The sequence below is a fragment of the Nomascus leucogenys genome, chromosome X, assembly GCF_006542625.1.
Source record: "Nomascus leucogenys isolate Asia chromosome X, Asia_NLE_v1, whole genome shotgun sequence".
Taxonomy (NCBI): Eukaryota; Metazoa; Chordata; class Mammalia; order Primates; family Hylobatidae; genus Nomascus; species Nomascus leucogenys.
Genome location: NC_044406.1, coordinates 94,052,440 through 94,196,618, shown reverse-complemented (window position 1 = coordinate 94,196,618; position 144,179 = coordinate 94,052,440). Strand labels below are relative to the sequence as shown.

Below are 144,179 nucleotides of genomic sequence, written 5' to 3'. Positions count from 1 at the left end.
CTGGGGAAATGCTTTCTGAGTGCTCAAGCTAGGGTTTGATGGAAGCTTTGGATGTGGGCGTATCAAATACTCCTTCCTTTCCCATCAGCGTGGCCTGAACCCTGGATTCACTCTTGCCCTGAGTTCCCATGCCTACCCCAGCTTGCAACTTCTTCACTGGACCAGCTGCCACTGCTCTCCCCAACTGTGTAACCTGTGTCTAATTTGCGAAGCCTTTCTCCCAGTGGTTGTCAGGGGGTTTGTGCCCCCATGAAAGACCAGAAAGCTTCAAGATCCAAATGAATGAATCACTGATGGTGAAATTTCAGGCACAATGACAGGCAATTGAGGAGACATATTTGATCACATCATGTTTACCGATGTGTAAGGCTGGCCCTGAGGATATTCTGGTATTTTCCCTCAAATATAATGAAGACTTGGGATAGATAATAGCAAAGAAGGTGATAGAAAATACACCAGGCTGGGAACAGGGACATCTTGCTGCTCATCCCAGCTCTTACACTAATTAGAGGTATGACCCCACACCTTCCCTTCCTAGGCCTCAGTTTCCCCCATATATTAAGAGATCACTGACTTAGCTAATTTCCAGGGTTCCTTGTTGTTTTAATAAGCTCAGATTCTAAGCGGTCTGGCATGGAAAGAGAGTGATGTTCCTCCAAGAGTGGGCCCTGATTCCAGGACTCTGGCCATGGCACTGTGTAGGCATGGGGGTTAAACAGAGAGGAAGGGCTGGCACTATGGACATGGGCTTGGTGCTGCTATTCAACAATGCAGCCAGTGTCTGACCCACCCTTTGCTATGAGAGCAAAGGGAGAATTTGTTCATTGCCTCCACTCCTTCTTGTACCCCTCAGGCTCCCAGTGGTAGCTATGTGCCTGTGAAACCCCCCCATTCCCCCCATGGCTAATTATATCTGCCCTAGGATGAGGGCTGACATTCTCTCCATGAGCACCTATACCACCATCCCACTTGTTCAAATCTTACATTCCTTACTTAGTGATGGGTAAACAACTGCTGCTTCAAACCCCTCTGAGTGTCCCTAATTGTCCTGGCACTCCCCCCAACACTGCTTCAGATCCAGCAACTTAGGGGTTAATGCCTGGCCCCACAGGGGCCTTCCAGAACACTGCTTTGTCAGCGCACCTGCCTTATAGGCAATACAAGATTTTAAATATCACCCTAGTCCAGGATTCCATTCTAGTTCAATACCGCTCTCCATTCCCAGGCCATTTCTCTATGAAGATTTGTCAAGGGCTTTTTTTTGGTGGGGATCCTTTCGTTGTTGTTGTCGTTGTTTTGTTTTTTTTTCAAGGGCTTTTCCGAATTGGTGCTCGACTTCCTGCCTCTGAGTCAGGTGGACCCTGGTTGTTTCACAGAATGAAGGAAAAGAAGGCAGCAGGGGTGGAGGATCGGGAGGGGATTGGCTCCGTAGGTAGTGCAGCTGCCCTGGTGACCCTCAGCCCTGTGTCCTGGATCCAGCTGCCAGGGGATGAGGCCAAATATGTTGAAGTTGCAGGGATATTCCTTCTTGCTATTACCCCCGCAACCACTGGTTTCCTCATCCAAGGGCTGTCAGGTGTTCCTGACTGACCCCCAGGCCCACCTGGGGTACTTGCTGCTATTCTTTTTCCCTCCTTCATAGCTAACCTCTTCCTTTCTGCTAGTAGCCGGCGCAAGCCTCCCTAGCACTGAAAACCCCCCTCACTTGGCCCCTCTCTTTCCTCCCTCTGCTATTCCACATTCTTCTCCCTGCCAAGGCCTAGCTGCTCCAATGGGTGCTTTGCCCCTGTGGTGCGAATGTTCTGTTCTCGCTGGGCCCAGTATTAATTTGCTCTCATTTGTGAGCTGCTTTGTTAACGTGGGCGGCCTTTTCTCAATGTGTAGTGCTGCTCCCTGCTGCCTCTGTTGCCTCCCCACCCACACCCTCCTTAACCTTGTAATAATGTGCCCTCCCCTGGGGAGAGGGGGGCTGGGCTTTTGAAAGCACTTTTTATACGTGATGTAGTAAGTTCACCACATCCTCAAAATCACCAGAGGATATGAGGCAGGAGTGATTCCTGATCCCTGTGGAATGAGTGAGGAAACTGAGGCTTGGAGAGGTGAGAAGGCTTTTTTGCATGGATAGCTACTGTGTGATGTCCAAGCTGGCCTAGAAGCACAGCTCATTCCCATGGCACTCCACATGCTTATGTCATTTATCTTCTGCACTGCCCCTTTGAGGTCCCAAATGAGTCCCCAGAAAAGTGTACATACACACACACACACACATATATATTTTGCTTACTATTATGTAAGCAGTCATAAAACCTCTGAGGGTCAGGCCCCTATGTCAGTATTTTTTACAAGCTGTCCAGGTGATTCTAAGGTGCAGCCAGGGGTGAGCACCACTGCCTGAAAAGAAGATATAAAAATAGGAGACAACAGAATTGGCTTTAGTGGCCAAGAGCTTTCTTTAAAAACCTTTGGCCTCCCCAATAGGAACTGAAGGTAGAGTGGATGTGAACTATGGCCCTAGCTTCCATGCCTCAGTTTCCTCCATTCTGCAGGACTTTGCAATCCTTCCCCCATGCTGTGGACTAGCTTAATAAATTAGACATCACTGAGGTTGCTGTGGGAAGGGGTATAAAGAAAGAAACACATCTCTCTCCCCATATGCATATGCTTGCCAATTGCTGTGTAAGTGTATCTTTAATATTTTCTGCCTGCAAGGGTGGAGCTAAATTGCCCTGATTAAGGAAGCCATGGGGTCTACCTAGAGGTGAAGGATACATACTTTGCTGTCAATCAACTAGAAAGAGGTGCTCCTCAGGTAAGAGAGAAACTTTTAGGAATAATAATCATCCTAATAGCTATCATGTATTAATCACTTACTATGTGACAGGCATTTCAGTTATAGTACCTCATTTAATCCTCGTAATTAGTCTCTGAAGTAGGCATTGCTTTTTTTTTTTTTTTTCTTTTTGACAGAGTCTTACTCTGTCACCCAGGCTGGAGTGCAATGGCACAGTCTTGGCTCACTGCAACCTTCGCCTCCCAGGTTCAAGCGATTCTTTCAAGCAATTCTCCTGCCTCAGCCTCCTGAGTAGCTGAGACTACAGGTGCCCACCACCACACCCAGCTAATTTTTGTATTTTTTAGTAGAGACGGGGTTTCACCATGTTGGCCAGCCTGGTCTTGAACTCCTGACCTCAGGTGAGTCGCCCGCCTTGGCCTCCCAAAGTGCTGGGATTACAGGCATGAGCCACGGCGCCCAGCCTGAAGTAGGCATTACTATTATATCTAGTTTACATATTAGGAAACTTAGGCTCAAGAAGTTAAGTTACTTGCCCAAAGGCCTCCCAGCTAGGAAGCAAGGGTGTTTTGTTTGGCCTACACAGTGTTTTCAAAGCACTTTAATTCATTGTTAACACTTTAAAATCCTCAGATTTTATATAAGAATCTGGATTTTTGTCTTCTCTTGAAAAATCCTACCTGGCAACCCTGGACCTGAAGGGCCCACCCAACAATAATTAGCTGACGCTAAGTAGCAGCACCCCTTATGGATGAGGGATGGGCTCTCCAGGTCACCCCAGTCCTCACCACTCTTTCCATACCCTCATCATGGGGCCAAATGTCAGCTGGCATTTAATATTGTATTTGAACTGTTGTGTTGCTGTTTTTATTAAAAGAATAATAAAGAGGAAAATGGGACATTTCTTCGACACACATTTGATTTTCCTCTAGTGAGTACATAATCCCTCCCCTCCATTCCCTTCCACCCTCTCTTTAACATGGTGAGAGGAAAAGCTGGGCACCCCGCTCTTGGCCTGCTCCTCCCAGAGTATTGGTGTTTTGGAGGGCAGTTATAGGTGGCTGAGGTTATAGACAGTCTCTGGCTTGTGGAGGCAGGCCCAGAGTTGGGAGGGAGGAATAGGTTACCAGAGGACCTCAGCAGCAGAAGAGAACTGAACTACACTTTCTAAGACCAATTGTCTAGTCTGGCTTCCTGGTCCTCATCTGTAAAACAGGCATAGTAACAATAACAGCACTATGTCTACTTTATGATTATTATGAGGATTAAATGAGTATACGTACACATACATGTATGTTTAGAATCATGCCTGGCTCAGAGGAAGTGCTTAACAAATGTTAGCTATTTTTATTATTATTAAATGCCATGTTGATTTCCCTTTTGTCATCCCTTAGCCTTTAACATATGGTTTTGTCTGAAAGTTTCAGCCGGATCTAAATGATACTGTGGATTATTAATGGACTCCCATGATGAGTCACTATTATGGGGAAACAGGAATATTATGGATGCTTTTTCCCACTGAAACAGACTCCTTCTAGAGCCAATCAGGGAGGTTCTGGGTGACATTTTATTAGGAGGATGGCATTTCCTACTCTAGAGAGAAAGTAGTCTTGCCTTTCTCATGGGGACCATACCAGGCTTTCATACTTCCATACTTTCACACTTGCTGTTTCTTTACCCAGAATGCCCTCTGCCACCTTGTTTACCTGGCAACCTCCTACTTACCCTTCTGGACTTAGCTCAAGAGTCACCTTATCTGGGAAACCCTATCTGAACCTCATCTGCCTCCTTAGGCAGAGTTAATTTTAAAGGCTACCTTCCACTAGAATGTGAGTTTGTTGAGGGCAGGGTGGGACATACGTCTTTTTTTTTTTTTTTTTTTTTTTAGTGGGACATATGTCTTGTTCACTGTATCCCTGGCACAGGAATAGGTACTCAGCAAGTGCTCTTTGAATGAACCGGAGGCGAGAGGGATGTGTGGGGAAGAAAAGGGTTCAAGATGACACCCTAGCAGCCACATTTTGGTTGGGGGCTATCTGGCTCCCAGCAAACCTCCTAATTCTGCTTCTGTCTGGCACCCCAAGTTCTTCAAACTAATGTCATAGATTCTCTGCACTCCTCCTGCACCTATTCTAAGTCTCTCCTATAGAATAGGTGGACGTGACCATTTGCAGAGCCTTTTCCCACTTTCAGCATGCCCCTTCTCCTTTGGACAGCCTCTCACTGTGATGGATCCATGCGCTCCTCAATCCCCAGGCTTTGCAGGGTGTCCCCAAAGCGTTGAGAATTTCCTGGGGATCCTCCTGAGCATCAAAGTGATGTTTTATGTCCCCATTCCCTTGAGCCCTACTCTCTCACTAGGTCTTCCTTCCCAACATATCTGGATCTCCAGTGCCTCTATCTGAAGGGGATTTTCAGCATTGGGATGCTAGCTGGGGAGCTATTTCTGGGTGAGTGAGGTTCCAGTGCTCCTTCAGTCACACCCCACAGTCTGCCCCCTAAATTAGGAGAGGATTTTCTTCAAGTCGTTTTAAGTACCAGTCTTGTGTGGAAGACTAGGCTAAAACAGCTGGGTGAGACTTGTATCAGCAATCCTGCCACCTCTGTTAACAACAACACAGGGTAGCCATGGAAGCCCCTCAGCCCTGCTTAGCAGTCTTTCTCCTTCCACTGCTACATAATGTGGTCCTGGTCACCATCTCCTATGTCATGGCACCTTCCCTGTCATGTTTCCTTTAGGCGATCTGAGTTCCTTTGCCAGGAGCAGCCTGCCTGCATGCAAAAACAACTTGAGAGCCATTAACAAGAAAGTACATCTTTTTGAAAAGCCGGATGATTTTAAGGCATTAGTGGACACCTTTGCAATCCTGTTTTAGAAAGAGCTAATGTCTCTTAAACTGGCTGGCACTGAGCTGAGAAGTGTTCTGATAGCAGCCTCCAACTATGAGAATGTGACCAAGGACCCAGGGTATGCTAGAGGAGCCAGGTAAGATTGGGGAGCAGTGAGAAAACCCAGGACACGAGTTCCCATAGAGTGCCAATCCCAATGCCACATGCAGGTGCATGCACACACGCACACATCCAGAAACACAGGCAGGGCCACACGTTGGCATGAAAACACCACCCACGCTCTTGCTACAAGACCCACATGTGATTTGCCAACAAACTGCAAATTAACCTCCTAGTGAACAGATTAATGGTATTCATGGTAATTTACACTCTAAGTTTCATAGCAACAGACTGAGCATTCTGGTTGTGGAAGAATTCAAGGATTTTTAAGTTCTTGGAGACATTGTAGTAATCAACCTGATAAGCCTATGCAAACTAGTCCCAATTTGACACTCATTTTTGAATCCAATATCCAGGATGTTTGCCCAGAAGGTTGCCCATCGCCACTCTAGATCATTGGCTTGAGGTGCTAAGGTGACGGATGCCAGTCTGCATTTTCCTATGCAAATGAGGCCCCTGAGCAGAACTCCCCATCAGGCCTGGAAAGGTACTGGACAGTTACAAATGGTCTGCTGCAGGGCAATGAGAATGGAGTCAAGGCTTCCAGGAGAAATGGGGAGGGTGCCCCAGCCAATTTGCACAGGTCTGACAGCTATTTCTTTAAGGTCCATGGTTTGAGCATGAAAACTCCTTACTTGGACAAGAATTTGGGTTTTCCACCTGAAGGTCAGGAAGAAGCAGCCTCTTTGTGGCATATTGCCAAGTGCCACTAGAATTTTTTATTTTTTCCAGAAAGATCAGCTTCCTAAAATAAAACCAAAAGCTGGGGTTCCCAGTTTCTTCCCTGGGAAGGTGAAGTTAATTGGCTCTGTTGCCCATTTTGAGCAAAAATCACAGAACGTACTCAACTCCCTCATCAAATCAATCAGCCTATGGGCACAGCTTGTGTGCTCTCTCTGCGGGTGGACTGGTTCCTGTCTAATAATGTGTAGCCTCAGGGGGTGGCCACTCCTCCTCCCACTCCCACACTGAGCTCCATCCTTGACCTCATTCTTGTTTGATCTCTCAAACCACCAGGGCTCGCTGAACTCCCTGGTAAATCCACCCTGTGTTTCCTGCTCTGCAGGGCACAGCAATGAAGTGCCAGAGAGGAGATAATTCTTGCCTACTGGCAACCCATTGCTGTTGCCCAGCTCAGCTTTCCCCAGGACCTCAGGTAGCTGTGGCTCTTTCAGTTGCAGCCCCACAGAACAGCTTTGTTGAGTCTTCACTGAGGGTAGGGGAGAGCTGCGGAGCTCTCTGTGCACAGAAATACTGCAAAGAAACTGTTCAAGTCACCCAGACCCAAAGCCCCCACTAATAGGTTACCACCTAGAACTCAGAGCACTTTCTGCAACGCACAGTCAGACACAGTGGTGATCACAGTGGCTTTACCATGCTTAAAAAGCTAACACTCAGAGGTGATAAAACACTTGAAACTTTAGAGCCATTAGGTAATAACTATCTTTATCTGTCTTCCTGACTAACCTTTAGCTAAATCGGGATTTCAAAAGTGTTAGAAGGCCTCCCATGCAGCTGCTGGCTTCCTCTCTGAATATGTACATGGAGCCATCATTCCAAGTTGCTGCCTATGGCCACTCTCAACTCTTGTCTACCTTCCCATTCTCAGCATGCCCAGGCCCCTATTCACCTAGGCTCCAACCCATCTTCTTTGACTCCCAGCAACACTTAATGTCTGTGGTACCAGCTCCCAGAAGTATAGGCCAAGGACCCCAGGGACTGCAGAGTACACAGTACTGCAAGAGGGATGCAAATCCATACACCTGGAAGCATTGTCTGTGGTCTCAAATAATAACCCACAATAATGATGACGATGATGAGAACATCTTCTATTTGGGAGCATTTACAGGTCAGCCACTTTACATGAGCTCTACGTGAAGTATCTCACTGAATCTTCACAACTCTGTCAGCTTGGTGCTATCATTAGCCCCCTTTTGCAGACAAGGACACTGAGCCAAAGGTTTAAGAAACTTGCTAAAGATCACACAAGGAAGAGCAACACTGGAAATCAAACTCCTAGCTGACAGATGCCAGAGACTGGGCATTTAAGTGCTATCCTGAAACATCTCACACATGTACGTATCACTATTTACCAAACTTTAGGCAGATGTCATAATGTTTTAAAAATACATTTCTATTTTAAAATATCACTGCATTCATATTAGTTTGTGGTCATTATGTGTTTACTAAGAGTAAAGTTGCTGTGACGAATAATCCAGATTATGGGTCCCTGGCTTTGGCTGGATTGAGAACCAGGAACATTTTGTGCATACAGTATGCCCACCCTATGTCTTCTTACCCATGAAGTCACGCATTCCTCTTATCTGCTCATCTTCTATGTTATCTCAAAGGCCCCATGTGTCTCTGTAGATACGGCAGGAGTAGGAAGCCATGTCTATAGCTATCTGCATTTTCAGTCACTTGTCATGCAAATATTTACTGAGATCTTATGATGTGCCAAACAGTTCTATACACTAATGATACTCAGTGAACAACATAGATTTTAAAAAACATTCCTGCCCTAATGGAGCTTGCATTCTAGTGAGAAGACACAGACAGTAAACAAATAAATGGGCAAAATTATGAGACAGTTCAGAGACTAAGTGCTTTGGAAAAAATACAGCAAGGAAAGAGGGTACAGGTTTGGAGATGATTGGCTGCAGTATTTAAAAGGGTGGTCAGGAAAGGGCCCACTGAGAAAGTGATGACTGAGCAAAGAGCTGAAGAAGAGAGGGAGCCAGCCATGTTGATCTCTGGGGCAAGAGCTTGTCAGGCACAAGTAGCACATGCAAAGGTCCAGAGATGGAATGTGCCTGGGGAGACAAAGGACTGTGAAGAAGTCCAGTGTTGCTGAAAGAGTTTGTCTGTGACAATGTATGTGAATGGTTGTGTGTGTAGCGATTTAGCAGTAGGCTGTGTCATTAGATTTCCAAGTGGGCTATGAGGCCCACCTTAACGACACTTGCTTGCTGGGCTAGTCCTAGGTGAAATTATGAGGCAAATGTGCATGCCTGTTGATCCTCAAACCCCTAGTCCTTCCTTTTTGTCTTTCTAGGAGCCAATTTGCCATCACAGCCAGTCCCCAGCCTAAGGAATAAAGAGTGCAATTGGGAGTTCCACAGATCTGGGCTTGCTTCCATTTTCCACTACTTATTAGCTCTGTGACTTTCTTTGGGTAGTCACATCATCTACTTTTCTGAGCCTCAATTTCCTTATCTGTAAAATGGAAATAATAAAGTATTGTGAGGATTGAGATAATGTATGTAAAGTGCTAAGCCCAGTACCCAGCACTTAATAACTGCTCAAGAAATTATAGCTATTACTCATCTACACCCAAGCATGAGTTATAGAGAACAATCTGTGCACCTTCAGTCCCCTGAAAACCCTGTGGATTTTGTATAAGAAAAATTCTTGAACACGCCAATTGTGGATTGCCAGTAGACAGAAAAAAAATCAAGTAGAATCATTACTGTGGGAAGTGTCCTAAATGTTTAACATTACAAATGGGTTTTGATACTTAGAAAGGTTAGAAACCATTGGCATCAATGGTTGCCTTTTCTAGGCAGGTTTACATTTAGCTTCAAGCTGATTGGGCCTCTGAGTGGTATCATTTCCAGCATCATTGAACAGGTAGGAAATTCAAGTGAAGACTTGGCTCACCATATCCAGCTCGAGGAAAGTATTTACACAGTCTCTTCCCCCTGTATTTTGTTGCTTCTGCTCCGATGGGAATGTAGGAGAGGTAAGAATCACTGTTCCAAATGCGTAAATGCATAGCAGGCAACCTCTGGGACTGGTAGACCTTCCAGCCCTAGGGGCCTAATGGTGTAGTCTTCCTCACTTTCACATATCTCTAGGTACCCTCCTGCTGGCTCATCTTCCTCTTCTGCCTGCACTCTGAACAGATGATCCTGGCCAACCACAGAGAGTGGCCACTGAGAAGGTGCGTGGTGACAATCTCCAAGAAACCTTGCTGAGAGCTTTCTTGAGCTTGTGCATGGCAGAGCTTGGTCACAGGAGCACCTTACCATACAGAATGGATGCATCCTGGACAAGTTTCTTGCAAATCAAATTTTCACATATCAAAGCCTATTTTCCATTTAACTTTTAACATATAATTGGAGATGTGTTTCTCCGAGGGCAAAAAAATGGGGCCCTGAGACTTAACAAAAATCATATTTATGAATGCAATGCAGCAACACACTTGAAAATCACAAATGTGAATGGAAAAAATGAGAATTTTCTTATAAAATATTAACAGTGCCCCCAAATGAGTCGCAAGATCTGAATACAAAATAGCTAACGTTATTTTGATGTTTGGCACAATAGCTTAAAGACCTAAAAGAAGAACAATTACAGCTTAACCGAACAGAACACACTGGACTGAAAAGTTGCCCAGTTTCTATAAAACTGCCATCCTAACGTTCTATAGCAGGAGATCATGCAATATTCTTTGGCTGCTCAAATCCTGAGCTTTAGCACTCTGGAGAAGCTGCTGGGTTTAAGAAACAAACAGGTTAATCCAGACCAGAGAACAGACCAAGAAGCACAGACGTGACACTGCTTTAAAATGCCTCAGGAAATGAGTTAATTGGGAGCAAGGGGGTATGGGAAGACTTTCTGGTAATACAAGATTCAGAAGACTTGAAACTTCTGTAAAATGAGTCTCTGGGTAGCATATAATGAATCAGTCCCCCAATTTCTAAATGTTGCTTCGGCTGGTGTCTTTTTTTTTTTTTTCTTTTTTTGACAGGGTCTCGCTTTGTCACCCAGGCTGGAGTGCATTGATGCAATCACAGCTCTCTGTAGCCTTAATCTTCCTGGCTCAAGCAATCCTCCTGCCTCAGCCTTCCCAGCAGCTGGGACTACAAGCATGCACCACCACACCAGGCTGATTTTTTGTTATTATTGTAGAGATGGGGGTCTCATTATGTTTCCCAGACTGGTCTCAAACTCCTGGGCTCAAGCCATCCTCCTGCCTTGGTCTCCCAAAGTGCTGGGATTACAGGAGTAAGCCACCATGCCCTGCTGCTAGTGTCTTTCTATAGTCTCCAAACAATGAAAACTCCCGTGAAAGAGTTTCTAGCTGTGGTATTTCCCCAAAGTATGTTCCAGGGAACACTAGTCTTCATAAGAGGGATCCATGGGCAAAAACGTTTGAGAAATGTGATGTACTCTAAATCAGTGCTTCTCGAAATTTAATGTGTATACAAATCACCTGAGGATGTTGTTACCGTGCCAATTTTGACTTGGAACCTCTGAGGTAGAGGCCTGAGATTCTGCATTTTTAGCAAGCTCCCAGGTGATGCCTATGTTGCCATCCTCAGACCACACTTTGGCAAGGCTCGAAATGTCCTCTTGGATATTCATGATCCTCATTAGAATATTAAGGGCTCTGCAGTAAAGTTTAGCTTATCTAACCCAGCATTCATCAAACTCATTGGTACCCAGAAACCCTTTTTTCCCCATGGTACCTATTAATCTCTCACACTCAGGGTACCATGAAAGCCAATTTGGGAAATGCTAATCAAGCTAATACTATTCTACTTGGAGTGACTTTGCATCATCTGAGAAATGTACATTTTGGGTCATGGCCATAGACCTCATCTACAGCTAGTTAATAGCGCTGCAGAGACACAGGTATGCCAGGGCTGTGAATTGCCATTGGTTTTCAAAGACTCCAAGCTCAATGACAGCAAAATATCATAAAACTCTGTTTACTATCCTGCCACATTCACTACTTTCCAAAGTGCTTTACAACCTTAATGTGGCTTGAACTGAAATGAAAGCAGGGAAAAAAGGAAGAGATTTGGGGCAGAGAGGAGCCTGGCATTTTCAAATGAGGTATGAAACAAGACAATGAGCAAATGATACTGAAATTAGACAGGAGGTAAGGGACTCAGGTTAGCTGGGGTGAGGAGAAAGGAGGCATCAGCAAGGGATGTCAGTGGGCAGGGTGTCTCAGGGGTGTAATGAGGAGAGAACAATTACTCTGTAAAGTCCTACTGTATCAAATGAGGAGGAAAAAAACACGAAGGGAAGAGTCATCTTGTTTACCTGGTCTCCACCTATACAGGTCTCAGCTACTGTATTTGTTTTGCTGTACAAATTGTTTGGCCAGGAGGCCCTCTCTGGGCAGATTCCTTATGCTCATTGCATTGGCTGCCAGATGGAAAGGGTCTGGGTTGTCAGTTCATCAGGAGGGCATCTGCTTATGCCCATGGTGGCCCGCCACTCCAGCCCCTATCCCAGTTAGCAGATGGGTCTGAGAGAGCTCTCGGATTATCAGAAGCCAGTGGCAGAGAGTGCTCCCAAAAGTGTAAAAAGGGAGAGACAGAAACCTCTTTGTAGGCAGAGCCCTAATACTAGAGGCAGTACAACATAGAAGGTTCTGGTGTCAGACAGAGGTCATATCCCAGCTCTGCTACTCACTAGCTGTGAGGTCATGGGGTAAATTAACCATTCGAAACCTCAGTTTTCTCTTCTCTAAAATAGGGCTAAGAATAGTATCTATCTCATAGCAACATGGTGAGGAATGATTAATGTAATCCCTGAAAGAGGTTTAGGACCATACCTGACACATAATAAGAACTCAATAATTACTAATGGCTATTAATAGTATTTATTATTATTAAAAGCATTTTAGTACAGTGCTTAGCACAAAGAAAGTGCTTCACAGATGACGGCTGATATGAGGACATTATGACAACAAGCACGACAACAGTGATGATGTTGCTGTTATTGATGATAAGGGAGCTTGCTTTCCCTCAGCTCTGCTTTGGAGGTTGGCATCAGGAGATGATGTAATTTGAAAGGTTCTGGGGTCAGATAGTCGTGGGTTTCAATCCTGACTCTACTACCCAATAGCAGGTGGTCAGTTTTCGCAGTTGTAAAATGCAGATGATAACACCATCTACCTCACCGCTGTGAGGATGAAATGAGATGATGTATGTGAGGTAGCAAAGCCCAGTGCCTGGTGCACTGTAAACACCAAAAGCTATCAACCAGCTAGCTAGTCATCCAGCATCTGAGAACTTGAGAGAGCTCCAGGAAAGACAGTTTCAGGGGTAAAAGGGCTCTCACAGTCCAATTCGAAAATCATGGACAGGCCCATGAAAGGCTTATGTACATACCACATGCCTTTCCACATGTCACCATTTCACACACACAGGGAAATAACGTATTCAGCCCCACATAAAGAAACCCACTTGTTTTCAGAAGAGATTTTTCAGTGTACAGAAGTTCTTGATTCAGGACTTAAAGTGTTTTTTTTTTTTTTTTTTTCGCCCCTCAGAGAGTGCTTTTTAGTTCAAGAAGAGGACTTTAAAAAGGACATTAATAAAACCCACTGGACTGAAAGTGCCGGGTTGCAATCAAATCCAAAACACCTAGCCCAGCGGCTGGCATATGATGATGCACAGTAAATATCCACTGAAGAAAACATCACATTTTCATCTCAAAATACTTTTGTGGTAACGGTGTCTCTATATTGTTTTAGGCCATGAATCAAGGATGTTTTTCTCTGCACTTGGGAAAGTCCTGTCAGTCTGCAAATGGGCCAAATTTGAATATTAGCCATAAGGGCTAAACACCCACAAGTACACAAAGACTCCCTCAAGTGGATACACAGACAGTCACTTTCCAAATGCTTTGCCAACTTTGGGCCTCCCCTGCAAGATCTGGGCCCTGGTTCTTTGGACGGAAATAGCAGAGCATGCGGCTGTGATGGTTCTCAGAGCAAGTGGAGATATAATGATGAGGCCATTCAGGGTCCTTATCAAAACCATGTGGATCTGGGGTGAAATTTCAATCATCTTACCAGCTGGCACCAGAATCCTTCTTAGGGAGGGAACTGGGACTGTCTTTAGGAAAAGGTTTTGATAAGCTGCTTGCCTTGACAGCATGGGTAGGCAGGAGCCAAGGCAACGGAGGAAAGAGCTTAACGCTGTGTGGTAACATTAAACAGGACTTAGAGATTGCAGAGAGAGCAGAGAGGAGAGGAGGAGATGGAGGAGAAAGGGGAAATGAGGCACTGGGTGTAAGCCTAGAGCCTGACTGAGAAAATGACCAAGGGACTTCTTCAGCCCAGGGTTGCTAACTTTAAATGTTCAGTTGTTTCTGCTGCTGCGAGGAAAATCCTTTTGTCACTCCTAAGCTTTCTACACACATTTCCTTGGGTGAATGGTTATTCGGGTGAGATTAAGGAAGAGAGTGAAGCTCCACGTTTTGGGTGACATGAAAAGATACAAACAAATGGACAACCGGCACTTCTTAACTCTGGCTACACATTAGAATCACCTCAGGAAGCATTTAAAACCTGGGGATGTCCCCAGGGAGTCCCCACAGAGATTCTGGTGTAACTGGTGTGGGATGCGGCCTGGCATCAATACTCAAAAAGCTCCCCAAGTGGAAGTTTAGAAACTCTGGTCTCCGTGGAACTCTTTCTTTTCGGAGAACCAGAAAAGAGCCTGCGGTGGAGTGTGAGGGCAAGGAGAATGGAAGCCCTGCCTGGGAATGCAGAGATCTAGGAAAGCATGGATTTTGAAGGAAACTTATCTCGATCTGAAGGGCAGGGGAGACCATGAGAATATCCAGACTACAGGCATAACTGACGCCATTCACCTCTGACTTCCCTCTTGGCTGTCCATAATGCCTCCCAACCCAAGCAATTATGACTTCCAACTCAACCCATTATGCCTCACCATGTTGCATTGCAAACATCTCTTATCTTTCATTCCTATCAAGCATTATTTTCCCTGGATCCCATTTCTTTTTGTTAATTATTTTTTCATTTAAAAAAATTTTTTTTGAGATGGAGTCTTGCTCTGTCACCCAGGCTGGAGTGCAGCAGTACGATCTCAGCTCACTGTAACCTCCACCTCCAGGGTTCAAGCAATTCTCCTGCCTCAGCCTCCCAAGCAGCTGGGATTACAGGCGCCCGCCACCACACCCAGCTATTTTTTTTTTTTTTTGTATTTTTAGTAGAGATGGGGTTTCACTATGTTGGCTAGGCTGGTCTCGAACTCCTGACCTCAGGTGATCCGCCCACCTCATCCTCCCAAAGTGCTGGCATTACAGGTGTGAGCCACAATGCCCGGCCCTAGATCCCATTTCTCTGTGAGCCTACTCTTCGACAGGTAAAACCCAGTGAATCTGCTATATGAAAACTTCCCTTAGACAAAACAAAAATAAACTTTTTTTTTTTTCAAAGACTGAGAGTTTTTACTTCTTTCTTTTCTTTTTTGAGCTCTTGGTATTCAAGCAAATCTCTGTCAAAACACAAGATGACCACATCCTCTAAAGGAATAGAAATTTCAAAACTTACTATAAAGTTGCACTAATAAAAACACAGTGGTACAGGCATAAGAATGGACATATGCAAGAATGAGCATCTACAAATAAACCCATTTATCTATAGTCAATCGATTTTTTGACAAGAGTGGCAGGAACTTTCAATGGCAAAAGAATAATCTCTTCAACAAATGGTACTGGGACAACTGGATATCCATGTGCGAAGAAAAAGTTGGACTCTTCCTTTATCCCATATACAAAGCTCAATCCAAAATGGACCAAAGACTTAAATATAACAGCTAAACTATAAAATCTTCAGAAAAAATATGGATGTAAATAAAAAATGTACATTTTCACAAAGGTCTTTGGAGGACAATGCCTTGACCCAATGCAATAATTTCAGGGATCTTGGCAAAGCATGGAGAAAATATTTTGTGGTCAGAAGGGACCTGTGGAGATCCTCAAAGCACACCATGTGGGTAGATAACCATGAAGCTGGTTACTGAAGGTATAAGTCTGAGAAATATCTGGAACAGTTGAGCCCATTCTTCTGGGATCACTGGAGATGGCACCCAAGAAAGGGTCAGGCATGTCCCAGGCCTCTGGGGCTCTTTTCACATCCAACTGTGTCTTCCTCCCCAATCCTCCACAGTCCCTCCTAGCTCTTTACTCTTCCAGCATTTTATGCAGCTCTGAATAAAGTAAGCTTGATAGGCCAAGCTACCAGTTAAAAGCTCACTCCGTCATGGACAAGGCAGGAGTCAGCATTTTAGCAGCAGTTTAGTCGCGGCCAGAGAAGACAAAGGCAGATTTTGCAGGTGCTAATTCCCTGGCTTTTATAGGCCGGTGCCTGAGGGATGGATCACCCTGCCTTACCCCCTGGAACTAAAGGTGACAAATGAATGCTCTTCAGTGGGAAAGCTATTAAGTGGGATGGGACCAAGCAAAAAGGACCAATTCTCTTTTCCCTATATCCCTGCTTCCTTCCACTCCTGCCCTCAGCACTGGGGTAATGGCCTGGCTTAAGGGGGTGAGATAAAATGAGGCCTCAGAGGCTACTGGAAGGGACCAGGTGGTCACAGCTCCCCTTTCTCAAGATAATTTGCTCAGGGGCATGAGCTAAAATTGATCAGATGAGGCTGTAAGTCAGGATGAAACCTGTTAATTTGTTACACCGTTTTAGAACTTCATAGATACCTTTCTTATTGAACACAGCACCGAGGTGCTTTTTAAAACCTAGGAAGCCAATTAAACCCAGGAAGAAACCTGCATAGTTTCTAACGTGGTTGAATAAAATTGAAACTGTTGCTACATCTGAATAGAACTAAAACATAATTTGGTCCAGGATCCTTCTCAGTAGCTGGGACATGCTAGTTTGGGAACTCTTTCCTTGGCCTCAGTCTTTCCCCCGAGCCACCCCTTCTCCCAAAAAGAAAATCCTGACAGGCACAGTCCTGCAGTCTTTGCAGTCCCTGCAAAGACTCACCCAGTCCTAAATCAGTTTCCTGAGGAACTGTCTCACCAGCAGAGGAACCCAAGCTCCATGCACAAGAAGCTCACTTCATTCCAGTGTGCCTTCCCCTTTCCTTCCCCCTTACCAAGTTACTTGGTTGGCCTAGCCCACTGGCGTGACTAAATTGGAACATTCTTTCAGGGTATGCGGTTCTTTCCAAGAGAGTTCAGAAGAACCAGGAAACAGACATTTCTGATACAGAACAAACAGAATCTGGGGTTCTCTCCCCTTCATAAGCCTCGCATCTTGCCACAACCAGATCTTTGGCTTTCCCAATTAGCCAATCATATTCTTTGGGACTGACACCCACCTCTGGGAGGTTGACTGAACTGTCAGTAGTCCTGGAGGTGAAGGGTGATGGTGAAGCAGGCACGGGGAAAACAAGCAGCTTCTTATTCTCCAGAGGCAGCAGAGACTATTGCTGGACTCTACAAAGCTTGGCTGCCTGACCAGTATCTATTCCCAGTTGGACCTGCCCTGGTCTGTACCCTCCCTAAAGGACCCCAGGTTACTGGACTTTTCTATTTTTGGCGATCCATGGATGGGCACCTCAGCCTTCTGCCCTGGCTCTAAGACCCAGTACCTGGACTACTTCTCATCTCTCTTTTCCCCTGCTCCTCCTGGTTAAGACCCACACCAGGCTCCCCTCCCCCTAGCCCCAGGGGAGCCAGCTGGAGCCAGAGTGACACAGCTTGTCAGGGCAGGAGATTGATGGCAGGCCCTCTGCTTTCTTTCCCCGCCCCTTCTTCTACTGTCTGGCTCTCTCCCTCTCTGGGATTTGGGGAGGAGGGAGGAAGCAGAGAGGCAGAATGCTTAGCTGTTCCATTCACATTCTTCTTAATTCAAGGGCTTTTGCTAGTCCTCACTTGATGGAGCTCAGCTGAGAAGACGCTAGCCTTTCAGAGAGGAGAGGTTTAGGGAATCCGGCTCCCTCCCTGTTACCTCCCTGCTGCCTGGCCCAGGGCTGGTTCCAACCGGAGGCCCCTTTCTTCCCCAGCAGCACTGGGTTGGGCAGTTTGCATTGGGCCCATTTGGCACCATAATCCACAAGCCCCTGGGAGGGCCCAGTGAGCTCATTTGGAAGCTTTGGGCCTATGCTACATATAGGAAAGTGGGGGCAGTGGGCTTCGAGCGTAGCCAGAAGGAGCTACTCTGATCTCAAGGACCCACCTGACTCCCCACCCCCACCACCCCACGGGGGTTTCTACAGCCAGTTCCTGGCCCTGCCACAGCCCCTCCCCTGCAGCCCAGGGAGGGTGGGTGAGTGTCTGGTGGGGTCTTGATAGGGCAATATGTGGACATAACAAAGCTCTCCAGCTGAGAGCCCCTGGTCACTGTCACCCCCCTTGCACACCCAGTGTATATGTTCTTTGGCAGTGAAAAGCACTAACAGGAGGCCTCCATCCAGACAGGCAGGCAGAGAGCAAGAGAGGGAGCTCAGCGAACCCCACCCCTACCCCACGCCCGCATTAGGCCCTACAGACCCAGGATGTGTTCTGGCTGCGACAGCTGATTACAGAGGGGCAGCTGGGAGGGCAGAGCACAGAAAACAGGGGACACAGCAGTCAGAGTCACGATGCAGACAAACAGTTGGCACCATTCTGCCAGGAAGGAAACGAGCATCCAAGATGTGGTGGCTGAGCCAAACAGGTGGGTAGAGCACAAGGGCAGAAAATCCAGGGCTGAGAAAGCTCAGAATTCTGGGAGCCATCATGAGGGTGAGCCCCAGACCCCAAGAGACCTGCCTCACTGGATTTTCTGCTCTTGTGCTCAGAGGGTGGCTGCCAAGAACAAAAGGTCTCAGCCTGGGTCCGGGGTACACTGGAAGAGCCTCAGGGGGGGAAGTTAGGAGCCTAGGGATGGGTTGCCATAGGGCACTGGCTGATGGCAGTAGTCTACTCAGTGCCTTTGTGTAAAAAGCTCAGAAAAAGTTTCTCCTTCTGGGTGAATGCAGCCCCACAAACACTATAGCTTTATCAGATGAAAAATGTACCCCTTCATCCAGGTCCACTTAGCCTTGCACCAGGGAACATGGTTTGGGGAGCAGAACATGGGCTGGATTTCCATTCCTACTTACTCTCTTGGCCAAGTACCTTTATGCAGTTCACAGCCTGCACAACTATATATGGTAGCCCTATCTGCAGCAAATAACTCCCCTCCTACTCCATACTGAGGCTGAGAGAGACTGAGCTGTCAACGCCTTGCTCGCATCCCATACTCATTCGTTCCAAAGCATGGAAACAGCTGGGTCTATAGACGGAGACAATGGTGAGCCCGACTGGGACATCAGACCGGTGGGTTGAGGTAGTGATGCCTTTTTCTTTTTGAGGGAGTTTTTTTGAGAACTTCCCTGTTCCTTCTGCCCATCAACAACTTTGCAACTTTCTGTTTTTACTGTGTTTTATTCTATTGTGAAAATCATGCATGTCTTTTCCATCCTTCAACCTCTCTCTTGCACTTACCTCTTCAAGAGCTGCCACTTAACTGCCCTGCTCAATAGTGTTGATACTCCTACTCAAGCAAACTCTTTTGTGACTCTGCTCTCTCATTGTCTGCTCTAAAATGAAAATTAAGCTACATTATTGTGATAGTGATCCTCCATTTCCCTATATATACATTGGAGATGGAGTAAGTTCCTTCCTATTCTGGAGTCTTGTGACTCTGAAAAGCCTCTATTCCTCCTGCCCCAAGGTTTGCTCCTTAGTCCTCCCCTCCAGCAACCCAACAGAGGATCATGTGGCCCTGGAGGCTGGGGTGAAGAAAAACATGGGCCCCAAGGCAGAATCTGGTGACCCTTGGGCTCCAAGTCAAAAGTAAGAAGAGTTGGGCCAGGTGTAACAGACTGAGATCAGGAGCCTCAGACTGAGACCAAGGGAGATGGTCAAGCCTTTATTCAGCCAGCAGCTACCTACTAGCAAGCACTTCACTGACATTATTTACATTTTGGAATGGCCTTTCCAGTAAGCCTCCGCTGACAAAGGAGAAGGAAGGGGAGCACGCTGGAGAGAGAGTGAGGGCCTACTGGAGCTTGGCCTGACTCCAGAGCATGGCCACCTTGCTGTGGGAAGACCGGGGAGAGGAGGGGAAGGCCTTTTCCAAGACTGGGTTTCAGTCAGTGCCGCCTTGCAAAGATGTTTGGGAGAAAAAAAAAAAAAAACCTCTCAGCTCATGGGGGTTTTGCTTGCCAGCACAATGTGTCTTATGATTTATAAAAAAGGACTGGACTGGGACTTGGGGGCTCTACCTGGACTAATTAGCTGGGTAGCCTTGGTTAAGTCCCTTCCCCTCACTGAGTCTCGGTTTACTTATGTGCAAAATTAGGAAGGAAATTGAACTAGTAAATAATATCTGACATTCTAGCCTATCCTAGTCTATCCAATCTCCCACCTACATTCATGTGTTATAACTACACTGCATTAACCCTTGCTTACAGCCTGATTTCTTTTAGACCCAGCCTCAATTATTTTGGAACATGGTTCTCAAACATGACTTAGAAAGAGATCTAACTTTCAAGAAGGGTGATGTCCTATAGATTCAGGAGTTGAGGTGGGGGCTTACCAAGGATTCATTCTGACCCACTCTTCTCCAGACCAGCTTCTTTCCTTCCATTAGGCCCCGCTGCTTGCCCAAGCGCTAGCTCTCCCTCTCTCTTGCTCTCTCTCTCTCTCTTCATTTTCTTTGTGGCATTTATCCTTTATGGTGATTAATGTAGACACCAGGCAAATGCTGGCCAAGGGAAAATGTAAATTAAGTCCCTGTCCCTTTTCCTTGTGCACTAGGAGGGTCAAAAGCCTATCTGCTGAGGAAGGATGAGTCCCTGGTGGGCAGGTCTAGCAAAGCAACATTGGGGACAAAGGGATCCCCACAAATTACAGTTCATCATGTGGTTGGGGAGCTGGACCCCAACCTAATGACTCTGTTTGTTGGTGCTGAACTCACCCTCAGGCCCTGCCAGCACTGAGATGGATGGCACCTTTATACTCCAGACAAGAACATCTGGAGGGCCCTAGTGCTGGAGCAGATCTTCCCCTTCTCCCTCATCAGCAAAGCCTCAAATGGCCAACAGATCACACATAAGGAGGTCCGGGTGACTGGGTCACAGGTCCTTCCTTTTGACATCTCCTCTCACCCAAGCTTGGGCTATCAAGCCATTCTGGGTCACCTTTCAGAGAGCCCTTCTGACCCCCACCTAGAAGATGTGTAGTTTGATGAGATTTCGGGAGTAAAGCTGGGTGGCACAAAGCTAATCTAAATGAACTGGTGATAGTTTCAGCAACGTCTGTTTCTTTCTTTCTTTCTTTCTTTCTTTCTTTCTTTCTTTCTTTCTTTCCTTTCTTTCTTTTTCTTTTCTTTTCTTTTTCTTTTCTTTTCTTTTTTTGACGGAGTTTCACTTTCGCCTAGGCTGGAGTTTAGTGGTGCGATCCTGGCTCACTGCAACCTCCGCCCCCCAGGTTCAAGCAATTCTCCTGTCTCAGCCTCCTGAGTAGCTGGGATTATAGGCACCCGCCACCACGTCTGGCTAATTTTTGTATTTTCAGGAGAGACAGGTTTTGCCACGTTGGCCAGGCTGGTCTCAAACTCCTGACCTCAGGTGATCCACCCACCTCGCCCTCCCAAAGTTCTAGGATTATAGGAGTGAGCCACCACACCCAGCCAGCAACGACTGTCTCTCTGCTTCATTCACACATAGAAACCACAATCACCACCATGGCCCACAGGAGGTATGAGGCAGAAACTGCACAGTCAGCTTCTGAGTAACTCAGAGCCCTTGAGAAACACCTAACTGAGAGCTATGTTACACTATGACCTAAGTACCCTCCATGTAACAACTTTCACTCACCCCAAGTATCAGTCAGAGTTGACAACTGGCTCGGCTTTGCCATTTTACCTATCAATGGATCAACAATGCTCAACTGCACAGGGACTCATCTATTGCCTCCTCTCCATCACCACACTCCAATCTTCTACATGCTCTTATGGCCTGCAACTTATCTTTGGTACAATCTTTGGCTGCTATGAATAGCCCAGTATCTATTTCTCCAGAAGCCTGCTCACATTAAGAATTTCTTTTATTCCCTACATTTTATTATGAATATTTTCAAATATACAGAGCAGCTAAAGTATCCTTAAGACCAATACAATAATCATCTTTTTTTTTTTTTTTTTTTTTTAATGAGACAGGGTTTTAGTCTTGAACTCTTGGCCTCAAGCAATCCTCCTGCCTCTGCCTCCCAAAGTGTTAGGATTACAGGCATAAGCCACCAAGCCCAGCCTTGTAATCACCTTTTTAATTCAACATTAATTAAAAATTTTGGCCAGTTTTGCACCCTGTCTCTCTGTGTGTGTGTGTGTGTGTGTGTGTGTGTGTGTAATTGTGGTAAAATATACATAATACAAAATTTACCACCCTAACCATTGTTAAGTGTACGATTCAGTGGAATTAGGTCCCTTCACAATGTTGTGAAACCATCACCACCATCCATCTTCAAAGCTTTGTCATCACCCCAAAGAGGAGCTCTGTACCCATTAAACAATAGCTCCCCACCCCCAGCCCCTATTTATATCTAAATGCTGTACCATTTTAAAGTTTCAAACATAATATTTCACCCCCTAAATATTTCATCAATCATCTCCTAAAAATTAGAACATTCCTACATAACCACAGTACTATTCTCACACCTAAGAAATTCACAACAATCTACTATCCAGTTGTCAGGGTCTTCCGAAATAAACAAAAGTTTCTACACTTAAAATAAAGGGAATGAGTCGCATTTAGTTGTTTCATATACTATGAAGTGCTATGTAAACGTGAGGCATTAACAATCTTATTAGATGATCTTAAAAGTTTTTTTCAGCTCAAAATTCAATTAATGTTTCTGATTTTCCAAAGGGTTCCCCCTCCAGAGCAGTTGATGTGGCCAGGAGCCACTCTCAACACCTTCCCAGCTCCCTAAGGCAGGGAGACAATCCCTATGGGTGGAAGCAATGGCCTTCCTTAATTCCAGCCCAGCCTCCTATATCCTTACAAGTGATTAGCAATAAACAAATACATCAAATAAATCCATACAAATCCCAGCACTGTGATGCCACAGAAAAGTATAAAGGCCATGAAACAGGTTCTCCAGACTCAAGCATGGAGGAGCCTTAAGTCCTTGGCCATAGCCAAGTGGGGGGCTTCAGCAGCACAGGGAGGACTGCAGCAGCCAACTTGGCCACTGGTTCAGGGGTGGGGTGGAGAGACAGGTGCCAAAGAACCTAGTGGGGTGCCGAGCAGCCTCATTCTCCACCTCTAGCACTACCCCCACCCTACCCCAAACCAGATTCTCAGCTCTGTTAGCTTAGCACAGAACACAAGCCCCTCACACGTTTGAGCTGCTTAGTCTGTGTATTTGTCTCTGCTTCCAGATATCTGCACACGGTCACCAATCACTTGAGTTTTTGGCTGCTTTTTACCCAGCCATCTTAACAATCAATTTCTGTATGATTGCATGGCTCGGCTTTACAATCTAGCAAAACCAGGCACGGAGTCAAACATTTTTTTTTTCTTTATTTGTATTGTGTCTTGTTTCAGAAAGGATTTAAAACGAGGAAGACAAACATTTAGTAAACACCCTGGACCAGATGCTTGAAACTGTGCTAGGTGTGGAAAATGCAAGAGAGAACACACGGTTTTCTTTTCTTTTCTTTTTTTAAACCCTCAGTTGAGTTTACAATTCACTTGGGGAGACAAAACTCTCTGAGGAGACAACTAAACCACAACTGCACTGGCCTGGGAACTGGGAGCCAGACATCTAGGTCCTACTTCCAGCTCAGCCACTTGTCAGCTGTGTTATCTTGGAAAAGTCACCTTACCTCTCTGGGCCTCAGTTTCCTTATATGTAAAACAAAGGGGCTGCGTATAAATGTCTATATGATCATACAGACAGAACATGGAGACTTGCAATACTGGTTTTCTGAGAGGATGGGATTTGAGAGGCTTGAGAGGGAGATTACTTCTCTAACCTTCTATTTTTTGACTTGTTATAATAAGCATATATTACTTTTGTGGTTAAATAAATCTAGCATTTACAAATGAGAATGAATGGAACTAGCTAAATTCTCATTTAGCTCTAACCATAGTCTGTGATTATCTGTGGTTCAGATGACACAGAGCCTTCTGAGTTGGGAGAGGGAAAGCTTACTGAGGATTCTGATAGCCAGGGAAGGCTTCCTAGAGGATATGAGGCTCTAGGTGGGTCTTGAAGGGCTGGCATGCTTCGGATTGGCAGAGACAAGGAGAGGGCATCTCTGGCATAAGATGGAGATGAATAATAAAACTGGCTGAGGCCATAATAGGGGGTGGAGGGCAAAGATGAGAATAACTCTTTCCCAAGGCCCAGACACATCCTAGATTGGAGGGTTTCCTGGGCTGTGGAGTCTGAGAGCTGGAACAGCTTCACTCAGTCCTCCTCTCCAGGGGGCAACCCCCAGGCCCACCTACCATCGCAGCAGCTGCAGAATCTGAGCAGCAGAAAGTCTAGAGGCCCAGCCTGGTGCTCTTGGATCACAGAGTAAGCATAACACTTGGGTATTAGCTAATCAATCTCGTAAATTCATCTCCCTTTTACTGGGATCTGTCAGGAAGCTGATTAAATGCTGTGCGAGTGGGATTTGGCTCAGATGCTAGCCGGGAGCTTGGGGCTGAAGTTTTTCAATGTTCAGCTCATGCATAAAATTCATAGTTTATCATTACCCAGACTTGCTTCTCTAGAACTATCCAGATGGGAATATTTCTATATGACAGTCCCATCCTGGGTGAGCCAGTTGCCTGGCCTCTCCCCCCACAGTTCTCTCTGCAGTAGGTGCTCCCCACCCCCCACACCCCCTCCCGCACCTCCACCAGCTCAGCTCTGCCTGCAGAATCACTGAGCCAGGATGCCAGCAGCCCTAGGGCACCCAGCTGGCTCGTCCTGTGTCCTGGGGCACCAAAGGGATTCCCTGGGGCAAGGCCAGCACACTACAACTCCAGTATCCTTAGGCAAAACTGGGGAATAGGTTGGATATCTTTAAGAAGAGACATATATGCTACCACTACCACCCCCTTGTACCAGTCCCTAGCTAGATGCCCTCTGGCTGTCCTTCTAGCTTGGCTTCCCCATTCATTCCTGCTTTCCTTTATTAAGGCCCCAGGTCCTCTCAAGTCACCTAGGCTTGGAATCCTACCCTGGAGGCCAGTCCTTCCTCTATCCCAAACCCTCAGCCTAACCAGGTGAAGTAATCCCAGCCAACCAGCAGATGGGAAAGAGATGGGGGAAGGGACTGAGCTGAGACTACAAACTTCTTCAGTTTTTTCCTTTCTGAAGAGAGAGTGGTTATACTTGCCTCTTGCATATGGCCTGAGTTAGGACTGTCCAGCTGTAGCTTCTTCATCTGTAAGGTATCTTCCTGATCTAACATTCTCCTCACCATGATTCTGCATATAACTCTGGCAATCGCAAGAGAACTGGAAATCTGCATTCATTTCCACTGTCTTCATCAGTTTCTGGGTAGCCCCAAAGAATAATGATACCAGAAATAGCAGCTACCATTTACTAAGCACTCACTGAATGCCAGGCACTGTGCTAGTCCAGAGATATCAATGTGAGGATCCTGTGTGAGCCTACAGCCTGGCCCAGTGGTAGGGTGACAAAGGCATCAGCACAGGCACCATTACTAAATACGACTAAGCATTGGTGACATGTTTGCAACTGGGAGCTAAGGGGTCTGAATGGTTTGGACAGACACAGTATGTCCTCAGTGGTTAAGATTCTAGTGAGGAAATGGGATAAATTATAAAAATTCAGCCAACAAAATCCAATGTATTCGATCTATTGATTGATCATATACCTTTTTTTCCTTCACTCAGCTGTTTGGAGAAAGAGGCAAAGAATAATGAAGTAAGCCTGCATGAGGAGATAATTCAAGTAAGTAATTTCCAAGAGATGGTCTGAGTTCAGTCCACATTTTTACCTATACTTTCTCCATCTTATAAAAATAACACCACTTCAGGCCGGGCGTGGTGGCTCACGCCTGTAATCCCAGCACTTTGGGAGGCCAAGGTAGGCAGATCACTTAAGGTCAAGAGATGGAGACCATCCTGGCCAACATGGTGAAAACCTGTCTCTACTAAAAATACAAAAAATTAGCCAGGCGTGGTGGCAGGCACCTGTAATCCCAGCTACTCGGGAGGCTGAGGCAGGAGAATCGCTTGAACCCAGGAGGCGGAGGTTACAGTGAGCCGAGATTGTGCCACTGCGCTCCAGCCTGGCGACAAAGCAAGGCTCTTTCTCAAAAATAAAATAAAATAAAATAAAATAAAATAAAATAAAATAAAATAAAATAAAAATAACACCACTTCATTTTACAAGTGAGGAAATTGAGGCTCAGAAATGATAAACCACTGCCCAAAATCACCTGTTAATATGCGGCTGCACTCAAAGTGGAACCCACATCCTCTGACTCCTAGAATTCGGTGTTCTAACTGCTACACCATACAACCTTTCTATGAGACTAAATATTATGGCTGATATTTAGAAAGCAAGGTCCTTAGTCATCAAACACAGAATCCATTTCACTGAGCCTTACATTCTAAGGTAAGAAAGAGGTTTCATACTTTAGAGAGAACTTCAACAATGAATCAAAATTATAACCCTGATTCACCAGAAAACTGTGTAATTATCTGCCCATCCTCAAATATTCTGGTCAACAGAGGTTTTGCTCCGTCTATGGATAATTCTCCTTTAGGCACCTGGAAATAATAGCTGAGCTGACATTTCATTGGCTCAGAGATTCTTCTCAAACCAATGATTGCTTCCCCCTTTGGATGTTGTTGAGAAAATAGCAGCTCAGGCTAAGGTTGGGGCAGAGGAAAACGGAACCGCAGAAAACAAAAAACACATCCCCAATCAGGGCCCCTCTTCCACAGAGCAGAGCAGACACTTGAAAGTAGCTCAAAGAGGGAGGAGAGCTGGGACTAAGGTGGCTTTCATCGGCCAAATGAAGACCTACTGACACCCGGACAAGAGAGAGAATAATCTCTCTCATACACACGTATTCATATGTGTTATCCATAGATGTGTAATGCATCTGTGTTCCAGGAGAGGAAATTTTTCTCCCTGTGAACATACACACACACACACATACACATATTCAGACACATTTGGTGTCCTCTACTCTAAATTCAGAGCTGGTCCCCCTGTTGGAGGTGGGCCTGATAGTACTCTAAAATAAGATTCTGAAATATACACCCGTTCTCTACTTGTAGTCTCCCATACTGAACCTTCATTTAGTCCGTTTGTCTTCCTTGGGCTGAAGAGCACAAAATCCCCATCACCAGCCCTGCAGGGCAATTTAATCTATTGCAGCCTTTGAGCCTTATCCTTTTCCCCCACCATGTACTTTCTGCTGTTTCATTTTCTTCAAACTCATATTTTCCAGCACAGAGTAGGCACTTTGCAAATGTTGTTCATTAGTGGCAGTAGTGGCAAGGGGTGGCTTGCAGAGGAATCAGCCGTCCCCCATTAATCCTTAGCATCACCTGCGATTCACCCCCACAAGCTATTTCCAGTGAATATGCAACCTATGTAAAAACCACGTGGCAAAGGGAGTTTTCAGAAAAGCCTCCTAAACCCCCTACCAATGAGATTTTTGTCCCCAAATTCTTCCTATATGACAATTCTGGAAGCCACCTAGTATTTCTCTACATTTTGCTCTTTGAGTTGCCCTCTTTATCTTTTACCCATTCCTTCATATCTCTCAAACTCCTCTCTTCCTTTATTTCCTCTTTTCCTATCTCTTGATCCTTGTGGTTTTTCTTCTTTATTCTCTTTCCACCTCTCAGGCATGCATATTCTTCACCTAGCCTCCCTCTCTCTAGACCAAGCCTCAATTCTGGAATCTTCTCTATTCCGAATTCCTTACCTCAAGCTCCAAGGATTTCAAGCTCTTCCTTCTCTGCAGCTATTGTAAATAAAGGAGAGGCTGCCCTAAGCTGCACGGCCAGGGCAAGTTGTGGCCAGCCCAGATGACCTCCTCCTGCTGTAGGGACTGAGGTTCCCGTGGTAACAGGGAAAGGATACTTGCATCTCTGGGAGGAAGACTGTGTACTTGGAGCTTAGCATTTTGGTTTTGTTTCGTTTTGAGAAAGAGTCTCGCTCTGTAGCCCAGGCTGGAGTGCAATGGCGTGATCCCAGCTCACTGTAACCTCCGCCTCCCAGGTTCAAGCAATTCTCCTGCCTCAGCCTCACAAGTAGCTGGGATTACAGATGCCTGCCACCACGCCCAGCTAATTTTTTGTATTTTTAGTAGAGATGGGGTTTTACCATGTTGGCCAGGCTGGTCTCAAACTCCTGACCTCAGGTGATCCACCCGCCTCGGCCTCCCAAAGTGCTGGGATTACAGGCGTGAGCCACCACACCCAGTCCCGCACTTAGCATTTTGAACAGGCCCTCAAATACACACACCCACACCTGCATCCCTGTTTCTTGGACTCAGAAATGTGTTCAAAAGGAAATTGGCCATCTGGGAGAAAAGTGTGTGTATGTTGGGGGTGAGGGTAAAAGAGTGTCATATTACACTAATTAGACCCTCTACTCCTGGCTCTGCCATGTGGAAGTGTAGTAGAAACTTCTCTGCAAAGTCAAGTTTGTGGTGCTCCAAAAGGTCACATGATCTGGACCTAAAGCTTTCTACCTTTGTAGCCAAACTCTGGCAAGGTATCTACCTCTATCACATCCTGAAATCCTGTTCAGGGCCAAACAACTGGGAGGTAGAATAGAAAAAGGACAGATTCTATGCCCGCAAAGGCAAACCTGGCATCTACACAAAAGTCTGCAACTACAAGTGCATCCAGGACATTATGGCCGCCAACTGAAAGGTTTCCAGCCTCTCTGGTTCCAGGGCCTGGAATCCACTGTAACTTTTTCTCACCTCTGCAGGAGCTCATATCTCTCACATAGTGGTGTCAATCAAATACTTTCTGTAGAAAAAGAGAGAAAGGCCAGATTTGGGACCATAACAGATTTGAGTTACGGTCCCAACTCTGCCACTTATTAGCTGTGTGCCCTGAGCAAGTCACTACACCTCTCTGAGCCAGTATCTTTTTACATAAACTGAAGATCATTAGAGTGCCTTACTCATGTAAAGTTCTCCGCAAAAGAAGCCACTTACACTCAGAGAGGGTTTTTGATTGGCTTGGGTAAGGGGTCCTGTTCCAGGAGAGACCTGCCCCTTTTGGGCTGGGTGGTCTGAGTCAGGGGTGGGTAAATTAAGTAACAGCAGCTACCATTTATTAGTGCTTTACCTACATGAGCTCACTGATTCCTCAGACCACTTCTGTAAGCTAGAGACTATCTACATTTTGCAGAGGAAGAAATGGAGGTGCTGAGAAATAAAGTGACTTGCCCTAAGTCACAAAATCAGCAAGTGGTAGATCCAGGATGGGAACACAGAAGTGATAAAGGGAAAAAGGAGATGTCAGCAGGCAGTTGCTGGCCTAGTGCACTGTTTTGCCTGGTGCTGGCTGGGCCCCTCTACCTAGCGTCTCAGACCCAACAGGCCCAAGGGAGCCCATGCACCTTTCATTACTGTGAGCCGAGCTCACCCTCCCATAAAAAGCGGCTTGGATGAGAGAACCTGGATACCTTGGTTGCCGGTGAAGGATTCACACACTTATTATGGTTTTCTTTTTTTTTTATGGGAGCCTCCAAATGCCACTGCTTCTAGTTGGCCACCTTGGCCCTTATACAAAAATTAACTCAAGATGGATTAACGACTTAAATGTAAAACCCTAAACCATAAAAACCCTAGAAGAAAACCTAGGCAATACCATTCAGGACATAGGCATTGGCAAAGACTTCATGACTAAAACACCAAAAGCAATGGCAACAAAAGCCAAAATTGACAAATGTGATCTAATTAAACTAAACAGCTTTTGCACAGCAAAAGAAACGATCATCAGAGTGAACAGGCAACCTACAGAATGGGAAAAAATTTTTGGAATCTACCCATCTGACAAAGGTCTAACATTCAGAATTTACAAGGAATTCAAACATATTTATAAGAAAAAATCAACCCCATCCAAAAGTGGGCAAAGGATATGAACAGACACTTTTCAAAGGAAGACATTTATGTGGCCAACAAACATATGAAAAAAAGCTCATTATCACTGATCATCAGAGAAATGCCAATCAAAACCACAATGAGCTACCATCTCACACCTGTCAGAATGGCGATTATTAAAAAGTCAGGAAACAATAGATGCTGGCGAGGCTGTGGAGAAATAGGAACGCTTTTATACTGTTGGTGGGAGTGCAAATTAGTTCAACCATTGTGGAAGACAGTATGGCGATTCTTCAAGGATCTAGAAACAGAAATACCATTTGACTCAGCAATCCCATTACTGGGTATATACCCAAAGGAATATAAATCATTCTGCTATAAAAACACATGCACATGTATGTTTATTGCAGCACTATTTACAATAGCAAAGACATGGAACCAACCCAAATGCCCGTCAATGATAGACTGGATAAAGAAAATGTGGCACACATACACCACGGAATACTATGCAGCCATAAAAAGGAATGAGACTATGACCTTTGCAGGGACATGGATGAAGCTAGAAGCCATCATTCTCAGCAAACTAACACAGGAACAGAAAACCAAACACTGCATGTTCTTACTCATAAGTGGGAGTTGAATATTGAGAACACATGGACACAGAGAGGGGAACAATACACACCAGGGCCTGTTGGGGGGGTTGAGGGTGGGAACTTAGAGGACAGGTCAATAGGTGCAGCAAACCACCATGGTACACCTATACCTATGTAACAAACCTGCATGTTCTGCACATGTATCCCGTTTTTTTTTTTTTAGAACAAAGAAGGAAGGAAGGGAGGGAGGGAGGGAAGGAAGGAAGGAAGGAAGGAAGGAAGGAAGGAAGGAAGGAAGGAGAAAGAAAGAAAAGAAAGAGAAAGAAAGGGAAGGGAAGGGAAGGGAGGAGGGAGGGAGGGAGGGAGGAAGGAAGGAAGGAAGGAAGGAAGGAGAAAGAAAGAAAAGAAAGAGAAAGAAAGGGAAGGGAAGGGAAGGGAGGAGGGAGGGAAGGAGGGAGGGAGGAAGGAAGGAAGGAAGGAAGGAAGGAAGGAAGGAAGGGAGGGAGGGAGGGAGGGAAAGAAGAGGCTTGGAGCTGACACTGCGACTGCGGCAGTGGCCTGTGGGAGGCAGCCAAGGGCTAGCTCAGCATAAATGACAAACCCTCCTGCTTCAGCCCCTTGTGTGAAGCTAAAATTAACAACTTTCCCAACTGCAAACAAACGCGATTGCTGAACCTGCATTCCCCTCTCTTGCTTCTGCTGCCACTGAGCTTCGTGGGCCTCATCCTAGCTTTCTCCTTATTCCCTGGCCACTCCCATAGGGCTGGGCTTTCTGAGCAAAGGCAGGTGATACTCTGCACAACAAACTTGAGCTTGGATCTAAGGAGGGTCCCAGGACTTCAGCAACCCTGGGTGTGGGTCAAATACCTTCCAGGTACCACCACCCACCCTTTGGTTCCTCTCTTTGCTCTTTAGGTACCCAACACTTTTGGCTACCACTGAGTCCAGTAATTATTTATGCTGGCTTCCAATTAGCCAGGAGATTCCAATTTTTCATTTCACTACAGCCTTTTCTTTTACCTCCTACCATCAATACTTATCCATCTGTGATAGCCAGCCTGTAAAATGTTGCCAAATAATCCCCACCTCCTGATGTTCACACCCTTGTGTATCCCCTCCCCTGAGCATGGTCTGAACCTAGTAACTCACTTCTAATGAATAGAATATGGCAGAAGTGATAGGATATAGCTTCCAAGACAAGGTTATAAAAAGACTGTGGCTTCTGCCTTGGGCTGGCCTAGATGTGCACTCTCTCTGTCTCATCAATCATGCCACAGAAAGCAAGCTGCTGTGTTGTGAGGAACAACCTAATAGAGAGGCCCAAATGGCATGACAAGGAACAGAAACTCTCAGTCCAACAGCCTGTGAGGAAACGAAGCCTGCCAGCACCACATGAGTGAGTTTGGAGGCACATCCGTCAGCCCCAGTTGAGTCTTCAGATACTGCAACCTTGACCCACAGCTTGAATGCAATCTCATGAGTGACCCTGAGCCAGAACCACCCAACTAAGTCATAACCAAGTTCCTGATCCACAGAAGCTGTAAGATGATGTTTATTCTTGTTTATTGGCTAAATGTTGGGACAATTTGTTATAGAGCAATAGTATCCATTTCCTCAAAGCTCTGCTTTATCCCAATTGACAATGGCTGGTGATCTAATGTTCAATTTCTCTTTTTTTTTACTGCCAGACAAGACGAGACCTTAATTCAGTTAAAAATACTTGAGTCTTCAGATTGCTACTAATGAACACTGGGGATTTCGGATGCTGGCGGAAGGCTAATAGAAAAGATTACTGGGGCAGAGTGTCCAGCGTTACCTTGCATACAGTGAGTCCTAGGCCTAGGCAATGTTCACAGTGTCTTAGAATCCTCAGATGATCAAACTTTGACCCAAATATACAAATTAAGGGCAGTATCCAGACTGTACCCTCCTCGTACCAGTTTCCTCTTTGGATAATGATAGCTAAAGTTTATTGAGTACTAACTAAATAAGCACTGTTCTATGCACTTCACAATTATTAACTCATTTAATCCTCATAACCACCCCATTCTAAAGAGGAAGAAAGTGAGGCACAGAGGAGTTAAGCAACTTGTCCAAGTTCACAGTCACTAAGTGGCGGAGCTGGGATTTGAGCCCATGCTCATAACCATATTACTCATGGGAAGTCCACATGTGTTGGGCAAAAGGAAGGAATCTGGTTACCAAGAAGTATTAGAGCCCTTTCTTTCTATCCTTTTCTTCCTTTCATTTTGATATGGTTTGGCTCTGTGTCCACACCCAAATCTCATCTTGTAGCTCCCATAATTCCCATATGTTGTGGGAGGGACCCAGTGGGAGATGACTGAATCATGGGGGCAGGTCTTTTTCATGCTGTTCTCGTGATAGTGAATGGGTCTCATGAGATCCGATGGTTTTAAAACCATTTTAAGCCGTCTTTGCCTGCTGCCATCCACGTGAGATGTGACTTGCTTCTCCTTGCCTTTTGCCATGATTGTGAGGCCTCCCCAACCATGTGGAACTGTAGTCCAATAAACCTCTTTCTTTTGTAAATTGCCCAGTCTCAGGTATGTCTTTATCAGCAGTGTGAAAATGGACTAATATACATTTCCTTGCTCAAAAACCTACAGCAGTTTTTCAATGCCTACTGGATCAAGTCCAAAGTCCTCTTCATGACCCTTACCATAATCCACCCCCACTCTACATATTGTTCTCTATTCTCCACCACATAACTTCTACCTGTAGCTACAATAATCCCCTGGTTTCCCCATATATCATCTTCCTGATTTTCTCCCACTTGAAAATCATCAATGTTTGTTGGAAACAATTAGGTGTGAAATACGAAAGTATTTTATAGTCAGATCATCTGGAGAAATGTTGAAGACCCTTTCTCTTACAGTGGTTGTGTGAAATTCCAAAGAGAAGACTATGGATCCTCTACCCAAGTGGAGGTGTATCTCTCAGTTTTGCCAAAGTGAGGCCAATGCTGCAAAGCTGGTGGCCAAAGCTCTGTCTCATGCACTGGACTGAGCCAGACCCCATCTCCTCCCGAAAGTCTTCCCCAGTTTTTCCTGCCCACATTTTTCTTATTTCTGAAATCTGATGCTATCTGTAGTCTGAGGCACACAATGTAGACTGTTCTCAGGCCATTCAATTCTTAATTCAAATGTCACCTCTTCAGAGAAGCCTTTCCTTGCTGCTCTAGCTGAAGTAGCTCCCTGTTACTCCTCAGCACAGCCCCTTGTTTCTCTCCTTCCTAGCACATATCAATATAAATTGTGATTATTTATTTGTTCACTTTTAAACATGTGTCCCTATTAAAACACATGCTCCAGAAGGGCAGGGATTTTGTCTGTCCTGTTCACCATGGTACCTCCAGCATCTAGAACAGAGCCTGGCACGAGGAGATCAATGAATATTTGTTGGTTGAATGAAAAAAATATTTCACCTGCAAGTTCGTTTGTGTGCTTTTCCCTAGCTAGAGAACAAGTTTCATAAGGGCAAGGCCTATGTTATTGTCTTCAGTTTTCCATGGCATCTAGTAAATCCTGAGACCATACTTTAGAGAGTAAAATCGTTCTTGCCCATGCCTCAATGTTTTCATCCATTTAACCACACGATGGGGAGAAGTAGAGTAGGGGTGGGCTTTTTGACTGCACAAAGTTCTAGTCTTGAACTTTCCAAAGAAGTGATCTGCAGAAGCCCGATGTGGGAGTGGGAAGATTGGCAGGTTTTCTGCAGTTTCTGGGTAGTGGAAAGAGTCTTTGTAGTGGAGAAGCCACAAAGAAGTCAAAAGGAAAGATAGAAGGGCCTACCAGACAGGCAAAAGCTGAAGGCCATCAATATATGTTGAAGAAAAGGAAATCTAAGGAAATCTTGGTCTTAGAACAGGAGGTGGCATTCGGTACCCAAACTGCAAGGTGGCTAGGACATTTTGAGGCTGCAAAGCAAACTCTGGGAGTCTCTGTCTGAGTAGGAATGTGGAATAATACTGCAGGCCTCAGTGACCCTTGTGTGGATGAGGAAAAATGGAGAGAGGGAGGGAGGGAGAGAGAGAGAGAGAGAGAGAGGCCTAGGCTCTTCACATCTAAAAACAGAAATAATCTAGTGAGAGAGGGGGAAAAGCCCATTTCCTAACCTTAATGCAGTTAGGGAGCAGAATAAACTGCCTAGTGAGGATCTTGAGTCATTGGTATTAGAAGCATTAAAACTAGGGGAAATCAGCCAGACATGATGTTCCATGTAAAACGAACTATGATTAATAGACCTTTAGTGATGTAGTCATAAGGTGTGAGGGGAAAGGAAGTCCCCTATAAGTAGTAAGGGACTACTTATCTATAGTCCTGTGCTTACGTCTCTTTGTGAGCCTGTGCCTGTGGACTGTGAACGTGGTCAGTGGGGGGAGGTGTTGGAGTCAGTCCTTTCTTGGCCTTTCTGACTGTCAACTCCTCTTAGAGTCTCTTGGCTAAAGGTGGGAGTTTTCTTCGCTTCCAGAGGAATCTATGGTACCCCTTGCCCCAAGGCCCAGTGGTGACTATAAAAGGGCCCATTCCTGCCCTGAGGGTCCAGGGAAAATACAGACTTGCTCCACGCACTGCAGAAGAGGCCATGTGATTTTCCTTGCCTTTCCTCTCACTCCATCCTCTCCTTCCTCCCTTCGGCAGCAGCAAACTCAAAGGCCTTCTCAGTCCCACTGAAGGGAAAAGGAAAGAACAAGACCCAAATGAAACGGATCCACTAGTAGACTGGGAAATAGAAAATGCGCCAGAGGCCCAGGGAGGGAAGTGGAGAGCAACAGGACAGGGAATGAAAGTGGAAAGCCCCCAGCTGAGAAGCCAATGACCACAAACGGCCCTGCAGGGTCCTAGCCTGGCCAAAGCTGCTCCACTCTGTTCACTGTTGGCTCAGTGCAGAGAGCACAGAATCTATCAGGGCTGGCCAGTGGCAAAACTGTGAGGTGGGGGGAGCTGGTCTCCAGCATTCCCTGTCCGGTCCTCATCTCCATTTTGAGGTCCCCTCTCCCAGACTCCCAGGGATTTCTCCCTGCCCCAAGAGTCTTGTACAACCTCCCCACAAAACAAAATTCACCTGTCCCTGTCCCATTTCTGCAGAACGTTGGGTGCATTGAGTCATTTGTGCGGCAAGGTGTGAAATGGTCATGGCTGAAAGCTTTATTCTCCACAGCTGTTATGTGGCTGTTAATAAGGTATATTTGAGGAGGAAAAGAAGGAGATGGCGACCTATAGTCAAATAAGTATTGGAAGCCACAAAACTATGTTTTTAGCAAGTTCCTCTACTGCAAAACTTCTCAGAGCCTTTCATATGCTAATGTGCATTACAAAGCTCTAAGAGAGGTAGGTATACAGCATTTCTCAAACTTATTTGGCCAGCCACGGATTTTTTTTTCTTTTCTTTTTGGTAGAGCAGCTTAAAGGACCAGTATTCTATTTGACATATTTCCCCTCTCAGATAACTTAGTTGCATTTCATAACAGTCCTTAATATTTAAACTTTAAATAGTGACTGTAATGGTGGGAAAGTCAGGCACCCTTACAGTTAGAGAAGGCAGTGATGGTTAGACTGGATCAACCACCAGGCCATAGGGAAGATATAAATGACCAGAGGACCCTGGTGATCTGGCTGTCTCGTGCCACACATTATAGGTGGTTGTCACTTACCAATTGGCCTGCTCCAATCTCATACAGTCCCAAGTGTCTTTAATACTTTTTGTGTGTGTGCTGTGTCTGGGAGAGTAGTATGGAGGGAATAGAGGAGAGCCTATCTCAAGACATGTCTATTTCTTTTTTCTTTTTCTTTTTTTAGACGCTGTATCACTCTGTCACCCAGGCTGAGTGCAGTGGCACAATCTTGGCTCACTGCAACCTCCGCTTCCTGGGTTCAAGTCATTCTCCTCCCTCAGCCTCCTGAGTAGCCGGGATTACAGGTGCGTACTACTATTCCTGGCTAATTTTTGTGTTTTTTGTAGAGACAGGGTTTTGTTACATTGGCCAGGCTGGTCTCAAACTCCTGACATACAGTGATCTACCCGCCTTGACCTCCCAAAGTGCTGGGATTATAGGTGTGAGCCACCGCGCCCAGCCTAGACATGTCTATTTCTCACGTTGATACACTCATGTTTGATAGCTGAATCAGGTCCTTCCTGAATCATTTGCCATTTGTGACTTTGTTCTTCACTGACACCACCAGTCCCCCAGACTCTATTCTCTACACCCCACTGGGCATGATGCCTCAAGAAAGGCTAGCTGGGAGCACTGGTCCTCTCTCTGGGTTCTCCCATATATGTGCATGAGCCAGTCACTTCTTTATTGTGTACGGTATTAGAAAAATGGGAGGCACTGGAGAGAACTTGAGGGCTGTACTCAGTCACACTGTTTCTCTGCCAGCTTACTAAGTGTCCTGACCAGATAGGTCCCCAAAAGTGACCTCCAGTAGCTCCCCTTAAAACAGCTGAGATGCTCATCAACCTGGTGAACTGAGCGGGGTGAACACCAAGGTGTTCTTTTGAATCAGGTGACCTAATCTTGGGAGGCATCAGCTACCTAAGAATAGGAAGTTCTCATCCATTAAATTGAGAACTCCACAAAGTTGAGAACTGTGCAACATCAGGCAGCTAATAAAAGCACTCTGGCTACTGTACTCTGTGCTACTCTGAGTACTGTAGGAGTACTGTGCTCAGTACTGGAAAGGACCCCTAAGAGGCAGCCTTACAAATTGGAGTGTTTCCCTTCTGGAAAGGACCCCTAAGAGGCAGCCTTACAAATTGGAGTGTTGCCAAAGGAAAGTGACTAATATGCTAGTGGGTCAATAGGCTAGGACATTTTCTAGACATGGAGATACAAGCCAACATTCTACATAAAATTTCAGGAGGTTCACGGACCTCCAGGTTAAGAAGCTCAGCTGTGGAACCATATCACAAAAGGAATCACTGAGCAAACTGGGTAGATTTAGCAAAAAAATAAATAAAAATAAAAATAAAAGTCAAAAGATAGACAGACTTGAGGGAACATGATAGCTATATTCAGATATTTTAAAGGGGCTGCCAAAAGGAAGGAGGAAAGAAGTATAAGATTGCTATTAGCTCGCTATCAAAAAATGTGCTAATTAGAGTTGTTCAACAGAATAGGCTACCTTGGGAGGCAGTGAATGCCTTGATGATGAGAGCTAAAAATTTGAGGGGGAGAGTGGATTAGATGATCTCTAAGGTCCAACGTCCCTTCCAGCTTTGCATTTCCTCCCACCCACGTGTTTCTGTCTATGTCACTGAGACCCTTTCTAGTTTATCACAGAAAAGAGCCACAATCTTACCTACAAACAAATCCCAAAAGGCAAGATTAGATTAGAGGTGGCCCCAAACTCAGGACTACCTGGTCCCCTAGCTCCACTTCCACCTGAAATCATCACGTCTTACCATCCCCCATACTAGGGCTCTCAGGGTTTGCTTGGTGACAGCTAGTTAATCTGATAAACTAATCTGCACTAATGGGATCAGAAATGCTAATGAATTAATGTGTTACCCTCCCAAGTGACATATTTGCATTTTAACAGAGGTCTTCTGGAGATAATGCCTTAACTCGAAGGAGTGATTAATGTTGAAATTTTGTCTGTTTGGCAGTCCAGCAAGGAGATATTTTTAGAAAGGGAACCTTTTTCCATCCTTCACATCAGACCATCTGCTAGAAGAGGAAACAACATGTTCTTGCCCTTGTGGGGTTTACAGTTAATATAGTGTGGGGATTACAATTGCTAGCATTTATTGAGCCTCTATCAAAGTGGGAAGTATAGCACTTAGCCCTGTGCTGAGTGCTATAGAAATATTATCTTTGAGTTCTCACAACAATAGCCTCCTGACATAGGTATTTTGCAGATAAAGGAACTGGGTCTCAGAGAGGTTAAGTAACATAGTACTGCATTTCATTGACTCTAAGATGCTATCAACTGTAAGAGGCAACATTTTCTCAGATTTCCCTAACAAAGAAGAAATACTGCCAATTAAACTACAATGAACCATAGATCATAAGAAGCATTTCAGTTTCAGAAATGTTAAAAATGTGTATTCAAATATGAAATACACAAAATGGTAAGGCCGACTCCAGAGTACACGCTCTGCCTAATGCTTTTTATAAAACCCAAATGGGAAACAGCTGGGGAACACTTTGATATGATCATATAATAGCAAGTACATATTAATATTTTAAAACAAAATAATTACACAAGCACCCAGAAGATTGCACACTGAGTATGAGGTCAATGCAGATCATGTTGCTGGGGGTCACAAACCTCAGTGGTGGAGAAAAATAGGGACAGTATTTATGTAAGAAGGACTACCCTGAGCTGCGCCTGGAGCTGAGGTTGTGGGGGTGGTGGCAGACAGCAGACAACTGAAATTCAGTTTTTGAGGAGATGGCACATTGGCTGGCTTGGTTAAAGTGAAGGGATTAGTTGGTGAAATCAGGAGAAATACTTTAGTGAGAAACAAGGAAGGCAAATGAACTGGCAGGTGGTCTGCAAAGACCCAGGTGAGAGATTTCCCTTTAATATGATGGGCAAAGGGGGCAACTGTGGATTCTTGCCAGTTAATGCCAAAATATTAGGAAAAGCTGATTCTGGCCACCAGGATGAATTAACGTTTCCAGGGGCTTCTTAAAGGGGTAAAAATCTAGTATGGCAAGGGGATTGTGTCATCCGAGGCAGCAGAATTCCAGGGCATTTTGCACCCTAAGCTTTCAGCCCTCTCTTGATGTGCATTCCCTTCTCTCCAGGTGCATCATTCCTCACCTGGAAGAGGAAGTAACAGAGCCATTGGCTGTGTGGGGCATGAAGCCCCAAGCCCTGATGCTGAAACATGCACCCCTCTACCCTAGGCCATGGTGGAGGGTGCGGAAGATACAGCCTGGATGATGTACAGTTCATCTCCCCTTCTCTACTAATTAGTGTTTGCTGAGCCTCTGCAATGTGTGTCTGGATCAGGCCTGGAGGATACCTTGATGAAAGAGGCCCCTGAAGAGTTCACTCTCTAGCTGGGGAGAAAGAAAAATTAAAGTAATATGAGATGGTGGGATCAAGTGTTGAATTGTGGTGGAAAGACTGTTCAGATTCCAAAAAGGAAGAGGTGGAATTGTGGGTGCTTTTTTTTCCTCTATATTTTTCTGTATTCTCAAAGTTTTCTACTATGCATAGATATTACTTTTATGATAAGGGAAAAATTATAATTTTTAAAACGGGGGCAGCCAATGAGAGCTAGAATAATCAGGAAGTCTTCATAGCAGAGGCTGGACTTGAGCTTGTTGGTTAGAGGATATGATGGAAGGATTTCCAGAGATGGAGCAAAGGGGGCCACTGCAGGCTGGGGGAAGAAAAAAAATGACTGCAGGGATAAGAGTAAGCACCAAGTGGGGTACGGTGGACAGGGAGAGTAAGGAGGCTAGGGGAGTCTGGGCGTTGGGAAGAAGTGGGGCAGAGGGATACACACACAGAGACACACAGACACACACACACGTGTATGTATACGTATACATATACATATATGTATATGTATATGTATATGTATATGTATATGTATATGTATAGTGAATTCCAGCTGTTGTGGAAGGCAGGCCTCATATACCAGGAAGAGGAGCTTCTATTTGATATAGTAAGCAAAAGGGCACTATTATAGGTTCTTGAGCAGGGAATGACATAATGAAAGATGATTTAAGGAGATTCCTCTGGCAGCAGCGTTGAAGGATCACTTGGTGCTGATGGGGAGGCTGAATGCAGAGTGACCAGTTAGGAGGCTGCTGCAGTAATCTAAGCATGAGGTAATGAGAGCTTAGGCTATGATGGTGGCAGTGGGAATGGTCAAGAGGGGGTGGATTCATGAGGCACCTGTGAGAGATGAACTGCCAAGAGATGAACTGTGGTGACTGACTGGAGTGGGGAGGGAGTGATTGATTCCAAGTCTCAGGCCTTGGGCTATCAAAAGAATGATGGTGTCATTGATAGAGACAAAGATACAGCCTGCTGAAGAGGGGCAGGAGCTTTCAGCGTGGAGGGTAAGGTTGGAGAAGAGATCCTGAGTTTGCTTCTAGATGTGATGAATTTTAAATGATGGTAAACTCCAAAGAGAGAATGTCCTTAAAGGTAATAATGAAATGCAACTGAAGCTCCGGTTAAAGGCCAGACTTTATCATTTCCAGCAATCACCTAGAATTCCAAAGCAGGACAAGCTATATTTAGACTAAGTGTGGAAATCTCTAAAGCGGGTCGGGGGAAGAAAAGAAAGCAGACCCAACAGCCAATGCTGATTTGGACTTTGCAGGTGACAGACACTAAACTGTGTGGCAGCAGCGGACTAGTGGGTCTGTTTAAAGAACCCCCTCTTTTTCCTCTGTCAGTGAGTGATTTCTCTACATATTATAAAGATTACAGCTCGACTGTAGGTGACGAGATGAATATGGAACAACACTCACTTTATTAATCATATCTGCATTCTCTGCAATTTCACTGATGGTGGCAACAGGGCCAGTGCGGCACACAGGACCCTCGTCAGCCCTGTGAGTGGGCTGGTTTTCAGAACCCCAGTCCACAAAAGCGAGATCCAGATTCCCGGCCATATGGATACAGGATTGGAGGCAAATTTATTTAAAACATCCTCTGGGGGCTACCATTATAGGCATGGTAGCTAATGCCTATAATCCCAGCACTTTGGGAGGCCCGGGTGGTAGGATCGCTTGAGCTCAGGAGTTCAAGACCAGCCTGGGCAACATAGTGAGAGCTCATATCTACAAAACATAAACAAAATTAGTTGGGCATGGTGGCATGGACCTGTAGTCCCAGCTACTTGGGAGGCTGAGATGGGAGGATTACTTGAGCCCGGGAGGTAGAGGTTGCAGTGAGCCGTGGTGGTGCAACTGCACTCCAGCCTAGGCAACAGACTGAGACCCTGTCAAAAAAAAAAAAAAAAACCCTCTGGGTACTTCAGTTTCTGAAATCAACTTGCTTGGGTCTAGGTTAGAAGTGGGATGATAAAGAGAACAATTACTGAAGGAAGAAATGTATAAACCAATGACAAAACTTAGGAGAGAAACAGTGAGTACAGATTGTAGCAGAATCTCCAAATTGAGAGATCTTGACACTTACCTGGTTGACTCCTAAGCCAGTTGTTGCCATCATGCCCTCTTCTTTCTGTCTTAAACGGGTTTTTCCATCAGAAGGGTAGTAAATATACAAACTACCCTAGTCAGTGACTTGCATTCTCTCTTCTCAATCCTTCACCTGCATAAGCATTTTCCACTCTGGACACCTGCCTACTTCTTAGCCACCAACCACCACCCCTGCCTCAAATCTGCAATCAGAAGACTTTACAGAAATCAAAACAGAAATCTTTAGCAGGGAAGTGCTGGAGGCCGCTGATTGACAGACTATGCAGTGTGTGTGTGTGTGTGTGTGTGTGCGCGTATGCTTGCATGCACGCTCGCACACACACGTGTGTTCATCTACCAATCTAGCCATCTGTTCCTCTGTTTTCCCAGTGGGTTTGGATCAGAAGCAAGGAGAAGCCTGTTTGATTGGGTGGTCCTGCCCTCAGAGCAGAGCTCCCTTGGCAGTTAGGAGCCCACAGCCTGAGCAGAACTACTGTACTCATTCATCTTTACAAGGCATCATATGCTCCCACAAGAAGAACAAGTAAAAGGAGACTAAAATCTCACAAATATCCCTTTATCTGCAGTTCTCTATTTCCCTCCAATCCAGGGCTGGCAGACCTGGCCCAGACACCTACCCAGGGCTGATATTCAGTGGATTGGGTGGGGAGGGGAAAGTTGGTGGGGGAGGCAAGTGAGCAGGCAGAGGCCCTGGCCATGGCTCTCCCATCAACCTGTGGACTCCTCACTTAGTTTCCTTATACCAGCTGCAACAACAGGGCTCCAGCTGGCATCAAAGTGCTGTGGTAGCTCTTGCCATACTCTGGCACAGGTGTGACCTCCACTGAGACGATTCCCAAGTGCTCAGAAGAGTTTTCAAACTGATTCTACCAGGGAAGTTGAAAGATGTCTCCTCACTCTTACCAGCTCTCAGAAGCCCTGGGGGACTTGAAACAGACCAGACACAAGCATCGCCTGCCTCTGGCCTCCCTGTTGGGGGATGTAATACTCAGCACCCCAGCTTGGCTATCATCTCAACTGCATTCTGCAGCCAGATTCCTCATTGCTCACTGTTTCAGGTCATGGTACTCAAGGCCCCTGTGCGCATCTACTTTACTTGGAATGGATAACTGATTATAATGCCCAATGTTATCTTAGCTCCAGAAACTCTGCCACCTTAAGGTCCTGAGGGCATGAGGCAAAGAAAGTGTAAGTATTGAGGCTAAGAGGAAGGAGCGAGTGAGACAAAAACAAGTCAAGAAAATCTACTTGGTAGTTTATCAGCCATGCCAATGCCTTGAGAGCCTTTTGGATTTGACCCTCCTCTCTATGCCCACTTCCACCACCCTTATCACCTCTCACTTAGATTGATGTAGTATCTTACAGGCTGGTCTCAAGTCTCTCCCTATTCCAATCAATTCTGCTTCCAACTGCATAGCTAACCATCCTAAATCACTATGCATAATTGTCCGACAGCCCCCAAGGTTTCCCCAAGTCCAAAGTTCTTCTGACATCAAAGACTCTTCAAATCTGGGAGTCCCATACCCAGCCAATCATTTTTTCCCCACTGTGCCTGCAAATACACCCTCTCCTCTAGTCAGACTTCTTTCTGACCCTTTCTTGATAACACCCTGACCATTTCCATCTCCAGCCTTTTCCCTACACTGTGCCTCCCCCTCAGAAGCCTGTTCTTTTTCTAGTCAACAATCTCAATCTCACATGTTACTCAAAACATAACGCAGGTTCAAACTCTTCTGGGAAGACTTCTCCCCTCGTTCCAGCCCACACTCTCATTCTCTCTGTGCTTTGAACCCCTACAGTGCTTACTGTTTAGAGCAAAAAAATGTGGCACATAATTGTTTTCCATCTTGTATTATTCTTAGTTACTTCATATGAATGAGTATTATTTTTCTGTTAAATTACGGATTTCCAGAGAGCAGGGCCTTTGCTTTCCCCTTTTCACCACAACATTAGTACAGGGCTAGATCCTGGAGTGGTCAATAGACTTCTGTTCCCATGCCTTAACTCCAGTATGAAGGAAGGATGAGATAAGTGAAGCCCTCTAAGGATCTCCCCTGTTCATTCCCTCACCTTTCTCAAAAGATGTTCCAGACGGCAGAGGAGCTGAGGCTGCCGAGTGAGACACAGGTAGCCAATCAGCTGTCAGATCCTAGCTTTCAGAACACTCTCACCTCCTGAGGTTTTCTGGGCAATCAATAACGCTGCTTAAGTGATCAATCTGAGACACAATGGGCTGTAGGGGCCAGTGTTTGATTAACTCGAGAGAATAAATGTACGCTGGAAGAGAAAGGGCAGGGAGGGGGGAGCAGAAGAAAAAGCAAGAAGAAAAATGAGCTAGGGGAAGGAAGAGAGAGAAAAGCCTTTATGAAGGAGGGTATGATGGGATGGAGCTGAGAGTAGTTCTCACCTAATCCAATTCAACGACTTAAGCAAGTTCCTACTGAGGTGTCGAAATAATCTTGGGGCTTTGTCGGAGTCCAGTGAATATCCCAGGGCTTTTAGGCAATTTTTGACCTTGGCAAGAACACTGTTGCCATGGTCCACTGAGGGTCCACACAGCCTCCATATTGGGTGGAAGAGTGGGTGTGGGATAGAGACTTCAGGCAATATCAAGGAAAGACATGGATCTTGAGCTATGCTCATTGGCTGTGCCTAGAGAAATCCCAGGTTCTGGCATCCTACACTCCCCTACCCAAGCCTGATGACTCAGAAACCCATGATGATATGGGACAGTAGGCTCATCTGCAAGGGAGATATCAGCATTACCTTCTCTCTATCCAGAATTGTATATACTATCCTCCCTCTCAAGGCCCTGGGGCTGGAAATTTAACTATTTTTAGTTAACAAAAAATAAGGAGTCCTTTTCCAAATGTTTTCCAAACGTTAGCAAATGTTTAGCTATACCACGAATCTAATTTTTTTCTGGGAAAGATAGTATTATCTGGAAAAAAAACAGAGCAGATGGCCTCTTACTGTGAGAAAGTTCCTCCTTTAATCTAACCATGATACCTGCTGCTCTCATTAAAAACTCATCCTTCGCATAGGATGCCATTGGTACCCTCCTGGTTATGCAGGCTCAAAGCCTTAGAATCATCTTTGACTCTTCTTTCTTCCTCACCCCACGCATTCAATTGGTAGGTAAATCAGGTTTCCTCTACCTCCAAATACATTCACCCATCTTCTTTCTGTCCCCAGCCAGCTATGGTAACAACCTGCTAACTGGTCTTCCTGCCTCCAGAATGATCTTGTTTTAATCATTATGCCAAAGCGAGAAAAAAAGAAAAATAAGCTTGAATCTAATCAAGCCCAGAGCTAACTTCCATTTATAGAAAATATAGGGGATAGGTGAACAAGCTAACTGACAATAAGAGGACAAACCAGAATGTGGGAATTGTGCAGAGCAAACAACCTGATTTCTGTGACAAGTCAAAGAGAGAGGACTGTTGAAAGGGCCTTTAGAGACATAACAACCAAATGTCATGTGTGGAACTTTTTTGGAACGTCCGTCAAACAAACCAACTGTAAAACATGTTTTGAGACAATTGAGGGCATGTGATTATGGACAGGGTAATGGATAATACAAAGGCATTATTGTTACTTTTGTTAGGTGTATTAGCAGTTCTGTAGTTGTGTTAGAAAATATCCGTTTTTAAGAGACGCATAGAGAAATATTAGGAATAAAATGATGTGATCGATGTTTGGCATGATAGGTGAAGCAAATATGGCAAAGTCCTGATAACTAGTTAATGTGGATAATGAGTATGTGGGGGTTACTGTACTATTTTCTCTAATCTTTTTGAGGTTGAAAATATTCATAAGAAAAAATAAAGACAGGCTGGGCGCAGTGGCTCATGCCTGTCATCCCAGTGCTTTGGGAGGCTGAAGTGGGAGGATTGCTTGAGCCCAGGAATTGGAGACCAGGTTAGACAACACAACAAGACCCTGTCTCTACAAAACACTAAAAATTAGCTAGCTACTCGAGAGGCTAAGGTGGGAGGATCACTTGAGCCCAGGAGTTCGAGGCTACAGTGAGCCATGATCATGCCACTGCACTCATCTGGGCAACTGAGTGAGACCCTGTCTCTAAAAATAATAACAATAATAATAATAATAGTCATCCACTATACCCACTCTATCTTCCTAGCCTTATCTTCCATTCCTGCCCTATTTCTCTATGACACAGCCACCCTACGTACTTGCTCAAGATTTTTCCAGTCTGAACTTCATCCCTTCACTTATTCATGAAGTCATTCATTTGAGCAGTCAACAAATATTTATTAAGTATCTCTTCTATGCACTAGGCACTGTAAATTCAAAGATGACCAAGAAGGAGAAGGACAGGAAGCCTCCTTCATCTTTTGTATTATCCACAGCAACTAGCACAGTGCCTTGTACATAATTGGTGCTCAATAAATGTTTTGTGAACTAATGTGCAGGGGGAGATGCGATAGAATCCCTGTCTAATATGAATCAACAAGTATTTGGTCCAACTCAACATATGCCTATTGAGCACCTACTATGTATTAGGCACATATGCTATGGGGATTTAAAAAAATTTAAAAAAAAGATGTACTTGCCAAATATATTTTTATTTATTTATTTATTTAGAGGCAGGGTCTCACTCTGTCACCCAGGCTGGAGTGCATTGGTGCGACCACAGCTCACTGCATTCTCTACCTCCCATGTTCAAGCCATCCTCCCGTCTCAGCCTCCCTATAGTCCCAAGTAGCTGAGATAACAGGTATGCACCACCATACCCAGCTAATGTTTTAGTTTTTTGTAGAAATAGGGTCTCGCTATGTTGCAAGGGCTGGTTTCAAACTCCTGGGCTCAAGCCGTCCTCCCACCTCAGCCTCCCAAAGTATTAGAATTACAGGCCTGAGCCACCACATCCAGCCCCAAATGTATTTTACAGACGGAGGAGTTCAGAGGAGAGACAGATCACTTTAGTCTAAAATGATCAGAGAAGATTTCACAGAGGAGGTGAATTTGAATGTAGAGCTGAAGGATAGGTATAGTGATATTGAATAGGAGAGAAGCATAGGCAGAGAGGAAAGGGCATTCCTGGTGAGTGAAATGGAATGAACAAAAACATAGAGGCAAAAAAAATGTACAAGGCATGTTTAGGAGATCCTGGGGTAAGAAACTTGGCTGGAGTAGAAGGGTCCATGTAGGGCTTTGTTTCACAAGTAGATCAAATGTATCAAAATCACTTGGGGAGCTTGTTAAAATGCATATTCCTGGACTCCAGCTTACAGACCTACTGAATCAGAAGCTCAGGAGGTGGGACCCAGGAATCTGCATTATAACAACTTCCTCAAGCAATTCTAAGACACATTAAAATTTGAGAATCAGTGATGTGGACCAAGCGTGAGAAATAGGGTTGGAAGAATACACAGGGTTAGGTCCACACAAGGAGAACTTTGAATGCCAGGCTAAGGAGGCTGAAATTTATCCCACAGGCAATCAGCTATCACCCTCCAAGGATGATGATCAGAAGCATTATGAATAAAGGATATTCCACAACATTAATCTAGCAGTTGTGTGTATCATGGACTGGAAAGGAAAGAGACTAGTGCAGTGTGGCTGTGAGGTGGTGGCAGGAGTCAGGGTGGACTGGGGTATAGGGGAAGAGTCAGAGATGGCTTTGAGGTTTCTAGTCTGGGAGACTAGAAGCCTTATGGTAAAAGAAAGGTGAGAAGAGTGAGTCATCTCTGAGAAATAATGAGATGAGTTTGTGAATACTGAGTCTGAGAGCAAGCTATCCAAGAGGAAATGTTTAGCAAGCAGCTGGAAATATAGGACTGAACCTCAGGAGTGGGGTTAAGTTTGGGCTAGAGAAATGGGAATGGTTGGTAAAGAGGTGAGAAGGGAAGCCATGCATGCCTGTGTGTCCTTGTAAATAAAGAAAGTGGAAAGCAAGAGGAGCTGGAGAACACCCAGATTTGAGGGGTAGTAAGAAGAACTAGCAATAAAAGAAAAAAGGAGGGGTCACTTGGCTGGAAGGAGACTCAGATATTAGAACCTAGCAGAGAGCTCTTTCAAAAGCTGCGGGTGGCTAGTAGTGTGGCTAATGGCAAAGTGAATTTGAGGCTTAGAGCAAAAACACTGGCTATGGCACGCATGCTGAGAAAGCTGCAAGAGTGCACACACCTGCTCATTCTCATGTTCCTTAACACGAACACACAGAAACAGACACACCTGCTCCTACAGATACACAAGTAGCACCTCTTTCCCTCTCTCTCCTTCCCCCACCCCACATTATACACATATTCCTATTTCCAGGCTCATTTTCTGACTACCAGGGATTGGACACTAATGTGCCACAGGCTGTTAATGTTCTGTTGTAAGGATGGTGCCTCAGGTCTCAGAAAAGGGGGCTCTGCCTGTCGGGTGGGAAATAATACAGAACCCCAAGATCACTGTCCTTGCCTTTGGCAGCTCAGCTGAGGGGAGGAAAGGAGGGAAAATGGCATGTTTCTCTGGATTTGCTCCCTACCCTACCCCTTTGCCCCTAGCCCCAGGATTTCTCAGCAGACAAGAAGGTCCACCCCATTTTGAGAGTCCTTCAGTTTGGCTGCCGATAATGCAAGAGAATGTTTTTGTTTCTGAATTTATGGTAAAAAGGAAAACAAGTCTTTGAGAGAGGAGCCAGAACAGAGTTTACTGCTGGGAATGCTAATGGCCTTAAGGCTGCCCCACAAATGGAAGCTGACTTGAGTGTGCTTCCTCCCAGGGGGCCTGTCAAAGCTAAGGGTCTTCATCTAGTATCAATAGGTATCAATTCTAGTCCCCCTAGCAATGCTTGCTAGGGCCTATATGTGAAGGCACGAACCCCCCAAAACCAAGCTTGTCTGCATGAGCCTCTCTTTCCACAATTTGCCCCAGGTATGTGTTGGGGTGTGAGGGTGTGCCTGAGGGATGTGTGTCTTGTGTGTGATATGTGTGTGTGTATTTGTGTGTGTGTGTGTATGTATGTCTGTCTTATGGCTTCAGTTAGCCTGGAGATGCCACAAAAACAGGGATCTTTCCTCTGTTGCATTGGTGCTGCCCCTCCAAGTGCCTTATCAGGCATTAGCCACGGAGCCCAATCATTTATGCGTAGTGGGGGAGGGTGGGTACAGAGTGCTTCCGTTGTCCTGCATCCACCCATGCTCCCTCCAAGGGCTGAAGTAAGGATTACTGCGGTGGGGCAATTCCTCTCCTCTACCCATCCCACCCGAGACTCCTCTGTTACCCACCCCCACCCCCATCTCCAGTGCCTTTCCCAGCTTGCTGCTGTCATCAGCAATCCCAGGGCTTTCTTGTTGCACTTTTTCAATCTACTACTGCTCCTAGAGGATGTCGTTGGTCACAAAATCCCCCAATTGGGCCACACAGCTCACTTCTCAAGACCCTCGGACTGCACCACTTACAAGAGGGAGGGGTCCCCTGACTCATTCCAAATGCAGCCCGCAGCCTCATAGGAGTCCCCAGACCTCTCCTCCAGTGGGGTAGAGGCTCTGTTGCACTATCCAAAGAAGCCATAGCACCAACAGCATCATGAGCTTATGTTGGAGGGGGCACTTACTGAGTTCAGGCCAATAGTCTGGCCACTCAGCAGAATGCCTCACATATGGGAAACCCTCAGGGCCAGAAGCCTGGGGCACCTGCCACCCTCCCCTGGCCAGTCTCCTCTCCCTAGTGGCCTTCAGCCCACAACTGCAAGGCAGTTGTGGTGGTGGATGCCAGCAAGAGATAGGGGATATTCTCTCCACATGCAGCAATGAGTGTTTCTTTCCTGCTTATATCTTATTCCCTCCTTTCTCAGAATCCGGCAGTGGCTCCCAATTGCCTCTCAAGTCAATTGAAACCTTCTCTTTGTGGGCCTCAAAACCCTCCACAATTACATCTCACCTTCTGACACCCTCACTCCCACACACACATCACCCATAACTCTGGCCTAGGCACAGACAGTAGAGTAGACAGATGACGTTGTCCACAAACTGCTCCTGTCTGGGTCCTGCCACAGGTGCCTGAAAGCCCCACCAACAGAGTCACTCCTCTGTCTCCTTTAAAAATGCAAATGTTACCTGTGAGGTGTAAGCAGTAAACCTCTATCAGCTATTAACACCTTGGCCTGGCAGGAATTTTGTCATCAAATTTGCCCGAGCAGTGAGCAAAGCCCCGCCTAAATAATCTAAGGGGGTGGGGGAGAGGACCCAGAGGAGCCCTGAGCAGCCGACGGGAGGGGCAGGAGCAGGGAAGGGGCTCTGACGTCGAAGCCATCGCCGTCACGATTTTACCACGGTCTACATTCTAACTCTGCATCTCTACTTAAAACAGTGAAACCCACTAGTCATTGCTCCCCTCAGCCTTGTTTCCCCCATCCACAATACATTATGCCTTATTTAACCTCAGGGGTGCCTTCATGACAAGCTGCTAAGGTTGAATTAGTCCTCTCACATGAAAAACAAAAACAAACAAACAAAATAACAAGCCATGAAATTGGGTAGAGGCTGGCATGTTTGCTTGGGCACCGCCAAGTCTTGTTGAGGTCTCCCCGGGTAGAGCAAGATCCCTTTGCTCAGTGGAAACAGCACCCGAAAAGCCTCTCTTAGCTCCCAAGAAGCTGGCAGCTGGGTTCCCCTTGCTTCTCCTGCAGTGAGCTTCATGGGCAAGGAAGGCGAGGGAGGGACAGGGCCTCCAAGCTGAGGGCCTCTGTGGCTGAACTGGCACACTATCCCGGGTCCTCTAGGCCCAGGTAGAGCTCGCCATTTACCCCGGTCTCCAGCTGGGAAAACTCACTTGGTGCTTCGCTCTGAGTCAGCATAGAATCCCCCACCCTCCACTTCGAGAAGGGCGCCCCCAAGGGAGCCTTGCGCTTATAGCAGTTTCTCCGAAGGCAGGAGTCCAGAGACTGCCCCGCCCTCCGTAAGAGCTGCAGGATGCTAAGACCACCCGGTGGACTCCAGGGTTTTGCACCTGGACCAAGATGCCAAGGGGAGGGGGCAGGTCTAGCAGAATTCGGCGTTTGCTGTGATCTGGGGCTCTTTAGTTGCAGCTGCAAGGGTGGAGGTGCCACCTGCTTCTGGGGGAAGGTGTCAAACATTTGCCCCTGCAGTGGTTTCAGTGTGTGTGTATGGGGGTGTGGTGTGTGTGTGCAGGAAACCCAGCAGCTCGAGCGTGGAGGGTATGACTACCAGACTTGGGCACGCTTTTTGCCAGAATGGGGTTCTTAAGGGCTCTGGTGGAGGTGTCTACAGTAGCTGCGTGTGATGGGGGGGTTGCTGGATGTGTATTGGGGGGAAGTAGCAGGTACTGGATCCGCAGTAATGTGCAGTTGTCATGTAGTTTCTCAAGACCACTCAGAGAAAACACACACACACTCACATACACACTCTCCAACCTCCAAAGCACTAGGCTGGGGAGTAGAGGAGTGTGTATGTGTGTGCATATTTTAGCAGCGCTGGGGGGAGGTGCATGTATCTGTATATGTGTTTGAGCTTTATTAGCATCTTGGTGGGAGGGGGCAAATGTAGCTCTCTCTCTCTCTCTCTCTCTCTGTGTGTGTGTGTGTGTGTGTGTGTGTGTGTGTATGTGTGTGGTCTTTGCATGGGGCTGACTGTGTGGCTGAGCGCCGGGTATGTTGTGAGGCTGTGTGTGCGTGTGTGTGCGCCTCCGTGTCCGCTTGTGAACATGGCCCCGGGAACCACGCACATGCTTCAGACAGCTGTTTCTGGCAGCCCCTGGGCTCGGGCTTCGCCGGGCACCCCGGCTAAGTGGCCACCTCCCAGCAGCCAGGCCCCGCGTCTCGCCAGCTCTCCCAACTGTGCCCACAGCCCAGGCGCGCACACAAAGGCTCCATAATGAACGCGCTGCACTCCCCTGCGCTCGACTCCTCACCCCGCACCCGCGGCGGCCAAACGAGCCCGCCAAGCCAGAGACTCGCCGGGGCAGTGGGCACGCAACGGGCCTTTACCCCGCCCGCCCAAACTCCGGGCGGCCAGACGCTCGGCGCCCCCCACCCTGCCCCCGGCTCCCGGGGGCGCCCAAGCGCCAGTCGCCCCCCAGCCGGCCCGGGGCGGAACGCTCCCGCCGCGACCCACCCCCGGTTGGGCTGAGACAGCGGGCGCGCCCCCCTGAAGGCAGCGCGCCTCTTACCTTCCTCCCCCTCCTCTTCCTCCTCCTCTTCTTCTTCCTCCTCCTCCTCCTCCTCTTCCTCCTCCTCCTCCTCCTCCTCCTCCGCCTCCTCAGCGGCGCGGCAGCAGCGGCGCAGCGGCGGCGGCAGCGGCAGCGGCGGCAGCGGGACTAGGGCGCCCGTGTTTCCGAGCCCGGCACGGGCTTGGGGCTCAGTGGCGCCGGGCGGCGGGGCGGGCAGAGGTTGGCAGGGCGGCAGCAGCTGGCCCGGGACGCGGGGAGCTGGCGCGCAGGCGGCGGGCTGCGGGCAGGATGGCAGCAGCGCGCGCGGGCTCCTCGGGCGGGCTTCATGGCTGCGCCGCGGGCGGCACCATCGCCGTGGCTCGCTCGTCGCTCTCTCGCTCCAGGAGTGCGGCAGGCTGCGAGGTGACGGATGGCGGCGAGGCGGCCGGACGGCCGAGGAGGGGAGGGAAGAAGGGGCGGGGGGAGGGGGAGGGGGGGGAGGAAAGAGGGGAGTGCAGAATGAGGGGCCTCTCCGGCGCCTCCCGACCCTCGAGTGCTGGCGTCGATTTCCCCGAATGGGAAAGCGGCTTAAAGGCGCAGTTCCTGGCTCGGGTCACTACTAAAAATAAGCAAAAAATTGACAATTGGGGAAAGAATCTCCTAAGAACAACCCAGCAACCCAGCAACCCAGCCACCCAACCTGGCGCTGCCTCACTTCTTGAATCTGACCGTTCCGGCCGGACTCTGCCGGGAACTGCTGGCTGCCGAGAGGGCAAGCCAATTTCCAAAGTGAACCCGGGAAAGGGGGGCGGGGAGTGAACTGCAGAGAAGGGGCAGCAGGAGCGTTTGCTTCGGAGACTCCATTCCCTGGCCCCTGACCTTGCTTCTCGCCCCTTGTTTGCTCGCCTTCTGCTGGGGATGCCCTCCCTGCAGCTCCCCTCCTGGTCATCATCGCATACATCCACAGGCACCTTGAGTTTCGGCTCGGGCTCCTGCTCTCAGCGCCTCGCCCCAGCACTGGAGTGTGAGCGGCTTCGAGCCCAGGCCCAACGCCAGGAGCCCACCTCAGTAAGGGAGAGATCTACCAGCTGGCAAAGGTCTGCTTAGAACATGCTATTGGTCTGGTGAAAAGGGAAGAAGGTTAAGGTGTGTGTGCATGTGTGTTCATCAGCAGATGGAGGGAGGGTCCTGGCCACACACACACACCCGGAAGGAGAGCAGCTAGGCACACAGCACAGTGCCTGATGAATGATCTCAGGACATTTTTTAGAGACATGCTGTGAATACTAAACATGCAGCAGCCGAGATTCAAGAGAAGCTCTTGGTCTCCCAGCGGGCTCCAGACCCCTTCAGAGGAGTTTTGAGGGCCAAGAAAAAAGGCCACTCTTCCTTCCCCAAAAAGGGCAGCCTCAGTGGGGACCCAGAGAGACTGGGAAGCTGGACAGTGGGTCTGGGTCGTGAAGTTAAGGCCAGGGAAGAGAGAAGCAGGAGGAAGCAGTGGAGTTGAAGAGCTCCTGGTGATGCCAAATGCATGGTGCATTTCCGAGTGTCAGAAGCACCTCGGAGAGACAGTTAAACATTGGCACCTTTGGGCCTTGTGAGTTCTAAGGTGAAAAGTGAGCCCTCCTCGATTTCCTCTGTGTTCCTGAACTCTAAAGGATGCTGTTGGCACAAAGGGATCCATTCTAGTTGGAATATTTCCTCACTTTCCGTTCTTTTCAAGCACTTGGTTAAAGCTTCAGAAGAGGCTGGAGGGCTACCGAGGGGCAATTGTGGGACAAGGGCAGTTCTCCTAGGCTGCACGGAATTTCCAGGATACAGAGGAGAGCTCTGGGCACAGCGCTCCGTGGCTTCCCGCAGCTGGGCTCAGCAGTGGAGTAGCTGACTAGCAGATTTGGCCATCCGTCCACTGAGCACACTTTTTGCTTTCTTCCTGGCACTTCCCACCTTGAAAAAAGGATGGAAATTCCCTGCATCTGGATGGGAGTAGCCTGAGCTGGTAAACCAAGCTGATGGAATTATTAAAAGCGGATGACAAGTGAAAGTGAAGACATGCAGGGAGAGAAACACACAACATTCCCTGCAAATGCACAGGCAGAGCCCAACCTGAGAAGATGCTCTGAGGAACACAGCACACACAAAGGGACACACATGGAGTCAGTCACATGTGGGGCCACAGACACACTGAGCTAGTGCAAAAAAAAAAAAAAAGCTAGCCAGAAAAGTGACTCAGACTTTATTTCTAATCCTTCTGAAGGAAAGAGATGAAGAGAAGCAGGGAAGAATTGGCCTCCCATCTCCAGGGACTGGAGAGGGAGCCAGGAACCAGCTGTCCAGTATGAATAATAATATTTCCAGCCAGACTGTCCCTGGCAGATTTTCTTGGGGTGGTGTCTCAGGAGGTGGGATCCCCTCCAGGGTCTCCTGAGCCTCACCTAGTTCAGTCTTTATTAATATTAATAACACAGGTCCCAACAAATTGGTTTGTATCAGTTATTACAATAAAGCTCATGGGTTAAGAACTAAAATAAATGCCTCTCACGAATCTGATTAGCCCTCTTCTGCTGCTTTCTGGGCTCACTCAAAGCATATGCTCAGGCTCCATTCAAACTGCTGTGTGGTAAACAAAATAAAGAAGGGGTGGTGAAGCAGGAAAGAGTATTGAGAGGGACTGTGTCACTGGACAAATGCACGTTTGAGGGCTCCTGGGTGACCAGTGAGGCACTGTCTGGTTTAGGATAGCGATTAGGTGCATGGCATTCAGAATCTGCTTCTTACTAGTGATGTGATCTCAGGTAGCTCACTTAACCTCTTTAAGCCTTACCTGTGAAATGAAGACGATGGCAGAATCTACCTTATGGAGTTATTGGAAATGTTGAATGAAATAACAGATATAAAAGGTCTCAGTAAATGTTAGCTGTCGTTCTTTCTCAAAACCAATCTGCCTCCTAGTCATCTATTTAAAGGCTCCTTTTTCTGTTCATATTCTGCCTAATTCCAGTCTGAAGTGATGCAGCATTTGCATTGTTTCTTGCTGTCGATTAGAGTGAGTTCTCAGGACTTGATGAACACTAGCTTGTTTCACTTCCAAGGAGAGAACTCTCACCCCAGAAAATCATGTAGCTGGGATTTTCTTGTTCTTATTTTTGTTGTTTGACAAAGTTGTGTTTACTTCCCATGTCCAAAAGAAATGATGGAGATGGGGTACAGAGAGAGCATGGTGAAGATTCTTCAGTGTTCTTAACCCTGTACCAAAATGCAGCAAAATAAACACTTTTATGCAAAATGGGGACCCTGGATCCAGTTGCACTGAAATTTGGTGAGGGCCCCTGGGGCAAGAGTTCAGTCTCTTCAAATCTGAGGACAATTGGATGACAAATGAAGATGTTCCAGGCAGAAGTCTATTTCCTATTGAAACCAATACATTGAGATGAGCATAATAAGTGACTGTTTTTCTTCCCTGCATACTGAGAGTGAATGGAGGCAGCCTGGCTTCACTAGCACTTTGCTCTGAAATCAGCACTTAATAACCAAGCAACCAACTCGCCATTAACTGAGAATCCAGGGATAAATAGACAGAGAGTATCCTGGCCTCTAGTAATAATAGTAATACTGACTACCATTTATTGATCCAACACTTAACTGTGAGCTAGGCATGCTGCTACCACTCCTAGGAAAAGGACAGCAGTTCTTCATCTCAGGGGTACAATTAGTTCAACTCTCCTGGTAGGACCTCCAGCCAGCCCTGAGAGCATTACATGTATTAACTCATTTCAGGATCAACACAACCCTCTTACCAGGTAACATCATTATTCTTATTTTACAGAAGAGGAAGCCAAGACTCATGTAGCAGTAAGTAGTGGAACCTGGATTCCAACCACATGACAATTGATAATAATAATTATTATTGCTTTTATTTATCACTTTATGGGCCAGGCACTGTGATGGCATTTTACATGCATTATCAAATTTAATCCTCAAATAAACCCAAGAGGGTAGGCTCACAGAGGCTGCTAAGTAATTTCCATAAGGTCACACAACTAGTAGAACCTAATCTAGGATTTGAACCCATGCTTGTTTGACTGCAGAGTGATAGTATTTCCAAAAAGGCCATGATTCCAAGACTTCAGCTGAGATTACATAGAGAGACAGGTTACTAGCCTTTCTCGCAGACACATTACTAAACTGCCTGCCTCTGCTGGGGCAGCCCGCCCACTCATTAGCACCCAGGAAAGATAAATGCCTGAAGGGCAGGGTGTCATCAATGGCTGGAGTATGAACTGCATCTGCCTAAGGCAACAAGGGGACTCTGTAGGTTGCTAAGCTGGCCCTGGGATGATAGAAAGGGGATGATATCATCAGAAAGGTCAAGGAGGGAACCCACTTTATAATTTTGCTGCCTCCAACCCTTTAATTTCCATCTTGCCTTCCAGCAAGACACCCAGTCACCCCAAAGCATCTAGGGCCAACCAGGACTCTGGTGTTTGGTACATGGTGGGTGAAGGAAAAGGTAGAGAAGCCTCCTGAGCTACTGAGCTACTGGGGAAACTGGGAGCTAGAAGGAACGCTGGGTGACAGAGAATGCCTGCGGAAAATGTGTAAGAAAAGGACCATTTCAAAAGATTTGTCACTAGGAGAAGGAAGGACAAAAGGCTGGGAAATTATGCTAAGAGGGCTTTTAAGTGGCCTTTTGTGTGCTAGCTGAGCCTGCCCACCTGGTTTGGGCTGGAAGACACTGAAGGGCCAGGCATGGAACAACCCTGGGCTGATGAGCTGCAAAGTGCCAGCCAACCCCTTCACGAAGCTGGCTGGCAGGCACCCTCTCCCCTCAAATGCAGCTGCTGGGCAGGACTCACTGCCTGCCAGGTTCGTGTGTCTCAGCTAGCTCCCGGCTTCCCTGTCAAAATTCATCCCTTCCCAGATCCTCAAACTTGCTGGAAAAGTGCCCAGTCATGGGAGGGGCATCCTTGGGTCAAAACTGGGGTTCATACTACCATGGTGCCCCAGTGACAAGAATGAGGTCACTCAATTCCTGGCTCCTCTCTGGGGACTGGGGTCATGCAGCCTTATTGAAGGCTGGCTGTTTTGATTCCTAGCCTTCCTTGCTTCTGCCCATTTCACTTACTTAAGTATTGGGTTGACAAGATTTCCTTCCAGCATACGGAGACGCACTTCCCTTCAATAAGCCCTTTGATTCCTAGATCCTCTCTGAGTGCCCTTCCCTGGACAGCTCCTCAGGCTTTGGGTGTTTTCTGAAAGCAATTTCTGCCGGTCATCAAAATTTATCCATCCCTAGTCTTAGTCTTAGATAATCTGATAAATGAATCTATACTAAGGTAAACACAGATGGTAATTGGCAAAACTCCTCAACCTTTAAAACGAACACACACACACACACACACACACACACACACGCACATACACCGAGAGAGAGAGAGAGAGAGAGAAAGAGAGAGAGAGAGAGAGAGAGAGAGAGAGAGAATCCCTAAACATAGAATAAAGTGAGAATCTGGAAGTGAAAGCCATCGTGGCCAAAAGCATAAAGTTTTTTTGAAGCTCATATTTTATTTTGAAAACACGAGAACTTTCACATTTTACTCCGTAGTATACTTGTGTTTGATTTACCATGAAAGTACCACATGTCTCTAAAATCCTTGCATGAATTGAAGCTTGAAGAAGATGCACTGTGTTGATCTTGTGGTTCTATGTACCTCCTAGGAGGTGGAGAGACCCCCATTTGAGAAGTGCTGAATGAATGCCCAGAACCTGTTTGCCTTTTGGCCCACTATCTCTATTGAAGACAGAAGTGAGCAGAACAAATGACTAGAATCGTTTGGAGTGCTGGGGTGTGGGGGCATGGTGGGTGAGCCTGTCTTCTTCTCAGGCTCCATTTCCTCCCACAGGAATTACAGCAGAGCCAGCCACACCCCTAGATCATAGAAGGTGCATGCAGCCACATACTTGGTGTGATATCAGCCTTCTCCTTACTCAAATTCACCTGCCCTCCAGCTGTGTGTGCCGGAAATTCTCCTTTGGGTTAAAGCCCAATCTCCAGAAGGTCCCGGTAAATTGCACCTGTTATCTGGAATGGACAGCACATTAAGTCATTAGCGCCCATTAATGCACTCGCCTGAATAAATCTATCAGATTGCCTGTCACCTCTCACAGGAGGGTAGAGCGGTAAGGGAATGAAATACTGACCAGGGACGTTTTCCTGGGATGCCGTGGGGTGAGGTGGGAGAGCTTGAGTGCAACATTTCCCCACCTATGGGCCTTGACCCAGCTGCATCAGAATCCTGGGGATCTCAGAATTCTTTCTACCTGGGGAGCTGTAGAAAGGCTGATTCCTGGGCCCCACCCTAGAGCCCAGGACTCGATTTTAACAAGCCCCTTGGGTCTAGGTTGCATCTGCAATGAAGCACAGCTGAAGCAGGCCTGAGAAGAGGAATGCTACTCCAGAGGGCATGGGGTCCAGTACTAAGAGGACTTTGTGGGGGCAATCCACCTCAACTCTGACCCTGTTCTGGAGCTTCCTTTTTTCTTTCTTCCTCTTCTTCTGTTGCTTCTTTTTTATTTTTATTTTTTATCTTTCTCTAGAGAGCTTCCAAGGTGCCATCTCCTCCTTGCCCACCTCCATTGTGCAGAGGGAGCCCCACAGAGGGAAGGCCTGTGGCTCTGGAAGGCCTTGGAGTGGAAACTGAGTTGACAGACTCCAGGGAATCGCCCATGGCTTCCTTGAATGCCTTCCTGCTGTCCCCCCTGCTGGCATCTTAGGCATGTTTGCCCTCCTGGAGTTAGGAAGCAAAATACCAATTTAAATTGATGCTGACAGAGCCTGTCAGATGCCAAGTGCTTGCTGCGGTTGCCACCAGTACAGCTATTCCTCATGAGGGAGTTCAGGTGTGTGCTTGGGACAGTGCTGCCAGGAGCCAGCCTCCTCCCCGTCTTCACCTGTCTGGGTGGGGCTGAGGATGGGGGGATATTTGCAGAAGAAAAACTGGATGGACAGGAAATGTAGCTAGGCTGGAGAGCATAGGACTAGGTGCCTCTGATAGGCTCTCAATCCTGGGTAGGGCACTGTGTGATCATGGACACTTTACTGAACCTCTCTGCTCTAAGGTCCCCCTGGGAAAAAAACATGAAGGAGAATTGAATGCCTGCCTATTGCTTTTTACCGGGATGCAGACTTAAAGGATGCACCTGGAGCTTTTTGAGAAAAACAAACAAACAAACAAATACCATGCAGAGACAAATGTCCCTTGAAAGACTGAGGAAAAAGGGGTGTTAAAAATCCATCCAAAGGCCCTGGGGGTGGCCACCAATTTGATAAATGAATTTTTGCTAATGTGCTAGTGAATGCTAATGGACCAATGAGTTAACCTCTGAACAGTTTACATTTTGTCCAAACCTATCTCAATATCTCTCTCTAAAGGCATGATTGGTAGTGGGGATGTTTGACTTGGAGGCACAAAGCTGAGGAGTTTGAGGGTATGGTGGCCTTTCCTGGTTCACCAAGATAATCCCTTATAGGTACACCAAGTTTTACAGTTTAATTTGATCTTCACAATAACACTGACAGGTAGGGCAGCTATAATTCCCATTTTATAGATAATGAAGTTGAGGCTTAGATTGACTAAATGACTGTTCAAAAATCCCACAGGTAAGAAGCAACTGATTCTTTGATCAAATGCTCTTCACTCTTTTCCATGCCTACTCCACCTGAGCAGAGTAAGGGGCTCAGAAATACCAGGCCTGGAAGAGATCAGCTGGCTTCTCCCGTTCTCTTTTTCTGTCTGTCATCAATTTCTCTTTTCTTCATTCTGTCTTTCCTAGACCCCATTTTCTGTTTCTCTGGCTGCCTTTCACCAGACAGGGAAGAAAAAAAAATCAGCTTTGAAAGGAAAAGCAGGTGTGGTTTTATATGTCTTGGTGGGCTAAAGCAATAAATTCCAGAAAGGCCTGACAAGAATATTCTCACCACTGGACTGTCAGTAACTTCCTGTGTTTGACCTGGAGTCAATTGATTAACCTTTCTGTCTGCAAGTTCTCATCTTTTCAACCTGCATAAACTTTGCCAGGCTCATGGCAGAGTTGGTGAGAGGGAAAGAGAGGGAGAGGAGAGCGGGTGGGAGATAGGGATGGCTAATGAATAACAAGAGCAGAAAAGCACTTTCAACCATTCCTAAGTGCTGCATTGATATTTAATGTCATTCTTTGCCTCAAAAGCCATGGTTCAGAAATGGGAAGCATTCGTTAAGGCACTGCAGGCAGGTCCCTGGTTATCCAAGAAGCCTCCCATTTAGGGGGAATGCCTAATTACAGTGTCTTCTTTTCCTTATCTCTTTCTCTTGTTCATTAAGACCAAAGGACATTTGCTTGGGAAATCAGATATTGGTTTCGGAAGATTTCATCTGCTCCCACAAATTGAATTTCCCACCTGGAGTCAAATTCTCTATTTATAACAAAGATATCATCTGCCCAGAAATCTGTCCTTGGTATGGGCCTAAGCTTGCTGAGATGTGCTGCGAATGACGACCAGCTCCTCGGGCTGGGTGGGCTTGAGGGAACTGAGGCGGTGGTCTCAGGGCATGGAGTCCAGACCGCACCTTTTGGAGACATCATTGGGCCCCAGCCAGCTTTGTCATCTGAGACCTGGCCCCTGTCAGCACTTGGGCACATTTTCAGTGGCTACAGCTGCAGGTGTTTTCTTAGTGACTGTAGTCTTAGGCCTGGTCTCCCCACCTCCACTTCCCGTCTACCATGCCTAGACAGATTGATCTTGCCAAAGCACAACTGGTACCATGACATTCTCCTGCTCAGGAGCCTCAGTGGCTGCCCAGTACATTGCAGCAGAAAATCTACATTCTTCTGCTAGTGTCCATCTCTCACTACTCCCTTCAGAGAACTGCTCACCCCAACCAGGTATGGCTCCTCATTCTTCCCTGCCCATACCCTACCTCCTGTATTTTGGTCTTACCGTTTCCCAGACCTATGTTGCTTCCATCCTCCCCGCCTAGCCACATTGTGTCCCTCCCCTTAGGCTCCAGCCCCACCACCTGAGAAGATCCCTTCCTCCTAGGAATGCTGAACACTTCTCACTGCACCAGCCATTTGGCACATAGCAGCGAGTGAGTTCCTTGTCACAGCGCTTACATTCTTGGCTTGGATTGTACTTTGTCCTTTTGTGAGTATAGCCCTGTCTCTCTACCTTTGTGGGCACAGGCCAAGCCTTAGGCCTCTTTTGATCTCCCAGAATGCCTGTCCCAGTGCTGGGCCCATGGTGGGGTGCTCAATGAAGGTACCTGGGCCCAGGCTAACTGCGCCTCCTCCCACAGATCCCCACAGCTCTGCAGTCTCTGGCGGGTGCTTTGCTTTCAGCCTTCAGGGCCTCCTCCTCCCCACCCCCTTTTCTTGTCCTTCACTGGAAGATCCTAGCATCACTCAGTAGCTTCTTTCTTTTATTAATCATTTTGATAGTTCTTCCTTGGACCCTCTTCAGTTTCTCTGAAATTAATAAATCTAGAGGCAGCCAAAAAAAAAAAAAAAACTGGGAAGTCGAAGAAGTTTGTCTTTCATACGACCCTCCCTCTTCTGGTTGCTCAGTGTCTGCTATTGAGGCAGACAGCCCTCATTTTCACTTCCTGTTCCCCGAGAGTAAACTTCACTAAAAACAGGCATGTAAATGTCCTTTTTATAATTTACAAATATATAATATATAGCCTAGCAAGAAGCTAGGAGTTTCTTAACCCTGGGTAGCCAGAAGCTGGGACAAAATGGTTGTTCTAAGATAGACAGAAATGCATTTCCTTCCTTCCTCCCTCCCTCCCTCCCTCCCTTCCTTCCTTCCTTCTTGCTTGCTTTCTTCTTTCTTTTCTTCCCTCTGTGGCCCAGGCTGGAATACACTCGACTCGCTGCAGACTCTCTGCGTCCGGCTCCCGTGATTCTCCTGCCCCGGCCTGCGGGCTGCCTGGGATTACTGGCGCGCGCCACCACCCCTCCCTGGTTTTTCTCCTTTGGCTGGAGGCGCGGTTTCGCCATGTAGGCCAGGCTGGTCTCCAGCTCCTGACCTCGAGTGGTCTGCCCGCCTCGGCCTCCCGAGGTGCTGGGACTGCAGACGGGGTCTCGCTCACTGGCTGCTCGGTGTTGCCCGGGCTGGAGTGCGGTGGCGTGGTCTTGGCTCGCTGCAACCTCCGCCTCCCAGCCGCCTGCCTTGGCCTCCCAGGGTGCTGGGATTACAGCCTCTGCCCGGCTGCTGCCCCGTCTGGGAGGTGGGGAGCGTCTCTGCCTGGCCGCCCATCGTCTGGGTTGTGAGGAGCTCCTCTGCTGCCCCGTCTGGGAAGTGAGGAGCGCCTCTGCCCAGCCGCCACCCCGTCTAGGAAGTGAGGAACGTCTCTGCCTGGCCGCCCATCGTCTGGGATGTGCGGAGCGCCTCTGCCCGGCCACCCCGTCTGGGATGTGAGGAGCGCCTCTGCCGGCCGCCCCGTCTGGGAAGAAGTGAGGAGCGCCTCTGCCCAGCCACCCCGTCTGGGAAGAAGTGAGGAGGGCCTCTCCCCCTCCGCCCCATCTGGGATGTGAGGAGCGCCTCTGCCCGGCCGCCCGGTCTGGGAAGGGAGGAGCGCCTCTGCCCGGCCGCCCCGTCTGGGAAGGGAGGAGCGCCTCTGCGCGTTCGCCCCGTCTGGGAAATGAGGAGTGCCTCTGCCCGGCCGCCCATCGTCTGGGATGTGAGGAGCGCCTCTGCCCCAGCCGCCCCGTCTGGGAAGTGAGGAGCGCCTCTGCCCAGCCGCCCCGTCTGGGAAGTGAGGAGCGCCTCTGCCTGGCTGCCCCATCTGGGAGGTCTACCACAGAGGCCAGAAGCAATGTGGGGGCTGGACGTGGTGGCTCACGCCTGTAGTCCCGGTACTCTGGGAGGCCGAGGTGGATTGATCACTTGAGGCTAGGAGTTCGAGACCAGCCTGGCCAACATGGCGAAACATATGAAAAATACAACAGACAAACCAACCAACCAATCCAGCGACAACAAAACAGGTCTACCCTGGAGTCATACTCTAATTTTTTCTATTTTCCTCCCTTTCTGATCCTTTATCCCACTTTCTTTTTCTTCCTCTTCCTTCTCCTTCTTCTTTGTCAAATAGAGGATTGAGTTATTATCATTGATCCATACAAAGTCCCTCTCTCATTTATTTTCTTTAATTCCCACCCCCCATTTCTATTCCCCATCTTCCCATGTGCAACCTTCCTAATATGTTTGATATGCATCTTTTTGTTTGTATGTACTTTTAGAAAATGTTTATTGTTTTGTGTGCAAAAAAAATTAATAAAAAAAAAAGAAATGCATTTCCTGGGTCTTAAAGGAGGCTGGTGGGAATGTGTCCTTAGGGAAGGAAGAACCTTTCTCTGTTCTAGGAGGGATCACTTTCAGTTACATGTTCACTCATGGGCCTTGATGGCACATTAAGGTATTCAAGTACAACTACTTCAGCCTGGCCTGGAAAATTTTCTCTTTAATCAGAAGATGGGGATGTTCTAGCTGGAGGAGGGGCTGCATCATTGTTTGGTTGAGGAAAAAGAGCTGATATTTACTGAGCCTTTATCAGGTGCCAGGAAGGGATCATGCCCCACAGGTTACATCAAAGATCTAAACAACTCTATGAGGTGTTTTTATCCTCAATTGTAGATGAGGAAACTGAGGCACAGAGAAGCAAAAGTTGCCTAAGGGTCCCACTGGTAAGTGGCAGAGTTGGGATTCAAGCCCGGGTCTCTCTGTTGCCAAAGCCTGTGAATTTCATCACCTCTCTATTCTGCCCTGACAAAACTGCCTTTGCAAAGCAAGTATATAAACAAGGGCTACCCTTTGACTACCTTCTCTATGCCCTCAAGGCATGTTTTCAACCTACTACCTGCAACTTATCTCTTCATCATAGTCTTAACAACTACAATATGCCCCACACCCTGCTCAAATCGCCTTTACTTATCTAGTACAGAAGCAGTACAGGCCAATGGATGACAGCACAGAATCTGGAGCCAGACTACCTTAGTTCAAATCTAGACTCTGACATATAGCTTTGTGACACTGGGCAAGTTGCCTAATCGCTCTGTGCCTCAGTTTCCTCATCTACAAATTAGGGCTAAAATAATACCTCACAGAATTGCTAAGAGAATTAAATGAAATAAGAGACGTGCTGGGCTTAGCACAATACTTGGTACCTAATAAGGTCTCAGCAAATGCTCTGTATCGTAATTCTCCCATCTTTTGCCCTTTCTTACCTAGGGTTTCCAGAGGCCTTATGCCATCCTTGGATTATCAAAGATTCCTGTCCATGGCACCCTTTTCAGGCTTGCTGCTGTACTGTCCTCCTTTGAATATCAGCCTTCTCACCTCAAACTTCATGCTGAGTCCAACCCCTTCTCCAACTATTTACCCTTGAAAAACAATCCTAATGTCATAAAAATTAAAAACTTTTGTGTATCAAAGGACACTATTCACAGTGAAAAGGCAGCCCATGGAATGGGAGAAAATATTTGCAAATCATATGCCTGATAAGGAATTGATATTCAGAATATATAAAGAACTTTTACAACTCAACAACAAAAAAAGCAACTCAATTAAAAAATGGGGAAAGGATTTTAATAGATATTTCTCCAAAGAAGATATATAAATGGCCAATGAGCACATGAAAAGATGTTCAACATCACTGATCATTAGAAAAATGCAAGTCAAAACCACACAATGTACCACTTCACACCCATTAAGGTGGCTACTATGAAAAAAAACAAAAACAAAAACAAAAACAGAAAATAACAAGTGTTGGCTAGAGTGTGGAGAAATTGGAACCCTCACATATACTGCTGGTGGGAAGGTTAAATGGTACAGCTGTTATGTATATTTTACCAGAATTTTTGTTTTAAAAAACAATTCTTTAAATTCCTCAACCCTGTGATGCTGTTAGGCACTGAGGAGGAAATAGTAAACAGAACAGACAAGGTTACAGCTCTCAGGGGGCTTGTATTTTAGAGGAGGGGGAGAGACAAACTCCATTCAACAACTGAATGAATATTTTCAGATAGTGATAAGTGCTATGAAGAAAACAGAGCGGTGATGGGGGAAGTTACTTTAGATTGAATAGTCAAGAAATGCTTCTCCGAGGAAGTGACATTGTGACATTGACCTTAATTCTGAATGAAAAGGAGCCAGTCATATGAGGACCTGGGGGAAGGACATTCTAGGTAGAAGGGACAGCTAGTGCAAAGGCCCTGAGGCTTGAACTAGCTTAGTGCAAACTAAGAACCTAAAAAAGTCCAGTGAATGTGGAGATTAGTTTGGAGAAATAGGCAGAGGCCAGATCCTGGAAGTCCTTACATGATGAGGGTTTGGATTCCAATCTAAATCCACAAAAAGCCATTAAGCAGTTTTAAGCAAGGGAGCAACATGATCTGAATAACTGCTTTAAATAGATTAATAGCATCTGTGTGGAGGATGAATCCAGGTGAGAGGTGATACTGGCTTGATGATGGCAGCAGTGGAGATAGAGAGAAGTGGATAGATTCTGGATATATTTGGGAGTTTGACAGGCCCTGCCATTGGATTGGATGTAAGAAGTGAGGTGAAAGGATGACACTTAGGTTCTTCCTGAGCAACTGGATATGTGGTGGCACCACTTACTAAAGGTGAGGAAAAAAGTGGGAGGACTAATTTGGAGGGCAGAAGTTACAAGTTTTGTCTTGGCCATGTTAAGTATGAAATGCCTATGAGACCTCCAAGAGGCAATGCCAAGTTAGCCAGTCAGATACCATCATTATCATCACCATCATCATCATCATCTATTTATTGATGCTTACTGTGTACCAAATACTGTCCCTAATGCTCTAGATATATTCAATCACTTAATTTTCACAATGACCTTGTAAAATCTGGTAGTATTATCCTCTCACTTTACAGAAGAGGAAACTGAGGCAAAACAGTCAAACAACTGACATGGTAAGTGGTGGAATCAGGATTGGAACTCCAGACCCTGTGCCAGAATGCCATAAGTTTAGAGCTCAAAGGGCAGGTGAAGGCTAGAAATATAAATTTGGGTGTGTTCATCTTATTAATGCTATTTAGAGTTATTGAGCTGAAAGAAATTATCTTGGAAAGGAGTGAGTGAAAAAGAGGTTTAGGGTTGAGCCTGAGAGCATCTCAAATATTTGGAGGATGAATAAAGGAAAAGGAGTCAGCAAAGCAGACAGAGAAAGCACAAGGCAGGAGGCAAGCCAGGAAAATGTGGTATCATGACAGCCTAAAAAGGAGAGTGTCCCAGGCCAACTGTGGCCAGTGCTCCTGAAAGGGCCTGTATGCTGAGGACGGAAACATAACCATATTGGTATGACCAATGTTAAAGGAAAGGAAGGGTAGTTTACTAATGTTTACATATCAAGACTTGTATAATACATGGCTCCTTCCCTTCCCTTTCTTTTTTTCCTTCCTTCCCTCTTTTATTCACTGATTCAAATATACTGAGGTCCACTTCTGTAATAGTATCTATGAAAGGTGACCAAAAGGTTCAGATCTAGAATTTCACGGTTTCCTACTCAGTATTTGCTTTGGAAGGGATTTCAGAGTCAGTTTCAGGTTGCAAGAGAATTCAGTCACGCCTGACCCCAAAGAAGGATTTTGGTGGGACAAGACAGCCTTAGGGTGTTGCTAATTTGTTGAAGGTAAGGAAATTGGCACCAATTTTCCTCAGCAGCTTGGGCCTCCTTCCTGGGAACACAGCCTCAGGAGCATTGTATTTTCCACTCTGCTGGACATTTCTTCACAGTAAGCCATAAACAACTACTACCATGCCTTTCTCAATACATGAAGATTTTCCAGGGAACAAACATGCTCTATACATAATTTTTTACAGTGAAGACCCAAAGTCCAGTTTTGTCTTGCTCAGGGATTCCCTGATTCTGGACTATTAGTTCACTCTCATCTATTCCTGGTCACTATCCAGCTCTTAGAAAAGTGTGTTCTGTTTCTAGGAACATCGACCTCTCGTCCAGGCTGAACTTTGAGTAATCAGTAGGTCTCCTCTGCCTTCCAGATCTCACAGAGACCTATCACTACTTTGTTTTGCTCTCCCTTTATCCTTTACTTAGCTCCCACCAAAAATAGGGGGACTTATCTTTCACCTGCTTGTAGAATGAGGATCAGTTGGCTACATTCAGGGCCAAAGGGACCTGTCCTCAAGACTGGTTATACTGTAGTTACATTTCTGAGCATATACAGTCCCCATCATTTAGCACAGATATGCCCACTGTACTCCAGGCTAGGGCAGAAGGATGGTATTTTAAAAGGAGGCAGCTCACTAAATTCTCGAAGTGAAACTAATTTCAATTATATATACACATATATGTGTATATGCATATTCACACACATATATAACAATACATATGCAAAACTATATATAAAATAATATATACATAAACTATATATCTCTATATATGCTCATACATAGACATAGATCTATTTATGCATTTCTACTTACATAGATATACATTTATAGATATAGATAACTATAGCTCTATTTATAGATCTATGTATAAAAGGAATGGAGAGCTATCCCCCAATGAGAGGTGACAGCATGCTGGCAGTCTTCACAGCCCTTGCTTGTTCTCGGCACCTCCTCTGCCTGGGCTCCCACTTTGGTGGCACTTGAGGAGCCCTTCAGCCCACCACTGCACTGTGGGAGCCCCTTTCTGGGCTGGCCAAGGCAGGAGCCGGCTCCCTCAGTTTGCAGGGAGGTGTGGAGGGAGAGGCACCAGTGGGAACCGGAGCTGCGTGCAGCGCTTGCGGGCCAGCTGGAGTTTCGGGTGGGCGTGGGCTTGGTGGGCCCCCCCACTCAGAGCAGCCAGCCAGCCCTGCCAGCCCCAGGCAATGAGGGGCTTAGCACCCAGGCCAGCAGCTGCGGAGGGCGTACGGGGCAGGGCTCGGTACCTGCAGCCTGCCATGCCTGAACCTCCCACCCCCTCCATGGGCTCCTGTGTGGCCCAAGCCTCTCTGACGAGCACCACCCCCTGCTCCACAGCGCCCAGTCCCATCAACCACCCAAGGGCTGAGGAATGGGAGCGCCCGGTGCGGGACTGGCAGGCAGCTCCACCTGCAGCCCCGGTTTGGGATCCACTGGGTGAAGCCAGCTGGGCTCCTGAGTCTGGTGGAGATGTGGAGAACCTTTATGTCTAGCTCAGGGATTGTAAATACACCAATCAGTACCCTGTGTCTAGCTCAGGGATTGTAAACACACCAATCAGCACCCTGTGTCTAGCTCAGGGTCTGTGAATGCATCAATCGACACTCTGTATCTAGCTGCTCTGGTGGGGCCTTGGAGAACCTTTATGTCTTGCTCAAGGATTGTAAATACACCAATCGGCACTCCATATCTAGCTCAAGGTTTGCAGACACACCAATCAGCACCCTGTGTCTAGCTCAGGGTTTGTGAATGCACCAATCGACACTCTGTATCTAGCTGCTCTGGTGGGGCCTTGGAGAACCTTTGTGTCCATACTCTGTATCTAACTGATCTGATGGGGACGTAGAGAACCTTTATGTCTAGCTCAGGGATGGTAAATGCACCAATCAACACCCTGTCAGAACAGACCACTCGGCTCTACCAATCAGCAGGACGTGGGTGGGGCCAGATAAGAGAATAAAAGCAGGCTGCCCCAGCCAGCAGTGGCAACCTGCTGGGGTCCCCTTCCACACTGTGGAAGCTTTGTTCTTTTGCTCTTTGCAGTAAATCTTGCTGCTGCTCACTCTTTGGGTCCACACTGCTTTTATGAGCTGTAACACTCACTGCAAAGGTCTGCAGCTTCACTCCTGAAGCCAGCGAGATCACGAGCCCACCGGGAGGAACGAAACTCCAGACGCGCCGCCTTAAGAACTGTAACACTCACCGCGAAGGTCTGCAGCTTCACTGCTGAGCCAGCGAGACCACGAACCCGCCAGAAGGAAGAAACTCCGAACACATCCGAACATCAGAAGGAACAAACTCCAGAGGCGCCACCTTAAGAGCTGTAACACTCACCGCGAGGGTCCGCAGCTTCATTCTTGAAGTCAGTGAGACCAAGAACCCACCAATTCCGGACACACCAAGACATACAATGCCTCATAACCTCCTCCTGAGAGCCAGCTTTTCTAGTGGACAAGTGATTTGAAATCATGTTTGTATCTCTCTCAGCGTATGGCCTACTACTACGTACAAACACACACACACACACTAATAGTAGATCCTTACTGGATATATGTTGAATTTATTAGAATTAAATGTGCAGGCTTTGATGTCTGACGTTACTAATATCTATAGGACTAAGTTGTGATTCTAGTTCAATGTGATCTTTACTAAGTCGCTTTATCTTTCTGGATCCAACTTTTGATAATCTGTAAAAAGAACAAATTAAACTAGATTATTTATAAAAGACCTTTCCAATTCTGATAATCAGTGATTACCTGGGAGAAATGGTGAATACTACAGGGTGGGAAGGGTGTATGGGTGAGAAGGGAGGATAAAGAGAGGTAGGTTAACAGGTACAAACATATAGTTAGATAAAAGGTGTAAGTTCTATCATTTGACAGCAGAGTAGAGAGACTGTTGTTAACAACAATGAATTTTGTATTTCAAAGTAGCTAGAAGAGAGGACTTGAATTGTTCCCAACACATAGAAATGATAAATATTCAGGCCGGGCGCGGTGGCTCACGCTTGTAATCCCAGCACTTTGGGAAGCCGAGGCGGGCGGATCACGAGGTCAGGAGATCGAGACCACAGTGAAACCCCGTCTCTACTAAAAATACAAAAAGTTAGCCGGGCGTGGTGGCGGGCGCTTGTAGTCCCAGCTACTCGGAGAGGCTGAGGCAGGAGAATGGCGTGAACCTGGGAGGCGGAGCTTGCAGTGAGCCGAGACCACGCCACTGCACTCCAGCCTGGGCCACAGAGCGAGACTCCGTCTCAAAAAAAAAAAAAAAAAAGAAATGATAAATATTCAATGTGATGGACACCTCAAATACCCTGGCTTGATCATTACACATTTTATGCATATGACACAGTATCACACATGCCCCATAAATATGTAAAATATGTATCAGAAATTACAAAAATAATTTAAAAATGATTAGCTGGGTATGGGACATATAAGAGATGGAAAAGATCAAAGGGGAACCCATTTTTTTTTTTTTGAGACATCTGTCGCCCAGGCTGGAATGTAGTGGCACAATCGGCTCACTGCAAGCTCCGTCTCCCGGGTTCACGCCATTCTCCTGCCTCAGCCTCACGAGAAGCTGGGACTATAGGCGCCCGCCACCACACTCGGCTATTTTTTTTTGTATTTTTAGTAGAGACGGGATTTCACCGTGTTAGCTAGGAGGGTCTCCATCTCCTGACCTCATGATCCACCTGCCTCAGTCTCCCAAAGTGCTGGGATTAAAGACGTGAGCCAACGTGCCCAGCCGGAAATCTCTTCTTTTAAGAACGTTTAGCACTGAAAGGCTTGCAATGTCTGGAGAAGGATGGGAGAAGTTCGTTGGGGAAAGGAGGAACAAGTATCTGAAACTGGAGAAGCAGGGGTGTACAAGAGGGAAAGACTTTTCATTCCAAATAATAGCTAATATTACTGAACCCTAACTAGGTGCCAGGCTCATTACAATCTCATTTAATCCTCACAACAGATCTATGAGTTAAGTACTATTGTCATTCTCATTATAGAGATGAAAAACTGGCACAGAAAGGTAAGTAAACTGCACAAGGGTGCATAGCTGGCAAACAAGGGTTGGGCTGTGAACCCTGGCAGTGTGACCCCAGAGCATGTACCCTTAAGCACTACTCTACTGCCTCCAGAGATTGGAGAGGAAGAATTTATAGAATATGGATTCCATTTGGGTACTTGATGACCAACTCAGAGAAAAGGAAGCCAGGCCAAGTGTAGGAACTTGGAAGAAACCAGTTAGAAGTTAGGAAGAAATGGAAGTTAGGCTCTGAATCAATTGCATATACTAACATTGTCCAACTAAGAGACTCCTCATTGCACACAGTGAAGTAGTTACTGCTGATCTCGAGATATGGGAGGGCCAAGGAATCCAGGGAACTGTGTTCTAAGGGCTGAGGCAAACCTGCCCTTGAACCACCGAAAGTAGTAGTGAAGACACTCAAGCACTCTGCCTGAGAGCAAGCTGTGTGCTGCCACCAGTTTTTTTCAATCACTGTGAAAGCAGGAACACCATGTCCTGCCTTTGCTCTAGGCCCTGAGAAGTGAGCCCAGCACAGGAGGGGCATTTTTCATGCTTTCTACTCCAAGCCCTCCCCACTTAAGAGAAATGGCCTCAGTGTTCATTTCTCCTCTTACAATTCCCCGTCTTTCTGTGACCTGAATGAATCTGCCAGTTGACCCAGCAGCTCCTGCCTTTTTTCAGTTTACTTGGAAGTCTCCGGATGAGAGCCAAAGACTGAGCTACATGCAGCAGTAGTTCAAAATGGATCAAACAAACCCCTGTCTTTGAGTTACTCATTCTAGAAAGATTCTGAGTGACTGCAGTTGCCTATTGACAATTCACCCGGCCCCAGGAATCTGGCCACAGGGAGGTTCCAGCACCTGGTAGACAAAGCTGAAAGACAGTTTGTTGTCTTCCTAGAAAGAGGGAGGCACAATTGTGGGTGCTAGGTTTCTAGGCCTGCTAAGCAAGGACTTCTCCCTGTGAGCCATCTTGACTCTAACCCACCTCCTCCAGTGGTGGCGTCGTAATTCCTCATTGGCTTTTTTCCCTGCTTCCCTCTTTTGGGTTCCCCTCATTAGAAGAATGTTCTCTCACTCTTGGACACAGGAAGGGGAACATCACACACCGGGGCCTGTCATGGGGTGGGGGGAGGAGGGAGAGATAGCAGTAGGAGATATACCTAATGTAAATGACGAATTAATGGGTGCAGCACACCAACATGGCACATGTATACATAGTGTACATGCACCCTAGAACTTAAAGTATAATAATAATAATAAAAATTAAAAAAAAAGAAGAATGTTCTTTCCAGGAAGCCCTAGACAGCCCAAGGGGTCCAATGGGGTTGTCTGAACCTTGAAATCTCCCTGTCTATGACTCTCCAGGGATCATGTGTGAGGCTATGGCCAGGAGGGAGCGGCCTCACAGATCACCTTTCCTCATTTAACCAGGAAGCAAACAGGTCTGCCCATACCATTCACCCCAGCATACCCAAGGTTCTTATGGAAGTGGCTCTAGAAGATATGACAGCCCAATTCCTCTGCTCCATGCCCCATGCTCTCTTTTACTGACCCTAAGATAATCTCCAGCTTTGCTATCAAACAGTTTCCAGAGCCCTTTTCAGAACTGCCCATGGAGGACCACAAAAATCAGCTGCATCTACTGGACCTGCCTGTACTTGCTGGCAGACATAAGCCGAGGCAGGCTGAGAGAAGCCTCTTTAGCTAGTGTGGAAATGCCAACGGCTTATATCTCCCAGGGCTAAGAGGTGCCTTTGCTATTCCCTCTTCCTTTTACTCCCTGCAAAATGCCCACTTGAAGGCACTCTTTAATGTTCTTTTAAAGAGGATTTCAGTGCTGGAAGAATAACCTGATTTGCCCCAGCTCACGCCCTCACCAGGGAAGGTTTAGAACACTTCCTGGGATGCTATTTGGCTGTAGTGCCTTTCTCTGTTCATGGCCATCCCTGCTCTTACCCTTTTGGAGGACACTGCCTTTCCATAACAGAACATCTTCTATCTCAACTGCCGATTGGTCCTAGAGGAAGCTTGGAGAGGCCTTTGAATAAGAAGTTCCCAGAGTGCTATGCATGGTGTGATCCTGGTTCCTGGGCTACATTCTATGCCAGGCACTGGGGACAGAGTGGCGACGATGACAGACTCTGTTCTTGTCCTTGCGGAGCTTACAGTCTAATGAGAGAAAAAGACATTAACTGGATCATCACACATATAACTAAAATAATTACAGATTGTGATGAGAACAATGAACGATACAAATGATGCTCAAGTAGAGACTGACGGGTGAGAGAAGATGACTTTTTTTTTAATTGAAATGACAAATGAACCTGGTTAAAAAAACAAACAGTACAGAAAAACTTATAATGAAGAGCAAAACCCTTTCTGCCACCCCATCCACCTTCAGACCCACAAAACTGCCATTTTTAATCTTTCTCTTTTAATTCTTCTGACGATTGACCTCTAGTTCACTAAATAATATGCCTCTGCTCCCTTCCTTGATTTATCAACTTGAGATACTTATCTATTAAATTTCTACTATGATAGATGAGAGGGCAGTACTCAATAACATATCCACTTCCACTCCTTCACACCCCCAATAGAGTTATGTAATATTGTTGTTTTAGTACTAATTACTTTTAGAACATTGAATAATGTATCTGAAATCTTATATATTATACCATAAACTATAGATAGCATCTCTTGACTCCCCATTTTTATCAGATGGAGCTACTCAAGTCCATATGCTTCCCTCCACCTCTTCTCCCCTTCTACTTTCATTTTCTGTCAAATGTTTAATTACTTCTACATTGTCAAGGCTGATAGTATTTACATTTTCTTCTATAACTATGAATACATCTCCCATGCTTTGCTTATAGGTAGATTCTAAAAGTTGACAGCCAATAAATCATGTTTACATTATTGTGACTTTGCCAATATAATTCACTACAGAGAGGAATGTATTATGATTTGCATGGGCCCAAGGAACTTTGGCCTTCCTGCACCCTTCCTTCATTAAACAAACTGTATTTTATGATGGCATTAGTATAAAGATAAGTATATTAATATTATATGCTGAAACATCTTTGACCTAAAAGTCCATTTTTACTTCCGGCTTTAAAATAAATTAAAACATTTTCACATTCTCAAACTTCATATAATGGAATCATATGTAGGTAACATTTTGTGCATGACTTCTTTAAATTAGTGTAATTTTTATAATCTTTTAAAATAGCTTTACCGAGGTGTAAATGACCTACAATAAACTGCACGTGTTAAAAGTGTACAATTTGATAAGTTTTGACATATGTTTATACTTGTGAAACCATCACCACAATCATATCCAACACTTCCAAAAGTTTTCCTCAGGCTCCTTTGTGAATCATTTCTTTATCCCTAGGCAACCACTGACCTGCTTTCTGTCACTATAAATTAGAATCATGCAGTGTGTATACTTCTGTGTCTGACTTCTTTCACACATCATAATATTTACTAAATTCATGTTGTTTCATGTATCATTAGTCAATTCCCTTTTATTGCTGAGTAGTACTCCATGGTGTGGATTTACTAAAATTTGTTTATTCACTTTTATTGGGTATTTGGATTGTTTCCATTTTTTGACAATTGTAAATAAAGCTGCTAAGATTTGCGTACAGGATTTTGTGCGGACATATGTTTTCCATTCTATGAGTGAAAAAGCTGTATCATATGATTGGTGTTAAGTTTAACTTTATGACACTGCCAAAGTACTTTCCAAAGTGGTTGTACCATTTTAGAATCCCACCAACAATGAATCAGAGTTCCAGTTGTTTTACATCCTTGCCAAGCTTGGTATTAACACTCCTTTTTATTTCAATTACTAGTGACTCTCTAAAGGCACACTTTTGCAGTTTTAATTCTCATTTCCTGAGTGATGAATTTTATGTGTTTGTGAGCTGTTTTTGTATCCTCATTTGTAAAGTGACTTTTCAAAAAATTTTTTGCCCACTTAAAAATATTGGTTTGTTTCAGTAAGTTTTATTGAGTTTGATTTTTTTTTCGGAGATGGAGTCTCGCCGTGTTGCCCAGGCTGCAACCTCAAGTGATCCTTCTCGGCCTCCCAAAGTGTTGGGATTACAGGCATGAGCCACTGTGCCTGGCCTCTACTAAGTTTTAATAGCCTCTTTATATATTCTACATACAAGTTCTTTGTCAGATATGTGATTTGCAAATATTTTCTTCCAATTTGTAGCTTGTCTTTTTATTCTCTTAACAGTACCTCTCACAGAGCAAAAGTTTTACCTTTTTATAAAGTCCAATTTACCAATTTTTCTTTTTTATGGATCAAGCTTTTGGTGGTATGTCTAAAAGTTCTTTGCCTAACCCAAGGTCACAAAGATTTTCCCTTACATCTTCTTCTAAAAGTTTTATAGTTTTAGGCTTTGCATTTAGATCTAGTATCTATTTTGAATTCACTTTCATATAAGGTATAATATTTAGGTCAATGTTCTTTTTTTGAAACTGTGGATGTTCAACTGTTTCAGCATTATTTGTTGAAAAGATGATGTTTTCTCCACTGAATTGCTCTTGCATCTTTGTCTTTTTTTTCTTTTTTTTTTTTTGGAGACAGAGTCTCACTCTGTCACCCAGGCTCTGGTGTGCAGTGGCACAATCTTGGCTCACTGCAGCCTCTGCCTCCCGGGTTCAAGCAATTCTCCTGCCTCAGCCTCCCTATTAGCTGGGATTACAGGTGCCCACCACTATGCCTGGCTAATTTTTGTATCGTTAGTAGAGATGGGGTTTCTCCATGTTGGCCAAGCTGGTCTTGAACTCCTGACCTAGGGTGATCCGCCCTCCTCAGCCTCCCAAAGTACTGGGATTACAGGCGTGAGCCACCACACCTGGCCTTTTGTCTCTTTTTGTCTTTTGGTACATCTTTTTCTGAACTCTCTTCCATCTCATTGATTTATGTGCCTATCTCTTCACTAGTAACACTCAGTTTTGATTACTTAACTTTCTATAAATCTTAAAATCATTCAGTGTGATTCCTCTAATTTTATTTTTTCCGCAAATATTGTCTTGGCTTTTCTAATTCCTTTGCCTTTTCTTTCTTTTTTTCTTTTTCTTTTCTTTCTTTTTTTTTCCTCTGAACTTTAAATCAGCCTCCTGCTCCCCAAACAGTACCCTGCTTCTGCTGGCTTAATATCTGACACCACTTTGTGACCATTATCTGGCAGGTGGTGGTCTTTTGAATGGTTTGCATGGAATTGCTGGTGTCCAGGGCATCACCAAGACTGATGTCCTTTCCATCTTCCAGCAGGCGGCAGTAGGTGGCGATCTTAGCCTCCAGCTTTACCTTGATGTTCAGCAGGGCCTTGTACTCCTGGGCCTGGCGCTGTGCCTCTGTCCGGGTCTGTGCCAGCTCCGACTCCAGGTGGAGCAGGATCCCATTGAGCTGCTCCATCTGTAGGGCATAGCGGGCCTCCACTTCCCTCAGGCTGCTCTCCAAGCTTGCCTTCAGATTTCTCATTGAGTCCAGGTCAATCTCCAAGGACTGGACTGTATGTCTCAGTTCCGTGAGCGCTATCTCAGCAGCCCCAACCTTGGTGGACTGCGTGGTGACCATTGTGGTGCTCTCCTCAGTCTGCTGAGACCAGTACTTGTCCAGCTCCTCTTGGTTCTCCCAAGCCAGCTTGTCATATTGGGCCTGGATGTCTGCCATGATTTTGGTGAGGTCCTGAGATTTGGGGTATCTACCTCCGTGGTCAACCCAGAGCTCGCAATCTGGGATTGTAGGCCTTTTACTTCCTCTTCGTGGTTCTTCTTCATGAAGAGCAACTCCTCCTTGAGAGCCTTGATCTCTGTCTCTAGCTGCAGCTGAGTGACATTGGTGTCATCAATGATCTTGTGGAGCCCATGGATGTCACTCTTCACAGACTGGTGCATGGCCAGCTCTGTCTCATCCTTGACTCTAAAGTCATCAGCAGCAAGACAGGCATTGTCGATCTTCAGAACGATGCAGGCATTGTCCACACCTTTGCCTTTTCATATTAATTTTAGAATAAGCTTGTCTATATCTGCAAAAAACCTCTTAGAATTTTGATAAATATTGAATTAAATCTATAGCCAGTTAGGGATAATTGACATTTTAACCATGTTGTCTTCTAATTCATGAATATGGTATGTCTCTCCATTATTTAGGTTTATCTGATTTCTTTTATCAGCATTTCATAGTATTCAGCATATGAACCCTGACATGGTTGGGAATGTGGCTTTGAAAAACACAACTCTACAAGACATTCAGTTGGCATTTTCAGTTAGAAAACTCATGTTTTCCATCGGCTTTCAGAATTTTATCATATTACTTCTTTGATAATTTTCTCCCTTCTTTCTGGAATTTCTAATAATTGGATGATAGATGTTGAACTTCCTAAATTTTTCATTATTGCTTTTCCTTTATTTCTCATCTATTTTTTCCCCATTGTGAGGGATTTCATTATCTTTATCTTCCAGTCCTTTGTAGTAGGCAGAATTCTATGATGGCCCCCAAGATTCCTGACTCACGTACCTGTCCTGTATAACCCTCTCCTCTTGTGTGTGGGTGGGACCTGTGAATAGGATGGCATGTTACTTTCATAATCAGGTTATATGGCAAAAGTAAAGGAATTTTGCAGGCATCGTTAAGATCCCAAATAAGTTTATTTTTAGTTAATCAAAAGGGATATTATTCTGGGTAGACCTGACTTAATCAGTGAGCTTTTTTTTATACTTTAAGTTCTAGGGTACATGTGCACAACGTGCAGGTTTGTTACATAGGTATATATGTGCCATGTTGGTTTGCTGCACCCATTAGCTCATCATTTACATTAGGTATTTCTCCTAATGCTATCCTTCCGCCAGCCCCCCACCCCACGACAGGCCCCAGGGTGAGATGTTCCCCACCCTGTGTCCAAGTGTTCTCATTGTTCAATTCCCACCTACGAGTGAGAATAGGCGGTGTTTGGTTTTCTGTCCTTGTGATAGTTTGCCCAGAATGATGGTTTCCAGCTGCATCCATATCCCTGAAAAGGACATGAACTCATCCTTTTTTATGGCTGCATAGTACTCCATGGTGTATGTGTGCCACATTTTCTTTATCCAGTCTATCACTGATGGACATTTGGGTTGGTTCCAAGTCTTTGCTATTGTGAATAGTGCCGCAATAAACATACGTGTGCATGTGTCTTTATAGTAGCATGATTTATAATCCTTTGGGTATATATCCAGTAATGGGATGGCTGGGTCAAATGGTATTTCTAGTTCTAGATCCTTGAGGAATTGCCACACTGACTTCCACAATGGCTGAACTGGTTTACACTCCCACCAACAATGTAAAAGGGTTCCTATTTCTCCACATCCTCTCCAGCATCTGTTTTTTCCTGACTTTTTAATGATCGCCATTTTAACTGGTGTGAGATGGTATCTCATTGTGGTTTTGACTTGCATTTCTCTGATGACCAGTGATGATGATGATGAGCATTTTTTCCTGTGTCTGTTGGCTGCATAAATATCTTCTTTTGAGAAGTGTTTGTTCATATCCTTTGCCCACTTTTTGATGGGGTTGTTTGTTTTTTTCTTGTAAATTTGTTCAAGTTCTCTGTAGATTCTGGATATTAGCCCTTTGTCAGATGGGTAGATTACAAAAATTTTTTCCCATTCTGTAGGTTGCCTGTTCACTCTGATGGTAGTTTCTTTCGCTGTGCAGAAGCTCTTTAGTTTAATTAGATCCCATTTGTCTATTTTGGCTTTTGTTGCTATTGCTTTTGGTGTTTTAGTCATGAAGTCCTTGCCCATGCCTGTATCTCGAATGGTATTGCCTAGGTTTTCTTCTAGGGTTTTTATGGTTTTGGGTCTAATATTTAAGTCTTTAATCCATCTTGAATTAATTTTTGTGTAAGGTGTAAGGAAGGGATCCAGTTTCAGCTTACTACACATGGCTAGCCAGTTTTCCCAGCACCATTTATTAAATAGAGAATCCTTTCTCCATTTCTTGTTTTTGTCAGGTTTGTCAAAGATCAGATGGTTGCAGATGTGTGGTGTTATTTCTGAGGCCTCTGTTCTGTTCTACTGGCCTATATATCTATTTTGGTACCACTACCATGCTGTTTTGGTTACTGTAGCCTTGTAGTATAGTTTGAAGTCAGGTAGCATGATGCCTCTAGCTTTGTTCTTTTTGCTTAGGATTGTCTTGGCAATGCAGGCTCTTTTTTGGTTCCATATGAACTTTAAAGTAGTTTTTTCCAATTCTGTGAAGAAAGTTATTAGTAGATTGATGGGGATGGCATTGAATCTATAAATTACCTTGGGCAGTATGGCCGTTTTCACAGTATTGGTTTTTCCTATCCATGAGCATGGAATGTTCTTTCATTTGTTTGTGTCTTCTTTTATTTCATTCAGCAGTGGTTTGTAGTTCTGCTTGAAGAGGTCCTTCACATCCCTTGTAAGTTGTATTCCTAGGTATTTTATTCTCTTTGTAGCAATTGTGAATGGGAGTTCGCTCATGATTTGGCTCTTTGTCTGATATTGGTGTATAGGAATGCTTGTGATTTTTGCACATTAATTTTGTATCCTGAGACTTTGCTGAAGTTGCTTATCAGCTTAAGGAGATTTTGGGCTGAGACGATGGGGTTTTCTAGATATACAATCATGTCATCTGCAAACAGGGACAATTTGACTTCCTCTTTTCCTGATTGAATACCTTTTATTTCTTTCTCTTGCCTGATTGCCCTGGCCAGAACTTCCAACACTATGTTGAATAGGAGTGGTGAGAGAGGGCATCCCTGTCTTGTGCCAGGTTTCAAAGGGAATGCTTCCAGTTTTTGCCCATTCAGTATGATATTGGTTGTGTTTTTTTCATAAATAGCTCTTATTATTTTGAGATACGTCCTGTCAATAACTAGTTTATTGAGAGATTTTAGCATGAAGGGCTGTTGAATTTTCTCAAAGGCCTTTTCTACATCATTGCAATAATCATGTGGTTTTCATCATTGGTTCTGTTTATGTGATGGTTTATGTTTATTGATTTGTGTATGTTGAACCAGCCTTGCATCCCAGGGATGAAGCCCACTTGATCATGGTGGATAAGCTTTTTGATGTGCTGCTGGATTCAGTTTGCCAGTATTTTATTGAGGAGATTCGCATCAAAGTTCATCAGGGATATTGGTCTAAAATTCTCTTTTTTTGTTGTGTCTCTGCCAGGCTTTGGTCTCAGGATGATGTTGGCCTCATGAAATGAGTTAGGGAGGATTCCCTCTTTTTCTATTGATTGGAATCGTTTCAGAAGGAATGGTGCCAGCTCCTCTTTTTACCTCTGGTAGAATTTGGCTGTGAACCCGTCTGGTCCTGGACTTTTTTTGGTTGGTAGGCTATTAATTATTGCCTCAATTTCAGAGCCTGTTATTGGTCTATTCAGAGATTCAAGTTCTTCCTGGTTTAGTCTTGGGAGGGTGTATGTGTCAAAGAATTTATCCATTTCTTCTAGATTTTCTAGTTTATTTGCATAGAGGTGCTTATAGTATTCTCTGATGGTAGTTTGTATTTCTGTGGGATTGGTGGTGATATCCCCTTTGTCATTTTTTATTGCATCTATTTGATTATTCTCTCTTTTCTTCTTTATTAGTCTTGCTAGAGGTCTATCATTTTTGTTGGTCTTTTCAAAAAACCAACTCCTGGATTCATTGATTTTTTGAAGTGTTTTTGTGTCTATATCTCCTTCGGTTCTGCTCTGATCTTAGTTATTTCTTGCCTTCTGCTAGCTTTTGAATTTCTTTGCTTTTGCTTCTTTAGTTCTTTTAATTGTGATGTTAGGGTGTCAATTTTAGATCTTTCCTGCTTTCTCTTGTGGGCATTTAGTGCTATAAATTTCCCTCTACACACTGCTTTAGTTATGTCCCAGAGCTTCTGGTATGTTGTGTCTTTGTTCTCATTGGTTTCAAAGAGCATCTTTATTTCTGCCTTCATTTCATTATTTACGCAGTAGTCATTCAGGAGCAGGTTGTTCAGTTTCCATGTAGTTGTGCGGTTTTGAGTGAATTTCTTAATCTTGAATTCTAGTTTGATTGCACTGTGGTCTGAGAGACAGTTTGTTGTGATTTCTGTTCTTTTATGTTTGCTGAGGAGTGTTTTACTTCCAACTATGTGGTCAATTTTGGAATAAGTGCTATGTGGTGCAGAGAATAATGTATATTCTGTTGATTTGGGGTGGAGAGTTCTGTAGATATCTGTTAGGTCTGCTTGGTGCAGAGTTGAGTTCAAGTCCTGGATATCCTTGTTAACCTTCTGTCTTGTTGGTCTGTCTAATATAGACAATAGGGTGTTAAAGTCTCCCACTATTATTGTGTGGGAGTCTAAGTCTCTTTGTAGGTCTCTGAGGACTTGCTTTATGAATCTGGGTGCTCCTGTATTGGGTGCATATATATATTTAGGAGAGTTAGCTCCTCTTGTTGAATTGATCCCTTTGCCATTATGTAGTGGCCTTCTTTGTCTCTTTTGATCTTTGTTGGATTAAAGTCTGTTTTATCAGAGACTAGGATTGCAACCCTTGCTTTTTTTTGCTTTCCATTTGCTTGGTAGATCTTCCTCCATCCCTTTATTTTGAGCCTATGTGTGTCTCTGCACATGAGATGGGTCTCCTGAATACAGCACACTGATGGGTCTTGACTCTTTATCCATTTGCTAGTCTGTGTCTTTTAATTGGGACATTTAGCCCATTTACATTTAAGGTTAATATTGTTATGTGTGAATTTGATCCTGTCATTATGTTAGCTGGTTATCTTGCCGTTTAGTTGATGCAGTTTCTTCCTAGCCTCGATGGTCTTTACAATTTGGCATGTTTTTGCAGTGGCTGGTACTGGTTGTTCCTTTCCACGTTTAGTGCTTCCTTCAAGAACTCTTGTAAGTCAGGCCTGGTGGTGATAGAATCTCTCAGCATTTGCTTGTCTGTAAAGGATTTTATTTCTCCTTCACTTATGAAGCTTAGTTTGGCTAGATATGAAATTCTGGGTTGAAAATTATTTTCTTTAAGAATGTTGAATATTGGTCCCCACTGTCTTCTGGCTTGTAGAGTTTCTGCTGAGAGATCCGCTGTTAGTCTGATAGGCTTCCCTTTGTGCATAACCCGACCTTTCTCTCTGGCTGCCCTTAACATTTTTTCCTTCATTTCAACCTTGGTGAATCTGACAATTATTTGTCTTGAGGTCACTCTTCTCGAGGAGTATCTTTGTGGTGTTCTCCATATTTCCTGAATTTAAATGTTGGCCTGCCTTGCTAGGTTGGGGAAGTTCTCCTGAATAATATACTGAAGAGCGTTTTCCAACTTGGTTCCATTCTCCCCTTCACTTTCAGGTACACCAATCAAACATAGATTTGGTCTTTTCACATAGTCCCATATTTCTTGGAGGCTTTGTTCGTTTCTTTTTACTCTTTTTCTCCAATCTTGTCTTCTCACTTTATTTCATTAATTTGATCTTCAATCACTGATACCCTTTCTTCTACTTGATCGAATCAGCTATTGAAGCTTGTGCATGCGTCATGTAGTTCTCGTGCCATGGTTTTCAGCTCCATCAGGTCATTTAAGGTCTTTTCTACACTGTTTATTCTAGTTAGCAATTCGTCTAATATTTTTTCAAGGTTTTCAGTTTCCTTGCGATGGGTTCGAACATCCTCCTTTAGCTCGGATAAGTTTGTTATTACCGATCTTTTGAAGCTTACTTCTGTCAGCTCATCAGTGAGCTTTTCAAAGGGAGTCTAGGAGTCAGAGACAGAACCTGGAGTGACCCTTTCACTGGCCTTGAATAAGAAAACAGCTGTTTTGTGAGCTGCCTACAGAGATGGCAACTTTGAGTTGTAAGGGTCTCATTCTTACAACTTTAAGGAGTTGAATTCTGCCAACAACCCAAATGAGCTTGGAAAAGGACCCTGAGTTCCAGATAAGAACACATCTTAAGGTTACCTTGATTGCAGCCTCTTGAGGCTCTAAGCAAGGAACCCCTGCTATGTTGTGTTTGCACTTCTGGACCTGCAGAAATCATAAGATTAAAAATGTGGGTTGTTTTAAGCCACTAAGCTTATGGTAATTTGTTATGAAGCAATAGAAAACTAATATACCTTTTATGATATTTCATTTTGCCAATCATATATTTTATTTCCAATAGCTCATCATTTTAAAAAATTAAACTGCCCAGGCACTGTGGCTCACGCCTGTAATCCCAGCACTTTGGGAGGCCGAGGTGGGTGGATTATCTGAGGTCAGGACTTTGAGACCAGTCTGGCCAACATGGCAAAACCCCGTCTCTACTAAAAATACAAAAATTAGCTGGGGAAGGTGGTAGGTGCCTGTAATTCCAGTTACTCAGGAGGCTGAGGCAGGAGAATTGCTTGAACCCAGGAGGCAGAGGTGGCAGTGAGCTGAGATCGCACCATTGCTCTCCAGCCTGGGTGACAGAGCGAGACCCTGTCTCAAAAAAAAAAAAAATTAAACTAATTTATTTCAAATAAGTAGTACTTTCGCGTGGTTCAAACATCAAAGCAATGTACAAATGTTTACATTGAAAAGTCTCGCAAGGAGCTCAACTGCATTCTTTGTCCTTATTTTTTATTGCATTCTATTAGTGTTTTACGGATGTAATACCGTCTCAAATTTCCCTGTGGATACTACTTGGAATTTTATTTATAGTACCTTTAGTTCCCTAAATCAACTCTGCTCATTTCATTAAATCTTGTGATTTTTCTTTAAAGCTCCAGTCTTCCCTCATATGTCTAATTGTCTTATATTCTTTTGTTTCCTGTTTATCTTTTAAAATGAGGCTATAGAGTCTGATTGGGAGCTGGGCATATGTGAGCAGACCTTGACAATGGGCAGATTTTGCTTAAGGACAATGGGAGGGGATCTGTATATTAATCTTTTGCAGAGGATATGGGGTGGGGTTTAAATACCAAACTACAAAAGGCCTAACTGAGTCACTGACATCCAACCAGCTGCCCTAATTCTCTCTAGAGACTTTATTCAATTTCTTTAGTGAAGAAACTCTTTGGTTTTAGGCTGGCAAGTAAATATTTGGCTTCCAGGTCATCTCCATGTAGGGAATGGGGGTCAACTCTTCTTTATACAGACCTTCAGTTAATCTCCCTGTTGTCAGCCCCAATCCTCACTCTTATTTCTGTTGCACCTGTAGTCTTGCTAAGGTTTGCAGGGTAGGCGAGCTGTCTCCTTAGCTGCAGCACTTCCACACAGTTTCAACGGATTGTTTGCTCTACTCAACTTCATCAGTTAGCACTGCTCAGATGCTTTCTGACTTCAGAAATTTATTTAAATTTCTCAGCCACTGATGGCCTCCCTCCTGTTCTCCTTGTTGTGGTGGGTTTATGCATTTTTAAATGTCTGTGCTGTTATTTTAATGAGGCCTCTGGAGGGACAAGACTTAAATGTTTGTGCTCAGTCTACCATCTTGAACTGGAAAAATGTACAATGGGGATAATAGTGGTGCCTATTACATAGTTTTTTTTTTTTTTAGATTAAATGATTTATGCATGTAAATTGCTTAGTACAGTGCCTGGCACATATTTATTTATAAATATTAGTTATTACTATTCCCTGGACAGGGAATATTTTCCTAATGCTGTTGAAAACTATGCCAGGCAGGTGATCACTGCAGCCAACATCAAGTCAGGCCTGGCGTAAGTCTGAATTTTAGTTCCTTTGGCTCCAGAAATGATGCTTCCAAAAACAGCTTTAAGTTTGAGCAAAAGCCATGGGGGAGGGTGGTGGGTGGGTAGAAGGAAGAGCTGCATGCCCCAGGGAGGGTAAGCCCTGAACGGAAGCAGTGAAGTAGAACCTGAGCAACAAAATCTCAATTTTTGCTTGCAGCAAACCGGGGAACCAGATGTGTTAATGGATGGAGAGTGGTCCTAAGTAGCAGCAGCAGCAATAGCAGCAGCAGGCTCAAGAAGAGGCCAGAACTAAGGCAAGAAGGCTGACTATTAATACAAAGGCTCAAATCTGTCACTGACCCAAGGAGGCTAAGCAGGGTGGAGGCTGGAACCAGGAGACAAATGAATAAGATTGGATTTGTTTTTCTCTCAGAAGGATTGAAAATCTTCCCACTAGTAACTCATTCCCTTCCTTGTTCAGCAAGGTCCCTCACTTCCTCCTGAGTGATTGTGGGCACTGCGCTTGGCTGCACCCACTAACCCCTTAGGCAGAGGCCAGAAGGACCTGCTGCTGTGAACTGTATCCTCAGTCTTCTCCTCCAGTGGAGCCAGCTCCCTGAGGATGAGGCTGACCATATATGTGGTAGGAATAGGTAGCCTGCCTTGGTTTTGTAAAATCTTTAGCAGAGCTGTCAAAACATGATCCTGCCCAGGGATACCTCCTTAACTAGCCTGTTATGCTGCCTGAAATTCCATAGTTCTTTTGGGTTTGGTGTTGTCAGAGTTCTGAGTTAAAATGCAAATGCCATGGCTATTTGCTGTTCAGGCATGAGTTCATTACCAGCCAGAAGACATTAAGTCTAATTTGTTTAGTCAATCAAATGGCCATCTAGCAGACTTCTCAAAAGGGGAAGGGAGGAAAATAAAGGGTACCTGTACGTGGCAGAGAGAGAGAGAGGGAAAGAGAGACGGAGAGAGAGAGACAGAGAGAGAGAGGAGAGAGAGAGAGAGAGAGAGATCAGGAGCAGGGGTACCCTCGAGGCAATCTTCTCAACTTGGATAGAAGGCTGGAATGCTCTCCAAGGTCTCTTCCTTATGTGATTCTACAATTCTAAATATTTGGAAAGCTAGAAAGTAAAATGATTCAGCTATTTCTCTTGCTCATTTGGGAATTCCATAGTATCCAGTCACTAGAAAAAAGAGGGAAAGATAACAGGGGCAAATGTCTGGAAAGGAATTTGGATCAAAGCCTTGGGAGGTCCTTTGCCTTCCCAACACCTTCAGGGAAATACGGTAGAGTTAAGAGAGCCCTGAAATTTGATTTTAGGGTTATGATTCTATCCCAAACCTACTCTATTTTCCAGGGCAATCACTTGCTTTTTCTGCCTCAACCTCTTTCCGTACAATGGGCATGATGATCCCTGCCCTACCTATCCCCAGAGGATTGTATGGAGGATCAAATTAGTTGAAGGTCATGGAAGTGGTCCAAATCCTCCAGAGTTCATTAAATATAAGATGCTTTTATGTATTAGGCTTCACAAGGCATAGTAGCTAGCCTCAATTTGAAGGAAGGTTTTTTTTTTTTGAGAAAGGATCTGGCTATGTTGCCCAGGCTTGTCTTGAACTCCTGGGCTCAAGTGATTCTCCTCCTCCAGCCTCCTGAGTAGCTGGAATTACAGGAATGTACCACTATGCCTGGCTTGGAAGATATTTTTTAAAATAACTTTTCCTTAATTGTGAAAGCAGTATATAATCATGGAAAATATAGAGAGGTATCAAGCAAAACATTAAAATCACCCTTAACCCACCCGAACATAGGTATCTTTAATGATATGGATTTTGGTTTATTTCCTTTTAGTCTTTTTTCCTTCATTAGGGCATAGACTGTTTGGCCCACTGCAATATCCCCAAAATCTATCACTATACTCAGTAGATCTTTCATACATATTTTTTTGAAATAATGAATACATATACTTATTATATTTTTAAATACTAACATTTACATCCCGATTTCTTTACCTAATGAAATCCTGAACATTTCCTATGACACTAAATATTATAAGACATGATTTTTAATGTCTGCATTGTATTCCATCATATCAATGTATCAGCCCTCTATTATAGGGCATTTGGGTTGCTTCCAACCTTCCACTATTATAATTAAAGTTTAGATTAATATCCTCATAGCAAAATCTTTGTGCCCATATGGTTTATTTCCTCTGGATAAATTCTTAGCAGTGGGATTCCTGGGTGACATGGTAAGCGCATTTGAAAGGCTTTTAATACATATACCAGATTTCCCTCCATGAAAGTTGTACCAATTTATTTACCTGCCAGCAATGTCTATATTTTTTTAATACACATAAGTTTTTGATTTCAACTTTGTTACATGTATCTATATTTTTCCTTTGTGACTTCCTCCACTGAATTTATGCTTAGAAAGTCCTCAGGGAAGACCTTTTAAGATGATAAAAGGTCAATTTGTATGCAGTTCCTGTTTTTGCAATGCAATGTATTCATGGAAGCTTTATCATATGACAGTCTACATACTGGGAAATGGACCAAGCTAATGCATACACATGGCTGTATTCATCTATTCCAACTTGATTGGTTTCATCAGTGGAAACTAATGAATTGTGGATAAAGGCAGCAAGGGGTGAAGTGTAGGTGTTGAGAAAGCAGTGTTGCAGGGCAATCAGTGAAGAACAGCACTTACCTCAAGTGGCTTCCATGTCTTTCTTGGGTATTAGAGAGACCTCAAGCAAACTGTTCTGGAAACCACTTTCCAAGGCTGGAAGAGTCCTATAACATAGGGTCTATCTGACCAGCAGGTGGAAGGGAGGCTTAAGAAAGGCCTAGGATCATTCCAAGATTTAGGAGATGCTGGAGAGTGATAAGCACTTCAGAGAGGTTTGCCCTTGATTCTGACCCCTTTTGACTGACTGAGCGTCTTCAGTGGTTTGAGGGTCTGGCTGAATGGTTGGGTTTTGGAATGAATAAAGTTCAAGCTGGCCCTCAGCAGGGAGGTGGAATAGTGTCTCTGGCCAGTGTTGCCCAAGAAAGCTGTTTTTGGTTCACTCTGGGGCAGAGAAAATAAAAGAGATTCCAAAATAAAAGAGATTCCAACATCTAGCCGAGTGCCAGGCACATATTAGACACTCAGTAAGTATGTGTAGAATGGATGAATGGATAAATGAATAGCTGCTTTGTTAGCCTATGCACCTGGAGAGATTCTTGTTCATTCCCTGGTATTTTCTATGCCTTGGCTTTCTCCTTTACTGCCCAAACTTCCTTATGCTTTTTCTCATTTTCTCAGGTAGCCTTTCTCAAGGTCATGAATTTAGATGTTCTAATTGTAACATTGGGTAGTGATTAAGAGCATGAGCTTCAGGGCCATGTAAATTTGGGGTAGCTCTCTCAATGTAACCATTGAGCTATGTGTGACATTGGACAAGTTATTTATCATCCCTAAACCTCAATTTCTCTATCTGCCAAATGAAGATAACAATAGTATCTACCTCTTTGGGCTGTTGTGAGGATTAAAAGAGATAATGCATGTAAAGGACTTAGCATAGTATCTGGCACATGGTAAACGCTCAGTGGTTGGTAGCTGAATTAGTTTCCTATGGCCTCTGTAATAAATTCCCACAAACTTCGTGGCTGAAAACAACAGAAATGTGTTCTCTCACAGTTATTGAGGCAGGAACCAGTTTCACTGGACTGAAATCAAGGTGTCAGCAGGGCCTCGATCCCTCTAGGGGCTCTGGGGGAAAATCTATTTCCTGCCTCCTCCAGCTTCTGGTGGATGCTGACATTTTGTGGTTTGTGGCTGCAGCACTCCAATCTCTGCCTCTTTGATCACATTGCCCTCTCCTCTTCTGTGTGTCTAGTTTCCCTCTGCATCCTTCTTATAAGGATACAGGGACTTGCATTTAGGGTTTACTGAGATAATTCAGGATAATCTCCTATAGCGTAAGAACTAAACTTTCATGTGCTGCCTTGACACCTTTGAGCCTCACAGGGCCTCAAAGTCCAACCATGATTTCCTCCGATCTTGCCTGGTATGTCCCCCATCCAGCAGGAATGGTTTCCTACCCAGCTAGTCTCTCTATCAGCTGTACCAGCTCCACACCACCTAGTCCTCAACCTAATGGGTTTCTCCTCTTTGGGAGCCTATGCAATTATTCAGACAAGGCAATCACATCCTCCCAGAGAAACCAGGGGATACCCCACCCTTCTGTTACTACAAAGCCTGCCTCCAAGTCTCTTCTGGTTTACTCTGTTCCCAAATGCAACCCCTGTGTGGCCCTGCATGTCATGTACTGTCCCTCTCCTTTGGGCTGTGACTGTATGTAACTAACAAACTGCTGTCAATCTCATTCGTTCAGTGTCAAGTGTCGTGTATTTGGCCATTACCAGAAACCTAGGGCAGTACTGCCTCTCTCAATAATGGGATGAAGTGGAGGCAGACAAAACACCTCCCCATCTCAAGATCCTTAATTTAATCACAGGTGCAAAGACCCTCATCCTCCTCTTTTGCCATATAAGTTTGCATTCACATGTTCTAGGGATTAGGATGTGAATATTTTTGGGAGGTGGTGGTGGTGTTTTTTAGCCTACCATGGCAGCCCTTATTATTATTTAAGAGAGTGAAAGTTCACAGGCCTCTTGGTAACTTTAAAGGGCTAATTATTTTAATTTGGCATATCTGAATTCCTGTTGGCTTCTCTGTCAAGGGATACCAAAGACTTATTCAGTTATTATTATTATTAATTTTTGGAGGCAGCATTTTGCTCTGTCACCAAGGCTGAATTCAAACTCTTGGACTCAAGCCATCCTCCTGCCTCAGCCTCCCAAGTAGCTGAAACTATAGGCATGTGCCACTGTGTCTGGCATATTCAGTTAAAGAAGTGAGGCAACACTGAAGCATAAATAATTTAAGATTATTTTTGAGCATCATTTAAGTGGTGAGAATATTTCTCTGTGGCCAAAAAATCTTTTACCAATTCTCCCCTTTTACCTGATTTCCAGGGTTGTGACAGAGCCTGCTGGTTACTCCCTCCCCCATATGTATTCTCTTATTCTTCCATTGTAATATAAACTTTAGCTAGGTGCATGGTTTTGGCTTCCCAGAGAAAAAAATGTTCTATTTCTCAGCTTCCGTTCTAGATAAAAGTGGCCATGGGTGTATAAGCCATTGGTATGTAAAGTTCAGACCAGTGGGATGTAAGCTTAAGTGATATGTGTCAGCTTCTAGGAATATTTTTTGAGAAAGTTGGCTGAGCACAGTGGCTCATACCTGTAATCCCAGCACTTCGGAAGGCCAAGGTGGGCAGATCATTTGAGGCTGGGAATTGACCGGCCTGGCCAACATGGCAAAACCCTGTCTCTACTAAAGCTACAAAGATTAGCTGTGTGTGGTGGCACATGCCTGTAATCACAGTTTGTTGGGAGGCTTAGACACGACAATTGCTTGAACCCGAGAGGCAGAGGTTGCAGTGAGCCAAGATTGTGCCACTGCACTCCAGCCTGGGCGACAGAGCAAGACTCTGAAAAAAAAAAAAAAGCTGCCCATGTCCTTTGCCTCTTTGAAACTTCTTTTGTCCTACTGTCTAGAGTGGAAATGTGATGAAAGGTACTCTAGACTTCTCCTCCTCCTTCCCCTCCTCATCCTCCACCTCCTCTTCCTCTTTCTTTGGCTTCTTCTGGTTGTTACTGTTATTCTTCAAAAGGACCACTGCCTTCAAGTAGGATTAACTTTGCTTATTTTCCTGTATGACTTCAACATCCATGTGGACAACTCATTCATCTGGCTTCTCAGTTCTTTGGCACCTCATTCTAATAACTTTATTCTCTATATCACCTCAGCTACCCATGACTGTTCAATCTCCACAATCAATAACTCAAATATCCCACTGTTTGAGTTCCTCTCATTCTTGATTAATTATTTGACTATTCCCACTATGACCTTTTAAAAACCTAATTAGAAACTCCAATATACTAACCCCTTAATTTTCTCTCAGTCCATCGACTCTCTTCTTTTTTTTCTTCCATTCTTATTCAATTTATATTACATGATTCATCATTTTATCATCTTGCCACTGTCTCAAGCTCTCTTGTCCCTCTGAATTTTTGCTGCATCTGTCTGGTAAAACCCTAATTCCGGATGAACTCTATTGTCTACTTCCTTGATGCCTTTACCCAACCATCTAAGCACTGACAAAGAAATTACACAATAGGACAGATGGGATCACTATACATTTTTGATAATAGAGCACAAAATTTTAACATAGCACATTGAACACCTATTCTTTCATTAAACTCCACTAAAATGGGGATAAAGACATTTTTTAAAAAGTGTAAACACATGAGAATAAAGAGAGCATAAAATGAAACTACAGAGGACAAGAGATAAGAAAAAATTTGGAAAATGGAAAGCAGATAGAGGAGTTAGCAGAGCTGAAAAGGCAGAACACCAAGTCCATGCGAGGAATAATGCCAATGAGAAGCAAACCAATTTACCTACAGAATCCCAGAAAGACAGGAATTGGAGTAAATTTGGGTTGGGAAGAGTGGAGTTGAAAAGAGTCTGGCTAAAGGCATGTATAAGAAAGAGTTGGCTGGGCGTGGTGGCTCACGCCTGTAATCCCAGTACTTTGGGAGGCTGAGGCTGGCAGATCACAAGGTCAAGAGATCGAGACCATCTGGCCAACATGGTGAAACCTTGTCTATACTAAAAATACAAAGATTAGCAGGGCATAGTGGCGTGTGCCTGTAGTCCCAGCTACTTGGGAGGCTGAGGCAGGAGAATCACTTGAACCCAGGAGGCGGAGGTTGCAGTGAGCAGAGATCATGCCACTGCACTCCAGCTTGGTGACAGAGCAAGACAAAAAAAAAAAAAAAGAGTTATACCCCTGAGTCTCTTCCTCTATCCTAGTACAAGACAGGAGATTTATTCCATGGAGAAACTGAATCAGAGAGGCTTTGGTTTTGGGGATATTAGGCACACAGCAAGGTACCATTAGAAAACAGTGGGATTAAGTAAAAGTCTACATATTCAATGGTGAGATCCCCTGTAACTCTTGTGCTACTCAAATCCAAATGTTAGCACCTAGATATATAGTCACCAGGCAAGGGATTGAAGGATTGTTCCCCAGAGAAACTGAACAGCCCAGACAGAAGATCTGTAGATACTGGTAGTCGTTGCTTTCACAGTAGTGCAAGACCATAAAAATGACCATTGCAAGCTGGAACCTTAATAATCAATGAGGAAAATTACAATTGTTCCATAACCTTTAAAATTGTTTGTCAAAGCATGAACAACTCTTACTGTCAGGTATAAATGTACAGGGAATAGATGGAATAGTAAAACTGATATTAGTGCACTGTAATTTAAAACAACACTGAGAATTAAACTTATTTTTTAACTTAATAATTAGTTTGCCCTCTCTAGTAGCAAGCCCTAGGTGCCATTTTGAGAGTTTAACACTTGGGCTGCTTCCCACCCTCGGGCTGAGTTCAAGTTGATGTAGATTGCAGCCTGGCTGAGGGGGACAAGGACACCAGGCTCTCCTACGCATACCTAGGACAATATCCACTGCCTTGCAGTGGGCTGCTGTGAGACTGAGATTCAAGCAGACCACACTTTCCATGGCTTCTTGCAATGCTGCTTGCCTAAAAGGCCTCCCACTCTCTCTCTGGTCACAAGCCTACAGATGGCACCATTTTGAGAGTTTAAAGTTGGGCTGTGGCCTACTCTCAGGCTGAGTTCAAAGTTATTTGGCTGCAACTGCCACATAGCTAGGGTAGGGACACAGAAGACCAAGCTCTCCTAAGCACACATAGCACAATACCCACCACCCTACTATGCATGGCTGTGGGACTGAGGACTAGCTTGCCCAACCTATCACAGCAACCAGGAATACCAACTGGGTTCCACTGGGTTGCTCCATCACTGCTACTGCCATCACCCACATGACACTAGCTTCCCAGGGGCCTGAGAACCTGGCCATGCACCAGGCCCACCACCCTCCCAACTACTAGCTTTTAAGGAAGCCACCTGGAGGCCCAGGAAGTAGCTCTCCAAAACCCACTAACACTGGATCCAGTATAAGCTGCTCTGGGGCCTAAAACCAGGGACATCAGCCACACTGCTGCCATCACTGGGGCCTGAAGACTGGCTCAGTTGACATCCAAGTCCTCAGAAAAACTGCACCATCACCTCAGATAATAATTGTTCTCTAGCCACCATGGAAGTCACAGATACCACTGACTATGTATGCCTGTGTACTACCAAAAGAGTCATACAAAGGTCACACTATTGCAGATACCTAAAATAAAAGCCAAAGTATCCTATATAACCAACAGTATATATTATTTTCAGCAAAAAATTCTCCCTCATAAAAGCAATTTTAAAAAGTTGGAACAAGTGACTGCTACACCAGATGTGCAGCTATCAATGGAAAGGACACAAGAAATGTGAAAAAGCAGGGAAATATGACAGCACCGAAAGACCACAATTGTCCAGTAACAGACACCAATCAAAGAATTCCTCAAAATGTCAGATAAAGAAAAATTCAAAATATTGATTTTAAAGAAGCTCAATGAGATGCAAGAGAAATCTGAAAACCAATACCAAGAAATCAGAAAATTAATTCAAGATATGAATGAAATATTAAACAAGGAGATAGATACCATTAAAAAATGCAGAAATTCTGGAACTGAAAAACTCTGAAGGAAATACAAAATACATTGCTTACATCAAAAGCAGAAAGATCACAAGTTAACAACCTCAAGGAACTAGAAAACAAGAACAAACCAAATCCCAAGTTAGCACAAAAATAGAAGTAACAAAAATCAGAGCACAACTAAATGAAATAGAAAACAAACAAACAAAAAATACAAAGGATCAATGAAACAAAAAGTTGGTTCTTTGAAAAAAAATAAATACTATTGATAAACCAGTAGCTAAACTAACCAAGAAGAGAAGAGATCCAAATGAGCACAATCTGAAATGAAAAAAGTGACGTTACAACTGATACCACAGAAATAAAAAAGATCATCAGAGACTATTATGAACAATTATATACTCACGAACTAGAAAACCTAGAGGAAATGGATAAATTCCTAGAAACACACAACCTCAAAAGATTGAAACAAGAGGAACTAGAACTCCTGACCAAACCAATAATGAGCAGCGAGATTGAATAAGTAACAAAAAAAAATCTCCCAAGAAAATCACCCAGGACCAGATGGATTTACAGCCAAAGTCTACCAAATATACCAAGAATTAATACCAATCCTCTTGAAACTATTCCAAAATATCAAGGAGGAAGGAATTCTCCCTAACTAATTCTATAAGGTCAGTATCACCCTGATATCAAAACCAGACAAGGACACAACAAAAAAAGAAAGCTAGAGAACAATATCCCTGATGAATATAGATACAAAAAATCTCAACAAAATAGTAGCAAATCAAATCCAACAGCACATCAGAAAGAAAATACAACATGATTAAGTTGGATTTACCCCAGGGATGCAAGGATAGTTCAATACATGCAAATCAATAAATGTGATCCATTGCATAAACAGAATTAAGGACAAAAACCATAGGATCATCTCAATAAATGCAGCAAAGGCATCCGATAAAATTCAGCAATGCTTCATGATAAAAATCCTCAACAAACTAGGCATAGAAGGAACATACCTCAACATAATAAAGGCAACAAACCCACAACTGACATCACAGTTAAGGGGAAAAGTTAAAGCATTCCCTCTAAAAATTGGGACAAGACAAGGATGCCCACTTTCACCACTCTTATTCAACATACTACAGGAAGTCCTCATCAGAGCTATCAGGCAAGAGAAAAAAATTAAAAGGCATCCAAATTGGAAAAGATATAGTCAAATTATTCCTGTTTACTGATGATAAGTTGTTATATTAACATCTAGAAAACCCTAAAGATTCCACCAAAAAACTCTTAGATTTGATAAATAAATTCAGTAAAGTTTTAGGATACAAAATTAATGTACAGAAATCAGTAGTATTTCTATGCACCAATAACGATTTAGTGGAGGGCCAAATAAGAAGGCAATCTCACTCACAATAGCTACAAAAAAAATAAAATACCTAGGAATATATTTAACCCAGGAAGTTGTGATGGTTAATAGTAGGTGTCAATTTGACTGGATTGAGGAATGCCTAAATGGCTGGTAAAGTATTCTTTCTGGGTGTGTTTGTGAGGTGTTGCCAGAGGAGATTGACATTTGAATTGGTGGACTAGGAGAGTAAAATCCACCCACATTGTGGGTGGGCACCATCCAATTGGCTGCCAGCCAGCTAGAACAAAGCAGGTGGAAGAAGAGGGAATAAGCTTGTTTGCTGCATCTTCTGGCTGTCTCTCTTCCCATGCCAGACACTTGCTTCCAATCCTCATGCTCCTGGATTGGACTCCAGGCTCTTTGGCCTCTGGAGTCTGAGACTTGCACCAGCAGCTTCTGGGGGTGCTTGGGCCTTCAGCCACAGACTGAAGGCTGCACTGTCACCTTCCCTGGTTTTGAAGCTTTTAGACTTGTACTGAGCCACTACCGGCTTCTCTCTTTCCCCAGCTTACAGAAGGCCTACTGTAGGACTTTGCCATATAATTGTGAGAGCCAATTCTTCCTAATAATCTCTCTCTCTCTGTCTCTCTCTCACACACACACACACATACACACACATACACACACACATACACACACATACACACACACATACACACACATACACAATTGGTTCTTCCCTCTGGAGAATGCTGACTAATACAAAAGTGAAAAATTTCTGTAAGAACTACAAAACATTGATGAAAGAAATTGAAGAAAATGCAAATAAATAGAGAAATAGCCTGTGTTCATAGATTGGAAGAATTAATATTGTTAAAATAACCATACTGCCCAAAGCAATTTACATATTTAATGCAATCTCTATCAAATTACCAAGATTATTTTTCACAGAATTAGACAAAACAATCCTAAAATGTGTATGGAAGCAAAAAAGCCCAAATGGCCAAAGCCATCCTAAGCAAAAAGAACAAAGTTGGAGGCATCATATTACCTAACTTCAAAATATACTAAAAGGCTATAATAACCAAAACAGCATGGTACTGGTATAAAAATAGACATATAGATCAATGGAACAGGAATAGAGAAACAAAGCCATATAGCTACAATCAACTGATCTTTGACAAAGTCAACAAAAACATACACTGGGGGAGGACAGCCTATTCAATAAATGGTGCTGGGAAAATTGAGTAGACATAGGCAGAAGAATGAAATTGGATCCAGACATCTCACCACATACAAAATTAACTCAAGATGGATTAAAGAGCTAAACATAAGACCTGAAACTATAAAAATCCTAGAAGAAAACCTAGAAAAAACTCTTTTGGACATTGACCTAGGCAAGGAATGTATGACCAAGTCAAGTCCTCAAAAGCAAACCCAACAAAACAAAAACAGACAAATAGGATTTAATTAAACTAAAAAGTTTCTGCACAAAAAAAAACCATAGTAAACAGACAAACTACAGAATGAGAAAAAATATTTCCAAACTATGTATCTGACAAGGGCTAATACTCAAAATCTACAAGGAACTCAGATAGCTCAATAAGAAAAAAAAACAAGCCCATTATAAAGTGGGCAGAGGACATGAACAGACATTTTTCAAAAGAAGACATACAAGCAAACAACAAACATATGAAAAATGTTCAACATCATTAATCATCAGAGAAATGCAAATTAAAACCACAAGATACCATCTTACACAAGTCAGAATAGCTATTATTAAAAAGCCTAAAAACAACATATATTGGTGAGGCTGTGGAGAAAAGAGAACACTTATACACAGTTGGTGAGAATGTAAATTAGTTCAGCCACTGTGGAAAGCAGTTTGGAGATTTCCTAAAGAACTAAAAATAGGCCAGGCACAATGGCTCACGCCTGTAATCCCGGCACTTTGGGAGGCCAAGACGGGCGGATCACAAGGTCAAGAGATCAAGACCATCCTGGCCAACATAGTGAAACACTGTCTCTACTAAAAATACAAACAAATTAGCCGGGCATGGTGGCGGGCACCTGTAATCCCAGATATTCAGGAGGCTGAGTCAGGAGAATTGCTTGAACCTGGGAGGCAGAGGTTACAGTGAGCCGAGATCATGCCACTGCACTCCAGCCTGGCAACAGAGCAAGACCCTGTCTCAAAAAAAAAAAAGAACTAAAAATAGAACTATCATTTGATCCAGCAACCCCACTACCTAATGTATACCCACAGGGAAAGCAATCATTATACCTGCACTCATATGTTTATCACAGGACTGTTCACAATAGCAAAGATATGGAATCAAGTGCCCATCAAGGAAGGATTGGATAAAGAAAATGTAGTATATATACAGCATGGAATACTACTCAGCCATAAAAAAGGAATGAAATCATGTCTTTTGCAGGAACATAAATGGAACTGGAGGCCATTATCCTGGCTGAAATAACTCAGAAACATAAAGTCAAATACTGCATGTAGTCACTTATAAGTGGGTGTTAAACAATGGGTACATATAAACATACAGGGTAGAATAATAGGCATTGGAGACTACAAAAGGTGGGAGGGTAGAGAGGATGAGGGCTGAAAAATTACCTGTTGGGTACAATGTTCACTATTTGGAAAATCGGCACATTGAAAGCTCACACTTCACCACTATGCAATATATGCATGTAAGAAATCTGCACTTGTACCCTCTAAATATATAGAAATGAAAACATTTAAGACTGGGCATGATGGCTTATATGTGTAATCCCAGCACTTTGGGAGGCTGAGGCAGGAGGATCTCTTGAGGAGTTCAAGACCAGTCTGGGCAACATAGTACAACCTCGTCTCTACTAATTTTTTTTTTAATTAGCCAAGTGTGTTGGCATACACCTGTAGTCCCAGCTAATGGGGAGGCTGAGGTGGGAGAATCATATGAGACCAGAAGCTCAAGGCTACAGTGAGCCGTGATCATGCCACTGCACTCCAGCCTGGACAACAGAGCGAGACTCTGTCTCAAAAAACAAAACAAAACAAAAAATTGAAAAGAAGTAGTTTGAACAGTGCTTCTCTTCTTCTTGTAGTATAATTTACAATATGAATCAAGCATCTTTTCCATGCCTTGGCATGGAAATTGTCATACTCCTTTCTAAGTTTGGATCAGCTTCCAACATTTTATCCTTTGTACTTTCAATCTTGCAAAATATCTCTGAGAGTTCCTTTAATGTGAAGGTCTTTTCCCCAGTACCTTTTCCTCTGGGACATCTACATCCTTTTTGTCACAACCGCTTTCCTCCTTTATATCAATAAGTTTATCTTCACTAAGTTTCTCTGGCTGCATATCTAGAATCTTTCCTTTATGGTCACTTGGTGGCCCTTCATATTTTGTCATATAAGTTATTGATGGGGTTGCCTTTCAAAAAAGACCTGTCTTGTCAACATCAAATGGTTGATGATTCTCATAACCACCAGCCTTAATTAATCTTTGGAATCTGGGTGCAACTTTTACAGTAGTATATGTGCTAGTAACTTCTCTAGATAGGTTAGCACTAATCAATTCATGCAAACTTTTGAAATGATTAAAGCAGCCTTTACTGGAAATAACTTAAATGCTTTGGCCTGAACACTAGCCAAACTGATTGGGATTTTTAAATTACAGTCTTCAATCCAAAGTATTGTTTTAACCATAAGCAGCTTTCTGTTCCTAGTGCAATTTAGATTTAAAGATGTCAATGTGACTTTACCTTTTAAAATATTCATTGAAGTTTTCAATATTGTTTGCATCATAGGTTTATGTAGACTTTGTCCTATCTTTGCTTTGCTGTCACATTTTCAAATCACATTCAATTTCACTTCCAGCATTTTCACTTTTCGTTTCTTTGCTGTACTTTCATCTGTTAGCCAATTCTCTCTTTGATTATTCATTTTTGTAAAATATCATGTGGGTTTATCACTGGGGGACAAGGAGACAACACAAGAACGGTCCATGCTTTGTGGTGTGTGCATGAACTGGATAACAGATGCACAGTGACCAATCGCCTATAGACTTTGGTATTGATGCACATATTTATTTATTTACATAGTTATTACATAGTTATATACAGTTATTTACATAATTATTCATGGGCTGAAGATCTAGCAGCAAAGTTTGTACTTTATGGTATTCCTTGCAGTTAATATTCTGTGATAACTGAAATTTGAACTATGCTGTTGGGGGACTGGTGTTAACTAAAATTTGTGCAAATTGGGATCATGCAAAACAAGGATCTCTTGTGTTGATAATTGTCCTTCCAATGGAATTTCTGGGTTCCTGCCCAATCATCTACAGTGAAGCCTACCAGTTAGTAAGACTTAAAAATACTTCCATTTAAAAATAGGTAGTAGAGGATCTTCAGGCATTTGGGAAAAGCCTCTAATGTGAAAGAGAGAAACCACACAAATACATACACAAGCACACACACACACACACACACACAAAGAGAACAAAAAACTCTAAGAAAACAGAGACAATGCATAGAACAGAAAACTTTAAAAACTCAATAATTAATTTCCTTAGAGAGATAAGACATTTTTTCCTTTTGTTTAGTGCCTTAAAACAACAACCACTCTTATTTGCTCATGATTCTGTGGGTGAGGAATTTGGTCTAGGTTCAGATGGGAAGTTCTGCTGATCTTGCTGAGGGTCGCTCATTGTGACTGCAGTAATCTAATGATGTTTTTGGGGCTGGATGGTCCTAGATGGTCCCATTCACATTCCATCAGTTGGTGGTACCTGTCAGCTGGGCCTTTTTTTTTTTAATCTATTTAGGCTCTTGTCCTCAAGGGGGCTAGCTTGGGCTTCTATTCATGGAGATCCCAAGGTTCCTAGACGGCAAGAGTGAAAACTGAAAGGCTTCTTGAAGTCACATTGCTTCTGCTGCAATCCACCGTTTGCAAACAATCTACATTCTTGCAAACAGAACAGTCTTCTTTCTTGCTACAATCATCTACATTCATTACAGATGAAAAATGTACTCACCTCCTCCCCAGCAAAATTCTCATTTTATTATGGTTTCAGATGTGGAGTCCAGGTTCTTACCTAATTAGTCCAGACGTGAATGAGACACCTCAGGTACTGAACCTCCTACGTGACTCCTCTTAATCTAAAGACCTGTGAACTGAAATGAAACTTTACATGTCCTCATCACACCTCAATATGCAGTGGTGAGAGGAACAGGGTAGCTTCAGTAGACATTTCCTTTCAAAAATAAGAGGAACAGGAAGCAAGTAGAAGGCATTCTAAAATCTAGACTGGGACATGTTGTCAGGACTTCCTTTTCTTGGGACAAGGAGTGTTATTAGGACCTACTTCTGTTCTTTGGGAGTGGTTCCCATTCCCCAGTTCAATGTTCTCCGTAATTCTTGGCTCTGCACTCTGTGATATCTTTTCTTTTCCAAAAGAAATGATCCATATTTGTACCTTAGTAGCTTTCTTAGTCTGCTTCTTGTCCATAGAAACTTGATGGTCCAGAAGCCTCTTTCCATTTTGCAAAGTCTCAGCCTCTTTTAGTTCAAGGAAGTGGTGCTTTTGTCAGTACATCTCTCTCACAACTTTATAGGGTTTCTTTGGATCTTGGGTTCATTTATAACTCCAAAGACACATTTTTAATTATATATAATAATTAAATTTTAATTCTATATTTAAAAAATTTTTGTAGAGATGGGGTCTCGCTGTGTTGCCCAGGCTGATCTTAAACTCCTGGCCTCAAGCAATCCTCTTGCCTCAGCCTCCTAAGGCACTGGGATTGCAGACATGAGTCATTGCACACTGCCTATAATTATTTTTAATAAAACCTCTTTTGATCCTGTATATATTAGGCAGCTGTGAGATAATGCCACTTCTATGGACTGAACTGAGTATACCCTAAATGCATATATTGAAGCCCTAACCCACAGTGTGATTGTAGTTTGACGTAGGGCCTGTGAGAAAGTAACTAAGGTTAAATGGGGTCATAAGAGTGGAGCCTTGATCCAATAGGATAAGTGCCCTTATAAGAAGAGACACCAGAGAGCTCATACACACACACAAACACACACACACACACGCACACACATACACACACTCTTTCTCTCTCTCTTTCTCTCTCTCCTCCTACTGTGTGAGCACACAGCAATAAAGTGGCGATCTGCAAGCCAGGAAAAGAGCCCTTAGCAGAAACTGAATTGGACAGAGCCTTGGTCTTAGACTTTCCAGCCTCCAGAACTGAGAAAAACAAATTTCTGTTGTTTAAGTCATCTAGCCTGTGGTATTTTTTGGCGGGGGGAGACATGCGATAATTTAATACTTTCATACAATTTATAAAGGTCAAATCAATATACTTGGGATATTCATCACCTTAAATATCTTTTTTAATGCTACAGCTGTGCAAATTCTTGTCTTCTAGCTATTTTGAAATGTACAATCAATTATAAATTATAGTCATCCTACTGATCTATTTAACACTAGGTCTTATTTCTTCTACCAAACTGTATATTCTAGCCCATTAATTCACTTCTCTTCATTCCCCCTCCCCCAAAAAGAGATAAGTTATTTTATTCAAGAAACTGAAATAGGATCCTTTAAAAAAAGGAATACAGGGCAAGAAACAGCCGTTAGAAATTTAAAACAGTATTACTGGATTTTAAATAATCATTGGAAAAGTTGTAAGATAAGGCTCTTACCCAGAAAGGAAAGCAAAAAGATAGTCATGGAAAACTGGAGAGAAAAGATAAGAAAAAATAGAGAGTCAATTGAGAAGACCAAAATTCAATCAATAGGAGTTCTAGGAAGAAAGAAGAGAGAAAATGGGTAGTAGGAAGTTATAAAAGAAATGGTATACATTTCCCATTAATTAAAGACATAAATATCCAGATTGTAAAGGTCCAACAGGTGCCCAGTTCAATTAATGAAAATGAAGTTACATTATGGCAAATCATCACAAACATTGAGAACATAGGGGATAAATAAAATATATTAAAAGCTTCCAGAAAAAAATCCAGGTTATATATAAAGGATTGGGGAGCCAGAATGGCATCAAAATTTTTAGTAGGCACACTGGAAGTTAGAAAACAATGAAAAAATGTTTTCAAAACTCTAAAAGAAAATTATTTTTAAATAAGAATTTTATACCTAGCAAAGCTATTAACCAAGATTTAGCTTAGAATAAATAAATTTTCAAACATGTAAGATCTAAGAAAACTTACCTCCCATATATCCTTTCTTAGGAAGTGACTAGAGGAAAGCCTCCAAGAGGCAGGACGGTTTGGGACCCAGGAGATAGGAAATCCATCATATAGCAGGGGAATGAAAGGAAGCACTAAGATGGTAGCTGTGTAGCAAGCCTAGAGGGCAATCAGTCCAGAGTGGATCAAAAGAATGGAGGCCTGTAGGACAGATTCTCCATTAAAAATATGAAACTGACAGAATTCTAGATTCCTTTGATCATGTAAAAAACAGTATTTGGGGAAGAGGGGAATTTAAGGAACATTGGTGATAAATAAAAAATCAACACTTTTTAAAAAGGGACAAACTAACTCTAGGGAGAAAAGAGATGTAGAAGAGAAGAAATATAATCGTAGTATAACTTGACTCAGCAGTGATAGATATTGACATAGTCATAATAATGTAAACAACGAAAATCAGTTTAAATAATAATTGCAACATGACTCTATTGGAAGGATGAAGGGTAGGGAAGTCCATATTTATGTGTGTTGGTAAGGAAGGGTGTGTTTTACAGAACAAAAATTCTATACCCTCCTTAAATTATTGATGATTTGATCATATTTTCTCTGTTCTACATTAAAGTATTTCTTCTCTCTTGGGTCCTTCAGCTTTTAAACCTGTTTAAAACTCTCCCATTAATACAATAGAGCAACAATAAAAAGAAAAGAAAACCATCCAGCCAAATAACAAAAAAACTTTCAAATTGATATTACCCTTCAGCTAACTACTCTCTCTCCTACTCCTTACCACAGCCATGTCTTGACAGAATGGTATATAGTCTCTCCCTTCACTTCCTCTGCAAATAAAGCTACTTCCTCTGCAAAATAAGTTAGTTTATCAAGATTCCAGGCCACAAGATCTATATATAAAAATTAATTGTACTCCTATCATTGTCTGTTTTCTGAAAATTGACCTATAAATTCAAGGCAATCTCAATTAAAATCCTAGCATATTTTTGTAGAAATTGACAAGATTCTAAAATTTGTATGAAAATTCAAAGAACCTAAAATATCAAAAATGATTTTGAAAAAGAGTGAAATCGTGGTATTTATACTACCTGATTTCTAATGTTTTTATTTTAAAATTTTTAATATCCATGGGTATATAGTAGGTGTATATATTTATGAGGTTCATGAGATGTTTTGATGCAGGAATGCAATGTGAAATAAGCACATTATGGAGAATGGGGGATCCATGCCATCAAGCATTTATCCTTTGAGTCACAAACTATTCAATTACATGTTTTCAGTTATTTTTAAATGTACAGTTAAGTTATTATTGACTATAGTCACCCTGTTGTGCTAACAAATAGTAGGTCTTATTCAGTCTTTCTAATTTTTTTTGTACTCATTAACCATCCCCACTTCCTCCCCAGCTCCCCACTACCTTAAGCCTTACTATTAGACTCTACTAATCTAGACAATGTGGTATTGATGTAAGAATACACATGCAGATCTGTGGAACAAAATAGTATATGTACAAATAAATATATATAATATATAATTTCAACATATCTAAATGTTAGGTGTATATATATATATATATATTCAACTTATTTTGGACAAAGATACTACAAAAATTCAATAGAGAAAGTATACTCTCTTTCTTTAAAAATTAAAAAAAAATTTTTTGGTGATGGGGTCTCTGTTGCCTAGGCTGGAGGCAAGTGGTGTGATCATAGCTCATTGCAGCCTCAAACTCTTGGGTTCAAGCGATCCTCTTGCCTCAGCCTCACAAGTAGCTAGGATGACAAGTGCATGCCATTATACCTAGGTAATTAAAAAAATTTTTTTTTGTAATGATGGGGTCTTGCTTTGTTGCCCAGTCTGGTCTTTAACCCCTGGGCTCAAGTGATCCTCTTGCCTTTGTATCAAGTAAATTTTGTCACAAAAACATCATAAAAACATAGAATGTGGTCACATGGCCTCTTAGCAAAAAGTGATGGTTCAGTTCCATGTCCAAAATACTGCATAAAATGTACTTCTGGCCAGGTGTGGTGGCTCACACTTGTAATCCCAGCATTTTGGGAGGCCAAGGTGGGTGGATCACCTGAGGTCAAGAGTTCAAGACCAGCCTGGCTAAAATGGTTAAACCCTGTCTCTACCAAAAATACAAAAAATTAGCTGGGCGTGGTGGTGGGCACCTGTAATCCAAGCTACTCTGGAGGCTGAGGCAGGAAAATCGCTTGAACCCAGGAGGCAGAGGTTGCTGTGAGCTGAGATCGCGCCTTTGCACTCCAGCCTGGGTAACAAGAGCGAGAATCCATCTTAAAAAAAAAAAGTCCTATTAAATAACTGTTATTCTTTTTTGTGTCTTTTTTGTTTTGTTTTGTCATTCTTTTTTTGTCTTTATAAACATATTCTTCAATCGTCAATTCTTGAGTTTGAAAAAATTCATCTAAGATATCTTTGTCTGAAGAAGATTCATAATCTGAGATTTCACTTACATAATCAGTTTCATTATCATCAATCTGGAGTGCTGTTATCTTTCTCTTTGTATTCACATCCTGCTTCATCTAAAATTTATAAAACTCCCCTTTGTCAATTTTTCTTCTATTTGTCATTACGGGAAGAAAATATGAAAAATATCTGTATTCTCAAATGGGTTTATTCCTAAAAGCAAGCTATAAAACAAAAAAAAATAGCATTGAAAAACATCCAATATCTAAGAGCAAAACCAGAAAAAGTGTACAAGGCTTCTAAACAGAAAGTTCTAAAACATTTTTTGAGAGGAAGTAAATGAGACCTAAATAAATGAGTAAATTGTAAATCTCAATATTGTAAAGACATCAATTCTTACCGATTTGATCTATAGATTCAAGACAATCCCAAATTCCAACAGGATTTTTTTTATTTGTGGAAATTGACAAGCCAACTCAAAAATTTATGTGGAAATGTAAAAGGCCAAGAATAACTGAGGCAAATTTGAAGGACAAAACAAGACGTAATACCAGAAACCAAGCTTTATCTAGCTACAAGTATTAAGTTAATATGGTATTGACACAAGGATAGACAAGTAGACCAATGGAACAGAGGATCTACAAACAAATCCACACATACATTATGTCAAAGACAACATTGCAATTCAGTGGGGGAAATGACAGTCTTTTCAATAATTGGCGCTTTTCAGTAAATAATTACTTGAGTATCCATACAAAGGAAAATGTACGTTGACCTTTTCTTCATACCATAAACAGAAATGAATTCCAGATGGTTTGGCAGATACAAATGTGAAAAGTAAAACAATATAGCTTTCAGAAAAAATTTAGGAGAATATCTTTATAGAATAGGCAACTACAGGGAGTTCTCAGTGGCCATATATGGGATAATTTGAACAACAAAGTAAATAATGATAATAATGGATTATAACTGATAGAATAAAAGAAATATACTCGGGTCCACACTGATATAAATAAATAATTAAATAAAGTTAGGAGAGGGATAGCTCTTTCTTTCTTTCTTTTTCCCCTTCCATTCTAGAAAAGCCAGGGATAGCTTTTTCTTATAGAAGAATTCCAATTAATAAGTGTATAAAAGATGATGGAAATAGATAATTATCATTAGGCAAACATCACAGTAATAATAATTACAAGCAAGAAATGTTGATGGATGCTAAAATTAGTGGGCAAAAGTGTAAAGAGAAAAAAGATATTACTATAGTCTCAAAGTATTTACCCCCCAAAATTCATCAATTGCAAAAGGGAAAATAACAACTTTATAGTGGAGAAACCGAGTAAACACCATCTTAGCCAAGTGATCAAGATTACCATCAGCAGTAATAAGGCATATTGGCACCACGTAACCCCGACATGATGCATGCATTAAGAAGAGTACAATATCACCTCTGTGATATTCTTGCCAAAAAATGCATAACTTCAATTCAATCATGAGAAAATGTCAAACAAGCTCCAGTTAGGGACATTCTACAAAATAACTGACTAGTGCTCTTCAAAAGTATAAAGTTCATTGTATTAGTTTCCTATTGCTGCTGTAACAAATTACCACAAACATAGTGGCTTAAAGTAACACAAATTCATTTCCTTACAGTTCTGGAGATCAGAAGTCTAAAGTTAAGTCATCAGCAGGGCTGCATTCCTTCTGGAGTCTCTAAAGGGAGAATCAATTTCCTTGTCTTTTAACATTCTAGAGGCCACCTGCATGCCTTGGTTCATGACCCTTTCCTTACACTGCTCCACCATTTTGCTTCCATTGTTGTATTTCCTACTACTGACTCTTCTCTCCTGCCTGCCTTCCCCCTTATTAAGGACCCTTGTGATTACATTGGGGCTACCTGAACAATCCAGAGTTATCACCCCATCTTAAGATTCTTAACTTAATCGTATCTGCAAAGTCCTTTTTGTCATATAAGACTGGGATTAGAACATGAACATCTTAGATTAGATTAGATCTTAGATGAACATCTTAGACTAGAACATTAGAACATTGGGGCCATTATTTAACCCTCCACAGTCATGAAAGATGAAGACTGAGGAATTGTCACAGATTGGAGGAGACTAAGGAGACATGATAATTAAATGCAATTGGATCCTGGACCAGAAAGAAGACATTAGTGGGACAACTGACAAAATTCAAATAAGGTCTGTAAATTAGTTAATTGTATTAGATCAATATTAATATCATGGTTGCTAAAGCTGAACTACTGGTGTTTAAGATGTTAACGTTAGCTGGCATGGTGGCACACTGCTGTAGTCACAGCTACTTGGGGGGCTGAGGCGGGAGGATCCCTTGAGCCCAGAAGTTTGAGCTATAATAGTGCCAGCCACTGCACTCCAGCCTGGGCAATAGCGTGCAACACTGTCTTAAAAAAAAAAAAAGATTCTAATATCAGGGGAAGTTAGGTGAAGGGTATCTTGGAATGCTTTGTACTATTTTTGTAACTTTTTCATGAGTCTACAATTATTTCAAAATAATTAAAAGAAAGACACAGACAACAACAGCAAACCGAAATAAGATACCACTACATTTTCATCAGCATGGCTAAACTGAAAGAATAAAAAAAAAAGACAATGCCAACTGTTTAGCAAGGATGAAGAGAAACTTGAATTGTTATTCATCAGTGGTAGGATTATAAATGGGTACAAGAATTTGAAAAACTCCTTGGCAATATCTTTCAAAGCAGAGTGTATATCCATACTGCATGACTTCATGATTTCAATTCTAAGCATAAATTCAACAGAAGTGCAACTATGTTTACCAAAAAATATGTAAAAGGCTACTATTGCCACTGCAGCACTTGGGAGCCTGAAAAAGGGGAAGTGAGAGGAATCTCTCAATTCTCTTAGATGGTGGCTGCAGTGGTGGTCAAGGCCATTGGAGAAGCACAGTGGCCAGGGTGGGGCTCCACAGTTGCAAAGAGGGGGGGGCAGGAGGAAGCAGCTCAGCTGTGGGGAGTAAAAACAAGCAGAAAGAACCACCAAAAGTGGGGAAATGTGGGAAAAATTCAAAAGGACAAAATACAATAGAACCAGAGTTCTATAGAGTTTGAAAATACCAATGAAAAAAACTGAAATGTTGGGCTCTTTGACACTTCCTCATAAGGATACCAGAGGCAGCATGTCATATTAAGCTTGATATGTGACAGATCATTGTGTAAATTATTTTGCAGGAATACAAATTGATTCACTTACAGTTCCTCTGAACTTTGAATTGACACTTTTTTTTAAAGTTGGTTTTTCTCCCTCATTTTCACCATCCTATTTCCACCCACTTCTAGTACCACCCACCTACTAAATATGATTGACTCATGCATGTGAATTAAACCATTATTGTACATGTTTTTACTCTCTTGTCTCTCAACACTACTCTTAATTTGAACATTTCAACCTGAACATTTCAAATAGGTTTGGTATTTTCATGTCATTTTTCAAACTTTAAAATCTCACATCCACTTTCACAATCAACAGCTGCTCAGATTATCCTGTGAACTCACCTTTATTAAGATAGTATATTAGCCTTGAGAGGTGTAGAAAGCATGTACCAGTCCAGGATGTTGTAGCTCGAAAAGCATAGGAAATAATACTAACAAAGAAAATATTAAAGAACTTGGACACATGGATAATTGTACTTCAAGTATCTGAAAGGTTTTTTTGTTTTTTTAGACAGGGTATTGTTTTGTTGCTCAGACTCGAGTACAGCGGTGCCATCATAGCTCACTGTAGCTTTGACCTCCTGGGCTTAAGGGATCCTCCCACCTCAGCTTCCAGAATAACTAGAACTACAGGCATGCACCACCATGCCCAGATAACTAAAAAATACATATATTTTGGAGAGGAGGTGGAGCAAGATGACCAAATAGAAGTCTCCACCAATCATCTGCTCCTCAGGAACACCAAATTTAACAACTATCTGTAGGAAAAAAAAGCACCTTCATAAGAATAAAAAATCAGGTAAATAATCACAGTACCTGGTTTTAACTTCATACTGCTGAAATAGGCACTGAAGAGGATAGGAGAGACAATCTTGGATTGCTGACACCACCCGTCCCCCACCCCCTGACAGTAGCCATTTATCACTGAGAGACGATCTGTTTGCTTGGGAGAGCGATCATGAGACTTTGCATTGAATTCAGTGCTGCCCTGTCACAACAGAAAGCAAAACTGCACTGAACTTAGCTGACGCCCAACCACAGAGGGAGCATTTAGATGAGCCCTAGCCAGAGGGGAATTGCCCATCCCAGTGGTGGGAACTTGAGTTCCACCAAGCCTCGCCACTAATGGCTAAAGGTGTCTGGGGCCCTAAAAAAAACACTTGAAAGTAGTCTAGGTCACAAGAACTGCAACTCCTAGGCAAGTCATAGTACGCAGCTGGACTCAGAACCAGTGAACTTGGGGAACATGTGACCTACTGGGACACCAGCCAGGGTGGCTAAAGGAGTGCTTGTACCACCTTTCCCGAACTCCAGACAGCATAGCTCACAGCTCCTAAAAAGACCCCTTCCTTCTACTTGAGGGGAAGAGGGGGAAAATAAAGAAGACTTTGTCTAAACCTAGAGAAAGATATCAACATCCAATTACAAGAAGGTTATAGAACACTAGCTAAATATATACACACCCAACACTGGAGCACCCAGATATATAAAGCAAATATTATTTGAGCAAAAGAGAGAGAGACTCCAACACAATAGTTGGAGACTTCAGCACCCCACTTTCAGCACTGGACAGATCTTCCAGACAAAAAACCAACAAAGAAACATGAGACTTAATCCATACTGTGAAACAAATGGACCTAATATATATTTACAGAACATTTTATCCAACAACTGCAAAATACGCATTTTTTCCCTCAGCACATGTATCATTATCAAAGATAGAACATATGTTAGGTCACAAAACAAATCTTGAAGTATTTTAAAAATTGAAACAATATTAAGTATCTTCTCTAACCAAAGTGGAATAAAACTAGAAATAAATAAGAGGAATTTTGGAAACTTTACAGACCCATAGAAATTAAACAATATGCACCTGAATAACCAGTGAGTCAATGAAGAAATTAAGAAGGAAATTGAAGATTCTCTTGGAACAAATGATACTGGAAACACAACATATGAAAACCTATAGGATACAGCAAAAGCAGTAGTAAGAGGAAGTTTATAGCTATAAATGCCTACATAAAAAAGATGAAACATTTCAAATGCATGATTAGTAAAATCAGTAAAATTTCAAATGCATGACTAGTAAAATTAGCAAAATTAGTAGAAGAAAAGAAATAATAAAGATCATAGCAGAAAGATTGTGAATGAAATTTAAATGAAGAAAACATATAGAAGATCAATGAAACAAAAACTTTTTTTTAAACATAAAGAAAATTGACAAACCATTATTCAGACTGACTAGGAAAAAAAGAGAGAAGACTCAAATAATATCAGAGTTGAAAAAGGAATCATTACAACTGATACTGCAGAAATTCAAAAGATCATTGGTGCTACTATGAGCAACTATGTACCAATAAATTGGAAAATCTAGAGGAATGTACAAATTCCTAGACACATACAACCTACCAAGATTGAACCAGGAAGAAATCCAAAACCTGAACAGACCAGTAACAAATAATGAGGTGGAAGCTGTAATAAAGTCTCCCAGTGAAGGAAGAAATAAAGGGCATCTAAACTGGAAATGAAGAAGTCAAACTATCCTTTTTATGCAGATGATATGATCTTATATTTGGAAAAATCCTAAATACTCCACCAAAACACTATTAGAACCGATAAGGAAATCAATAAATTTGCAGGATACAAAATCAACATACAAAAATCAGTAACATTTCCATGTGTCAACAGTGAACAATCTGAAAAAGAAATCAAGAAAGTAATACCATTTACAAGAGCTACAAGTAAAATTAAATACGTAGGAATTAAAGAAATGAAAGATCTCAACAATGAAAATGATAAACACTGATGAAAGTAATGGAAGAGGACACAATAATGGAGGGATATTCCACGTTCATGTGTTGGAAGAATCAATATTGTTAAATCAATATTGTTAAAATGTCCATACTACTCAAAGCAATCTATAGATTCAACACAATCCCTATCAAAATACCAATGATATTTTTCACAGAAATAGAAAAAACAATCCTAAAACGTATATAAACTACAAAATACCCAGAATAGCCAAAGCTATACTAAGAAAAACAAACAAAACTGGAGGAATCACATTACATGACTTCAAATTATACAACAGTGCTATAGTAAACAAAGCAGCATGGTACTGGCATAAAAACAGACACATAGACCATTGGAACAGAATAGAGAACCCAGAAATAAATCCATATATCGAGAGTAAGCTCATTTTTGACAAAGGTGCCAAGGACATACATAGGGGAAAGGACAGTCTCTTCGATAAATGGTGCTGGGAAAACTGGATATCCACATACAGGAGAATGAAATTAGACACCATCTCTCACCATATACAAAAACTAAATCAAAAGTGATTAGAGACTTAAATATGAGACCTGAAACTGGGAAACTATTATAAGAAAACTTTGGGGAAGCTCTTCAAGACACTGGAGTGGGCAAAGATTTCTTGAGTAATACCCCACAAGCACAGGCATCCAAAGCAAAAATGGACAAATGAGATAATGTCAAGTTAAAAGCTTCTGCACAGCAAAGGATACCATCAACAAAATGAAGGGACAATTCACAGAGTGAAAGAGAATATTCACAAACTATTCATTTTACAAGGGATTAACAACCAGAATATGTAAAGAGCTCAAACAACTCTATAGGAAAAAAAATCTAATAATCCAATTTAAAAATGGTCAAAAGATCTAAATAAACATTTCTCAAAAGAGGGCATACAAATGGCAGTCAGATGAAAAGGTGCTCAATAAAACTGATCATTGGAGAAATGCAAATCAAAACTACAATGAGATATCATCTTACTCTAGTTAAAATGGCTTCTATGCAAAAGACAGGCAATAACAAACGCTGGTGAGGATATGGAGAAAAGGAACCCTCGTACACTGTTGGTGGGAATGTCAATTAGTAAAACCACTTTGGAAAACAGTTGGAGGTTCCTCACAAAACTGAAAATAGAGCTACCATATGATCCAGCAATCCCATTGCTAGGTATATACCCAAAAGAAAGGAAATCAGTATATCAAAGAGATTGTACTCCCATGTTTAGTGTAGCACCACTCACAAAAGCCAAGATTTGGAAGCAACCTGAGTGTCCATCAACAGATGAATGGATAAAGAAAATGTGGTACATATACACAATGGAGTACTATTCAGCCATGAAAAAGAATGAGATCCTGTCATTTGCAATAACATGGATGGGAATGGAGGTCATTATGTCAAGTGAAATATGCCAGGCACAGAAAGACAAACTTTGCATGTTCTCACTTATTTGTGGGAACTAAAAATTAAAACAATTGAACTCATGGAGATAAAGTAGAAGGATGGTTACCAGATGCTGGGAATGGTAGTAGGGGATGGTGAGAAAGTGGAGATGGTTAATGGGTACAAAAAAAAATAGAAGGAATGAATAAGACCTAGCATTTGCTAGCGCAACAGAGTAACTATAGTAAAAAATAATTTAATTGTACAGTTTAAAATAATTAAGAGTATAAATCGATGGTTTGTAACATAAAGGATACATTCTTGAGGTGATGGATACCCCATTTACTCTGATGTGATTATTACTCATTGCATATCTGCATCAAAATATATCATGTAACCCATAAATATATATATACCTACTACATACCCCAAAAATCAAAAGTTAAAAAAATAAAAATTCCATGAGGTAATAAAGAGATGAAAGCAGTGTAAAAAATTATTTTTTTAGAGATGGAATTTCGCTGTGTTGCCCAGGCTGGTTTCAAACTCCTGGCCTCAAGCCATCCTCTGGCCTCGGTGTCCCAAAGTGTTGGGATTACAGGTGTGAGTCACTGTGCCCAGCTATGAAAGGTTTTTATAATAAAATCCTGACTGACTGGGCCGGGCATGGTGGCTCACACCTGTAATCCCAGCACTTTGGGAGGCCGAGGTGGGGCAGATCACGAGGTCAGGAGATCGAGACCATTCTGGCTAACACGGTGAAACCCCGTCACTACTAAAAATACAAAAAGTTAGCTGGGAGTGGTGGCGGGCGCTGGTAGTCCCAGCTACTTGGGAGGCTGAGGCAGGAGAATGGCGTGAACTCGGGAGGCGGAGCTTGCAGTGTGCAGAGATTGCACCACTGCACTCCAGCCTGGGTGACACAGCGAGACTCTGTCTCAAAAAAAAAAAAAAAAAAAAATCCTGACTGACTGTTTTCTAGCCTTACCAAAGAATGTACAGGGGAGAAATTGGCTTAAATTGGAGAACACTTTTGCAGTTAGAAGCAAGGGGAAATTTGGTGGTATGGATTTTTTGGTAAGGAAGCCAAAGTCTTGGAGATTAGTAGTAAAAGATAGAGTGGTGTAGTGGAAAGTGAATGGTTAGAAAATAACACTACCAATTCCTGTTTCTCATAAATGCCACCACATGCAAATCACTTATCTTCTGTGGCACTGTTTCCTCTTCTTTAAAATGTCTTGAACTTAAAATTTAGTTGTTTTTAATATATTGAATAGATTAAGGTCCTTCTTCAAAGAAATTTCCCTGCAAGATGTATGGACAATTAAGTTTTCCAATGTTACAAAATATTGTTCAAGGTTATATTGCTGTTATGTGATTTTTGACTTTCCGTATTCTGTTTCTTGATTAAAAAGCATTGTTACATTTTTCTTTTTCCCTTTCAAATAGGATGTTTGTTATAGACCAATATCCTTTATGACTATAGATGCAAAAATCCTCAGAAAATACTAGCCAACTGAATCCAACAGCACATTAAAAGAATTATTCTCCATGACCAAGTGGAATTATCCTAGGAATGGAAAGGTGGTTTAAGAAAGGAAAATTGATGTAAACCACCACATTAATAGAAGGAAGGAAAAAGACCAAATAATTATCTCAATTTCGTTAAAAGAAATTATCAAGAAAGTGAAAAGACGACCTACACAATGGGAAAAGATATTTGTAAACCATATATCTAATAAGGGTCTACTGTCCAGAAAATATAAAAGAACTCTTACAACTCAACACAAAAAGACAAACAATCTAATTATAAATGGGCAAATAATTTGAAGAGACGTTTCTCCAAAGAAGATATATAAATGGCCAAACAGCACACGAAAAGAAAAGATGCCCAACATCATTAGTCATTAGGAAATTTAAATAAAAACTGGAATGAGGTTTTCACATTCACTAGGATGACTGTTATCAAGAAATGAAAGGAAACAAAACAGAAAATAATAAGTGTTGGAGAGGATGTGGAGAGGCTGTCTTAAATTGCAGAAGATTTTCTGCATTTCTGGTGGTAATGTAAAATGGTTGAGCCACTATGCAGAAAACGTAGGTGGTTTCTTAAAAAGTTAAACATAGAATTATGATATGACCCAGGAATTTCACTCCTAGATGTATACCCAAAAGAATTGAGAACAGGTATTATAACAAATACATGTACACTCAGGTTCTAGCAGTATTATTCACAATAGCCAAAGTGGAAACAGCTCAAATATCTGTCAATGAAGGAATGAATAAACAAATTGTGGTACATTCATACAATGGAATATTATTCAGCCATGAAAAGGAATGAAGTACTGATATATGCTGCAATGTGTGGTTGAACCTTAAAAATTCTATGTTAAGTGAAGGAAGCTAGACACAAGAGGTCACATATTGTATGATTCCACTTATACAAAATATTCAGAATAGGCAAATCCATAGACACTGAAGGGAGGCTGGTGGTTGTCAGGGGCAGAGAGAGGGGGTAAGGAGGAATGCAGAGAATCTGCTTCATGGGTAAAGGGCTTCCTTTTGGGATGATGAAAATGTTTTGGAACTAGACAGAGGTGATTGTTGCACAACATCATGAATGTACTAAATGCCACTGAACTGTTCGCTTTTATAAATAAATGGTTAGTTTTGTGTTATGTAAGTTTCACCTCAATAAAATTTTTTTTAAAAAATAAGATGTTTGAATTTGACTTGTTGCCTATCCACATAGGTCCTGGAAATAGAAGTTTCTTTCCAGTACTTAACTGCTGGCTTATGTTGTAGCAAACATTTAAAGAATGTGGCCATAAATGGGCTTATGGATTACTTGAAGCTGGAAAATCATTTGGAGATTTACAGAGGGGATTAGTTTTTGAGCAGCTCTTTCATTGTAACACTCAAATATATGGAAATATAACTAGAAACATCTTACGAATATTTACAATCTTAATAAATTGCTCTGAGATTCATGATGTTAATTTACAAAATCAGATCTTAGGATAGTCTTTAAGATTTGTGTATTTTTTTTACAAAGTTATGTTTTTTAAAGTTTGAGTGCTTTGTGAAAAACCACTTGTTTGAAATACATTCAAGGTTCATTTGAGTATTTAAAAGAAGAAACACATACAAGAATGTACTGCTTGTAATGACCTCAAACCGGAAACTACCCTAATATCCTTTAGCAGTAGAATGGATAAATTAACACACTGGGATAATATGCTACAATGAGAATGAATGCAATGCTATTTCACATAGTAATATGGATGTATCTCACAAACAATGCTGTGTGATAAAAGCCAGACACAAAAGAATACATACTGGATGATTCTATTAGAGTTCAAATATAAGGAACATTACTCTGTGATGTTAGAAGATAGGATAATGGTTACCCTTGTAGGGGCTAGTTACTGGACTGGTCACAAGGGGACTCCTGTAGTATTCTTTTTTTTTATCTGGATTCTGATTCCATGGATTGTATTCAGATTGTGAAAATTCATCAAACTGTACACCTGATTTGTGCTTTTCTTTATGTACGTTATACTTCAATGAAAATTTCCAAAAACAAGTAAGCCAGCAGATAAGCAAACAAATTCTTCAAATTCACATACCCTTTCAGCTAACTGCCCCATATTTCTTTGCCCCTTCTTAATCACAACCAATTTCTTGAATATTCTATACTCACTGCCTTTATTGCCTCACTTTCTATTCATTATTCAACCCACACCAACGTGGCCTTCTGTCCCCAAAATTCCCCAAAATGAGCTCTCACAAAGATCACCAATGGCTTCTCATGTTATTAAATCCGAAGGAAAAAATTCTATTCTCAACTTGCTTCACTTCCCAGCAATATTTATTTATTTATTTATTTATTTTTCTTTTTTCCCCATACATTCTAGCCCATGAAGAGCCCAGCAATATTTAATTCTGCTAAACACTTCTTCATTCTTTAAAGCGTTCTCTTCCCATTGCTTTTGTGACACAGTACTCTTGTGGCATTCTTCCTACCTCTCTGATTACTCCATCTCTGTCTCCTCATCATCCTGTATCCAGCCATTAAATGCTGAAGATTCCATGAAGACTCAGTTCTAGGTTTTCTCTTCTTATTCTGTACTCCCTTCTTAAATGATCTCATTCATTCCTATGCCTTTCAACGCAATCCTAAATCCCAAGTAACAGAAATATCCCAGACTTCTCTAAGCTCCACACTCATATATTCAATTACCTAATTTACATCTCCATTTGGATGCTTCACAGACATCTCAAACTTAGCTTGTCCAAGACTAAAATCTTGATTTCTCTCTGCCCTAAGCTTTTCTCGTATCCGTCTCAATAAACTGCAGCAACATCCAACCATTTTCTCAAATCAGGGACTTTTTAACAAGTTCTTTAGTTGAGCTGGGTGCAGTGGCTCACGCCTGTAATCCCAGCACTTTGGGAAGCGAGTGGATCACTTGAGGTCAGGAGTTTGAGACCAGCCTGACCAACATGGTGAAACCCCGTCTCTACTGAAAATACAAAAATTAGCCAGGTATGGTGGCACACACCTGTAATCCCAGCTACTCGGGAGGCTGAGGCAGGAGAATCACTTGAACCCAGGATGCGAAGGTTGCCGTGAGCCGAGATGGTGCCACTGCACTCCAGCCTGGGTGACAGACTGAGACTGAAAAAAAAAAAGTTCTTCAGTTGCTCACATCCAAAATCTGGGAGTCCTATAACATTCTTCCTAATTGTCAATTCTAACCATGAAAGAATGTGGGAAAAGAGGTGAAAGGATTCACAGCAACCTGTTCTGAAAGCTTTCTCTGAGGTTTGGCCAGGTAACTGTCATGGGTATCGTAGTGCACCACCTAGATCTCCTCCAGCTGCTGGAAGTGTTGGCTGTTGATGATTCACAGCTGTGTCCCTCTTTAGGGACTTGCTCTTAGTCTAAGGTGGCCTTGTCCATGGTTATGTCCTCCCATGAAGGATAGAGGTGGTAAGCGTCACGCATCCAATGAGAGTACAAAAACTCACACTCCTTGCCTCAGTTTCAGACAACTCTGAAAGGCCGTTCTGGTTCCAGAGCTCCCCGTGGGAGCAGCTGGAGCTTTCCATTTTAACTTCTCCCTCCTCCAAGTCCTGCTTCCCTCACTTCCTCACAGGCATTGATCCCAAATGTATTCCCTAATAAACCTCTTGCATGCAAATCTCTGTATCAGAGTCTGTTTCCAGGAAACTTGACCTAAGATAAACTAAAATTGTGCCTACCTAGAAAAGTGAAGTAGCCAGAGACAACATCCAACTTAATACAAAGGGACACATTAATATAAGTGTGGGGTGGAGGGAGACAGAGCAACTCTACTTACAAGGAAGCCAAGATGGCTATAGTTCAGGGAACGAATAGGGAAGGCTATGCTATTACAGGCATAGCTTAGAAAGATCTTACCTCTTTTCATGAGCAGATTTCAGCTGAGGTCCTTTTTATGCAGCTAGTCTAGGTTACCCCTCACTGCTTTTTTCTTATGAAAATAAACTCCTGGCCCAACAAGCTCAGAAAATAGCACTTTGCTAATAGCCACAGTGTGAAGCAGGAAAAGACTGATGGTGGAGGGCTCCTTCATCTTCTGTGTACACCTTTCCTCAACACACACACAGACACACACATACCCACGGACACACACACACACACACAGTATTGTTTGCCATAGATCAAGGTCTAAAACAACATATTTATATACCTGTCTGAGGGTAGTTACAGTTTTGAAAAATCATCAGTGGGGAAGACAATGCTCTAAGCCCAAAGAATTAATAATTTTCATACAAGTTTTCTGCAAATAATTTTATAGTTTTAGCTGTTATATTTAGGTCTTATATTTAGGAATTTATTTGGAGTTAATTTTTGTATATGATGTGAGATTGGGGTCCAAATTCATTTGTTTGCATGTGAATATTCAGTTGTTTCAGCAGCATTTGTTGAAAAGACTATTCTTGAGCCAAAATTTTTACTCTTGTCAAAAATCAATTGACCATAAATGTAAGGGTTGGCATTCAGTTCTTCCTTTAAAAGTTATGTGTTATATACGTATGTTTATTGCGGCACTATTCACAATAGCAAAGACTTGGAACCAACCCAAATGTCCAACAACCATAGACTGGATTAAGAAAATGTAGCACATATACACCACGGAATACTATGCAGCCATAAAAAATGATGAGTTCATTTCCTTTGTAGGGACATGGATGAAACTGGAAACCATCATTCTGAGCAAACTATCACAAGGACAAAAAACCAAACACCGCATGTTCTCACTCATAGGTGGGAATTGACCAATGAGAACACATGGACACAGGAAGGGGAACATCACACTCTGTGGACTGTTGTGGGGTGGGGGAAGTGGCGAGGGATAGCATTAGGAGATATACCTAATGCTAAATGACGAGTTAATGGGTGCAGCACACCAACATGGCACATGTGTACATATGTAACAAACCTGCACATTGTGCACATGTACCCTAAAACTTAAAAGTATAATAATAACAAAATAAAATAAAATAAAAATTATGTGTTATATATTTTCTTAAGGCAAAAGTAATGTATGTTTACTGCAAAAAAATACATGTAAGAAAAAATGAAGATCACGTGCTTTTCCATCAATCTCAAGGTCACACATTCCACTATTGTTAACATTTTAAAAATACCCTTCCAGACTGTTTTCTGAAGAGTAGTGTTATAATATAATGTTGATTTTTATTCTGCTTTTTAAAAAGCTTTACAGTGCCATGTGTATATTTCCATGTCAATAAATATAGATGAACATCAAATTATTGGTTTTATTGACTTCATGACAGTCCACAGTATGATTGTGCCTTAATTTTTTTACCTCTTTCCCTATTGTTAGATATTAGGTAGTTTCCAGCATATTTCCACTGTAACCTAGCTCTATGAACACCCTTATGCATACATCTTTCCACACCTGTCCAGTTATTTCAGAGGTAGAAAACTGCTAACCCACAGGCTGATTTCTGCTCACAGATATGTTTAGCTTAGATAACACACCTTTTTTAAGAAAAGTTATTCAGGTTGGGGGGATTTGCTAGGATACATTCTTAGGAATAAGACTGCTGGGTCTCGTGGCACTTGGTTATGATTTGGCAAGGTTCTTCTACTTGCTTGCTCCAGGATGATTGCTGGACACTCTTCCTGGCTGGGCTGGTGCATATTAGGTGGGTGAAAGACAGAGGATAAAGGGAGGCAAGCCTTAGCATTGTTGCGTGAGGTTACTGATGACCCAACCAAGAAAGGTCTCTGAGGATACAGCATATCAAACTAGAAGTACTACTGGATTACGCATTAAAAGACATGGATCTAGTTCTAAGTCTACTATTACGTAGCTCTATCAGTTTGGGTTAGTAATTTAACCTCTCTAAGTCTTATTTCCTTACAGGGTTGTTAGGAAAATCAACTGAGATATTGTGTGAAACATGTTTGGAAAACCACAGAGTCCTATACAATTGTAAGGCAGTACTATTCTAAATTGCCCAAACTGTTTACACAGGGTCAAACAAATCTAAGCTTAGAGTGTAAAGCACTGTCTGCTCTCAGAACCTTGCTTTTAGAGGAGTTACTTTCCAGGGATAGTCATGATTCTAGGTTGTGGAGAACTAATCTGGTACACTTCAGTTCCACAATCATTTATGGATGATTTCACATGCCAGATACTGTGGGTACAAAGATGATTAGTCCCTGTCTTTTCAGAGCTTTACAGTCCACTAGAAAGAGACAAACACGTGTTGAGGTCGTCAGAAAACAGAGGGATAAGGAATGTAATAGAGGAGAGAACCAAGACTGCAATACATAAGAGAAACACTCAAGGCCTGAAAGGGAGGGGGAGTGGTTTGAGGCAGAATTCCACAGATAGGGTTAAGGAGGAGAAAGGACCAGGTGTGTATATGTGTGTGTATGTGTGCACATGTGGGTGAGTGGTAGTCTATGCCAGTCGAGTTAATCTGGGGCTAGACTTTATCTTAGAATCTGTGTTCATTTCTATGCATTTGCATTTTCTTTTTTTAGTTTTGTGTTTCCCTTCATTTTCTAGTCAAGTTCTTTTTGAAAAATGCTAATCTGGTGTTAGCTGTACTAACAGGAAAAAAAAGATCTGTCTACACCCATTCCAGGAGACTTAGAGAATCCAAAGTGTTCTTGAGGCCACTCATGCTGGTAGAAGTAAAGAGCCCATGTGGAAACTGGGGAAGAGGTTGGTGGCACTCCTTCTTCCCTTGCTGCCTGCTTCATCTTGCGTTTTTCCTGGATCGTATCCAAACCCCTTACCTTCCAACCATTTGTCTGCTGCCACTGCAGCAGCAGCAACTACAGACTTCAGAAAAGGCCAGCTAAACATCATGTCCTTCCCTCTAGCCCACCTCCTTCCCCCTGTTTGGGTCATCTGAACTTTTCCATTAAAGATAAAAAGCCAAATGCAATGGTTATTGAAGCCAGAAGAAATAAAAGATGTTGTTCTACTCTTAATGCTTATTAAATTCGGACTTAATCTTCTTCATCGCAATTAAGCCGTTAAACCAGCCAATATACTTAAACGAGGTGAAATGAAAAGACTTACTGTAAGAGATGACAACAGGCTCTTCTGGAAATTAAAATCTCCAGAGATTTCCAAAGTGAGAGTTACTGAGCCAGGAAGGGGAAAGAAAGAAAAGGATTTTTAAAGCTTAATAAACAGGATGCCAATTAGACCATGGGATTAAAAAGCTAGGTGATGTCAGTGTTGTCGATGGGAGGAGGGGTTAACTGGAGCCAGGGAATTAATAAGCACTGTGTTGCTTCCAGATCGTTCTTTGATTCAGTTTCTTTTAACCTGGACGGGTGTATCTTTTCTATCTCAGTTTACCTTCTGTGACATGAGAAGAAACACATGGTGATGAGGAAATGCCTGCTGACTTGTGTAAAGATTCTAAAATGGTATTTCTTCATTTTCCAAGTCCTTAATACTGCTCTGACACCTTTAACTCTATTAACTTGAGTGAGCTCCCTGCCTAGTGACCACAGCCTGAAACGATGTCATCTCAGGAAAGATAAGGCTAAGGTTCTCCAATAACCCAATATGGGTTTGGGCTGGGAAAATGACCTGTGTGGTTCCATGGGTGCTTGATATTCTGTCACCTTTTTGGACAGACAGCCTTTTCCCAGAGGCCAGAGGTCCTCCTTTCCCCACTTCACACTTCCCCACTCCCTCAGGGCGGACTGGAAGCAGCGCTAAGGCGTAGGAAGGACGCCTCCCAACTTGGGAGGTTTTCCAGGGCCCCAATTTCCACCAGCCAGAAGTTTGATTTACTGGCACCATCTGTGGGAAGACAAATGGCCCCTTCTGGCTGTGCTGGTCAGATGCAGGGAAGGAAGGAAAGAAAGAGAAATAAATGGAGGAAGGCAGATTAGTACATCAATAAATACCCAAGTGACATATGATGAGTGAACAAATAAAAATCCTTCACAGGAAGGTGGCAGGTGTCCTGTGATGGTGATGTTGAAGTGAAAGGGGTGACACTTTCCTTTTTTTTAGCCCAAGGATAATCTCTTAAATTCTGGGTACAAACAATACAGTATAACTCTTATGGTTGCCATGACAACGTGAATCCCTCTCCTCTGATGTCAGGCTGCTCTTCCCCCTCCTTTAGAATCCGAATGCCAGTTTTCTTTCCACAGTAAATGCTGTGCATGGTTTCAAGGGCTCAATGATGGGCTCATATAATAACTCCCTGTCTCCCAGGACTGTTTGTTCTGGAACCCTAAGGTCACATTCTTTTTGGGGCAGAGGGAGCCGGACATGTGGGAGACTAGACCAGGGAAGACAGATTGTTCCAATTAGGCACGTGACCTAATTTTGCTGATGTCTGGGGCCAGCCTCTGACCAGTCCAAGGTCCACATCTCTCCTTCCTCCACCTTACACTGACATCAGATCTGCCTTTAGGAGAGCACAGTACTAGGACCTGCTTTGGGGAGTAACCTGGGGACTACGGCATAATTTGAAGCCTTTCTGCTAAAAATCTCTTTATCCGTTGGCCTGCACAAAACTCCCATTATTAGAATCACTTATATAGATGAAAGCCTTAAAAATAGCTGCCAAATTAAAATGCTTCCTGTGCATGGAAATAAGAACTAGCCTGTAAAGCCTTAGAGTAAATTAGAAAGGGAGGACAGAGCTCTTGAGGGCCTGGGACACAGTATAGATCAATTTGATGCAGGATGAGGAATAGGTTCATAATACTAGGAACTCCTCAGTACACACTGATTTTTCACATTCCTCCCAAGTCTATTCCCTTTTTATCCTAGCTCATTAAACCTAGAAGGCATGCTCGATACCTATCTCTCAGCACTCAAGTCCAACTAATCATTACTTCATGTCAATTCTAATGTCTTCAAACCTCTCGAAACCATCTACTTCTCTTCACCTCCATAATCACTACCCTAGTCCAGGTCATCCTCATTTCTTACCTGCATTACTTTATTACACAAGCCTCCTAACTCATCTCCCTAGTCCTATTTTTTCTTCCTTTTGCCACCCATTCTCCACTCTGCAACCATTCTCTAACATGAGAATGTGATCATACCACTCCTGTACTTAAAACACATCGATGCAATCCTATTGCTTACAGGGTAGAGGTCAGCCTACTTAGCACAGCGCTCAAGACCCTCCACACGTGACCTAGCTCTTGCATCCCCAGCCATATGTCACATATCTCACCCCACCCCAACACTTCCCACATGACCTACGCTTTAGCCACAACGAACTACTCTTTGTGGTTTGTTGAACTTACCAAGTTTCTGATTTTTTGCACAAGAGGCTTGCTTTCCCTAAAACACGCTCCCATTTCTTTCCCTTTTATCTAATTTACTCCTATTACTCCTAGTCCTTCAAGGGTGACCTCATGTACTACCTCCTCCAAAGTCTGGATTAGTTACTTTTCTGCCAGGGACACACAGTACTCATGTATCTTTCAGGAAATGCAGTAACTAAATTGCATTGTAGTCATCTGTTGAGTTACAGATACAGATATACCCTGGTGGGCTGTGAGTTTGTGAGGACAAAGACTGTGTCTTTATTTACTTTTATATCTGTAGTCCCTAACACGGTATCTGTCAATCGGCAATTCTCGGTAAATATTTGTTGAAAAAATGAATAGAACTCAGACAGTATGGATAAACTAGGGGAGTAGCTGCTGCTCTTGGTGGGGGAGAGAAGGCAAAAGGGGAAACGGAAACCCAGGGAGAAAAGAATAAATAAAATTCAGGAAAACTCTGAAAAATAGCATTAAAGAGGAATAAGGCCTATTAGATATTGAAGCACGTTATGATGCTACATTAAAACAGTTGGGTTCTGGAGAGAAAAATAGAGCAATGTCTATTAACAGTCCTAAACACATGTGGGAAATTAGTATATTTTAAAGATGGCATATCAAATCAACGGAGGGGGGCAGATGAGTTATTCAAAAACTATACCTGTACAACAAGCTAGCTGAATTCTCAAACTAACTTTTTACACCAGAATTAATTACGGATGAATCAAACATTTTAATATGAAAAATGAAACCTTAAAAGTGCTAAAAGAAAATATTGGAGAATTTAAATATATACAATCCTGGAAAGGAGTGGGCCTTTCTAAGCAGGCCATAAATTCAAAAGCCTTAAAAATTGGATAAATGTGACCACATAAAAATTTGAAACCTTGCCACAGCAAAAAAAATACAGAAACAAAGTCAGAAGGCAAATGACAAACTACAAGATATTTGCAACACTTAAAATTTCCTTAATTTCCAAAGAGCTCAAACAAATCAAAAGAAAAAACACCAATAACCTAGAGACAAATGAGCAAATGATATGAATAGGCAGTTCAAATAAAAAGAAATACAGGCCAGGCATGGTGGCTCATGCCTGTAATCCCAGCACTTTGGGAGGCCAAGGCGGGTGGATCACCTGAGGTCAGAAGTTCAAGACCAACCTGGCCAACATGGTAAAACCCTGTCTCTAAGAATTAAAAAAAAAAAAAAAATTAGCTGGGCATGGTGGTGGACACCTGCAATCTCAGCTACTCTGGATGCTGAGGCAGGAGAATTGCTTGAACCCGGGAGGCAAAAGTTGCAGTGAGCCAAGGTTGCACCATTACACTCTAGCCTGGGCAACAAGAGTGAAACTCTGTCTCAAAAAAAAAAAAAAAAAAAAAGAAATACAAATGGCAAATACACATGTTTTTAAAGTTCAACCTTACTTGTAAACAAATAAATGCAGATCAAAACAGCAAGATGGTTTTTTTTTCCAAGCATACTGGCAAATTTTTAAAGAGATTGGTAATATCCACTGCTGATGAGAGCATAGGGGAATAGGCAATTCGGCTACTAAAATTTTTAGGGTACATATTCTCTGACCTAGCAATTCTACTTATATTGCATAGTGATTAAGAGCACAGGCTCTGGAATAAGACTGTCTACATTCAATTTCTGTCTCTACAACTTAGCTTTGTGATCTTAGGAAAGTTCCTTAAACTCTTTAAGCCTCAGTTTCCCCATCAGCAAAATGGGGATAATAGGAGTACTTACCTCATAGAGTTGTTGTAAAAATAAAATGAGATAAGGCATGTAAAGTGCTTAGCACAGTACCTAGCACAGAGTAAGTGCTCAATAAGCATTAGCTGTTATTATTATTGTTGTGCTTAAAGGGGCATTTATTAGGATATTCATTGCAGCTATTGCTTATAATGGGAAAAACCCCTAGAAACAACCTAAATATCCATCAATAAGGAATTGCTTTAATAAATGATGATATACTTATGCACTGTCATTATGCAGCCATTAAAAAGAAAGAGATGACATACATCTATATGGACCAATTTGGATAAAACTTGAAGCTATGAACTGTGCAAAAATATGATTTCATCTGTGTAAATAAAAACAGGAAATATGCCTTTCTTTCCCTTTCTCTCTCCATATATGTATATCATACATTTTTTTCTTGAAGTTTATTCAAGATACTGAAAAGAGTATCTCTTTGGAGAAAGGATCTGGTGGGGATACTTGGGATGATGAACGGGAGAGTTTTGCTTTTCAGTTCATACTTTTATGAACTATTTGATCTTTTGATCTTGTGTGTGTGTGTGTGTATGAAATGGCCTGATAAACTCAAATCCTGTCACTGTTCACAATCTTCCAACAGCTTTCCACCTCGCTCTGAATGAAAGCTTAAATCCTTCCAATGGCCTGCCAGGTCGTCATGATCTGATTTCTTGCTCTGCCCTTCCCTCTCCAAACTTCTCCCCGGCTACTTTCTCCCTTGCTTACTCTGCTCCAGTCACACTGACTTTTGCACTTTGCTGCAGGCATGACAACCAGAGCCCCATCTCAGGACCTTCATCCTTGCTATTGTCCTCTGCCTTTGAAGTTCTTCCTGCAGCCATTCACCTGGCTTACTCCCTCACCTCCTTTAAGTCTTAACTCAAATGCCACATTCTCAGCAAGGCCTTCTATGCCTCTCCCCCATTTAAAAATTGCAACTCCTGACAACTCTTTCCCCATATCCTGCTATATTTTTTCCATAGGGTTCACAACAATCTAATATACTATAAATTTTCACTGTTACTTTATCTCCTATCTCTCTGCGCTGTCATGTAAGATCCATGAGGACAGAGATTTTTGTCTGTTTTGTTCATTTGTCTGTTCACGTTCATTGCTCTAACTCTAGTGCCTAATGTCTAGTGTCTCACAAATAGTAGGTACTCAAAAAAAAACTTGTTGAATGAGTGAGCCTTCCAGACAAGAAGGAGCCTAAGAACCAAGTCCCGCCTTTTTCCTTATTCCAATTCCTCTCTGGCTTTTTTCTTTTTAATTCCTTCTCCCCCTTGTATTTCTAACTTTCCCTTTAACCTTTTGCCTGACAAACTAAAAAAATAGTTGTCGAAACAGTGGATTTTGTGTGTCCACTCTGAGATATTTGCATATCCATTCTGAGTATTTAGTTATTCACTGATAACTAAAGAGTAAAAATTCCAGGAATATTTTCATTTTAGTAGGGATCAAAACCTATAGGCAAAGGGATTATCCATCTTCTTGGAATCCCTCAGATCTCCTCACACTTGGGGTGCACTTGTTACTAACTATGAGGGCACAGCACCTCTACTTTCCCCCTCCCACTTATTTAATGGCCCCAATGGGCCTAGCAGTTCCTTTAAGATTATTATTTGATTCTCACAATTCCCAGGGCCTAAAAAGAGTGCATAATGTCAAGACCCTTCAGAGTACTGTATTCAGGAGACATATCTCATGTGCAAAGACACACACAGGTTCAAAATAAAGAGATGGAGAAATATTCACCAAGCAAAAAAAAAAAAAGCAGGGGTTGCAATCCTAGTCCCTGATAAAACAGACTTTAAACCAACAAAGACCAAAAAAGATGAAGAAGAGCATTACGTAATGGTAATGGGATCAATGCAACAAGAAGAGCTAATTATCATAAATATATATGCACCCAATATAGGAGCACCCAGATTCATAAAGCAAGTTCTTAGAGACCTAAAAGGAGGCTTAGACTCACACGCAATAATAGTGGGAAACTTTAACACCCCACTGCCAATATTAGATCAATGAGACAGAAAATTAACAAGGATATTCAGGACTTGAACTCAGCTCTGGACCCAGCAGACCTAATAGACATCTACAGAACTCTCCACCCCAAATCAACAGAATATACATTCTTCTCAGCACTGCATCGCACTTAGTCTAAAATTGACTACACAACTGGAAGTAAAACACTCCTCAGCAAATGCAAAAGAACGGAAATCATAACAAACAGCCTCTCAGACGGCAGTGCAATCACACTAGAAGTCAGGATTAAGAAACTCCCTCAAAACTGCACAACTACATGGAAACTGAACAACCTGCTCCTGAATGACTACTGGATAAATAATGAAATTAAGGCAGAAATAAATACATTTTTTGAAACCAATGAGAACAAAGACACAACGTACCAGAATCTCTGGGACACAACTAAAGCAGTGTGTAGAGAGAAATTTATAGCACTAAATGCCCACAGGAGAAAGCAGGAAAGATCTAAAATCAATACCCTAACATCATAATTAAAAGAACTAGAAAAGCAAGAGCAAACAAATTTAAGAGCTAGCAGAAGACGAGAAATAACTAAGATCAGAGCAGAACTGAAGGAGATAGAGACACAAAAAACCCTTCAAAAAATCAATAAATCCAGGAGCTGGTTCTTTGAAAAGATTAACAAAATAGACTGCTAGCCAGACTAATAAAGAATAAAAGAGAGAAGAATCAAATAGACACAATAAAAAATGATAAAGGGGATATCACCACTGATCCCACAGAAATACAAACTACCATCAGAGAATACTATAAACACCTCTATGCAAATAAACTAGAAAATCTAAAAGAAATTGATAAATTCCTGGACACATACACCCTCCCAAGACTAAACCAGGAAGAAGTCAAATCCCTGAAAAGACCAATAACAAGTTCTGAAATTGAGGCAGTAATTAATAGCTTACCAACCAAAAAAAGTCCACGACCAGATGGATTCACAGCCCAATTCTATCAGAGGTACAAAGAGGAGCTGGTACCATTACTTCTGAAACTATTCCAAACAATAGAAAAAGAGGGAATCCTCCCTAACTCATTTTATGAGGCCAGCATCATCCTGATACCAAAACCTGGCAGAGACACAACAAAAAAAAGGAAATTTCAGACCAACATCCCTGATGAACTTCGATGCGAAAATCGTCAATAAAATACTGGCAAACCGAATCCAGCAGCACATCAAAAAGCTTATCCACCATGATCAAGTGGTCTTCATCCCTGGGATGCAAGGCTGGTTAAAATACACAAATCAATAAACGTAATTCATCACATAAACAGAACCAATGACAAAGACTACATGTTTATCTCAAATGATGCAGAAAAGGCCTTCAGTAAAATTCAGCACCCCTTCATGCTAAAAACTCTCAATAAACTAGGTATTGATGGAATGTATCTCAAAATAATAAGAGCTACTTATGACAAACCCACAGCCAATATCATACTGAATGGGCAAAAGCTGGAAGCATTCCCTTTGAAAACTGGCACAAGACAAGGATGCCCTCTCTCACCACTCCTATTCAACAGAGTGTTGGAAGTTCTGGCCAGGGCAATGAGGCAAGAGAAAGAAATAAAGGGTATTCAATTAGGAAAAGAGGAAGTCAAATTGTCCCTGTTTGCAGATGACATGATTGTGTATTTAGAAAACCCCATCATCTCAGCCCAAAATCTCCTTAAGCTGATAAGCAACTTCAGCAAAGCCTCAGGATATGAAATCAGTGTCCAAAAATCACAAGCATTCCTATACACCAATAATAGACAAACAGAGAGCCAAATCATGAGTGAACTCCTGTTCACAATTGCTACAAAGAGAATGAAATACCTAGGAATCCAACTTACAAGGAATGTGAAGGAATTCTTCAAGGAGAACTACAAACCACTGCTCAAGGACATAAGAGAGGACACAAACAAATGGAAAAACATTCCATGCTCATGGATAGGAAGAATCAATATCATGAAAATAGCCATACTGCCCAAAGTAATTTATAGGTTCAATGCTATCCCCATCAAACTACCATTGACTTTCTTCACAGAATTAGAAAAAACTACTTTAAATTTTATATGGAACCAAAAAAGAGCCTGTATAGCCAAGACCATCCTAAGAACAAAGAACAAAGCTGGAGGCATCATGCTACCTGACTTCAAACTATATTATAAGGCTACAGTAACCAAAACAGCATGGTACTGGTACCAAAACAGATATATAGACTGATGGAACAGAACACAGTCCTCAGAAATAACGCCACATATCTACAATCATCTGATCTATGACAAACCTGACAAAAACAAGCAATAGGGAAAAGATTCCCTATTTAATAAATGGTGTTGGGAAAACTGGCTAGCCATATGCAGAAAACTGAAACTGGACCCCTTAACTTAAGATGCATTAAAGATGTAAACGTAAGACCTAAAACCAGAAAAACCCTAGAAGAAAACCTAGGCAATCCCATTCAGGACATAGGCATGGACAAAGACTTCATGACTAAAACACCAAAAGCAATGGCAACAAAAGCCAAAATTGACAAATGGGATCTAATTAAACTAAAAAGCTTCTGCATAGCAAAGGAAAGTATCATCAGAGTGAACAGGCAACCTATAGAATGGGAGAAAAGTTTTGCAATCCATCCATCTGACAATGGCTAATATCCAGAATCTACAAGGAACCTAAACACATTTAAAAGAAAAAAACAACCCCATCAAAAAGTGGGCAAAGGATGTGAACAGACATTTCTCAATAGAAGACATTTATGCAGCCAATGAACATATGAAAAAAAGCTCATCATCACTGGTCATTAGAGAAATGCAAATCAAAACCACAATAAGATAGCATCTCATGCCAGTTAGAATGGTGATCATTAAAAAGTCAGGAAACAAGAGATGCTGGAGAGAATGTGGAGAAATAGGAATGCTTTTACACTGTTGGTGGGAGAGTAAATTAGTTCAACCCTTGTGGAGGACAGTGTGGCGATTCCTCAAGGATCTAGAACCAGAAATACCATTTGACCCAGCAATCCCATTACCGGGTATATACCCAAAGGATTATAAATCATTCTACTATAAAGACACATGCACAGATAATGTTTATTGCAGCACTGTTCACAATAGCAAAGACTTGGAACCAACCCAAATGCCCATCAATGATAGACTGGATAAAGAAAATGTGGCACACATACACCATGGAATACTATGCAGCCATAAAAAGGGATGAGTTTGTGTTCTTTGCAGGGACATGGATGAAGCTGGAAACCATCATTCTCAGCAAACTAACACATGAACAGAAAAGCAAACACCACATGTTCTCACTAATAAGTGGGAGTTGAACAATGAGAACACATGGACGCAGGGAGGGGAACATCACACACTGGGGCCTGTCAGGGGGTGGGGGGGTAGAGGAGGGATAGCATTAGGAGAAATACCTAATGTAGGTGACGGGTTGACGGGTGCGGCAAACCACCATGGCATGTGTATACCTACGTAACAAACCTGCACATTCTGTATATGTATCCTAGAACTTAAAGTATAATTTTTTAAAAAATAGTGCATAACAAGAAGAATAGCTCACGCCTGTAATCCCAGCACTGTGGCAGGCTGAGGCAGGTGGATTGCTTGAGCCCAGGAGTTTGAGACCAGCCTGGGCAACATGACGAAACCTCATCTCTACTAAAATACACAAATTAGCCAGGCATGGTGTCACATGCCTGTAGTCCCAGCCACTAGGGAGGCTAAGGTGGAAGCATTGCTTGAGCCTGGGATGTCGAGGCCGCAGTGAGCTGAGGTTACACCACTGCACTCCAGCCTGGGCAACAGAGTGAGACCTTATCTCAAAAAGAAAAAAAAAAAAGGAAAGAAAGAAAGAAAAGAAACAAACTCGAGTTGCAAATTAATAATGAGTGTTCTTGAAGAAATATGGACACATGACTGTAAATACATACACGCCTGTAAATACATATACACATTTACATACACCAGTTGTCAAAAATATATCAAGGCAATTTCTAAGCAATTTCCTATGAACAACAGCAATATATCTTATACTTAAAACAACAAAGTCCTTGAAAAATTCTCAATCTTGCAAAGTCCTGTATCTTTTATGAGCCAATAAAAATGTAATCCCAGATCCAAACATTTACAGATCATTCAAATTGCTCCCTTCCTCTACAAAAAGGCAGGAGACAGGATGAACTCTGTTAATAGGATTACACCTGAATATGTGTGGGAGGGCCCAGGGTCACAATCAAACCATTCAGTTTTATTCAGGGGAAAGATGACCATCGTGTGTGTGTGTGTGTGTGTGTGTGTGTGTGTGTGTGTGTGTTGGGGGGAATAATTTAGATTGAGTTCTGGGGTGAGAGGGTCTTAGAATCCTTTCAGCTCCCATCCACTGTCCATACCAGATACTTTTCTTCCTCCAGCGCTGACTCCAATACCTTCTCTGGGCCAGGTCGAAAATCCATTGTGGGGACTGGTCATTTTTGGGAAGTGAGAATGGTGACTGTGGAGCTTAGAGTCTGATGGAAAGTTGGACCATCTGGGTTACCCAGCAGGACCTCCTGGCTGAATGCCCCAAATATGTGACCAGAAACAAGGTCATAAGCATCAAAGAGCTCAGAGAAGAGAATGGTGGAGTCAAATCTGTCAGCTTAAAAAAACCAAACCATTGATTTGAAGGAACATCTTATTGTTCAGGCCTCAGCTTATTTGATCCTTATGGAGGAGTCTAGTTGTAACTCAGTGTTTCTCAACATTTAATGTGCTTGTTAAAAAAGTTTCCCAGACCTCGTTCCCATAGCTGCTTAGTCAGTTAAGTTAAGGTTCATGAATCCGCATTTATAACAAGCCTATTGTCACCTATGCTGATGCTACTGGTTCTTCAAGAACTACACTTTGGGAATCACAGCTTTTGTTTTAGCTCAGAACTTCTCAAGCTCCAATGTGCATATGAATCATCTGGAAATCTTGTTAAAATTTAGATTCTGATTCAAAAGGTCTGAGGTGGGGCCTGAGATTCTGCATTTTTAACTAGCTCCCAGGAAATGATGGTGCTGCTTGCTGGTTTAGGGGCCACACTTTGGCTACCAAGGGTTTAGCATATGTTCCCTGTGATGGTTAATTTTATTATATATGTCAACCTGACTGAGCCCCAGGATATGGAGACATTTGGTCAAATCCTTTTCTCAGTGTGCTCGTGAGGGTGTGTCTCGATGAGATTAGCATTTGAATTGGCAGACTAACTAAAGCAGATTGCCCTCCCTATTGTGGGTGGGCCTCATGCAATTGATTGAAGACCTGAATACAACAAAAAGGCTGACCCTACCACAAGTAGGAGGAAACCCTTTCCTGCCTGACTGCTTGAACTGGGACATTGGTCTTCTCTTGTATTTGGACTCGATCTGAAACACTGACTCTTCTTGGGTCTCAAGCTGGCCATCTTTCAGACTGGAACTACACCGTCAGCTCTCCTGGGTCTTCAGCTTGCCAAATGCAGAGCTTGAGACTTCTCAGCTTCCATAATTACGGGAGCCAATCCCTTATAATAAATTTCTTTCTATATTTCTTTCTTTTTTTTTTCTTTTTTTGAGATGGAGTCTCGCTCTGTCGCCCAGGCTGGAGGGCAATGGCACAGTGGCGCGATCTCAGCTCACTGCAAGCTCCGCCTCCTGGGTTCATGTCATTCTCCTGCCTCAGCCTCCCGAGTAGCTGGGACTACAGGCACCCGCCACCATGCCCGGCTAATATTTTGTATTTTTAGTCGAGACAGGGTTTCACCGTGTTATCCAGGATGGTCTTGATCTCCTGACCTCATGATCCGCCTGCCTCGGCCTCCCAAAGTGCTGGGATTACAGGCATAAGCCACCACACCCGGCCTTCTTTCTATATTTCTATATATACCTCTGTCCATATCTATATCTATTTATTGTCTAAGATCCATGTTTATGTCCTATTTGTTCTGTTTCTCTGAAGAACCCTGGTTAATACATCCCCAGATCAAATTTGAAAATCCAGTCTCCCTATGATTGGGTACTGTGTTTCTATGTTAGGGGATATCAGTCTAAACTGGAATTCTGGAGGCCTAAAAAGTCATACTCTTTGGCATTAGAAGCAGTGACCAAAATCTGCTATGGGTTCTTGGGTTCCCTGAACCTTGTAAACAGTAACAATTCATATAAATCTCACATTGTGCCAGGAGTTATGCTAAATATTTACATGAATTATCTTATCTGAAACTCCCAACAGGTAGTACTATTACTATCCCCATTTTATAAATGGTAAAATGAAGACTCAGAGAGTTTGAGTAAGTTAAGTAAGTGAGACACAACCTTACTCTCTCTTTGATTTCCAAAAAGAAATCTTGGTCAATGCTTCAAGAGAATTTTGAACCCAATCTGTCTCACAGCAAGCCTAAGCTTCTAACCATTATATTACACTGTCCTTCCTGCTGACCAGTTATGGTATTGCCTAATTCACATGAGGGGTTCAAGGCAGATTTTGTAGACATGTCTGTCTGCTAGTTTCCCAGAAGATACACTGAAAATACTTACTGAGCTTTTCCTCTTTGTCAATGATTATGGGATGTTTACATTCTAAAATTTGGTGACAGCTCTCAGCTCTGCATGGCTCATTTTTGAGTCATGACTATATGTTGGGTTTCCTGGTGTAGGCAGATTACATTTAGTACCTTATTCAGGCCCCCATCAGTCCAGAGGTCTAGGCTGGCTCTTTTTCACAGGTTAACAGCATTTATGCATCATCTGTGCATGTCTCAATATTGCAATCCTCAGTAGACATCAGTTTCCAGAAGGTAGGTTCTAGCACTTTGGATGCAAAGGGCCTGCAGATTTCAGTACTAGGCAATGTTTCCTATCTGTAGGTGGCAGCAAACAAAGTGATGGGCCAGATGAAACAAATGGTTGCAGGAGTGGCCCAAGTCCAGATCCAACAAGAGCTTTCTTTAAAGCTCCCATTTCTGAAACAACCCATCATTCCCAGAGGAGAGGAGTATGGCTGTTTCAAAAGCCAAGAACAAACTCTCTCTGAACAGATTAATCCTTCTGCCACAGAGGTAAAGCTCAAAACCAAAAACTGGCCAAGGAGCTCTGATGATGTCTATCCATCAGCCAATCCAAGTGCAAATGAGGCTGCACACAGGCTGGGGAACAGAGCCAAACCAGTTGAGTCAGCTGGGCCCTTAACTGTAAGAATGAAAAATATTTCTCACTTCAACTGGTGGCATTAATATCACAAGATACTAGTGCTCATTTATGGTGGTAGTGGATACATTTGATTAAGGATCATATATACATGTAAATGTCCTTACCTCTTTTCTGTGCAGGCGTTGTCTTTTCCTCATGCAATTGCTGCTGCACAAACTCAAAAGACTTTTGGGCAGGAAGTCTGAGTGCCTTGACCTAACATTCACCTTTTGTGCAAAGTAAGGTTTTACTGAGGAAAAGGAACTGGGGCTGGGTGGACTATAAGCTCTGAACAAATTTTTGTGGGTTTGCTTGAAGATGCCTGTGCTGTTAACTCCTCCATTTCTATGCATTTGCATTTGACTTCTAATTCCAACCTTATCTCTGCGGAACTGAGGGATTTGTCCACGACTGGCCAGCTTAGATAGGGAAATAGTGGCTTCTCAGAGGCCAGGTGTCGGGGTGGTAGCATTCATCTCAGCTCAGGATTCTGGGGAAAGCCTGTGGAGGGGGAGGAGAGGCAGATGGAGACAGCTGAAGCTGTTACTGAGTCCTTCCTGTCTGAGACTGCCCTTCCCCTTTGATTTTTGTACCAGACATAGTTTCACTACTTAATTTTAAAGTCTCAGCCCTGGCATGAAGAAATGCTGCTGGTGCACCTGATTCACAGTACCCAGGAAAGGAGAGGCCAACAGGATCACTGGGCCCAGGCCTTAAGTTCAGTGCAGCAGCAGATTTTGGCTGCTGCTTAGTGACCTGTTTGTTCCATGGAGCAAGATAGGAGATTTCCTCATAAATATTGATCCATCTATCCTGCACCGCTGACACCAGCACTAGCCAAATCTGTAGGTGAAAAGGATGGATACAAGGGAGAAGTGCCTCAAAATCTGAAAACCACATGCGCTTCATTGAGAGGTTCTGAGGACTTGTGAGGTGGCACTTAAAAAATAATAGCTTAATCTGCATGTTGTCTGAGCTTGCTGATTCTTATTTATTTTCATTTATTTTACTTTTATTTCACTTCATTTTATTATGACACAGAATCCCTTGAGTGGCTTCCTTAGTTAAGTAAACTAAGGCCAGTGTGCACATTTGTGCAAGAGAAAGGGTGTTACACAGAGTCGTTTGCCCTAAGCTTCTCTAATTCTTTCTTTAAACAGAGCTTCAGGTGTGCGTGTGGAGTGGGGAGGGAAGGGTGGTGGCTTCTGAAAGGAAAAGGAGTGATACCCCAAGCTGTCTTCCTGGAGATTTCACATTAGGGAAATCTGACCAAGTGGGTAGGCCTGACCATAGTTTCTTGGCAGGAAAGAACACTGAAGGCCACAAGGAGCAGCTCAGTGTGATGGAAGGGAAGTGTGTCATTTTGAAGGCTTCTTTTTCTCTGCTTCCTACTCTGCTTCTGGCTTCTGCATCTGCATGTGTTTTTGTTTCCCTTGGGTCACCAGGCACAACCTTAGTTCCTCTTTGATTTCCAAAAAAATCTGCTCATACTCAGTATTCAGCAAGTGTGGATAACCTTCACTGATGTTTTGGGAGGATGCCAGGGAGGGGTCACAGCAGGGAGCCCTTCAGTGTCTGTCAGACCTCTTATATTCTTCTTCCTATCCTTCCTTTTATGCTTATTTTACCTTCCTCTATCCTAGATTGTGTTCCTACCTCTCCTGCAATTTCTTCTCCCTCTATTAGAGCATCTAGCAAGTCAATCCATCAAGGCCTCAAGAGGATTAAGAATCTTTCTTCCGTGTTCCAGTAGCCATCCTCTTTAAAAAGAGGTATTTATTTTTGCCGTTATCATTTGTCCTCATACTTTCCCATAAGAAAGATGGAAAAACAGAGGTAATAGAGAGGCACATAGCAATCCAACAGTATTGCGCAGGACCAGGCACAAGTCCTTTGTATACCAGCCTGGTTCTCTTTTCTTAAGAGCACTCTTTGTTCTTTCTAATAGGTTTGCTAACTGCACATGTTCTTTTATTTATTTATTTTTTTGAGATGGAGTTTTGCTCTGTCGCCCAGGCTGGAATGCAGTGGCACAATCTTGGCTCACTGCAACTTCCACCACCTGGGTTCAAGCAATTCTCCTGCCTCAGCCTCCCAAGTAGCTGGGATTACAGGAGTATGCCACCATTCCTGGCTAATTTTTGCATTTTTAGTAGAGACAGTGTTTCCCCATATTGGCCAGGCTGGTCTCTAACTCCTGACCTCAAGTGATCTGCTTGCCTCGGCCTCCCAAAGTGCTGGGATTACAGGTGTGAGCCACCGTGCCCGGCCCCCAACTGCACATGTTCTAATGAGGAATCTTTTCTGGATGGTGGATAATATGGTTTGGTAGTTTTGTTCCCTCCAAATCTCATGTTGAAATGTGACTTCCAGTGTTGGAGGAGAGCCTAGTGAGAGGGGTTAGTGTCATGGGGGCAAATCCCTCATGAATGGCTTGGTGCTGTCCTAGCAGTAGCGAGTGAATACTCACTCTATTAGCTCACACCAGATCTGGTTGTTTAAAAGATCCTGGCACCTCCTCGCTTTTCTTTCTCTTGCTCTCCCTCTCACCAGGTGACATTCTGGCTACCTTTCACCTTCTGCCACGAGTAAAAGCTTCCTGAGGCCCACCAGAAGCTGAACAGATGCTAGCACCATGCTTGTACAGCCTGCAGAACTGTAAGCCAAATTTACCTCTTTTCTTTATAAATTACCCAGTCTCAGATATTCCTTTATAGCAATGCAAAATGGACTAACACAGTGGATGATCTTGTCATTATCCCCTAGGCTACATGCTTCTCTAGGTTCTCAGGTGAAAACACCACCTCCCTAAGAATTGAGTGTTCTTGGAATGCAGCCAGAGAACCTTTCACGATCTAGGAGAAAATATAGATCTTGGAAGGAAGAAATATAGATATTGAAAGGATGTGCAAGATCTATGAGAGTTGTTTAAATTGTTTGGGGTATATTTCCTCCTTTTCAAAACCCACTTCAACACTAGCTAAGAGGGAAGAAATTGAGGAGGGATGACTGCAAAAGGTTGAAATAAGCACTCTTCCATAGAGGATTTTTTTTTTGAGGATTGTTTTAAAAGCCAGTTAAGCCACTTACCACTGTGGTCAAGGCAGTCAACCAAATATTGAATTTCTTCAAGAAGACCTATTTCTCCTCTTACACAAAGAACGTCTGCCCCAGATCTCTGTATGCAGGGAGACTAGAGCTGGGGAAGGCCTATAGAGATAGTGAGTGTAGATGTGGTCACTAAATCTAGGAGACTCTTTCAGAGCCTACTTGAGGTTTTGAAAGAGGTATGTTTAGAGAAACACGAATCAATCTGATTTTATGCAACAGGAAACAAATAATGTATGGAATTCATTATCCTCAAGAGTTAGTATAAGCTGAAAGTATGTATAAATACCTTTTTAAAAGGGTTAGATGCTTTCATAAATTTATGCATAGCTGGTTACTAAGGGCAACGAGGATGTTTTCATGGGAAGCCAGAAACAGAAGAGATATTAGCTATCAGCTAATCTCTTCCCCTCCACCCCTCCACCTCTGTGTGAGGGGGTATCAATACAGGACCTCTTAGAACCGAAGGGGAGACTAGATGGGAAATGGTTGATTTCTAGTGGTCTCCCAGGTAACCTCCACCCCAACCTTTTTCTTCAAAGTTAAATTTTAAGAGAGGGAAGGAGGGACCAAACACACTTAAAAGCCTCTAATTGGCTAAAGAAGCCACATTGACTCCAGGTGTGGGGGACTTGGTGGATGGGCAGTGGGGCTAATATGCAAAGATGGGTAGTAAAAGGAGCCTGGTCAGGCGCAGTGGCCCAGGCCTGTAATCCCAGTACTTTGGGAGGCCAAGGTAGATGGATCACTTGAGGCCAGGAGTTCAAGATCAGCCTGGCAACACGGCGAAACCCCATCTCTACTGAAAATATGAAAACATTAGTTGGGTGTGGTGGTGCACGCTTATAATCCCAGCTACTCAGGAGGCTGAGGCGTGAGAATTGCTTGAGCCTGGGAGATGAAGATTCCAGTGAGTTGAGATTGTGCCACTGCTCTCCAGCCTGGGCGACAGAGTGAGACTCTGTCAAAAAAAAAAAAAAGCCTATTCTATATTCTAGCAGAGGCTCTCTTGGAAGAAATCAGTCTAATAAGGAAAATAAATAAATGAGAATATTAAGAGTTTATGTACGGCACAATGGATATAAAATGAGGGTGTGGAAGGGATGAGTACTGTGTACCATGAAGATGGAGAGCTGGGCCAACTGGCCTCAGATGTGAGAGAGAATCTGAAGAGAAGGACAGCATTTGGCTTAGACACATCAAAAGGGGGAACAATTAGCTCTGCCATCATCTAATTGGGGCCATGGAGGCAGTTTACACCTCACATTCATTCAGGGGCAATGTAAATGGTGCCCCCTGGAGTTGTGCATCTCAGGAGCACTCCTCAAAAATCAGCTACTCCAACTCCCCCATTTCCACATGAGGAAGTGGAGGCCTGGAGATGTGAATGAGAGGTCTACTTGGGTTGCACGGCTATTTTACGTCAGAGTGGGTCTCTACTTCCCCTCCACCACATTATCTTGCCATGGAGGTTGAGCTATCAAAGGCAGCCTGGTCCTCTTATGAGACACACCTAGAGACCCCTTCATCAGGGAAACAGCTGACCAACACATTAAAATTACACATTAGAATTACCCTCATTTCCTCAGCTGGATGTCATGCATTGACCAACCTGCCCGACCCTACATGGTAGTCCTGACGATTACAGAAAAGAGTCGTGGGTTAAAGAAACTGTGAAGCTAATCCAGGAAGCATCTGTTATGCTCTGATGTTTCTATCAGAATGACTTAGGACTATGCCAACCTGAAGCTGCCTGTGGGCCTATGAACTGGAAATGAAACCCCTGGGCCAGAGCTGTCACTCTGTCAGGTAGAAAAAGGAGGCTAACTGCTTTTGGCTACCTAGGCTCCACCAGAATTGAGAGGTGACTGGAATTGCAAAGCTGAAAGTTTCTGCTAGGAGAAAGGCAGCTGAGTGAGCTGTTTATTCAACAGGCACTAAAAATGAAGTTTGGCACCTCATTTGAGAACTCCCAGTAGCGTGAAGAAAGCTGATTCGTTTGTTCAAATAAAACCCAATTGTAGTACTGTTTAACAGTGAGATAACAACATCTTATGTTTGTAAACTTGTCTCATAGCCTGAGGGAGTCCGCACCACTTTACAGACTTCAAAATCTGAGAGAAACTAGGACTATGTCTTCTAACACTGACATGCCCTCCCCTGGGGTCTGGATGGCAAGGGTGGGGAGGGATCAGCCCCTGCAGCGGCTTTACAACATATTCTCCCCAGTGCAGTCCCACAGAGCAAGTTCCGGAATTGGGCCTCCTACTGACATACAGGGGGAGGGGGCCTCTGCAGGAGAAGGGACCCTGACCAGTTGGGAGGTGCACCAAGATTTTGCTTGGAGAGAGAGAGAGAAAAAACAAAACAAAACCCAGTCTGAACTGGGTGGGGTGTGCAGATAGACTGCCAACTGTTGGCAGAGGTGGTATAGTACCTGATCAAACTCAGAGGGGGGAATATTTCATCTCCTGACAGTCAAAACAGGGCAAGTTTTAGAAATAAAGGACAATTCAGTTGTTTTAAGGCATTAAGCAACACTCTGACTGCTATAGACAGGCCTAGCCTTAGAGTTGACGGCCTCAGCCTGACCAGTCTGGATCCCTGTCCTCAGCACCTTAAAAGCACACAGCCTATCCTCCACTCCCAGAGTGTTCCTCAAACTTGACTGGACATCAGAATCACCTGGGGAGCTTGTTTTATATGCAGATGCCTGGTCCCTCACCACCACTCCCACTCGGACTCACTAGGTCTGGGGTAGAATTCAGGAATCTGCGTTTTTAGCAAGCATTCCAAGTGTTGTTGAGGATGCTACTCCTTTAACCATACTTTTAAAAAAATATTGGCTGGGCACAGTGGCTCATGCTTGTAATTCCAGCACTTTGGGAGATCAAGGTGGGTGGATCACCTGAGGTCAAGAGTTTGAGACCAGCCGGGCCAACATGGTGAAATCCCGTCTCTACTAAAAATATAAAAATTAGCCGAGCATAATGATGCACACTTGTAATCCCAGCTACTAGGGAGGCTGAGGCACAAGAATCACTTGAATCTGGGAGGTGGAGGTTGCAGTGAGCTAAGATTGTGTCACTGTACTCCAGCTTGGGCAACAGAACGAGACTCCATCTCAAAAATAAATAAATAAACAATAAATAAATAAAATTAAAAAATAAAAAAAAATTGATTCCAGATTCCGCACCGCCGGCGTTGGAACAAATCTGGGCCTGCAGCACTTGCAAGTAACTCAGCACACAGTGAGCCTTGGTCTCAGACACACTTTGCTTTCTGGGAAGAACTGAGATCTTGCCAGCACTTTTCACAGGTTGCTCTGAGAAGATCCTGGACACCTTGGGACACAGGAGAGGTCCCTGCTGTGTAAAATTTAATAATGAGGGAAATTCAGACTGTAGTTTCTGCTGAGTAAAGAATGGACCACACCAAGTCCACTAGGGAGTAGGGCAATTACCACTACCCTCCCTCTCCCCTCTCCCTTCTCCCACCCTCACAAGCCACTCTAGGGTCACCTTTCTTCCCTTGGAGTCAATGAAGTTGGCTCTTTCCTGCCTGTGGCAGCTTCATAATGTCTATATAAATGGGGTTTGTGGGGAACCCTTTGGTTGAAGGGGGAGGAGGTAGGGATTTTTCTTTGAGGCTGTGTTGGCAAAGCAAGCGAAGGTTTTTACTCAGCACGATGTTTTCTAAAGCTGCTTTTGTTTATGCTTAACATTAAAACTTCATTTGTGCATGTTAAAGAGCGGAGAGGGAAAAGCCAGTGGAGATAATGAGGGACTAAGGACACTTCCCCATCTAACCTCTGCCATTGCCTCAGCCTACAACCATGACTCTGGCTGAAAATAATGCCAACTGTCTGAGGGCTGTGAGACTAGAACTAGGTCTTATTCTCTCCCATCTGGCCCACACAGCTTATCTCCCTCCTAAGCCATCTTTCAGAGATATGCCAATTAAGCACAAAAACAGAAACTCTTGAATTGGAGCTTGTCCATGTTCCTCTTTCTATTGTTCCTCAATTTCCTGTGGCTCAGAAGATGAGATTGAACACACAGCCTGGGGGAAATTTTCCCCACTGGTCCCAGCACTCACTAGTGCCTGGAATTCTCACACAAGTCTGATTTCTTCCTAACACATGACTCCAAGAATCCCTAGGTAATTATAAATAGCTCTGATGGGGCGAACACATAGTATCAGTCACTAAAACTGCAGTGTGAATGTGCTAGCCGTCTCTTTTCCAATGGGATAAAAAGGGTCTATGAATCCAGAGACATTCAATTACGCCACACTTTAATGGAATGTATCTACTCCACCAAAGTTAGCTGTAGAATGACTTCTGCTTCTTCGTTAATTGTTCTCCCTTCCTTCCTTCCTTCCTTCCTTCCTTCCTTCCTTCCTTCCTTTCTTCCTTCCTTCTTCTTTTTGTCTTCCCTCCCTCCCTCTCTCCCTTCTTCCTTCCTTCCTCCCTCCTTCCCTCCTTCCTTCCTCCCTCCTTCCCTCCTTCCTTCTCTCCTTCTGTCCGTCCAGTCTTCCAGTCCTCCCTCCCTCTCCTTCCTCACTTCTTCCTTGTTTTTGTAGATGTCCTTTAGCAAATTGAGTAATTTCCCCTCTATTCCTAGTTTTCTGGGAGTCTTTATCATGAATGGTCATTGGATTTTGTCAAATCCTTTTTCTGCATTTATTAATATGATCATATAATTTTTCTTCTTTTGCTTGTTGATGTGATGGATTATACTAATTGATTCTTGAATGTTAAACCAGCCTTGTATACCTGGAATAAATCCCACTTGTTCATAGCTTATTGTTTTTATACATTGTTGGATTGGATATGCTAATATTTTATTGAGAATTTTTGTATCTATATTCATGAGAAATGTTGGTCTGTAGTTTTCCTTTCTTGTGATGTCTCTGTATGGATTTAATATTAGAGTAATGCTGGCCTCATAGAATGACTTAGGAAGTTTCTTCTGCTTCTATTTTCCAGAATAGATTGTTGAGAATTGGTATGATTTCATCCTGAAGTGTTTGGTAGAATTTGCCAGTGAGCCCATCAGGTTCTAGTGCTTTCTGTTTTGGAAAGTTAGTAATTATACCGTTTCTTTAACAGATGTAGACCTACTCAGATTACCTGTTTTTCCCTGTGTAAGGACAAATGTAGATGTGTCTTTCAAGAAATTGGTCCATTTCACCTAAGTTATCAAATTTGTGGGCATAGAGTTGTTGGGAATATTCCTCTATTTTCTTTGTTATGTCTATGGGATCCCTTCTACTTTTTACCCGTTCACTCAAGAAATATATATTCAGTACTTACCATTAAAAACATTAGTCTAGCATATACTTATTAAATGCCTATTATGTACCAAGTACTGTGGTAGGGCTGGGGATAGCATGACATCGATGTCTTGGAACTTACTTTCTTGTAAAGAAGATCAAAATTGAATGAATAATAGACATATCAACCAATTGTAATTGTGACTAGTGCCAAAGAAGGAATTAAACAAGATTGGAGAGAACTTCTTTAGCAAGTGTGGGCAGGGAAAGCCTCTCTAAAGGAGGTGACATTTTAGCTGAGAACTAAAAACTGAGAAGGATCCAGCCTTGAGAAAAGCCTAGGAAAGGGTATTCCAGGCAGAGGAAACCACACGTGTAAAGAAAGACACTCCAGAAAAGGAAGAGATCAGCATGTAGGAGGGAATGAAATAAATTCAATGTGTCAGTAGCATAGAAAGCAAGGCAGACCAGAAAGGTCTAAGAGGTGGGCAGAGGCCAGATCCTGTAGAACCTTATAAGCCATGGTAAGGAGTTTGGATTTTATTCTAAGTGGAATGAAGAGCTTTTGAAGGGTTTTAAGCAGGAGAGTGACATGATCTAATTTACATTTCTAAAAGATTACTCTGTGATCTTTCCTCACTGCTGTGGGGAAAATAGAATAGAAGGGAGCAAGAGTGATGTCACAGAAATCAGTTAGGAGCTATTGCAGTAATCTAAGCAGGAAGAGTTGGGTGGCCTGGATTTGGGCAGGGGGACAGTGACAGTCAAGAGGGAGAGAAGGAAAAATGAATAAATGGGAATTTGTTTTGCCTGGCACTAGACTGGGCATTTACAAACTGCATGAATTGGGCAATCTCACTGCCTCCATCCAGCCACAGGAGGTTGCCTTTCTCTACCTTAAGTTTGAGAGTTTCTTCCTCAAGAGCCAGGAATCACAAAGTCACCCCATTGGTTCCACACTTTCCTCCAATAAGCTCTGGGAGTGACTCTTATAGATCCCTGGGCCTATCAGTGACATATGTTCAGGGGATCACTGGTTCCATTCCAAACAGGTGTTTCTACATTCTGGGCACATCCCAAGCAGTTCATACTCTGAGGATCATTGTTCTCATCTCTCCCGGGTGGGTGACATTTAGAATGATTATTGTTCAGTAGCACTCAGGCTTCTACTAAATGGTATGACAGAAGGAAGAACTTTGACTATCGTGATTAGACAGTGGAATGGATTGTCAAAGGAGGTTATGAAGATTCCTTCAGCCAGACAAGCTGCTGAAATATGAAGACATTATGTATCAACGTGAGCAGCATCTTTATATTCTAAGGGTGGGTAGAGAAAGCAATTCAAGTGACAAGAGGAGTAAGGTGGAAGGGTGCTGTCAATGCTAGGTCATGGGTGGCTGCCAAACAACACATGCCAGGACTCACAGGCAGGTTGGGCCAGCAGGCGAATAGGGAAGCTAGAACGAATGACCGGGGAGCTAGTAAAAGTGCATTATGAGGGGGAAACCAAGGTCTGAATCCAGGGTGTAAAGCCAAACTGGAGGACACAGACAAGGTCTGGAGTCTGAAAAGATAGGCAAGAGTGAGGCTGCAGAGGTCCAAGCCAGGCAGAAGGCAGTGTCAGGAGAAACCCATTCTAATAGTGGTGTTGGTCTCTGGCTGGGCTTCAAGCCAGGAAGAGGGAAATAGGTGGAGAGAAAATCAGAGTGGGAAAAGTGTCTCCTGAATCAGAACAGCTAGGTGCAGCCACATCATAGTCAGCCAGCTTGTATCAGTGGAACCTAGAACTGGTACCAATCTGCTTTCGGCCCTGTTTTCCAGCTTCCTGAGAGAGTCAGAGTCTCATAGCTTTCTGTGACTTCAGCACAGTGCTAGCCCTCTAGGGGACCGGGCATCACTGGGTAATTTACTGTCCCTGTTCCTTGCATTTCTGTGGCCGGTGGATGTCCTTGTGAGCTGGGAAACAGGCTGAAAATAAAATCGAGTTCACAACATAATCTCGCATAGAAATTTCTCTGTTTCTGTCCCTGCCTGTATTGGCCCCTCTTCAAAGTCTTCCACCAACCCAACTATTTCTGCAAGTCTCCCAGAGGTCTGTCACGAAGGTTCATTAACAAAACCCCTTTGCCTCCCCAGTGGCTTCCAGCATTTCCTCTGTTCCTTTTCTAGCTCCCTAGGTTGATAATCCTCTTCTAATGCCCACAACAAAGCCATCCATACAATGAGGTGGCTGCTGCTGCTGCTGTCACAAGCTGCCTCCTACCCAACTGAAACTACTAAAACCAATGCTTCTGATGTGGCTTTGTGTACTCAGTGCCCCACAGAGATTTTAGTGAAATAGTCCTTTAAATTGGTACTTATTCTTACAAAGCTCTCTCTACTTAGGACTTAGGTATGAGATCTGGGAGGTGAATCAGAAGATAAGCAAGATAGTGTCCTCTGGTAGGTATTGTTTTGTTTTATTTGTTTGTTTTTGGTCTTCCCAGCAGGCTTTCTCTCTCCCCTTCCGTTGATGATAGACTCTACTCCTGACCTTAAGGGTAAGCATGTGAAGTAGACCTGGACAAACACAGAGTATCCATTCTCCTAGTGACAGTGATTGGACCGAATTATGGGCACATTACCAAGGAAGGCCAATCAGAATTGTTCCCTGGGATAGATGAATGGACTCTGGGAGATAGAAATTCTCTTTGTTAAGCTGTGGCTGATGGCAGCTGTGTTTCCTGCAATATGGAGAAGACCAGTCTACATCAAGAGAGTGAGACAAATGGGAAAGGAGATGCAGAGACAAGCAGAGATAAAATACGGACACAGTTCTGACAATGTTGAATCCCTAGGCTTGGTTCCTTTGAGCATTCCACTCTCCTTCCCAGCCTTTTGCACCAATATAGTGCCTTTTTTTTC

The 144,179-nt window shown here is 43.1% G+C and overlaps 1 pseudogene; it reads right to left on the bottom strand.

Annotated features, from left to right (window-relative positions):
• Positions 1-75,427: 75,427 nt before the first annotated feature.
• On the bottom strand, positions 75,428-130,154 carry LOC100586247 (annotated as a pseudogene).
• Between the last annotated feature and the right edge of the window lie 14,025 nt (positions 130,155-144,179).